Source organism: Lygodium microphyllum, chromosome 23 (assembly GCF_053477565.2).
Source record: "Lygodium microphyllum isolate KBCC chromosome 23, Lygodium_microphyllum_v1.1.10, whole genome shotgun sequence".
In the NCBI taxonomy this organism is placed as follows: Eukaryota; Viridiplantae; Streptophyta; class Polypodiopsida; order Schizaeales; family Lygodiaceae; genus Lygodium; species Lygodium microphyllum.
This window is the reverse complement of record NC_141157.1, coordinates 20,042,663-20,186,841: the sequence shown is the minus strand read 5'-3', so window position 1 is coordinate 20,186,841 and position 144,179 is coordinate 20,042,663. Positions and strand designations below refer to the sequence as shown.

At 42.2% G+C, this 144,179-nt stretch overlaps 1 protein-coding gene across 12 annotated transcripts; it reads right to left on the bottom strand.

Moving 5' to 3' along the window:
• Positions 1-53,637: 53,637 nt before the first annotated feature.
• On the bottom strand, positions 53,638-126,723 carry LOC148015947 (uncharacterized). 12 transcript variants are annotated; one of them, XM_087663777.1, is made up of 7 exons: positions 126,545-126,723; positions 90,598-91,150; positions 84,036-84,193; positions 62,910-63,073; positions 54,888-55,073; positions 54,368-54,557; positions 53,638-54,229 (listed from the first exon to the last, which is right to left on the bottom strand). In XM_087663777.1, exons 1-5 carry the CDS (start codon positions 126,672-126,674, stop codon positions 54,906-54,908), a joined length of 1,173 nt encoding a protein of 390 aa, XP_087519903.1. In that variant the 5' UTR covers positions 126,675-126,723; the 3' UTR covers positions 53,638-54,229; positions 54,368-54,557; positions 54,888-54,905. The 12 variants fall into 12 exon arrangements, with proteins under 12 accessions (XP_087519903.1, XP_087519905.1, XP_087519908.1 ...); XM_087663779.1 differs by having other exon boundaries at positions 54,368-54,543; XM_087663782.1 differs by having other exon boundaries at positions 54,966-55,073.
• Between the last annotated feature and the right edge of the window lie 17,456 nt (positions 126,724-144,179).

The following is a 144,179-nucleotide window of genomic DNA, read 5'->3' as shown; positions in this document are numbered from 1 at the left end:
TGGGGGAGATGGATAGAGAAGTGGAAGTGAAGGAAACACTAGAACAATCACCAATCCATAAGTATCATTCACCTATTAGAATAAGCCCTCTCATCTCTATCTCTACAAGAAACCTTGGGGAAGAAGAAGCTAATAGAGTTCAACATGAAGAAGCAGAGCAAGCTTCTAAGAAGTGGGAAACTGACTGCCAAACTCAACAACAAGAAACCTCAAGCGAGAGAACAATCAACGATTAGGGAGACCAAGGCTCAACACCATCTAGTTAGGGAAAAGGATGAAGAATTATGCTGAGGATTTCCATTAGGAACACCAGAACCACTAATGAAGAAAGTAGAGACTTGCAAAGAATTGAAGAAGAGTCAAAAAAACTTGAAGAGAAACGTAAAAAGAAACAAGAGGAGGAATAAGAAATGTTAAGACAGAAGGAGGAAGAGTAGGTGGCCATTGCCATCACAGAAGATCATTAGAACAAACCTCTTGATCCCAAGAACTAGCCATAATGAGTCCGACACATGAAAATGTGTCTGAAACAAGTATTGTCATAGAGGAGGCTGAATAGAGACCAGTGGTAGAGGGAGGGTAAGGGAAAGGCCCCCATGCATGCGCTACCATTAGCCATGGCTATCAAAACCACCTCAACACAAGAAGCCATAGAAGTAGTAGCCAATGAAAGTAACATGATGGCATGGGTGCAATACCTACTAGGCAAAGTACATGAGTTGGCACCAATAGTGTTAGAAAGGGGCCCTAATGGTAGAAGCCAAGAGACTAGCAGCAAGCCGATGCAGAATCCCGCCAAGGTCCTAAGGTGCCATGTCTTGAGATATCAACAACTTCGGTACCATCGGTAGTGTGCAACACAAAGGAGTATGATGAGATAATGAAAGAGCTCCGAAGTTAGTGTGGTAGAATGAATGAGGAGAGAAAAGTTGTGGTTGCCGAGCTAGAAGCAAAAAAGGATGATTTTGCAGCCTTTTGACTAGAAAAGACAAGGCAAATGATGATATTCACAAGGGAAGTGACGGTGCTGAAAGAGGCCTTCAAGGTAAGACAAAGTGGAATTTGCAAGACTTGTACAAGGAAGAAAGGGAAAGTCACATGGTAGTAGAGCAACTATGTGCCTTTAACTCCAAAGAAAACAAAGGCCTAGAGTTAGAAAACAAAGAGTTGAAATAGCACAGGGATGAGTTGAGACACAAGCTGCAGGCCATAAAGACGTAAAGAGATGAAGAGTCTATGAAGGAGATTGGAGAGCACTACAGAATCAACTCCAGGTAGCACTCCATGAGCATGCCATCCTAAAGGAGCAACTAGAATGCCAAGGCCAAGACAAGGAGAAGATGCTTGCGACATGGAAAGAGCAAGAGCAGCTAATAACCATCCTCTCACGAGAGAAAATCCAAAGTCTTGAATAGATGAAAGAGAAAGCTGAAGGATGGGCAGAAAGGAACAATGCTAGAATCAAGGAATTAGCAGAGTACTTGGCACTTTCAGAAAGTGAGGACATAATGGCTGACGGAAAAGAAGATGCAATAGAGACGAGGATGCTAGCACAACAACATGCTTTCTTAAATACTATGTTGAATATCACTTAGGCAAAAGGAGAAGAAACAATAGATGGGCTCAAAAGGAGATTAGAACTCGTAGGGAGAGTATTAAGATACGGTCTCCATGAAAAGACACGTACGGCCAGCACTAGCCTAAGTATGGAAGAGCAAAGGTATCATCTGATCAAGGCAAGGTTGTCTAGGAAAAAGCTTGACCTGTTGGGATTCAGGAAACAAGAGTAGCAAGCACATCCCCCTACTAAGGAGCCTGTAGAGCCAAATCTTGAAGAAGGGCCTGATTTTGAGCAAAAGAATGATGAGGAAGAGTAGCCCAATGTGCCAAGTCCACCCCCACAACTAGATTCGCAAGTGTAGAAGCACATGATGAAGGCCCCATTGCCCTAGAGAGAATTGTGAAAATGAGGAACAAAAGGAGGAAATTGGGGGAGCTATTATAGGGAAAGCTTAATGCCAAGCCTCAGCTAGTGCCTGAAGTCCCTATCCCTCAATATGAAGAGTACTTGCTAGTGAACTGGGCATGAGAGTTGACCCTAAGGGAGCTGTGTGAAAGGCATTACAACCCATTCAAATTCATCTTCTCCTACCCCTGATCACTTGATTGAAATTTTCACCAAGGGTGGTGGAAGAGATGATCAAGCTATTTGGGATAAAGGTGGCTAGAAGAAAGGGCAAGGCAACCAACACTGTGGCAAAGAGAACTATCTAGATACTAGGAGGATAAAGTAATGGATCCTAGAGAAATTAAGGGGTATGAATCACAATATGGATGTGTGGATGGCTTTTTGCAACACATTGCCATATGAAAGGGATAATCCGATTTACATGCCCTGCCCAAGGAGATACAAAGTAGATTTTGATCTGAAGGTGCACTTATCCATGAATTTACAATGTTAATGTTGCAACCCCTTGAGGAGTGCATGATCTTCACTGAAAAAGATCTTCGTCCATCTATTGCACAATTCCTCAAGGAGTTTTCTTCATATCCAGATTTGGCATTTATTACCACTTGTAACTATCTGTGTCTCCTAAGAATCCTTCTTAAGCAAAAGTCCATTGCAGAGGAAGACTGACTACCACCTCTCTTTTTTAATATAAATTCGGGCATAGATAGTTGTGCTATGACTAGATTGTGGGAGCTTTCACTCAACCGCCAAGACCCACAGACCGCTTATTGCTTCAAGCATTTCAAGTGAGCTCTAATGGCTATCTCTCACCTAACCGATGCGCCGTCGATCCTACGAGTGTAGAGAGCTTACCTTGATGCCAATGCGAGTAGCCTCCTCTCTTGCATACCTTGGTAGCTCCACGATTCTCGATGCTAGCTCAAACATCCTCAATCCTCCTCCATCTCCAAGCTCCATCCTCCATAGCCGTGCGCACAAGAGAAGAGAAGAGAAAAGAAGAGACGAAGAGAAGAGAAGATGGTGAAGAGCTTCACCCTCTTGATCCCTCACTCCCACATACTCACTCCCTCACACTCTCACACTCCCTCTCTCAAGAGCATACACAAGCAAGAAAGAGAGAAGAAGATGAAGACTCCTTTTGCCACACACCCAAAGAATGAGCTTCTCATTCACTTTTCAACTTTATATACAAAACCCTAAATCCCTTTTGGGCGGTCATCCCCTTTTTCCCTTTTTTACATGGCCGACCATAGCCTAGGCCCTTTTTCCCATTTCCCACCATTCTAATTTATCCTATTCCCAACTAATGCATACAATTTGCACAAGAGCGAGCCTGGCGCTCCTTTATAAGGATTCGAGAGCGTTTCCACATTTAATGGTGCGCCTTTTACTCTTTTGTTGTCTCGAGGTGACATTGAGACTTTCTGAGGGTTGTGCCCGAACATTTAAAATTTTCAGGGTCTGGTTATCGGTCAAGGCGCCTCTTTCTGCTTTTATCCTGCGCCTTTTTTGCTATTTCCTTTTTTCCATTTTCCCACTCCTCTGCTCCATTTTCCTGCTCCTCTGTGCTGCGGTAAACATGGTAAACATTACCCCCTCCTAGCCAAGTGCCAATCCCATGGCACTGCAGTGGGAAGTAGTGGCTAGTTAGGTCTACTGCTAGGCATAACTGGTAGGTAGATGACACTGATTCAAAGGTGATTGTGTGAATGAGAGGTGATGGAGTTTAATGACGATGACCAGGAGAGATTTCGGCGTGCTTTAGGCCTCATGAAGATGCTCGGCATTTCTCACACAGTTGTGGCTTTCATTCGACGGTTGATTGGGGTTCCAATTGGCTGGTGGAAAATATGTAGCCGGTTGTCCCTTGAGCATCAGAAATGCTTGATCAATAAGCAATCCCTTAGGAGGATGGTATTGGAGGGATTTATCCTGGAGAAGCCCCCCCGAACTCTGCCTTGACAAAGATATGCTTTGTCTTCGCATTGAAAATCTGTGTCTTTGATTTGAAGATATTTGTCTTTGAGTTGAAGGTCTTTAGTGCTCCGTTGAAGATCTTCAACCTTGCATTGAAAATCTTCAGGCTTGTGGAATCAATAAGCGATCCATAGATCTTAAGGCATTAGGCATGCATATTTGGAAGATGAGGTTCCAAGATCTATGCCAATGGCAGATCTATTACTGAGTACACCTTTTGCTTGATTTGGTTCATCATGGTAGCCATCAGTAGGCAGATGGTTGGCGACATGAAGCATGTTGGTCCATCCACTCCAATGCAGAAAAGCTCCTAAAACAACAGCAATGGTGTCATGTCTGGCACATGGAAAAAATTTTGGTCATTAAAGGATGCCGTGGGTGATCTTCTTCAGTCGAGTAGCCAGTTCTTGAAACTCGAACATAACCTGTAAGTAAAGTTGTGCACTCCCTAAGGGGTGTGTCTGCCTCTCCGTGTAGTGCGTGGTCCCTGTGGCAGTGGAACTGGGAGATGGGTCTAACCTTGGGAAAGGCCTTGGTAATGTCCCACACTTGAGGACCCAGTTCGTGTGTTGTTGGAGGTGCGGTGCGTCTTAGGGTGACAGGTCTGAAAGTCCTGCCCTTGATGTGCCCTGAGTGTGAAGTGGGGAAGGGGCTAGGGAGAACCCTAGGTGTAGTGACTGTGGTGCACAACAAGGCGAAGGGAAGTTGCAAGCGGGTCATGCGAAGTCCTCTCTCTCTTATCTTTGCTTAGTAGTAGATTCATCCCTTGGCTTTGCTATTATTTGCTGTTGTCTCTTCTTTCCAATTCACCTTTTCTTTTGTTGCTTTGTGGCTTTAAAAAATAAATAAATTTGTGAAATGGCATTCAAGCCTAATTGTCTTCATTTGAATGAGGAGGGGAAGGGGGTCGGATGGATTTGCTAAAAAACTGGCGACTTTGCATGTAATCTTTCATATTCATGTGGACATGAAGAGAAGTGGTGGAGAGGAAAGGGTGATTGCACCTAGTGAATTGGCTGTCATTCATATATTCTCGGAGGGCTAGGCAAAAAGAGGGGAGGAGACTAGCCCTCATCATGAGACGAGCCATGGAGTAGCTGTCAATAGCATTAGGGTCAAAGAAGAGAGGAGGTAGGCCGCGCTCTTGCGGAGTCGGGTCCTGCTTAAGGAGCAGCTTAAGTAACCTAAGATAATTGCAGGTTGTTACAAAGGCGGGGTTAGGGCATGAGGAGAAATCTGCAAGAAAGCGTGTCATAGAATCATCTAGGCTTTCGGCAGTAAAGAGAAGGGCATGCTCGAAGGATACTACATTAGATTTATAAATAATAGGGAAGTTGTACCGCCCGTGGAGGGTGGCATCAAAATCCACCCCTACCCTTCGAGGGTATGCCATGTAGGTAGGGTTGTTCCGCTCGAATGGCAGGGTGTTACAAAATGCCATGCAGGCGAGCATACTGATGTCGTATACTCGCCTCCTCCATAGGGGTTGGCTTTTCTAGCCCTGTACAGTGTGTGGGACTTCAAAAACTTTGTTCTGCTAGTAATCAGCCGCTTCTGTGCCCCAAGAGGTCGGGGTTTTTTCTCGCTCTTCTAGCCATCTTTGCCCCAACCGGCCACCAACCGCGATTACCTCATCCATCACCTTGAGTGGCAAGACCCTCCGCAGACTGTTGGGTAGGAGGAAACTAAAGGTGAATGGATTCTTTCCTTGTTCTTGTATCTCCCACAGCACCAGTTCTGCGTGGAATCCCGCGGGGAGATCATCAGGGCATGGTGGAAGGGGTGCAGACGGCAGCACGGTTGGTTTGGCTCTTAGTTGTTTCATGGCTTCCTCTACTAGCTTTTTGCATCTTTCCCTAGATGCAGCTTTTCTTTCCGCAAATGGGTCCTCTTGTGGTGGCTCTTGAGACTGCGGCGAGGGGGGTTGTGGGACTACATCCTCCCTGAATTGGTTCATGTCGATTTCAAGTTCTGCTTCCTCCCCCTGCCGTTCTCCCTGTGGTGCTTCTTCTTTGAATCCGAGGGCATCGATTTCCTAGGGCGTTAGGCCGGCCAACAATAGGTATTTTCGTTGCTCGTCCAAGCTCAGCCTAACCTTCACAGGTAGCGTGTAAGGCTCTACGTGCTATGTTGAGCTTTCTTTGCATCACCTCCAACGACTCTCCTTGCGCCGAGCGGGTGGTGTCCAAGATGGTGTCGAGGAAGGCTTTCTATTGAGCGCTGAAGGCCACTTGGGCGGCTTCTGCCTTGCTCTCTGCAATGATTTTCTCCTTCTCTACCAGAGCAAGGTGCCGCGCCAGTGTCTTCACCCTCTTTTCATTGTGCACAGCCCACTCCTTTGCTCTTTTGTTCATTTCTTCCAAGCTCTCTCCTTGCTTTAGGGTTAGTATCATGAGGTTCTGCTCGTGGTCTTCCAACTTCCTGATCAGCCTCTCTTGCTCTTCTTTTTCAGAGTTTAGTTGATTTGTCAGGCGCTCGATCTCCTCTTGCTGCTCCTTTATGTCTTGTTTTCTCTTCTCGTCCCTGGCATTCAGCTCAGCCACCACAAGTACATCAATCTAAGCAGATTTCATAGCAAGCTCTTAGTATTGCACTATTAGGAGCTTGTGCTCTCTTTGCATTTTCACTAGCTCCTGTGTCTTGTCTTCAAGCTGCTGTCTCCAGTGCTCCTCCCTATCATCCTTAGCCTTCTTTTTGCCTTCATCATCCTTCTTCTTTCTCTGCGTTGTCTTCTTCTTGGGCTTCTTGGTTGTCTTTTTGCTTGTCAGTCCCTCCCCTTCTTCTTCTGTCTTAGTTCTATTGGTGGACCTATCTTTGTCCTGGTGAGGAGGCGACCTTTCTGGCGTTTCTCCTTCTCCTTCCGCATCCTGTGCTTTCTTCACTGCCTCTTGGATGAGCGCACTCAAAACACCTCCATACCCGATGAAGGAGGCTTTTTTTCTTTCTGTAACTTTAGAGGCTAGAGATTCTCCTCCTGCTGGTACACTTCCTAGGGCCAATGCTTTGGCTACCTGATCGATCGTTTTTCGCACGTATCCGTTCCAATCTACTTCGTCTAGGGTATGGGCTGCTACATTCTCCAGCACAGGTACGCTAATTCGATGCATCAATGAATTGTAGCGCTGGCTGGAGAAGAGCACATGTATTAGCTTGGCTTGCATCCTGGCTTCTGCATCAGGTATATCTTGGATGCTTATGCCATCATTTGTGAGCACATCTTCCTTCTTCATTTTAAGCATGGCATAAACATCCCTTTTTTGTTTCCTCTCCGTCTTTGGTACCAACCCCAAAGCCTTCTCCACCAAGGCTGGGTCTAAGCGGACCTGTACTTGCTTTGCATCTTCTTCTCTACCCACCGTCACAGTACCGCATTCTTGATCTGGGTTGTATATTCTGAGGAACTCCACGCACTTCAGGTGGTCCAGCTCCTGCGAGAACTTTTCAAGATACTTCGTGAGGTTGCATTGTTCACCCACCCTCCTGGTTGCTTCCTCCTTGGCCACCACAACTTCTATGTTGTGGATGGTTCGAAATTTGAGCTGGCTGAAGGTGTGGTTCTCTAGATGGATGCAGTATTGCTCCCTTTTCTCGTCTGTGAACGGGAGTCGATGGGCACGGTCTTGCTGTGACATTTTATGCTCCTGCCATAAATCGTAACTTTCATTAGTACTTTCCACATATTAATTCGTTGATGCTGGAAAAGAAAAACTCTATGCTTTTTGAATGAATTCATTAAGAAGCCATGTAGATTTTCTTTTTTAGACTTGGACTTTTTGCCCTTCAAAGTTTTCTTGCCCATTTTCCTACCCCATCCGTTTTTTCATAATACATGTTTATGCTTTCCACTGATTCAACTTTGATTTACCTCCTTTGATTCATTTCTCATCTGATTCATTTCACCTTACCCCCTCCCCTTCCATCTTGAGAAGAATCCTTCCTAGGATTGAGGGTCAAAAGGTTAAGGGCTTTCGGCATGTTGGGGTAGGAGTTACTTGTGAAGGAGCCAAGTATAGAAATTTGGATTGTATTCCAATTGAGCTGCGTGGTCCAAATCAAAGGGTCGAATTCCCACATGCGTGATGTATGTGAGAACATCTGTGAGGAAGTCACCAAAGTCGACACGACTAGCAATGTGTAGCTCTTCCTCGGTCAACAAGCGATCAAGGTAGGGGTGTCCTTTGAGGTGTTCTTCCATGGTTCGGCCCCAAAGAGTGGTTAACACTCTATACGAGGTGGGCGTGACGTAAGTGGGATCATACTCTACTGTTTTGATGGTGCAGCGTTGCTCAGCATTGGTCATTATGCGATATCCTTCAACTTCCCATTGCAACTTAAGAGCTTACCACTGCCTTAAGAAAGGTGATCCAGTATCAGCGAGGTGTGATAACTTCGCAATTTCTTGGTCAGTGATAGCAGAAGTGGTTCATGGATCATATGACGTGATAAGGTGCTGTTTGATGGCTTGCTCCTTGGAGATTTCGCTGTTAATCAATTCAGCAGCAGAGCGAGAAGCTTTTGCGAACGCGAATTCAAAGGTTTCCCAAGAGCAAGGCATATTTTGTACTTCTGTTGCAAAGGGTTCTTCTAATAGACCTAGGTCCAAGCAGTCGTAGCTTAGCGTGAGTGACACGAAAGTGGCATCTAGTCATTTAATACAATCCACCACGTCATCCCTAGTGTCCTCAGCGAGGTCAGCAGCTAGCGTTAGAAAGGATTTTCGTTCATAGGAGGGCGTAAGGCCGACAGGTGGTCAAGGTTTGACAGAACAAGAGCTTTTGACAACAAAGATGGGCGGTGGGGTGGGGGTTTGGGAGTTTGTGGTTGGGCCGCTTGGATGTTAAGTGGATTAGGAGCAACCACGACAAACGGGCTGCTGCATCCAGGTTGGAGTTGGGGAGGCGGATTGACTTCAACGGATGGTGACTCTTGTGACGAGCCTGTAGGTTGTGGTTCAGGAGAGCACTGTGGCTTGTGGTTTTGAGGGTTTATGGGACGCGGTTTGATCAAGCTTGAGGGCAGTGTATGAATGGTGCCTTTGGCTGTGTGGGCCTTAGGGATCCACAGCCAGGTATTTCCCTCGTAGTAGCCTTGCGCACGTAAGAGGGCTTTAGGGACCCATCGTTGCTTGATCATGCGGCGCTTTCTGTGACTGCATCTTGGCCTCCTAGGGTTAGAGTTTTTGGTCCTACAATGATAGGACTGTCAACTCCTAGGCGGCGGTTGCGGCTGTTTGGGCTTCCATTGAAATCTAGGTTGTTGAGCTTGATGTTTTGCTACTGTGGGCTGTGATTTCTGAATGCTAGGAGGTGGTGGCCGCACACTACCCCCCTCCGTAGATTTGGTCATGGAGAATTCTATCGGTGGCTTTGCGGATGGTGATGAAGTCGCGCAGCCCTTGCTGAAATTTGTGACAATGCGAATGTTGCCTATTGCGAGGTGGATGCATTCCGGCTCATAATCAATATTGCAGTGAGTCTGCTTTTTGAAAGTGCGCCCTAGCAACGACTCCGTGCCTGCGGCTTTTGCATTTGGCAACACGTAAAAAATCATTGCGATAGTCTCAGACTCGATAGAAATGGCTACTTTGCACTTGCCGAGGAGTGCGTAGGGATGGGCCCCATATGGGCTTCATTTAGCATTCGTGGGCTGAAGTGGTGGTCTGTCAAGTTTGGTCCAATGATCGTGAGTTAGGACATTGAAGTTTGCTCCCTCATCGATCAAAGCGTTGAAAGCGCAGGTTTGTTTTGCAGTGATCATTATATGGAGGTATGCGGGCTCCACGGCTTCCTCATTCTTATCATCAATCTCAGTGATTATGGCCACTTGTACTTTGACTGGCGATTCTAACATCGGTGGCTCGTGCAAAGGATGGGTGGGAGGGTAGTACTTCTTGCCACGACTGCCATTGAAGAAGCCTATTCCTTCATCGTCTAAGGTTTCGAGTTCGACATTGCCTATGCGGCTGATTGCACGAACGTTGAAGGGTCCAAGGCCTCGAAATTTCATTTTCTGTTTATGTCCCTTAACGGAGTAGAGGAGCACTAGGTCGCCCTATTCAAAGTCGCACTGCTTGACATGCTTGTCAAACCAACTCTTGCGACGGGCCTTCTCACATATAAGTGTATGGGTGGCTAGAAGACAGGTCTTTGAGAGGCGTTCGAGCTCGACCAGGCGTTGCGTCCATGCCTCCTTCCCTTCCCATCGTTCTTGAAGGGCTATTCTTAAGCTAGGAACAAAGAATTCTAAGGGTAGGATTGCTTCTGTTTCATAGGTCAGCCTGAACGGGGTTTGATCGACAGCCGTTTTATAAGCTGTACGGTAAGCCCACAAAGCCGCCATAAGTTTGTTGTCCCAGTCGCTTCGTGAGGCTGAGACTACTTTGGTCAAGACATTGACGAGAATCTTATTCGTGGATTCTGCCTGACCATTCTCTTGAGGGTAGTATGGAGATGATTTGCGATGGATAATAAGAAAGGTGGACAGGAGATGCGCTATCACTTCGTTGATGAAGTGCGTGCCTTGGTCACTGACCAGTTCGATGGGGCAGCCGAATCGCGCGATCACTTGCTCCCATAAGAACTTGTCAATTGTCCTAGCATCGTTTTTACGTGTGGCTCTCACCTCTGCCCATTTCGTGAGGTAATTCGTGGCCACAATGATGTACTTGGCTTGTGAGTATTGTGCCGCAGGACTGATGGGTCCTATAAAGTCGATTCCCCATTTTTCGAAGGGTTCTCGAGCAATAATTGGGATCAACTCCATCTGATCCTTACGAATCGGGACTTTTGTCCGTTGGCACTCGTCACAATGCTTGACAAATCGCGTGGCATCGTGAAAAAGCGTGGGCCACCATAGTTGAGACTGCAGCACCTTTCGTGCTATCGTGTCTCCGCTAAAGTGTCCTCTCGCAATGCCACCTTGCGCCTCCGAGAGCACATCGTACATCTCATGCTCACACATGCATCTAAGCAGCAATCCGTCTTGCCCCAGCCTATAGAGTTGGCTTGCAATCAGCTGATAGGGCTGGATCTTGAGGATAAAACGCCTAAGTCGGGGTTTTTTCTATTGGTCGCTCAGGTAGTCTGTGCTCAAGCACTTAGACTATGTCGTCCGCCCAATATGGCGTTAGATCAGCCTTAAATAAATCTCTCTCACTGGACAGGTGGAATAGATGGGCGTCGGGTAACTCATCAACGATGCCTTGTCCAGCGGCTTCCCCTGTGAGAATGCATGACATGGTCAGCCATATAGTGCTGTTTTTCTTTCCACACAACTACGGAGAAATCGAATTCCAAGAGCAGAAGGAGCCATCGAGCTATGCGTCCTGTAGCACAAGGTTTGTTTACTAAATAGAGCAGGGCTTGATGGTCCACAAAAAAGATGAAGGGTGTGGCTAATAGATAATGCCCAAATTTCTTCATAGCGAACACCATGGCTAATCCCTCTCTTTTTGTTGTCGAGTAGTTCATTTCCGTCTCAGTGAGTTGTCAGCTAGCAAAGCTCACTGGATAATCTAAGTTGCGCTCACCAGGTTGGCACAAACACTGCCCCCACGGCAAACTTAGAAGCATCGATGTGCACGTGGAAGGTAATGGTCCAATCTGGGGCTCGTAGAATTGGTACTGTTGTCAGAGCCTTTTTCAATTCTTCGTATGCTCGTTGGCATGCCTCGGTCCACTCAAAGACAATCATCAGCTTGTACAATGGTCTGGCAATCAACGCATAGTTCAGTACAAACCGCCGATAGTATCCTATATGGCCTAAGAAGCATTGAACTCCATTGTAATTAATTGGGGGTGGAAGGTCAACAATAACCCTGACCTTCGAGAAGTCAGTGGCAATGCCGTTCTTCGACACCGCGTGTCCTAAGATGCATCCGTGCTTTACCCAAAACTGGCACTTCAAGGGATTCAAGGAGAGACGATATAAGCGACACGGTTCAAAGACTGCGCATAGTTTGTCTAAGTGTTCGATCCAGGTCGAATGGACACATAGGTCATCAACAAAGACTTCTAACTCCTTACGAAGCATGTCCTTAAAGATGGTGCACATGAGGCATTGGAAAGTGGTAGGGGCGTTAGTCAACCTGAAGGGCATGACTATGTAAGCAAAGATGCCCCACTCAGTGGCAAAGGCGGTCTTATGCCTGTCCGTAGGATGCACTTGCACCTGGTTGTACCTTGAGAAGTCGTCCAGAAAACTGTAGGCTTCCTTGCCTGCCACCCTCTCAAGCATGTGCTTGATGTACGGCAATGGATAGTTGTCCCTCTTCATAGCAGCGTTCACCTTATTGTAATTGACACACACTCGGATTTTTCCATTCTTTTTCATCACAATGACTATGGGTGATACCCAATCTGTGTGCTCAATTTCGTAAATGAATCCTGCTCTCATCAGCTTGTCAATTTTCTCTTTGACAGCATGAGCATGTTTTGAATTCATAGGGTACGGTTGTTGCTTGACCGGCGTTGTGTCTGGCATCATGGGTATGTTGTGAGTCACGATACCCGGATCTACCCCCTTGAGCTCTTCCAAGGACCAGACGAATACGTCTATGTACTCTTGCAAGAGAGCGACAAGACTCGTTTCTTCTTCCTCAGTCAAGTCGTCGGCAATGAAGACTGGTTGGGGTGTTTCCCCTTCCTGGGCCAGATTCACCTCCTTGACCTTGGCTGGTCCCTCGATTGGTTCGTTGGTTTGTCCTTGACATTTGGCACCTAACAGAACTACTACCCTATCCCCTTTTTTGAATTTCGTGAAGCGCTTGAGGAGGTCCTGCGGTTTCCGCTGTTCTTCCATTCGCGTATCCCTGGGTAGTTTTACCTTTTCCTGCCTTAACCGTCTGTGCCTCAGGTGGACAGCTAGGTCCCCCTTCGTGTGTCTAGTCGTGGGCGGCCCAGGGATTTTTGGATCACTGTCCGAACTAGCCTCCGACTCAGAGTCGAACTCCCCGTCTTTGCTAGAAGAGGTAGTCTCCCCTGGTGGGCGTAGTTTAGATGGTGATCCTGTCCTAAGGACTGGTGTCGGGCTAAGCTTGCTTGTTCAAGGTCTATGGCTCTTACGTGTTCCAACCACGCGTGGTCACATTCCATATGCATGACCCCTCGCTCTACCCTAAAGGTCTGCCTTTCCTGTGGCTTGAAGTCTGCTTGTATTTGCTCAAATTCTTGTCCTTCAGTGTCGTATTCTACGGTATCTGCTTCACCCTTGCTCTCATCACTGAAGGATTGGCAGTCTTCGTATTCGTTGCTAGACTCTTTGTCATCCGACTGCTTGTCGTCTCCTAGGGTTTGGTATGTCTCATGTCGTTGGTCAGAAACTAGGGCCCAGTTATACATGAAGTTTAAATCATGCATCCTGGTCCATTGCCACTTGGATTCATCTAAGAGATCCTGGAGTGGTTTGAAGTTTGCAGCTGGATTGCCGGCTAGCTTGTCCGTTAGGTATTCCAATATCCCTTGGAGTTCCCTTTTGTTGGATGGTACTTGGAAGGTGACTGGCTTAGGCTTTCCACAGAGGCTTCTTGCCATCATGCAGACTAGTATAGAGAGTGCTTCGTTAGACTTGTCGATCGTTTTGATGGCTTGCTCATACGCCTCATGATTTGAGAATGGCAGGTCGATTGTAGCGAGAACGTGCATCCAATCCCGCTCATCCTCTGGGCATGGGATATACTTGGTCAAGGGCCCATAAGACTTCTTGATCCGAGTGTTCCCCTTGAGCATAGCAGAGATGGCATCTAGGTCGACTGGTGAGGTCTTCCAAGTGTCCATCTCTATTCTTATGGCACCCATTCTATTGCCAAGGAAGATCAAGCCGTTACCCCAATCTTCGATGACTCTAGCATTGCACATCCAGGGTCGGTCTAATAGGATATCATAGTCCACTCCCTTCATGACTATAAAGTCAACAGAGAACTGGACACCTGCGATCTTTAGTGGCCAATTCTTAAGTACCCCAAATGGCTTCACTCTCATACCGTTTGCTAACGTGACATTAAATCTAGCAGTTTCGACAGGTGGGTTTCCCCAAGTCTGAAGCACTATGTGGCTAAGCACACTAACCCCAGCTCCCATGTCTACGATCCCCTTTCTTGTTGTGTCACCTAGGGCTAAAACCGGAAAGACCACATGCATCTCGGAACCTTCCTAGAAGGCATTGACGTGCAAGGATTTAGGTACAGAGTGCAGCGTCAAACTCGGTATTTGTGTTTCTGTATCATGGACTTGAGGGTCTATCGTGACCTGCTCTCGTGACCCTTTGACCCACTGCTTAAGATCTTGCCATAAGGTAAGATGCTGCCTAAGCAGATCTCCCAGGCTAAGTGTTACAGGTGTAGTCACTAGCGTGGTCAGGAGATCGTTGGCTACTCGTCCTTCCCCTAACCTAGATTGTTCGGGCCAATGGCCGCGACTGATCTGCGGCTCTGTAGCGTCAAGGCTTGGTCTTAGCGGCACTGCTTGTGGTGGGGTTGCTTCTGCCGACTTAGGTTGAGGCAGTGATATTGGCGTGCTTACGCTGGAGAGATCGACGATCTCATCCTCTATGATGGGCTCAACGTCCTTGAGATGATCTTGAGCCTCCTTCACCCATTCCTTCACCTTTTCTATGGCCTCTAACTGTCGCTTTGGATGCGGGTATTTCCCTACCTTAGCGCTTCCCTTTTCGGCCGTCTTAGGGGCTTAAGTCTCTGCCTCTGCATCTGAAACCTTCTTTCTAGCAGGTAGAGTCGTAACACTCTCAGTTTTTAGTGCGACTTTAGCTTCCGATCTCTTCTTTTTCCACTTGCGGCTTTTCTTCCCTATCGAGGTTAAGTCAAGATTGCTAGGTCTTGGCAGAGAGATGCCGGGCTGCTTCGTTTGGGCTCAGGTCATGACCTGCAATGGGATAGGTGTGGCCTCCCTATCGAGGTTTTCGACCCCAAACAGTCCCAATGGGACATATGGTACGTTGGATGAGCTAGAGGATGGCTTTCGCTTTGGGCAATCTACGAAAAGATGGGTGATTCCGCACTTTGCACACCTTTGGTCAGCCTTGTCTCTCTTTTGCTACTCTCTTTCAGGGCAGCCTGATGAGACATGACCGGGGTGACCACAAGTCCTGTGTCTGCCCTCCTAGGCCCCTACCTCGTCCCCTTCCTAACGCCATCACCGGCACGGGTCGATAATCCATGAGGACCGCATTACCCTCATTGTCGTGCGAGACGTAAGGGTATATGTAGGTCTCTTCCTCATTCGGCTCCTCCACGTAGTGGATTGCAGCGTCGCTCGGTGGATGGGTCACGTAAGGACCAGGCAGTCTAGGAATGCCTATAGGGTTTATATCCATTCTAGGGATGGCTGGTTTCATATCGTTAGGTGCGGGAAGAGCCAATGGGGCGCCCCTTCCGAAGAATGGCTGCGGCCTATTCGCTAAGTAGGGCTGGCCGTAGGGTTGCGAGTACGGAAGTCTTCTTGGTAATCTGCATTGCGCGACATCATGGCCAAACCTACCGCAGTTAGCATAAGGTCTTGACCTAGGGTCTTGACACTCGACCAGTAAGTGGTTTCCGCCATAGTACACGCATTGGATGTGTGGGCGCATTGGCCGTCTCAACATGTCTTGCAACTTGGCTAATTCCAACTTGACATCAGCCAAGCCTTGGTCTGTCTCAGTGGCCTTCCCCTTATCTTGGGATGATGGGATTGATCGCTCACTAGAGGCTGACGCTCTCACTGAACCTCGCGGGTTGGTCTCCTCTATGTTTGAGCCCCTGAGCTCCGCTCTTTTAGCTGATCATCGACTCTGATGGCTTCCTCAAACACTCTAGCCACCGTGTCTCGTTGCAAGCTTGAATTGCCTGCCAAAGCCTTATATAACTCCTCGTCTCGAATTCTGCTGACGAATACAATCGAAACTGTTCTTTCAGTCGGTCACTCGCCCAGAGGGATTCTCTTGAAGAGACTCCTCACATGGGTCACATAGTCGCGGATGTCCTCCTTCTCTTTCTGCTTAACATTCATCAAGCGTACTAGTAGGTTATCGGAGTATCCGGGCTCGGCGAATCTCTTGATGAAGAGATCCTTGAGGCCATTGAAGTTGGCTCGCTCTATAGCATCTAGGCTCGTATACCACGTTCTACCCTTGTCGCCTAGGCAAAGCCCGAATGCTTGGGAGCGTTGAGTTTGGTCGTTGAGGCCATTGGCTTCGCAGACTTGCTCAAACTGCTCAACAAAGCTGTATGGGTCATCATGAGGTTGGTACTTATTGAGTTGCTTGGCGACAATTGGTATTTTGACCTGGCTCTTTGAGCCTTGGTTCACCCTTAATCCTGTGAGCAGTGACATCGCTAGTGCGGTGGCACTCTACTCTGCTGCTGTATTATTGAGCAGCCGCTTCATGAGAAGCTCGCTCAACGTCAAGTCTCCCTCTAGTGCTCTCTCATGGTCCGTTCGGTTTTGGCCAGCTAAGTTTAGCACTCGCTGCACCTCATGCAGGTCCATGCTTTGCCTTTGGCTCCTAGCCTGCTGATCCCTATTGTACTCGACTATGCCCTGTAATGCTTTGCGGGCTAGCCTTCTCTCCTGTTCTAGATCGGTGATGATTGCGTCTGCTGTCCTACCACGGTGCTCGTACCGGGCGTGTGCGTCGTAACTGCTCACTAGCTGCTGCTGAATAGCATCTGGGAATACGTTCAAATCGAGCTCCTCATTGGACCGATGGTCTGAGCTCTCTTCCGTCATTGTCGAGTTGTCTTGCTCCACCAAGCTGTCGATCTAGTTCAGTAGACTTGTTAAATCCACGTCATTGGCGCCCCTTGCTTGGTCCTAATCTGCACTTTGATGGTTTGTCTATGTCTTGGGTCCTCTCCTGTTGGTGGGTTCCTTGAGTGGTTTATCTGAGTGAGTTCCTTTGGTTATTGAATACAAACCTCAATTTATGATCACTCAGTGCGTGTGTCGTTTCTCGTGCACTTGTGCTCAATCAGGCTTTCAGCTTTCTTAAGTGTACTTCAAGTGCAGAAATTCAATGTGAGTGCAGCAAGCAATTCCTCAGCATCTTACGCACTCTCGCTTGTTTCGGGCCTGATAGGCTTGTAGATCCATTTTCTGGTCGTTTTGTCAGGGTTTAGGGTTTTCTCGTATGTCGCCTTGTTCATTTTTGGTCAATCAAATTTTACAGCTCAACGGTTCGCGTTTAAGTCCTTGGGTCTCGCAACTGCCCACTTCTAGCTGCCAAGCGCCTGCGCACTGCAATCTCTCCTATTACGTGTGCCAGAATCAAATTCTGAGTGCCCGAAGGGTTTTGATAGTTTGCACTGCTGCGTATTTGTCGGGTCAGGTCAAATTTCTGAAAAATTTGATAAAAAGTTGCACTCGGGCCAACTGGTCCGAATTGCAGGGTCCGAGTAGGTCACTCGGATGGGCTGAGGCACAGGGCCAAGGGCTGAATTTCAAAGTTAAACTCGGATGGTTTTGATTTGGATAGTCAAATGGCGAATTCGGACAAGGTGACTCGGCCGAATGGCACTTGGGCCGAGGACCGAATGTGGAAAGTGGCCGAGGGCCGAATCTTAGGCTCAGACGGGTCGTTTGGACGGGCTGAGGCCGAATGTGCCACGTGGCAAAAAGTTTTGACTCGGACGACCGAATGGGTTGACTCGGACGGTTTGCCTCGGTAGTTCGAGGGCCAGGCCTGGCCGAGTGGGCCGAGTGACAAGGGCGGAGGGTCGGGCCGACTGGGGTTTGGCTGAGTGGGCCGAGTGACAAGGGCCGAGGGCTGATTCTGGGACTCAGCCCAGGAAAGGCCACTCGGACGGGCCAAATGCGGTGCGCGTAACCCGCGCGAACACGATTTTGATCGATTCACCAGATGTAGGCCAGCACCATGGCCATGCACTTCCAGATCCTTTTAAGGTTAAGTAGAGCACTTAATTTAAATTAACAGTTTGTAAATTTTTTGGGACTTGCACCACCTTGTCATTGCACCATTGTACAAGCATATTCCCTAAAGGGAAATGCTAACAAAAGAAGGAAAATCCACTCTTTCAATTAGAATATAATCCACAAAAACCATCATAGGTTAATGCAGACATACAAGCCTAACTTAAACTTATAAGAATTGGTTCTTGGAGCTATAGTTAGGGTGCCAAATGTCAACAAGATTTGTCACTTGCCTCAAATTAAGAAAATCCATGGCCACTTCAAAAGAGAGTCAATGAGCTTCATGGATGGTTTTTAAGAGAAAAGATCAAAGCTATAAAGACATTACTTTCTTATGTGAAACACAATTTGATACAATAAAGGTAACAATGTGCATAGCCCTTTATAGGATAACAAAGCCAAATTGAGCCAAAGTTTATGAACTACTTACTTGATGAAATGTGATATTGTTTCTTTTCCCCAAAGCCATATAATTTTCATTTGACAAGTGTATTTGTACTTGTTGTATATCTAGCTTCTCATTATGTAGTAGAAATAAAAAATTTACCAAAAGATATTGGAAGCAAAAACATATTGTGTATCCAAATAGCTTTGGATCTCATGCACTTTATGGTGGACACTCATAAGCTTTGGTGTTGAACCAACCCTAGTAGAGAATTTTATGGTTGATGATCATGTCCCTTATAAATACTTAGGAGTTGCCACTATTGAGCATAGCTCTATATTTACTTTTTATTCAAATAACGATTATATGGAGCAATACATTGATTATTGATAACATTAAATAATGATCATGTAAAGCAATCCATTGATTATCAATAATATTACCCTTGATGACCGTTTTGTCTCCATCATCTTACCTTTTATACACAGGATAGTCCAATGTCATCAACAATTGTCATGTGTATGAATGTTCAAGGAAATGTTTTTGTTATATTGACCATCATGCATGCAATGTCTCTTGGGATTTTGTGCATGGAAAGGAATGTGAATGTTACATTTTGCAATTGTCTTGAATAAATTTGAAAAGTTTACTTTTTCAGACAACTTAGCACAAACCAATCTATCATAGTAATATAGCCTAGAGGGTTTGAAAGAATACTCCAAAATTAGCAAAGTATAAGAATATGGAAGCTCTCACTTCCGAAAAGGGGAAGAAGAGAAGAATGCAATACAATAAAAAAGCTTCACTCTCATTGTTCATTACTCACTCTCTCATTATTACACTCTCACTATCCCTCAGGCTTAATGTGATGCATACAAAGTTATAATATAATTACCGAGAGAGACCTCTCAAGTTTATACACACAAGAATGAGCGCTTCTATTTTCTCTTTAGCTTTTAAACATGGGTTTAGATTTTAGAGTCTCCTCCATAAGTTAGGCAACCTTCCCACAAATTGGCCTCTTGTCAATCCTTTCAATATCTATATATATTTTATATTAATTGGAACTTCTCTCTTGAAAGTGAATAGAAGGTTTTTGCTTGCAACCTCGCATGGATATGGGTTTTTCTATGTACTCTACGGTATTTAATAATTTGCATCAGAGTGAGATTGGCTCTTGACTTGATATTACTAATTCATAGTTGAATTGAATTGGTTGTATACTATGGATAGCAATGTGTGAAATAATATTGTGTGATCCCAAAAAAATTTCTAAATATTCTTGACACCTTACACCTTCACTTGACTTGCACTCTTATTTGCCATTTACACTTCATAGTTTGCACTTTGCCATTTGTAGTTAACATTACCCCCTCCTAGACAAGTGCTAGTCCCATTATTGTAGGTAGCATGCTTCAGTGTGCACTGAAGACATGGAATGCTTGGGACATAAAAAATATTGTCCTTAGAGAAGTGGTGATATTTGTTGATGAGCTATGTTGCTTGGTATGAGGTGGTTGGTGGTTGAATATCTTAAAGGTGATGAAGAGCATATGGTCATTGGTGGTATCATTGGTTGATGGTCTCTTTTGCTTGGATATGACTTTCTCGGGTATAGTACTATATGTTGTAGTAGATGGATGAGTTAATATTGATGAATAGGTGATGGCTAAGGATTCATCATGGTCTTTTATACACCTACAATAGAAAACCTCTCATGCATCCACTCCTAAGGAAAGTGTTACTAGTCTTTCTTTGTCATGCATAGGATACACTTTATTGGTTTTAGAGATGAGTTGAATGCCAAATGAGCTCGATGTGTTGTCCCATACTTGAGGACCCATATCATACATAGATTATTACACAATTACTTGTGTGAGTGCACATGCATACTTAGGTAACTACGTAGCTAGAAGAAGGCTCCAATTGTTCTTCATAATGACTTGGATGATGAAGCTAGGAATCTAAGGGATGGGAAGAATTGTTTTTGTCAAGGAGAGAGTAATTGAGGAAAATCACATGGAGACAAACGTTAAAAAGTAGTATTATTACAATAGTACTTTTGGGCTTCTCCTACATTGATTTGAAAATGGTACCTCTCTATCCAAACTCCTTTTGACATTTCTTTCTTTTCTCTCTTATTAATGATATTTTAAAAGACATCTCTCTCTTTTCTCTCATCAATAATTATTTTTATCTCCTCTCTCTCTCTTGTCCAAAAGTTATTTTAATCTCTCTCTCCTCCCTCTCTTGTCTCTGTTTGAAATACCTTACATTCAAAGTATCTAGAATATATTTTTGACTTTAAAGTCTAGGCAAACCATTGATGAATCACTTAGTCAAGGTGGATTAGAGTTTGTATGAGCAATAATATTTAAAGTTGTATCTTTAGTTCTGTAATATACACTAGACAAACCTACCTTGATTGTTCTCTCTGTGTGTATGTGTGTGTGCATGCATGCACGTGTGTGTGTGTCTCATTACGAACTTATTTTTATCTCTCTCTCTTATTAAAAAACTATTGTCACTAAAAATCTCTCTCTTCTCTCCCTCTCTCTCATTAATATATATACATATTAATATGTGCATGTACTTGTGCGTGTATATTGGAAGTCCTAACATGGGCACACACACATGCATACAGATATGATTAGTTCAAAGAAGTGTAACTATATTTTATAGCCTATGGATATTAATATTACAGCAACATGATGTCAAATTAGCAAAGATATGCACAATGAGAGATTAAGATGATGGTCTCTCTCTCTCTCTCTCTCTCTCTATCTCTTTGTCTTTCTATCTCTCTCATTAAGCATATTGATTAAGCATCGAATTTGTACTTGTTTTCACCATTCAATATCCGTTCTTGCCACCACAATAAATAATCCACAAATGTGCAAGGCTTAATAATGAGTTTTTATTTTTTAACCAATGTTTAATGAGGTTGCTAGAGCCATGTATATGAAAAAATGTTTAGTGAGTGTTTGGAATGGATGCAAATGTAGACATGCTTATACACTGACTTGTGCTTACCAAAGATAACTTACATCTCATATTTGGAAAGAGAATAACTTTCCCAACATCACCCATAGTGTGACCAACAAATCAAAAACTCTACTAATTCTTAGAGTAAATACATTTTATTTTGTTGTGAAAATATAGAGGTACCTCGATTGGTTAGCTATGGTTACTATAATTGTCTGTGAGTTTGTGGAATAGTAGTACTCTTGCTAGAGGTCAATGTAATACAAATCTAGATTTTGATTGCTTGTAATTTTTTTTTGTATTGTATGAGAGAGAGAGAGAGAGAGAGAGAGAGAGAGAGAGAGAGAGAGAGAGAGAGAGAGAGAGAGAGAGAGAGAGAGAGAGAGAGAGAGAGAGAGAGAGAGAGAGAGAGAGAGAGAGAGAGAGAGAGAGAGAGAGAGAGAGAGAGAGAGAGAGAGAGAGAGTTATATTAACGTCTTCTAAAGACCAAAACTGGCCTATGAGACAAACTGTGATACAACTGATGAGGTCCAGCTATCCAAAATAAAAGTGCTGAATGAAAAGCTAAAAACTGGAAATTGAAAATACGGTGCTGTGAGTGTGATGAGTGTCATGTATGTGTATGTGCGTATGTAGCTCTGGTAATCCAGATAATGGCTACAAAAGGGGAACAAATGTCGGCTGTGATAGGGGAACAACTGTCGGCTGTGATAAAGTGGTGCGATGTGTATATGTAACAGATGCAGGGAGATATACTAACCTGGGATGTAGTAGCAGTCGTCAAAGTCGCTAATAGCAGGTGATCCCTCCTGGATGCAGGATGTGGTACATCGGCAGTGGAGAAAGAACAAACTGGAGGTCTGAGATCCAATGTGTCGAGTGTCGTCAGATCTCAGTTTGTTGTCGATGTAGATCAAGAATCCTTCGGATCTCCTGTCGGTGTGGCTGTGGGGTCCGAAACCCACGGATCCTCATGCGGCATCGGGTATGCTGGTCCTCAGCCTGCTGTAGTGTGAGCCCAGAGGTCTGGTTGGAGGCTGGCACAGTAGCTCTCACTCTGTCTGTCTCAAAGAACTGTGTAATAGTCATCTGGGTGGGCCCCTCTCTGACTGGGACCCGCTGTGTGCTCTGCTCTCTGATGTGCCATGCCTCTCCCAGAAAACGGCCAAATGATCTCTGATCCATATCAGTCATACATCCCTGAAGTGAGCTGCTCAATGTGTATCTAGATCTCAACTCTGAGTATGCCGGGCATCTGAGAACAAAATGCTCCTCACTCTCCACCTCTGATCTGCAAAGGGGGCATATCCTCTCCTCCCGTGGGATGCCACTGGCTCTGCCACTCTCAATCATAAGCTGATGTGATGATACCCTGAGCTGTCCAATAAGAACTCTCAATTGATGTGGCATATAGATCTGCATATATCTCGGAATCTCTATGAATCCCTGCTCTGATATGCTCAAGAACTGTGTCTAATAATGTGCCATCTTTGATGGCAGTGGTTGTGCAGGGCTGACCCATGTCCTCTGTATATAAATATGCCATATCTCCTGTCTGATGACTCTGTTCCTCTTAGAGAGAGAGAGGGTGTAAGTGGGAGCCCGAGTATCATATAGAAGAGGTGGGAGTCTATCAATGTCCAGCCCATGTCTGTCAAACCAAGCTTTAGTCTGTCCATACCATGATGTGGTACCCCCGCTCAAGCCATCTCCTGAGATGCCATATATGCTCTGTATGCAATGCGATCTTTGTCCATATCCTGAAATCTGTGTAGGAAGCAGACTGTCTGAAATAATGCCTCGACTAGCATGGGCGGTGTGGCAAGCTCTGCTCGCACAATGTCATGTGGGACTGAGGCCTTGCTGCGAATCAATCTAGATATCATGATCACTTGAGGTCTCTCCATCAATGTCCATACATAATCGGCAAGGCCTGGCCCCCATATAACTGCTTCATACATCAGTGCTGGAGTGACTAGAGTATCAAAGAGCCACCCCTTGGTGCGGGGCTCCTGGAAATGTGCCTGATGACACTGTCACTCCATAAGAGCCAATGCTGAGTATCCTCTAGTGAGGCGGTCACGAGCTGCCTGTGTCATCGAGAAAATCCCTGAAGCTGCTGTAAAGGTGACTCCCAAATATACATATGATCTAGTGACCTCAATACTCCCTCCTGCTGCCACGAAAATACTCTATCTGCGTATTTGAGCTGATGTATGGAATATAAGAACCTTGGTTTTACCAAGGTTCACTGTCATGCCTCTCTGTATGCAAAAATCATCCAATGCTAATAAATGCTGCTGTAATCCCTGAGCTGAATCTGAGACCAACACAATGTCATCTGCATATAGTAAGATATGAACTGTGGCTCCACTAAGATCTATACCTCCACCGGCTCGCTGTTGAATAAACTCTGCTATCTCATCAATGTATAGCCCAAATAGAGTCGGTGAGAGTGGGCATCCTTGTTTCACACCAATGGTGCTCACAAGGGGATCTGATATACCTCCCGGACATCTGACTCTGCCAGTAACCCGCTCATATAGTGCATAAATACCCCACATCATGTCATCATCCACCCCCAGATCAAGTAGGCGTCTGAAAAGCCTCTCTCTCGAAACCGTGTCAAAGGCTTTGCGGAAATCCACAAAGCAACAATACAATCTCTGTTTTTTCACTCATGTCTGGTTGATCAGACAATGGAGAGTGAAGATGTGGTCTATGGTAGAAAATGCCCGTCTGAACCCTGCCTGTCCGGGTACGCGCATGCACTCTCTCTCTGCCAGCGTGCTGAGCTCCTCCTTCATCACCGTGCCATAAAGTTTGGCCAAAACAGGCCCAATCATGATGGTCCTATACGTGTTAGGATCCATAGGATCCCTTGACTTGTGGATAGGTACAATGCTGTGCTTTGTCCACGAGTCAGGGAACCCCTCAGACAATGCACGGTTGAAGAGGTGAGCAATGAGTGGAGCCAATGTGTCTCTGCCATATATATTATGCTCTGCCTGAAGATCAAACTGGTCTCGAGCGCGGCCATGCTGTAACCGTGAGATAGCATGTTTCACCATACTAGTGGTGAAAAAGGATGAAATACCCGGTCTCGGTGTACATGGTGTGGGTATCAACGACTGTGCGGGTACATGATATAAACTCTGTGCATATCCATGCCATACTGCAGGGTCATGTATCGGTGTGGGTGAGCGTGGTTCTCTGATCTGCCTCCATGCCTCTGCACAATCTCTGCTCATAAGAAGGTGGTATATATCCCAATATCTCTCCTCCTCCCATTCCCGCTTTTTACGGTGGGTCAAGCGGTGCATGCGTCTCTGTGCCTGTCTGTGTGTGATCTCTCCTGTGGCCTCCAAATCGTGTAGCTGTCGACATAGTTCTCTGCACTCATCATCATACCACCTGTTTTGTGGCATGGTACCGGTCCGAGGGGGGTGCGTGTATGTGTGATGTGGAAAACTGAGTGTAGCAGAATCATGCAGAATGCGTGCGATATCAGTGGTCAGTGTATCAAGGGGCGCGTATGGATCAAGTGACGTGATGTGCTCCTCCAGATGTTGTGACTAAACATGTGAGAGCTCATGAGTGAAGTGTATGGTAGTATGCATGTGGGGTATGATATCTGCAGGTGGTGATGGTAATGAGGTGAGGAGTGAGAAACTGAGAAAGGTGTGATCGGCACCGAGTGGAAGTCTCCCAAGGCCGAAGGACTCGATAGTATGTATCCCATCGATCGGTCCGAGTAGATAATCTACAGTACTCTCGCCCCCCCATGTGGGAAGCATGTAAGACCTCCTGAATATGGCCATCGTGCCATCCCGTTATAAATAACGAGATGATGTCTACTACCAAGCTCAAGTAAATGCCCTCCATACCGTGTGGCGTCTGGCCCAGTATCTGCTGACTCCCGATTGATCCCCAACTCCTCAGGGTCTAATGCTCTCATGATCTCTGGCTGCTCCATATCAAAACTCTCACACTGTCGGCTCTGTGTGTGCCCGTTGAAGTCCCCCATAAGGAAGACCTCACCCAAACTAGAATACAGAATAATGTCCTCTGAGAGCTGTGAATAAGGGGAGGGGGAATCTCTGGCCTGATTATCACACCTGCATAGTTGCATATCTAGACCCTCGTGGTGAAAAGTAGCATACTGCCATATAGATCCATCTCTCATCTGATATCTGCACTCTGATCCATATGTAACTGGCCTCCTCATCTCGTCTCACTAACTGGATATGTCTCTGTATCCCTTGACGGAATAGAATTGCCACCCCTCCTGAGCCCCTAGATGTACTCTGCCTAGTAGTAGCCCGGTATGGAGATACCCAGTCAAATCCTGTAATGTGTGGAAGCCCTCTCTCTGGGCTCTCATGTGTCTCTGTGAGGCATATAACATCATGGTCGGGTAAAATCTCCTCAAGTCTGTCCGGTCGTGACCATAGGGAGCCGTTGCAGTTCCAAACTGCCACACGTATCGGGATCTCCTGTACAGTCCTCTGCCCCGTCTCATAGGCCACGCCCCCTATTTGGTGGGGCGTCTATCTATAAAAATCCGGCCATCTCGATAGAAGGCCTTACGGCCTTCTCTACGTGCTTGGAGTATTTGTGGCATGCATGCTCGTTTGTGTGAAATCTACATCTGAGTCAGGTCCTCATCCATGAAGATGGGAGCCCCAGTCATCCCTCGGAGTGAAATCCGCTTCCGAAAGAAAGTGACTTTGTCCTTCGGTGTGCTCATATGTAATATCAGAGCTCTGACCTTGGTAGTATCTCGTCCTGTACGCCATGCCTGAGTAAAGGGCATGCTCGTGTACCCTAGTCGGATGCATAGCCCGCGTGCATCCTCCTCAGGAGAGGCCCCTTCAGGGAGCCCGGTAATACTCACGTTCAATCTACGTGCGTTCCTAAGCCTCTCCTCCTCTAAGGTCTCCTGAACCCGGACTACCTCCTCCTTTTTATTTTCTTCTTGGACCTCCTTCTTAATGTTCTTCTTCACTACCTCAATCCACCCCTCCTTATTCCCTTCTAATTCTTCCTTCATGTTTGCTTTGATTTTTTCCTCCCATCCCTCTCTCGAAGCCTCAACTTCGGTTTTAATGCATACCTGGAGGTCCTCTCGGCATTCCTTCGTGATAGCCTCTCGGAGGTCCGCTTTGAAATCCACATCCTCTCTTGCCTCCCGTAGATGTGACACTTCCATTTGTAGCTTGTCCAAGTCAGTTTTGAGATCCCTCTTCTCTTCTGTGAGTGTCTTCACCATCTCCTCCAGTCGCCGGATCCTCTCATGGAGCCGGCGGGTTTCTTGGTTCAAGGCATTATCCGCATCCTTCTTAAAATCTTTCTTCGCCTCCTTGATAGCCTGGCTGATTAGAAGCTCCACGTTATGGAGCTCAAGCGGCATGTCGCCTGCCTCCTGCGCTGCCTGACACCTTCGTCAGACCAGTGCAGGGTCTCTTCTGCCCTGTTTGAGCCCTGCTCTCGTCTATTTCTGAACAGCCGTTTGATTTGTTTGAGACCTCTCGTCAGACCAGTGCAGGGTCTTTTCTTCCCTTCTCAAGCCCTGGCCTCCGCTATCTGTAAACAGCCTGCTCGAACTGTCTTGTGAACTGCTGTGCATCATTCCATCCTACAGAGCCCTCCCTGGCTGCGATCTCAGCCTAACTTCTTGCGCCTATCTTGGCCTGACCTGCACATGTGCTGCCCTGCAGTAGTCTCGTAGTGTGCCACAGAACCAGGGAGAGAGGGAGCGCCTATTCGTTGCCACTGTGCCCACAGGCATGTGCGCTGGTCTCTTGACTCCACTGACCTATTGATTGAGACGAGGACACGCAAGACGTTGACCCTTTCAAAAGCAACTCATAGCAAACACAGAGTCTGATCATACTTGTTGTTGACTTCTTGCGCGTGTCTTGGCCTGACCTGCACATGCGCTGCCCTGCAATAGTCTCGCAGTGTGCCACAGAACCACATAGAGAGAGAGAGAGAGAGAGAGAGAGAGAGAGAGAGAGAGAGAGAGAGAGAGAGAGAGAGAGAGAGAGAGAGAGAGAGAGAATATGGTGTTGAAGATAGTGATGGTGGTGGTAGAGCTAGCAATGACGGCAGTGGTGGTGGCAATGGTGAAAGTGGAAGTGGAGGTGGGTACATCTAAGGGTGGAACAAGTGAGCTATGTGGAACAAGAATAGAAGGGTTGCTAGAAAAAGCTGCTCAAAAGCTCGCTAAAAAAACTCATTTCTTGCCCTTCCCCTGGAAGTAGAAGATTGATTGGGTTTACTATCACCTACTAGACCCCTTAAAGAAGTCAAGATTCTATTGAAGTAAAGCATATTGTCAAGAATTTGTAGGTCTTGGGTATGTTAAAAAATTCAACACAATATCAAGTACAATGCTTCCTTGTCTCAACTTACTAGCTACATGTAGCAGCGTCTCTAAAAGGAGTTTTGAGTCACAATGGATGTTGTTTGAGAGGCATGCCATAGATAGTTGCAATCACCCTTAGGGATGTGGGGACTACATAGGATCACGTGTTGAAGTCCAAAGTGCCCTTCTTTCTTAGCCATGGTCATTACTTGAATGTCAATTTGGGCTACCAAACTTCAGCTAGAATTTCGACTAGAATACCATTTCTATTCAGACATGCGTTTTTCTCTTCTCTTTCATTCTATTACTTTTATTTTTGTATTGCATGTCTCAAACTATTTAATGTGAAATGAAGGGATACCTTATCAAAAATGGTTGTACAATAGAAGCAACTATGCTCCTGTTTGTCCCATGTCAATGCCTTTTCCAAGAGTTGTGTATTCTCTTTAGTTGGGATCTCAATGTTGATATAGATATAGATGTAAGTTCATGAGGTCAACATGTCATCCAATGGGATGAACACTTTATTTCCGGTTCATGATTTTGTTGCACTATCTCATTTGTAAGCTTTGTGAGAGATCTTTTGATGTGCATAGGCTTCCAGCATATGGGAGGCTCCCATTGAGAAGAGAACATATTCTAAATTATTAAGTTCATTGTGCTTTTGGATGCAAAGCTTATGTCTCTTGTAGTACTAAAGCAGTAGAAGCCTTCTCCTTGGCTAAATCACCTCAAATTTGAAAGAAGTAATGGCTAACTTAGTGGATTAGTCATGGTTTTAGTCTTAGCAATGTCAAGCGTGCCTTCAATAACGCTCTTAGAGGAAGATTGTCGATCCTTGGAAGTTTCTTGGCTATCCTTTGTGGATCCCTTTTCTTCAATTGAGCAGCTACGCTAGGCTGCTACTGTTGTTTGATGTCTTTGGCTGGTAGATAAGGTTCTAACTTGGATAATCTAGTCCCTTTCACTATCTTGGACCTTGATCTTGATCTACATTTTGGTCTTTTCCTCATTTTCCGTGTTTTGGACAAGATTTGGGTTTTGATCAACATTCATTGATTTCTTAAGATAGTACCCCTTTAGCATGTAGCGACACTTTTGAGGCCCATCACAACATTGTACTTCTCCATGTATGTTTATGATGGTATTCCAAGTTCCCTTTGTGTGGTTGATTTGTTATGTGGCTTTGAGCAATTGGGATTTTCTTTTTTGTGCTAAGAGGATTTTCACTAAATGGTTTCCTTTTCTCCACTTATACCTTGATCAATTCATTCAAAACTCAATAGTTACCTTTCCTATGTTTTTTCTTGACTCAAAAGCATGCTTTTTGCCCTTCCCTTGCGAATTGGAAAGGTTGCCTATATTGAAAACTATCACTATCTTGACACCTAGTAGGGTCAATCGTACCCAGTGTGCTTCATAATCCACTTCACACTTGGTTGCATGCTTGAAAGTTCTTCCAAGCAAGGCTTTTTTTCCTTGCATGTTCTCAATTCGGAAGCATGTAGAACATCATGGCTATACTTTTAGTTTCTATGGCCGTGAGAATTTCTCATTTGCCTAAGAGGAAATACGTTGACCCTTTGTATAGATTGATTGTTACATTGTCATCACAAGATCGAGTTATTTGTGAGTTGTACATTAGAATGTTATGTTTAGCTCCTTCAGGCAATGAGAGCATCAATAATGTGTTCTAAATAAGCCTGAAAGTCACCATCTCCATAACCAAGGAAGATACATCTACGTGACATAGGCATATCTGGCATACGTACAAATGCTTGGTAGCCAAACATCCTCAACTAATCATAGGAGGGTCTCATGCCACTTCGTGCCTCACGTGGTGTAATACCATCCAAAGTTAGACACGATGTAATATTAAGTAAGTAGACTATCTTCATAAGGGCCTTAGCCCAAAAGCCATAAGATAACCCAGTTGTGGTAAGCATAGAAGCAACCTTTGCTTGTAGAGTCAGGCACATGCCATGAGCAATTTTGTAAGACCGTGGGCATAGGAAATCAATGCCAGACTGTTGACAATAGGACTGAAAGTTGGGAGAGATAGCATGACTCTCATAATCCATCTGCAAGCATCTAGGCCTGCAACCAACAGAATCCATATACCTGTCAAGCATAACTGCAACATCCTCAATCCGTACTAAGGGAAAAGCCCAAACATGGTGGGTAGCATGATCCACGAAGGTCATAAAGTACAACGCTCCACCAAGTGACTGGGAAGGCATAGGTCCATATACTGCACAATGGACAAGATCTAGAGGATCATGCCTCTCATGATTGCCATGAGCCAAAGGGGCTCTACAAGGACTATAAGAACAATTAGGGCAAGCATCAATATATGCATCTAAACGAGACAAGATCTCCATCTCTTTGTGGTGCATATGGCTTGGGCGATAATGCCATAACAATGCATGTAGTATTCAGATAACTGCAACCATAGAGTCTCCCACATGAGAGACATGCAATGGATAATGAGAACCAACTCTAGAACCTCTAGCCAAAACCAAGCAACCATGATAGATCTTCCGTGACCTATCTTGAAAAGAAACAGAGTAACTTGCATCATGCAATTGACAGATAGACATCAAGCTCTTACTAAGCATAGGAACATGTAATACATCATGGAGCACAAGAGAAGTCCCACCATCAAGAAAAGATAGGTGTATGTCCCCTGTACCAACAATAGCATAAGTCTGCTCAAGGCCCAAATCAATACATTTGTCAACCTCCCTGTAAGAAGAGAACCATGCTTTATGAGGGGTAACATGACAAGAGGCTAAAGAATCCAACAACCAATCAAAGACATAGGCCAGATCATTGAGCAAGTAAGCTGTCGGGAAACTAGATGACATGAGGACATGCTGAATTGCATCATCATGGGTAACGACATGTACCTCACCACTAGAAAGAGTGGTAACACTTGCTACATCGCTGACTCTCTGCTCATGTCAAGTCCATCTCTGTCTTTGCTGCTCTCTAATATGTCTAAAACATTTTCTTTTAACATGCCCAAGCTTTCCACAATGGAAGCATATAACATCTGTAACTGAAGAACCTGAAGAAGACGACAAGGAATCCAAGTCGTCATGAATAGGGCTATCCATAGTATCCACGGAGCTCAAGGAGTCGAGGGTTGTCCCAACAAAGGGAACCTACTCATAAAAATAATCATCTGCAGTACATCAGTGGTAGAAGCATGCTGCAAAGGCTCATGAAACCTCAATGGATGGGAGGTCATAAAGGCATCAACCATGGATGCAAAAGCTTCCACATGAAGAAGAGTCATAGCCAATTGCATGACATAACCAATCACAGTACGGTAAAGCATAAGACATTTGTCATAAGAGCATACAATATTCAGCCATGAAATCAGCCCATAACCATAATGGCAAACATGACTTTGTAGTACATTAGACCACACAATAGCATCCGAGTCAATGCAAGACCGGTAAGTAGCATAAGATCCTGCAATGGTCAAGCTCCAGGAGAAGCCCAAATACTTGTACAACATCATCCATACAAGTGGCTCTGTAAGGTATACAACAGTAGATCATGTGCATAGACAAGTAAGCATACATAGTATATGCTCTCTAACATGGACAGGCAACAATAGCCCAACTAGCATAGAAGCTAGACAATAGAGGAGCAAGAAAGCCATGACTTTTTGCTAATCCCAAGCACTATAAAGTTCACTGATTGACCAAATAACCTACAATAAATCCAAGTATCAGTGAGCAATCACTCTCAATAACCAACTTCCAAGACAAGGAAGCAACACTGCTTGATACATGTCTGCATAAACCAAACATCCAGGGATCCAATCCACCGAAGAATAAGGCCAAGTAGCATCCAAGGTCATGATGGAAAAAGCCAAATCAATGTCCAACTTCTCCACAAAAGTCCTCAAATGCAAGTCTTGGCAAGCCCAAACATCTGCCATACTGGAACCCAAAAGTATCCACCAAGACATAAATCCACATGGGTAGACTAGGCATAAGCAGTCATAAGTGGAATGCCAACTGTAAATAAAAAATGATAGTGAACCATAAAATTGAGCTCTACTTCTTGCTCAAAAGCATTCTGGGAGCAAAAAGAACCATGTGGCATCATCCAAATACATCACTACATAACCCCAAATAGCCGGGAGCACCCCGTGGACCAATAGGCATAACCCAACTATAGCATAAATAGCTTCAGCCCTGAGGTTTCCAATAGTAAATAAATGTCTAAAATTGAGCAAACAATGGCTCATCCAAGCTCAAAACCATAGGCAAACCATAGGCATACTTTCCTATATGTATAGGCACCAATCGGGCATAATCGGGCATCAAATGACCATGTAGCATAAGCATAAAATGTAATGACAGGGGGCTACCCTGTTTTGGCTGCCTATGGACTGTGTAAAATAGTCAATGGCTGAGCAAATTCAGCCCCAAAATCATCTCACATCATAGGCATACATTTCCTGATATGTAGGCACCATTTGGGCATGATCGGGTATGAAATGATATGGGTAAATAAGCATAGACATGAAATGTTGGTTGCTGCCCTATTCTAGATAGATCATGGGATAGTTACACAATCCATGACTAGCGTAAAATCAGCTCAAATGCAAATTCCAAAGTACAAATACAAGTGCCATGCCTTCAAGCCAAGTGCTTGGGGCTTCAATAAGCCATGATTAAGTGCCCTGTTGAAGCTTGGATGTCCAGGGTTCAGAAGTGTACGGCTCTCTCTACCACTGAAGCTGAGTCTGTTACACCCACTGAGGTTTGCAAGGAAGCCATATGGTTGGGCCATTTGGTTCATGACCTTGGGATTGATACTATATCTACGCTGCATTCAGATTCTATGAGTGCTATTCAGCTAGCCAAGAATCCGGTCTTCCATGCGAAGACGAAACACATTGAGGTGAGGTATCACTTCATACATGGGGTCGTGGAGGACAAGTCTGTTGACCTTGTAAAGATCTCCACTGACAAAAATCCTGTAGATCTGCTCACGAAAAGCCTCACTACTGAGCGCTTTGCCTTTAGCAAGAGATTGATGGGCATTGGATGAGATGTCGTTTTTCGTCATCTTGTTGTACATGTGTACATTGTACTGTCTTTTCTTTTTCTTTTTCCTTCTCACTAGGGTAGATTCGCCTTTAAGTGGGAGGTTGTTGGGGGTAAAGGCACCTCTGCCTAGCCGTCCATGTATTACTACACTGACAGTACCCGCCACTGTACACTGCAGGTGGCGGGCGCCCATCACTGTCACTTTATTCTTTTTTCTTTTAGTGACAGTTTGAATAAAGGAAGGCCCGATCACACATTTTGACTGTTCGAGTTCCCATTTGTGTCTCTCTCTCTTCTTGCTCTTGCTCTTCGCCATAGCTCACTTCCAAGCAAGCTTCAATCCTTCTCACCTTTTAGTTGGATATGGATGCTAGTGATCGTAGGGTGCATTCACCTAGAAAAATGTCAAAACAAGGGATAAAGAGAAATGGGGAAGGGACATCCTCAGGAGTGGGATGAGAGAGGACGGGTGGATGGGGAAGGGACCCCATTAGGGTAAAATCTAACTGTGGCATAGATGCATGATTAGAATCAGGATACGCATGAGGATATGCATCATAGATGCACAGGGATACGTCCCCACACTTAAGACCTTATCAAGAAGGGTGAACCGAGCAACGTGGACCAAGGACCCCACATTAGACCAACTGCTGACGTCCCCATACTTAAAACATGACTGTTACTAATAAAAATAATGTGTAGGGTTAGAAAAACTTGGCCCATGTCACCGAGAAGTGAAGTCGATTGTCGACATTACGTCCTATGTCGTTGTCAGGATGAAATCACAAGGAAGATGGTTCAGAAGGAGAATACGCTAGGGTGCATGGTAGATGGTGCATTAGTGTGTCCAACCCCATCTGGCATAGGTGTAAGCAGGAAGGCTAGGGAGCCTTGTTGTGCAGTGTGCAAAATAGGGTGACGTGTCCTGTGGTGATGGCAGAAACCCATCTAGTGTGTGCATAGAAAAACATGAACGTACATGATGCCAAGTGTCGTAACATCCATCAATCTGTACCTCTCGATAATTGATTGAGAAAACATCATTCACGCTCAACCCCCCCTTTGTCACACAGTCTGTTGATAGATATAGGAGGGCAGCCCACTCATGAAATCCATTGATATAATCCTCACTGTTACTTGTGCCAAGTTTTTATGCCTTGTGGACAATTGATGGTGCATTGTGCATCCCGCTATGTGTTGGCATACGGTGCAAGAAGGAAGGCCAGGAAGACTTATAGTGTTGTGCACATGAAAAATTTCATGCTTTGTGCATTGAGAGGCCCATCTCATGCATGCAATGCTTCGTTCACACATCTCACCTCTCTGTTGAATATCAAGGGTAAGGACTGGTCACTCACCCCACCCTCTGTCTCACGCTCTTATTAACGAATATAGAGGGCAGCCCATGCTTACATCCCCATCCGGTTAGGATGAAAGCTCACAACGTTCTAGGTTTGTCATGGAGGATCATCTTTGTTTGGTTGATGGTGTTAACATGGATTGGTTGATGAAGAGGCCTACCCAAGGAGGTAGCCAACAAATTTGGTGCTTGGATTGCATGTTAGAAACTTAGTTTGTTGTAGGAACTAGAAGTGCTGATGAGGTTATGGGTTTCAGTGCACCAAGGGAGGTTGCTCGAAAATTGCTTCTGTAGTAAGAGTTTGGCGATCCTGGATTGCGGGGTGTTACCACCTTTTCCACATCCAGCTTCCCATCCAATGATATGTGCCACATTTTCTTGGAACAAGGCCTGTTATGACAAGGAATTGCCTCCTTTTCTCCCATAACAATTTTATTTTTATTTTGTTTGTTTTTTATCTCTTTTTTTATTCTTTTCTTTTCTTTTGCCCTACTCCCAAGGGTGTTTCCACCTTTTCTCGAAGAATAGGTCTGCATGACAAGGACCGAAGTCCTTTTCTCCCATGACTGATATTTTTTAATTTGTTTTTTTTCTTTCTTTCTTATTATATTTGAAGTATAGAATGGCATGAATGCCATGTATCAAAACCATCATCACCACCTCTGCTGCATCAAATGGAAGAAAAGCCAATGAGGAGGAGAAGGTGGCTACGAGGAGCTATCAGAATGAAACCACATCATGAAGAGCAGCAAGAGGGTTATAGGAGCATTAAGTAAAGTTGTCTCGACCATTGTGCAAAGAATGAAGAAGCTATCGATAATGATTATCAGGATCCCCAGGGAAGGTAATACTTCTTGAGACGATAGCCATTAATTAGGAAGGGATCATCCAAAGCATCAATTTTCTGGACTTGGATTAAGCCATTAAGATTGAATACAAGTACCTTATAAGGACCCATCCAGCATTGTTGTAGCTTGTATGGAAACTTGCCAAATTGGGAATCATAAGAGAGAACTAAGTCACCTTTCTTGAACTCCTTCTACTTGTTGATGAAGTTGTCATGATAGACCTTTCTGTGAGCTTGCATGGCTTCCATGCACTGTAGGGCCATCATGCGGATCTCATCGAGACACTCCAAGTGCAAGAGACAACATTTCAGTAACTCCTCATCTCTCAAGCATTTGTTGATGGCCACGCACAAAGAGGGTAACTCAAGTTCAACAGGAAAGACAGCTTTTGTTCCATACACCAACTGAAAATGAGTTTGTCCTATAGATGTCTTACGAGAGATTCTGTATGCCCAGAGGACCTCTATAAGTCGATCATCCCAATCACGACGATGTGCGGCTATCGTTATGTTAGAATCGAGTAAAGGATGCGATTGGTAACTCCGACTTGGCCATTGGCTCTAGGGGGGTAATAGGGCATGGACTTATGATGACAGATCTTATATAGTTTTGTCAACTCTTCCATGATCTTGTTAAGGAAGTGGGTACCTCGGTCTCACTGACGAGCTCTTAGGGGATTGCCAAAATAGGTGATGATGTTCTTGTATAGGAACAAGGCCACGCTATTACCATCGTCATGTTTCAGAGCTTTAGCTTCATATCACTTTGTTATGTAGTCTATATAGACCAAGATGTATCTATTTTGTTTCCTTCTAGTTGGCAGATCAGTGGGGCCCACAAAATCAATTCCCCACTTCTTGAACAACTTTAGGGGAAGAATGGGTTGCAAGGGCATGGCATTGGATTTGGTAGGCTTTTCCATTTTACTGATAGGCATTGCACCGTTTGCAATAATCATAGGCATCCTTATGGAGGGTTGGCCACCAATATCCTGCAAGTAAGGCCTTTCTAGCTATTGCTTTTCCCGCGAAGTGTCCACCATAGGGCTAATCATGGCATGCTTTCAATACTATGCCAATCCTTCTCCTACAACACATCTTCGCAAGAACTTCATCCTTGCCTTTCTTGTACAGAGCACCACCTAACAGGGTGTGGGGAACTGATTCCAATAGAAGCTTCTTCTTCTCACGGCTTGAAATACCTGGGGGATACTGCTAGGTTGCCAGGAAGTTGGCTATGTTTACGTACCACGGGATAACTATTTCGACTAAAAACAAGGAAGCATCCAGAAGGTCTGAATCATCTTGCTCTTCTTCATCATCACTTTGAGGGATTCATGAAAGGTGATCAGCCAAGACATGAGAGCGACTGGGTTTGGTAACCACTTCAAAGTTGAACTCTTGAAACAAAAGGAGCCATCTCATCATTCTTTCCATCACATCAACCTTGTTCATCAAGAAGGATAGGGTTTCATTGTCCATGTAGAATTTGAAATGCGTCGATAGTAGATAGTGTTCGAATTTCTCCAAGGCAAACACCGTTGCTAGACACTCAAGCTCCATCACTGTGTAGTTTCACTCTCTGTCGGTTACCTTTCGACTTGCATAATAGATTGGTTGATCTAACTTAGAGGGGCTCTTTTGGCATAAGACTGCACCTAGGCCTTCAACTAATGCATCGATGTGTACATGGAATTCCTTCGTCCAAAATCAGGAGGTTGTAGGATGGGTCCTTCAATCAAACACTGCTTCAGGGTGTTGAACGCTTCGTCACAATCTTTGGTCCATGTAAACTCAGCATTTTTTCTTAGGAGTTTATGCAAAGGGGCTAACTTTTTTGCAAAGTGCACGATAAATGTTCTATAGTAGCCCACATGGCCAAGGAATCCCCTCAATTGCTTAAGGGTGGTTGGGTTTGTCAAGGTAGTAATCTTCTCAATCTTAGCAGGATCTGTTGCTATTCCTTGTGCAGAGACAACGTGGCCTAGAAGAACCCCTGATGAGACGCCAAAGACACATTTTTCGGGGTTGAGAGAAATCCCATACTCTCGACATTTGTCAAAACATTGCTCTAAGTGTCCCCAATGCTCACGGATTAGGCTATAGGCATAGAAGTCATCGAGGTATACCTCAATGAAATCATATAGATGGTTCTGGAAGACAATTATCATCACTCGTTGAAAAGTAGTAGGAGCATTACAGAGCCCAAATGGCATCACTCTGTAAGCATAGGTTCCTCATTCGGTTGCGAAGGTTGTTTTGGATTGATCTTCTTTTGCAATTTGAACTTGATTGTATCTGTTGAATCCATCCAAGAGGGAATAGAGCTCATGACTTGCCACTGTGTCCAACAATTGGTATGTGAAAGGGGTAGGGAAATGATCCTTATTTGTCTTGGAATTCAACTTTCGAAAGTCCACACATATTCTTAGTTTCCCGTTATTCTTGGGTATGACCACAATGGGTGAAACCCATTCAATGTTAGCTACTGGATAAATGAACTTAGCTTCAAGGAGCTTCAATAATTCGGCCTTCACCAGAGCATAATAATTGGGATTCAAACGCCTCAGTCTTTGCCTCAAAGGTTTGGCATCAGGCTCTAAGTCGATGTGGTGTTGGCATACTGTGGGATCAATCCCCTTTAGATATTTATATGACCATGCAAACACATCTAAGTTCTCCTTTAGTAGGTCTCGCAAGACCAGTAGTTCTTCTTCTAGAAGATTCAGACCCACCTTCAGGTGATGTTCAGTACAGTTAGCATCCACAAACTTTTCACCTTCCACTTCCCGAATAAATGTCCCACGGGCTACTTCTGGGTAGAGATTTGACTCCTGAAAGGGAGCGGTCTTCTCTTCTGATGATGCACTGGAACTATTGTCCTCTTTTAATGGAGGCTTAGCTTTCTCTTTGGGAGGCTGAAAGGGTATCATTGAGGTTTCGGGTTTGGGTTGGGGATGAGTTACTTCTTGGCTCAAGGATTCGTTTTTTGAAGATGCATCCAAGAATGTCACATAATAGGAACTTTTTGCGTTCTGTTTAAACTGTAGGGCTGGGGATTGTTGGCAAGGTGCATCATCATCATCCTCTCGCGAGAGAGGTAACTTTGGGTGACAAGAGCCTCTACTAAAGGAAAGCCGATTCTTCTCAATCCGTTTCTTATAGAGGCTTTGCTTATGACATGATTCATTAATCAGCCCAAAAGTACCATAATCATTCCGTCAATCAGAAAGGGATCTTTTGCTTCCACTGAGGCTTCAGGAGCTTCTTTCTCATCTGTGCCATCTACGAGTAGGATTGACTCTTCTAGATCGCTTTCATAATCTTCGTCTGCATTATCACTTTCGTCCTCTTCAAATTCTACTTCTACCTATGTGGGGGCTCTGTAAGAGAAGAACAAGCTCTCTATTATGGCTTCTGATTTTGCTTCTGTCTCTATGTCTGTCTCTGTCTCTGTCTCTGTCTCTGCTCCTGTCTCTGCTCATGTCTATGTCTCTGACTCTCTCTATCTCTGTCTTTGGCTCTCTCTGTCTCTAGCTCTGTCTCTGTGATTGCCATGTAATAGGGAGAACAATACATCCATGCTTCTATCTCATTGTCAAAGGTGATTTCAGAAGTCAATTCAAGTTTAGGCAGGAGATATTCTTCCATGGACAAAGACTTTGCTTCTTTCGGTAGTTGACTTATAGTGTCCATTGTTAGGGACTGTGCCTCTATTTTCTTGGGAAAGATATGTTTGACAGCCTCTTGGTCTCCTAATGTACCATTTGTAACTTCATTGGAGGAGTCGGTTATGACTTCGATGGATGTGGATCCATTGCCTTTTTGTGATTCGTAAAACTTCAACACCACTTTGTTGGGTCCTCTCCCAAGGATTAGGGTTCCTTTAAACTAGTCCGTCCTTGCTCTTGCTTCAAAATTTTGACCACTACATATATCAACCAATAGTCCCTTCTTGCGGGGTTGTCTTTATGTTGAGAGAATGCCCAAGGGTTTGATTCTGCTTTGGTCTACCAATCTGATAAGCCATTGTGTAGGTTGCATTCCTTGCAAGCCTAGATCTTTCATTGTCACATCCGTCATTATATCGATGAGCCTCCATCAATCAATGTGTCTGAAATGAAGCATGCTTCAATCTATATGCCAATCTCTAGGGTTTCCGAATCCAAGAAGGCATTAGCCACATCTACTTTACGAGTTCTAAGGCTCTGTTGGACTTGGTTGCCACAGAAGAAACAATTCTTAGGCCTCTTCTTCTAGTTAGTATGCTTTTGAATTTCTTTCGACATCTAGGAGACATCAATAACTGTCAGAATGTTAATTATTGTATAAAAGTGTCTAGGTCTTTGACCAAATCATACTCTTTGATAGGGTCCATTGGCTGGGAAATGGGGCCACGCCCAGTTTTATCTTTCCTTTTTATTCTAGGAATGGCAACATTTGTGCTTCTTCTCTATGAAGAGGTACTTTAGCATCCTCTATCTCCTGGACCTTTGGTCTTGCCTCTGCTACTGTCTCTGTGGCTCTGTAGTGCTATGTACTTCCTTATTTTGGACTACATTGTTCCGCTTTTCTCGAGGAAGGTTGAACTTCATAGTCTTGGTAGAGGGAATGTTCTCTTTTAGAACTACAAGTTCTCCTTTCTTTTCCTGCATTATTGTGACCACTTCCAATTCCACCAAATTGAAAGCGGGTTCTTGGGTCTTCTGTTGGGTATCAGAAGTAGATTTCATAGGGGCTAGACTTGGACAATCTTTTACAGAGTGGGCTTCTCCTTTGCATCAACTGCATAAGGGCTTGTAATCCACAAACCTTCTAGGGTTTGGACAATTTGGTGAGATATGACCCTTTTCTCCACATCTATAACACTCCACTTCTGGTCTCTGACTATCGTCCTCTATAACTCTGAGAGGGAAACCTCCTTGGACCTAAATTGGGATCAAACTCCTTAGGCTTTGGTCCAATGTCATGTGTTGTCATTTTGGATTCTAGCAAGTTGAATCTTGCATCTTCATCTTTCTTTCTTCTTTCATGCATCTCTTTTAGAGAGCAGATATCCTCTGTATGGTTCTTCCTCAAGAAGTATGAACATAAGGCTCCAGGAATGGTTGGTTTTCATGTACATTCAGTGGCTAAATGTCCCGCTTGATGGCACTTTCCGTACCATGTATTAGAATGCATCATATCTCTCCCACCTCCCGTAGGAGTGGATATATTGACGGTATTCACCTTCAACGTCTATAGCTATTCTGTAATTACATCCATAAGCTCTTTCTTAATACTTGCCATTGAATTGGACAGTTAGTCAACTTTTGTGATTACTGCATACACTAGTTGGGTTGATCTAGAGGGTCCTCTGTTTTGGTTTTGATTCAGAGCTCCTGTTGAGACTTGGGGTTGTTGATTCCAGTGGGTAGGATTCCATTTCTATTGAGTCGCCATTGGAGGAATTGTTTGAGACCACTAATGTTGTGGTTGAACCATCATTTGAGGCATTGTCATTTGTGGCCATTGTGGATTAGGTGCATTGTATTGTGGCACTATTTGCATCTGGGGATAGGGATAGGGAACTATTCTTGGGACTGCATTTGGAGGTGCATTTGGAGGGTATACCATTCCTGGCATGAAAGGAGGTAAAACTCCTCTTGTTGAGGTCATTGACAACCTTGCTTTAACTTCGTTATACAATCTTGCACCTTCCACTGCAGCTTGCAGATTACCTGGTCTTCTCAATTCCATGAACTTGTGAACTTCTAGTCATAGGCCTCTGAGAAACACTCCTTTCTAGATGCCTTCATCCAAATGATGATTGGTCCATCTCTTCAAGATGGATTCCATTCACGAGACATAGCTTCTACTCTTTCTCCAGAGGACTACCTTAGATTCATGAACTCCTATTACATTTACTATTCAAAAGCTTCATGCCTGAATTTAGTGAGGAAGGCCTCGTCCCATGTGCCAAAAGTTCCTGCTGCTTGTCTCTCATACCATTTAAACGCTGCACCTTTGAAAGTGGTGGGGAATATTTCTAACCAATGCTTGGGGGTTTTGGCATTGTTAGCCACATATGCTATCATAAACTCTGCTACATGAAGATCATGATCTTCATTGTACACTCCCTTAAAAATGGGCAATGGGACTACATTTGCTGGTATGCCATCAATATTTCTAGGATGGATTTGACTAGGAAGGGGATCTTGAGTTGCCATGGGGACTTCTGTAAAGAGTGCTTTTAGGATATTAAAGGAGGCTCTTGCTGCAAGCTCATTCTCTACCTTGATTTTTGCATTCTTTCTTCTCACGTACCTCTGGACTCGTTCTAGTGCTTGTTGCTTGATTGCGTCATTCATCAAGGGGTTGGGTCCAACCAATTGGTAGATACTCAATAGAACAAAATCCAAGGGAGCTTCAGTCTCTGTAGGACTCTCTAGCCAACATCTCTTCTACTTCATTCTTTTCTACGTCTCTGAATTCAACTTTCAAACCATTATAGAGAGGGAGGTATTTTGTTCTAAAGGTATGAAAACTCATTCTTCTGAGGATCATTGTTGTGCCATCATCATAATAATGTCAGCTTCTAATGGTTTCAATAGTGTATATTGTGAAGAATACTCTATCCACCAACTTCAAATGGGTTGCTAATTGGACAAACAGGAGATTGTCAGTGCACCATGCATCCCACATGCCTTCTTGCTGAGCATCCACGAACAAATGCCAACTCTTTTCTTTCTTATTTTCGTGAACCTCCATTGGCCACGACTCCTGAAGCTTCTTCATAATCTCCCACTTGATGATGTTTGGAAACTTCTCAATGAATGCCAAATCTTCCATGGATGGTCATTCTCTCTGTTTCTGCACTTTAGTTTGTTCCCAAACAATTTGCCACTAGGATGCACGTCTGTGTTGTTTCAACAGAAAGAGGAAACGGTCCACCATAAAGAGCTTGCATCATGATGGTAATATGTTTCCGCCATTGTGGGATGAACTTCTTGTGGAAAGTGGCCTTGGTAATGAGAATCTCCAATTCTTCAATAGTAGAAGGAACTTTGCAAACATCCTTGAATTCTTCTTTTCTTGGCAATGCCATTTCCTTCATTTTTAGCCTCTTCTGATGCTTGTTGGTGGCAGTTTTCCCCGACTCTGTGCACCAAAAACATTAAGCTCCAAAAGGAGCACTAAGGAAATAGAGTTTCTATTGCAAGAATATCTATCTTGTAATATCAACAATCATCTCTTTTATCTTTTATATAATCTCAACAAAGAAAACAACACCAAGAACAATAAATCTTCACATAGCTTCATAAAAACAATTCTCCCACGGCTTTAATCTTTAACCAAATCCATCATTCTCTTCATGTTCTTTATAGGATTCATTAATAGAAATTGAAAACAAAAAATAAGGCTCCACTTTGAATGAAAAAATATCACATATGATTCATCTTCAAAGATTCCACAACTTTCCTTCACAATCTCTCATAGATAGATACATTGTTTGGCATAGAATTGGCTATATCTAACTCTCTCTCTCTCTCTCTCTCAATCAATCAATCAATAGTACATCATCTCCTCACTAAAACACTAAATAATCACTCATAATAATCCTTCTTTGTTTGTAGATACCTCTCCCAAAAGGTGTGTCCGATATGGAAGGTCACTAGAGCCACTACAGTGACTTCTCACAGCTCACTACTGTCACTTCACTCTAGTCTTCTCTTGAGTCTTCAATAGCTACTTATTTGACTTCATTGAGCTCTTTTGAACTTACATTCACCTCTTTACAAGGCTAGAAAACTTTCCCAATGTCACACATACATTCCATAGAACACTTATAGAAGCATACAGAACAGAACAGAATAAAAACAAAGGCTCTACAGAAGCTCAACAGAAGGTTACAGAAGGTCAATAAAAAGCATCAAAACCACATAACTCATACTAAAACCATTCCAAACTATCAAAAACCCTTCAATGAGATTTCAAACATTCTCAACTTCCATCAATCATTAATCCATGCTTCATACAGAAGAAAATCAGAATAAAATAGAAGCTATCAAAACCTTAACAAAACCTATTAGAACATCACAAAGCCTTATATTTCTACTGTAAATCCTCAGGAGCTTCCAAAACATAATCAATCTCCTCCAAAATATTCTCAAACCACTTCCAAAACAACCAATCATCACTCAAAATCCATAAAAAAATCAACCATTTAGCCCTAAAAAACAACAAAAATCAACCAAAAAACCAAGTCAATTTAGCATTCAACAAGGTCTCAGGAAGGACTACTCTATCTGTCACACAAGGAGTATACCCATAAAGTCCTTGATTGAGCACTTTCATATGTGGGATGTGAAACCTATTGATTGTCCATTACCTTCTCATGTGAAGGTATCACAGGACGATTGTCCACAGAAAGATGAGTAGAGGGCGAAGATGGCCAAGATTCCCTATGCATCTGCAGTGGGTAGTCTTATTCATGCTATATGATAGTCACCCGTCTAGATATTGCATTTGCAGTTGGTGTTGTGGCATGTTATAGGGATATACCTGGCAAGAGGCATTGGGATGCCGTGAGAAGGGTATCATGAGGTACTTGAAGGGCACTATCGATATGTGCATATGTTATGGCAGCTAGGATACAAGAGTCATGGGATACACTGACTTTGACTATGTAGGACATGTAGATATTAGGAAATCCACTTTTGGCTATGCGTTCACTTTTGCTGGAGAGGTACTGTTTCATGGATGTCTAGGGTGTAGAAATGCACGGCCCTTTCTACTACTACAGAGGCCGAGTATGTTGCAACCACCATTGAGGCTTGCAAGGAGGACATTTGGTTGGGTCCTTTGGTTGCTGAACTTGGTATTGCAAATGTTATCCCTACATTGCATTCGGATTCTATGAGCGCTATCCAATTAGCCAGAGAATTTGGTCTTCCATGCGAAGATGAAACACATTGAGGTGAGGTATCACTTCATTCGTGAGGTCATTGAGGACAGGTCTATTGACCTTGTTAAGATCTCAACTGACCAGAATCTTGCAGTCTTGCTCACAAAAAACCTCTCTATAGAGTGCTTTGCCTTCCTTAGGAAATTGATGGGCGTTGGATGAGATGACATCTTTCCTCATCCTATTGTATCTATGTATATGTTGTACTATCTTTTATTTTTCTTTTCACTTCTCATTAAGGCAGATTCACCTTTAAGTGGGAGGTTGTTGGGGGTAAAGGTGCCTCTATCTAGCCGCCCATGTATTACTATACTGACAGCACCCATACCTACACACTACAAGCGACGGGCGTCATCACTGTCACTTCATCTTTTATTCTTTCAGTGACATTTGAATAAAGAGAAGGCTGGTCACACACTGTGACTATTGGAGTTCCCACATTGTGTGTGTCTCTCTCTCTCTTGCTCTCACTCCTTCCACCATAGCTCTTGCTCCCACTCGTGCTTCCACTTCTTAGAATTCACCTCCCTTCACATGACGTCCTCTATAGGTTGGGCTATAGTGTGTTCTTTTGAGAAATCTTTCTTAAGGTTTGGAACACTTGGTGATTGTGGAAACCCTATTTTTTGAGTGTTGGGGGTTAAAGGTTGCTTATGCCTAGCCATATGCATTTACCTTGTACTTAGTGCCTGCACACATGTGCACTAGAGATGGCAACTGCCCATCACTATCATCTTTATCTTTCATTCTTTACTATGATAGAATAATAAAAGGGAAGGTAGGTCACACCTTGTGATTGATTGGAAGTTCCCACAAACTTCTCTTGCTATCTCTTGTTTAAACCTCCATAGCTCTTGCTCTCGCTTCGGCTTGCACTCTTCTCTGTTACTCTTGCTCGCCCTTTCAACTAGATTCAAAGTGGGTATTTGAGGAGCTTTAGCCATGCCACTTTATCCTAGAAAGAAAGCTTCAACCCTTATTTGAGGTAAAGATCTGCTCCCCAACTTCCCTAGTTGTTACTCTTCTTCAAAGAACCTTTGGTGAGTGCAAACTAACCCAGGATGGTTAGTAAACAATAGGAGAAAGCCTTAAATAGTAACCCATAAATTTGTATACATTTTTAGAGGCATGACCTACTCCTCTAGCATCAAGCATTTTGCTCCAACACTTCTTTTTAGTCTTTGCTTAGCTATTGGGCACTTCTTTTTACAATTTTGGCTCCATCTTTGGTATCGTTTTGGGAAGAAATCATGAGCCATTGACTGTCATTTTTGGAAAAACTAGTTGTTCAATACTTCATCTTTGAGCTATTTAATTAAGGACAAACACTTGTTTCGGGCACTTTACTACTTCCATTTTTTGGATAGCAATACTCTAGTTTGTATCCCTCCTTTTGTATATAATTTTGGCTTAGTCCATATTCTCTTTATTCTATAGTCATTATGGTAGGTGCTTCTAGTGCTTTTGGTAATAGTGCTATCTTTAATGTCGATAAGTTGGATGAAAACAATATTAACTACAAGAAGATATAGATTTGGCAAGTGTTGGTCCAAAAGAAGTAGGTTAAAAAGCCATTGAAATGTCAAGTCATGAAACTAGAAGACTTTACTACTAATGATTGGGAGGAACTTGATGAGCTATGTAAGTGCACAATTATTTTGTCTTTGTCTAAGCCCCATCTTATACTTTAGGTAGTATCAAAGGATTTTTCTTTGATAGGTAAGTGAACATGGAAAGGATGATAATTTATTAATCTTTTTTTAAACCTTGAAACAATTAAATGAAATTTCAAATGTATGATTGATAATTTAATTGTAAAGCTCTCATTCTTTATCGAATGTGAAGAAATATTGCACATGCACCTATGAGACAATCAGTAGCTCACTTATTTTGTTTCATAAAAAGAATATATGGACACCCTTGGAGGCATCTAGAACCATTTTCATGTCATTCTAAATCCCTCATTTTTAATCAAAATGTGACAAAACTTTGCACATCGAGTACATGTGAGGTGGCCAATAGCTCATATGTTTTTTTCCATTAAAAAAAGATGTTGGGAAGGGCTTGGGCCTAAGTCTTGTGTTTCATAAAATAAAATAGGTGAGCTATTGATCACCTCATAGGTACAATTGTAAAGTTTTATCACATTCTGAGATAAAGGATGAGGGATTTACAATCAAATGATCAATCATACATATGAAAATATCATTTCTTTTATTAGGATGCGATGAAAGTTTGCACATGTACTCATGAGGTGGCTAAGAGCATATATGTTTTTTTTCATGAAAAAAATATATCAGTAAGTGCTTGACTCAAAATGTGGCATGTGGAGCCATTTTCTTTCCACATGCAAAGTTCCATCATATTCTAATATGGTTAGGTGTCTTTTAAAAAAATTCTACTCAAAATTATGCTTGGCATAATGATCAAGGAGTTATGATTACAATTATTGATCCTTAGAAATTTTATACTATCTAGACTCTGTAATGGCAACAAGTGTAAAGGATGCAACAAGTTTTGGCAACCTTCTACATGTTTTAGATGTTCCAATCAACTTTGATGTACCCACCCTTAGCCAAGATAGCAAGGCCCATAGGAGGTTGTGTAATTATGATAGAGGCAATAGAGATGATATGAGCTAACTTCCTACAACGGGATAGAAAGGACTTTAATTTACTAAGGTTTACAAAATCTTACATTGTTCAACTATCTTATTAGCTCACCTTAACTAATTCTAATTGGTTGTTACTAATTAACTACCTAACTTAGCTAACTAATCTATTATAATTGATATTACTAACCCTATCATTAACCTAATATTTGATATCTTGGCTATTGGGTCAAGTCTTATTAAATTTTTAGTCTTTGATATAGATACTATATTATTAAATAACTAGATAATCTCCGTGTTATTTTAGTTATCTAAGTAGATAACTTGACTAACTAGATAATAGAATATAATTAAACTTCAACTCATCGTTTGGAGGTGAATTATTGATGGTTAATCTAAAGGCATCCCATGATGTAGGCAAGGAGCATAGCAAGAAGATCTCCTTAACCTCATCTTCAAACTTTAACTTTTGAGCACGCATCTAACTGAATATGATGTTGGATTTATTAAGGTGGGAGGTGATAGTAGAGACCTCCTTTATTCACAACTCAAACAAATTTTTAATGAGATACACTTTGTTAGAGGTAGTTTTTTTCCCATAAGTGTCACATGGCTTCTTCCGTAAATCATATGTAATGATCTCATTTACAACTGTAAAATACACAAATTCTACCAAGTGCAACATAATGGTGGATTTGGCTGCTAATGCATCAATCTCTAACCAATCACCTTTAGACATGCTTATTGGTTTTCCATCTATGCCTCTTATGGGCCTTAGCTACTTCTTCTAAATAATGACATATTGGATCTGCTCGTTTCACAAACTAAATTTGGTACCATCAAACTTCTTGATGTCATACAATTCCCTATCAATTGTAGATAAGGAAGCTTTCAAGTCTCACGTATCATAAAATCATCCAAATATATAGAAGCACATCAAAAGACTGATCTCCCTAAAACTACTCCAATACATCAAGGAACAATGTTCTTACTCATCCATGAGTAAATATGCATGGACAATATGCCCATATATGTAGCTCATGAATTACTACAACATGTATGTTAAAGTCTCTACTTCACTTTTTGCATATAGTAGCAGCTAATAATAACCTCAAAAACTATTAAATATGTAATTTGTACCTATGTCAAATTGTCCACAATCAAAACCTGGTTGTACCTATAAGATTATTTACATAATAAAAGATGAAATCTCAACTTTGCACTGTGTTGATTGCTGCAATAACAATCAATTCTAAAGTTGTGATAGTCAAAACCTATTGAAAGTGATACATATAAGAAAATGAAATATCAATCCCTCTTAGAATAGGGATCTAAATCAATTAAAGTTAGTGTGATTGTGATATGAGGGACAAAAGTTTAGCCTTATCATAAGTAACAGGAAAACTCACTAGAACACAAATCATCCTTACTCTAGATAATAGCTTCCTTGCAACATTCTATTACATCTGCACATTGAAAAGTCAAATACATCAATATAAACACAAACATGGTGATCAAACCTTAAAGCTGTGGAACTATAAAGCATGAAAATTTAGGTATAGAAAGATCTGCAGAAGAGGAGGCACATGCTTTGCTCAAAGTTTGATAGTTATAATCAATATCAAACCCTATTGTAAAAATAGCAGAAAGATGAAGATACAAAGAGAGATGAGCACCTATGAGATATTTTCCAAATGAATATGTACAAGAAGATAATAGCAAGAGTTAGAACCAATATGAAGTTGTACTAAAAAGACAATAAAAAAGAGAAAACTAAAAGGGAGAGAAAAATGAGATACAATCTTGCTCAAAATGGTCTCTATAAAAAGACAACAACAAGAGTGAGGATCAACATCAATCTCTATTGAAAAAATACCTATAAAGGGGGGAGAGAGAGAGAGAGAGAGAGAGAGAGAGAGAGAGAGAGAGAGAGAGAGAGAGAGAGAGAGAGAGAGAGAGAGAGAGAGAGAGAGAGAGAGAGAGAGAGAGAGAGAGAGAGAGAGATGAGCATCTATGTATGTTCTCCAAAATGATCTCTATAAGAAGACAATAATAAGTTAATAAAATTGATATCAAACCCTACTAGAAAAACAACATAAAAGAGAAAACACAAAGAGACATGTGCACATATGATTTGCCCAAAATCTATAGTTGCAAGGATAAGAAATTGCAAAGGTAAACGGAGTAATCAAAACCCTGATTACTCTCACAACAAAGCTTGATAAAAATTCACCAAAATGAAGAAGAGGGAGAATAAATATTTGTTGCTCAATTTTTGGGTCAAAATAATTTTGTGGAAGGGAAGAAAAGAACATTTTAAAAACGGCCAAAAAAGGGGAGGGGGACAAAAGTATGAAAACAGAGACAATCAAAATTTGTGCACTATTCATTCCCTCTTTTTTAAATCCCCTATTATATTTTTTGTGCACGATTCACTCTCTATGGATGTCAACATCTCGACTTTCTATTGAACAATAAAAAAAGGCCCAACTCTTTAACTATAATAATTTTTAAAAGCCTATTTTTCAGTCTATTTTATTTCTAATTGTTGGCTGCTTGCCTCCATATGTGCCTATGGCTAAGAAGAAGAAGAAGAAGAAGAAGAAGAAGAAGAAGAAGAAGGGAGAAGAGGTGCAACCAATAGATGCTTCTCCTTCTTAGTTCCTCTCTCTCTCTCTCTCTCTCTCTCTCTCTCTCTCTCTCTCTCTCTCATAATCAAGTAGCTACGCTAGTGGCAAGCCACTTGTTTTTAGTAACCCACTCACCCAAATTCAATTCTCCCTTTTGTAACACCTATATTAAATGACCATGTGGGATGTAGGAGTTGAATCGAAGACCTTTTGGTCACCAACTTGTTCAACTTAACCAATTGAGCTACACCCATTCTCTCTCTCTCTCTCTCTCTCTCTCTCTCTCTCTCTCTCTCTCTCTCTTTGTGACTACTGTGGAAGTGAGAGTGAAGAAAATGGAAGCAAGAGCTCAAAGATTGCATATACAAGAATCGTTGATTCTATTCATCTTACACAACATATATGTGGGGTTTCCTAGGTGATTAGCCTCAACCATTAGTCTCTCTTAAGCCTATTCATCCTTTGTTTGATAAGCACTTGGCCTTGAAATTTTTGGCATGGACTTTTTACACAACAAATGGATTTTCTTGCAAATTTGCATGACTTATGGGTATTATGTGTACACATGAATAAATAAAAAATAGACCTTACTCCTTGGAAGTGATTCCATCTTTCACCTTTTTCAAAAATATACATCATTGTAAAATATGATAAGATCTGGCTAAAAAATAAGTGGCATTCTACCTTTGGATTCCTAAAGCCTAATATTTTCTCTAGTATTTTGAAAAATGTGTTGCTATGATATTTGGTATTGTCTTGGACTTCCAACTAGCTTCCTTACTCTAGGTCCCTTCTTGTTGTTGTCGACTAGCTTTTGTTGACTTTGGATTTAGCTTTGGTCACTTTGACCAACCCTTTGGATTTGAACTTTTACAATCTTATGTAACCTTTTCTATTTGAGATTAACATTAACCCCCTCTCTAAATAAGTGAGAGTCCCTTGATACATTAATTTGCATTGAAGATGGTAGCTTGCAAATGATAAAGAGGTACTGTGTAAAAATATTCTTGGCACTATATAATATTGTTCTTGGTAATATAATAATGATAAAGAGCCTCCTCCTCCAAGATCTTGGTACTACGAAATAATGTTCCTCTAAAGATTTCAAGTCTCTTGAATGCTCTCTCTAGCTACTCGTGAGGTTACCTAATGCGTTATACTTCTACGGTGAGCATGGTAGGCAAGGCATGATTTCTTGGACTCTCTTGAATGATTTCTCTAACTGCTCATGAGACTACCTAGTGTTTTATATATCTATAATGAGCATGGCAATTTTAGCTTTCATTTGAGCCAATTGTATTTGAAGTGTTACTACACATTTTCTTAAAGCTTATTGTCTTTCTAAAGCTTATTTTAGGCTTTTTATCTTCTTACTAACTCTTCATCATTGATTCGCTCCTTTGTAGTTCCCTTTAATGCCCCAATCTCTTGAGTGGCCTCAAGGATCTCCTTGGCTAGCCTCTTTTGATTGGCTTGGTGTGATCCATACTCCTCAAGTAACATTTAAGCCTCTTGGCATTCTCTCACAACCTTGTCCTTATTTGCTTATAGTTCCTGATGACATAGGTATTCAAGAAGTGAGGCATTAGCTTTTCCTCTAGGATCCTTAGCTTAGTAGCTTGCATCTATGGTTGTGTTAAGAGCTCTCTTGGCAATGGAGGCTACTATTGGGGGTTTGAAGGGAGGGGGGCTGAACCAAGTGTGGTGATGGTATTGGTTGGCTAAGGTGGATATAATAGATGATCAATCGCATCAAATGGGCTCAAGATAGATTACAAGCACCTATGATTGTCGCATAATGAGGAGTGCATTTGAGTGGGTCGTCCCAGTCTCACTTTATTGATCTCCCCAACATCGTCTAAAGGAGGGGCTCAACCAAGTTTGATGATAATATTGGTTGTCTTAGGTGGATAGGATAGATGATCACTGGCATCAAATGGGCTCAATATAGATTACAAGCACATATGCTCGTTGCATAGTGAGGAGTGCATTTGAGTGGGTCTCAATCTCACTTTATCAATCTCCCTGACATCATTTAAAGAGAGGTTTTTTATTATTGCTGTGAATATATTTATTATTGTTAAATTTTTATGGCATGAACATTGGAATGGCTAGTTCAAGTGTGAAAACTTATAGCATGCTCTCATATAAGAGGCAAGGGTTCAAACTTTCGATCAACTGTCATTTTCTCCAATGTGCTACACTTTTTTCTTTTTTTATAATGTCCATATTAACTTTTGAAAAACAACTAAAGCTTTTATTTTTACAAATCCACCACTATATTTCCTTTTAGTTTTAATTTTTCAAATTCACCGACTTTTTCTCGTATAAAATATTTGTGTAAGAATATCATGGGTTATATATAAAGGTTTAGAATATATTAAGATTAGATTCAACTTTACATAAGGGTTTACATTGTATTAAGATTTATGCGAGTGTACCTATATCTCTTGATATCACCATCAAGCAACCAAAATAGTATGCAAGTAAAGACCATGTAGGAGTTCAAGTCGACTAACTTGCTATGGAATCAATAGCCAAAATCATGCATTTAGAATAAATTATTGACACATCTTATATAGCCCAAATCTTGTACAAGCAAAGGTGAATATGTATATGTTGTATTGTTTCGCATTAAAATCATAATGTGAAGCAAAACTTTAGTGTAATGGTATAACAAAAACATGGAAAAGTAGAGGAACAAAAATCATGTTAGGATTTAATCTACCAAAATAGTGTAATAAATTTATAAAAGCAAAATCTAGCAATTTTATTAAGAGATTTTAATGTAATGATAAGTATTGTACATTAAAATAGGATAGTAAATCAAGGAAAATATAATTAAGCAACTATATTAACGAATTACTTTAATGACAAAGTATCACATAGTGAAGTAGTTTAACAAAACCATAGTAAGTATAGAAAAAATGTTTTCAAAACCAAAAAAATCACACAACTGGGTAATGAATCGCTCACATAGCACATCAAAGATGCTAACAACTCTACCTTCAAGAGCTCCATACATGATCCACAAGCCTCATCACCCATACTATTGATTGCATCTAGTAGGAGAGGACAATTTGACTTGTTAACATAGCCACAAAGTTGCATGCAACTAGTTAGCCAACCTCACACTAGGGGATGCCATCACGTGTATCAAGTCGTGTCCATAGTAACTCTATACTAGATCTTTTAGATAATAGAAAAACCATGATTTATTGTAGATAAGTAGCTCTAACAAGGTACACCATGACATTAACACAACTCTTTCTTTATGAGAACATCCTTTTTTTTTTAGAGGAGCGAGGGGCAGGGGGGGGGGGGGGGGGGTGTCGGGAGGGGGATTGATGTGGGTGTGAATGAAAATGTAATGTCATTTGACCATCTTTTCTGTGATGCTTGGAAGTTGACCTTTTTAGTGTGCGTCAAATTCGATTCTTTATCCATGTTTGTATTCAAATATAATCTTCCTTAGCATGGCTACAAGGCAAATGTTTTGTATATTTGAAGAATGCTTTCATCAATATATGGTTCCCAAAAGCTCTCAAGAAAGTGTCATGTTTCATATATACATAGCAAATAACTATAGGTAAGGGAAATATATGGCTCCCAAAAGCCCTTAGGCAAGTGCCATGTTTCATATATGCATAGCAAACAACTTAGGTATAGGGCACAATTAAGTGATCACACCTGGACAAGTTTTCTATTTGATGTATCACTTACTTTGTCAACTGCTATTATCTTGAAAACTTGAGAATTTTAATAGAAATTGCTCTATATCAAAAGTGAACGTGATAAGATACTCCACAATTATAGCTTTGGCATTTTCCAAATGCCAATGAGTTCTTACACTATTTCATACTCCACAATGGAGCTAATTTGCATTAGTTGACCTGCTTCACTTCAATGTTAGTTGCCGTAAACATTCATAACTATTTATCGAATCCCACAAGCTTGTTCAACCAAAATCTATCAACCCTCTCCGCTTTTGAACAAAGATATTGATAGCTCAGCTTATGTTATGGTTTAGAAGATTGCTACAATGTTTAGTAAACCCTCAAAGCAACCAAATAAATTAGCCATTATTTGGACTGATAACTCTCCCAACTCTGATGATACCATTCTATAAAGAGAGCCAACCCGTTTGCATTGTAAAGTTCTCAATTGCAACATCTTCCCTTGTCCACCTATCTCATTTCCCTCACGACATATGTATGTTATGTATTGGTCACTTTCATCCTTCGAGAAAATGAAGCCAAAGCCTTGAGTGGTACGTTTTCTTTTTAAAATGATCCGTCGCTTGCCAACCACCTTGCATAGTCAATCTATGGATGATGGTCCAATTAGTCAACTACTTCATACTTATGAAGGCTTCTCATGGATTGAAGTGTCGATACTTGTACACACACACACACACACACACACACACACACACACATGTATGTTGTATGATTGCAACCCATTTGAGGTGTTGTAGCTGTAGAGTGATCACATTATGCTGTAAGGCATTTGCTGGTCCCAGGTGGCAGTTTTTTATTTTATTTTTTATTTTTTTGGTAATATACATAAGCTCACTTGGAAGAAACTTAAGGGCCTTGGTGTTCCCTCATCTCTACAGATGGTGTTGGACCTTTTCCCAACAGCCTCTTAGAAAATGGACTAATGAAGGAGGAAAGTTTTGTCACTTGAGAAGCTTATCTTTTACTGGAAGAAAAAATAAGTCATGCACTTAGTAAAGAATCAAAGAGTGCATACATTCACATGTTCTAATTGGACTTTCAAAAAATGTTTAGATACAAATGACCTTTACACCTCAAATATCCATGTGAATTTTCCTAGCCAAAGAGTTCATTCTAGTTGAGCTTGCATACACCAGTCTGTACTTCTCACGACTCTTATGCTCTGCAAGATGATCTTCTTATTTGGAATCATGCCATGTGTTAAAGCTTACAAATCCTGTGTCTTGTTGATTGCAGGCTCAATGACCGATATCAGCTCATAGTAAATAGCACTGCCAAACCCAACCCAGACTAGTGGCACATTCAAAACAGTCCTACTAATATTGCTGCATCTCTGCATAAACAGATTTTGGGGCCAACTATGCCACATGACCCATACAATCGTGAACTGCAGTGTTATGTTTCAAGGCTGCACATACAAAAGCAGCTTTAAGGACATCTTACCCAAACACTTATCATGATATCCGTAGATAATCGGGACAAAATGCCTTCCATGGAAATGCAAGCAATGTGTATTGCATAATATTGGAACTTGGAATTTCATTACCTTCGATTAGCAACTATATGCCATATGAGCACCTTTCTTTAAGTGACATTGCCAATGAAACCAAACCTCCCAAGCTCAAAACATTTGTATTATCTCCTCTTCACGAGTACCTTCAGGTGTCACTGCATTATTATGTATGTACACTGCTGGCTTCGACTTCACTTTAATCCTGCTCACTGCTGTAAAAAAGCTAAACATGGCATAAATCACCTCAAAAGAGGAAGTGATTAGCCATTCTCTGGCCAAAAGCATTTGACTTAAGACGTACATTGACAACCATGAACTAGTGTTGAAGACTCTTGAATTCCAATATAAGAATATTAGTTGTATAGGAGGCTCTGAAGCCTCGAACATCAGAATTAGGTTTAGAAAGACTACCATAACTGATCAGTATATTCAAGTACAAGATACCATATATCAACAAGCCTCTGCTTTACAGCGATCGTTTTTAACTTACATGCGGCAAACTTTCTGTACAGTGTGCATTAGTATGTTACAGTATAATTCATGCAGTGACTACCTTACAATCCTTATAATGCTAGTAGCCCAGCCATGTTGATGGAACGAAATCAAGGTGGTATTTTGCTTGAGTCAGTACATTATAGTAGTCGAATTGGCTCAGCAAATCGCGAAAATCAGTAAAAAGTCGTTCAAATAGCCTCCATTGCACAGCATGCGATTTTGAATATGGGTAAGGGAGAAATATCTGAAATGCAATCATTCTTGGTGTCATGTAACAAACCACCAGGCAGCAACATCAAATACAGAGCAAAAATTCAGCTCGTAGAATTAGAAGCAAGAATTAAAATGAGACTCTTGTAAAGCACATGATAGTACAGAACTAGCACAGTTGCATGCAAGTAATTCCCCTTCTACATGTGCATGAAGGTCTCCCTCCAACCCTGCTTTCCTGCCACCCATTTCTCTCTCACACTACCTTGTAGCTGGTCTATACATGCGAGGTTTACTTTCATAAGACTGACAAAAATATCTTCCAGATTTATTTTGGTTGAATGTTTAAATGATTCAATATAAAGAAGTCTTTTTGCACTTGTCATCTTTATTATCTGACAGTACCCACCACACACACTCCTTTCTTATCCACTTGGACCTATTGTTGCACATACTCTGTGTGTGTGTGTGTGTGTGTGTGTGTGTGTGTGTGTGTGTGTGTGCGCGCACACATGTGCGCACGCATGTGCGCACGTGCGTGTGTGAAGCTGAGACTGACATTTGGGGTTGCAGCCTATACCACAGGTGATTGAGCATGCTCGATGACCAGACGCCTAAAAAGAGACCACTATGATAGTTCGGATCGCATAGAGAGGCCATTGACAATTATTGAAACCAGCCCTCCTTCTCCGAAAGGGTAGTAATAATCTGATTAAGCACTACAGCAAGCATACAATTCACAAAAACTGGAATTGCCACTTAATCTTGCACATTAGACTCTTGATTGGCCCCGAAAACTGGTTCCCCTTGTAGTATTCCTTTAGCTTCTATTAGAATTGGATGAAGTACACTAACATTTGGTACCAATCTCCTTCACCTTCCAATGCCTCATGCTACCCAAAGGGGACAGCAAGCCTTCAAAACAATTTGCCCTTCGTTTGACAGGGGATTAGCCTTCAATTTGCTCCCTTGATGACACTTGAGCCCCAAATTCAATTTCGAAAGCCTGGCCGCCTGAATTCTCTGAAATTCCCAAATTTCAGCAACTGAACTTCAAGCTCTAGGGCCTCCAATTTCTGAGCACACTTCCCAAGGTGGCTGGTAAACCCTAATTTCTGCTGTAAATTAGGGTTTACAGTAGAATTTCTTCAATTACACCCTTCTCGGATTGAGTTAGGCTGAGATCTCTTGAGAAAATCTGTGAATTGGCTAGAGAATAGAGATGAAGGTAACAAGAGAGAAAATCCAAAGATTCGTTACCAGAAAAAGAAAAAATCAGCTGTTGTTCCTGATTTTCCAGCCTTTGATGAAGTCGCTGCAGCAAATGAGGCCCCAAGAGCTGTCCCCTACAAGTGGAAGTGCTCCAGCAGCAGTCGCCCCCTCCAAAAAGTGATGCATATTGTCGAAAGATGGAATGATATACTCTAATACCATGTTGAGAGAGTTTTTGCGGGGAGAAACACAGTGTGTGCAGCAAACACTGTGACAAAGAAAACTCAAAACATAGAAGAAGAATGAAGATGATGAATATTGAATCAAGCTGATACAATATTTCCGAGCTTGGAGATAACTACATTGTCTTGGCTGTTCAAGTAGCAACACCTAGGAGGGATCTGCACTATGAAGGGAGCAAAACACAAACAATCCTTCGGGCAGAGGTGTCCATGACGAGGAAAAGGGTTGTTTTGTGAAGGGAGCACAACGTGGTCCTCTGTGTAGTCAAATGCCAGAGTAGACACTAGACGATGAAGGACAGTAGTAGAGGGAGCAAAACATAGCCCTCATCACCTACTATCAAGACAACTGATGGGCAACCCTTCAGAAGTGAAAAAAACACAAAAACATAGGTGATACAGGGTTGATAAAGAGGATATATTCTACTATAGATGACCTGAATGTGCTGCAAATGCAGCCTCCATAAAGTGGCTGATGGCTGAGAACTGTCATTTGGGTGCTAAGTGGCAACAAGAGCTAGAAACATACAAAATTGATATAGATTTTCTGTTGTACCAATCCAAGGAGGAGTGAGACCAGCAAACGCAACAATCAAGATGATGAGTAAGTTGCCAAGCTGTATGGACTCGAAACGCAGTAATTTGGAGTGTTTGGAGCTGATGGCGATGTGAAGAGTCAAGATGACCTCCAGAATAAAATCACCCACTGGTAAGGCGTCACGATCAATTGGACAACACCATGAACTATGATATCCGCTAACATAGGGGTGTGGACAGCAATGGTAGAGGACTAAGGCTGAAGATGTGATGGAGGATGATGAAGAATGAATGAAATAGTGAGCGTAGATTGAAGATGGATGAATGCGAGCATGTGCCAAGATGGCACATAATCAAAATGAGTTGTTTAGGATGCTTTCTGCTAATGACAAATTGGATGGTAGTAACTATTCCACTTGGTCGTACATGATGAAACATGTTTTGGTTGCGAATGGCTTTTGGGGAATTGTCATGGTTTTAGATATACGGCTAGCAAGCCCTAATGCACCCCAAGTGCTAGTGCTTCTACTTTCCACTGCCACTTCTAGCTCTTCAAGAGGAGATAGTGGGACAAAAGAGACTTGAACCCCCCCACCCCTCCCACCAAAAAAAAAGAAGAAAAACCCAAAGGGATGCATAACTTACTACTACCGCTCCTACTATCAATCAAGTATATCGAGATATGTGTGATGCTCAAGCACACTCTTTGATCACTCTTTCAATCAAAAGACTCATTATCCCGTGCATCTACTCTTGTTGGACTGCAAAGAGCGCTTGGGATGAGCTCTTATCTCTATATCATATAAAAAATAAGGCACATGTTGCCTATTCGAGGAAGCAATTAGATTTGGAGAAGATGCATGAAGGGGGATTGCATGGATACCTATCTTACACGAATAACAGATTGGCATGAGCAATTAGTGAACTTTGATGAGGAGATATCTAAGAGCTATCTTGTCTCTACTGTGCTTGGCGAACTTCCATAGTCCTATCAAACATTTGCTACCACCTTACAACTAGCTTCTCAAGGCAATGGGCATCAATATTTTCTTGATAAGTTGACCGCACTTCTATTGCAGAATGAGCAGAGCCATCTCAACCACTCTGCTACTACCTCATATGATTAAGCCTCTAGCTCCTTTTATCATAAAGGGAAAGGAAAGTCATCAAGTTCTTCATCTAGCCATCAAAAGGGCAAGGGTAACTCATCATGTTCTTGTTTGCACAAAGAAGAGGACAAGCAAAAATGGACAATTAGCAAGACACCAAAGTGAGTTCCTACAACAACAACACCAGGATAAAAGAGCTTGAAACCATGACAGTGCAAGATTCTTATGCTCCATAGCACACAAAACATCCCAACCATTAGAATGTAGAATTCACAACATAGCGTAATGTTTGCCATGTAAGAAACACCACAAACTTTTCTATAGCCAACTTCATGAAGAACGGTAAGCAAATTAAGTTTGAGGCTGAAACTACCTCCCTTTGGCCTTATTGGCTAGGATAGCAAGAATATCCTCAACCAAAAAAATCAGCCAAAACAGCAAAAGCACTCTTCCTATCACTCTGAAAACAAGAAGTTGAGGGCTGGTTTGCATCAACAAGACTAGGATGGGGACATCTACAATCCCAAGGAGTAATCACCCTCATAACTCAAACTAAAACCATTCCAAACTATCAAAAACTATTTAATAAGCCTTCAAAAGGCCCCAACCTTCATGAATCATCAATCCATTCTTCATAAGAAGAAAATCAGAACAAAATAGAAGCTAAACAAAAAGTATCAGAACCTCAACAGAACCTGTTAGAACATCACAAAACCTCATATTTCTACTGAGAATCATCATGAGCTTTCAAAACATAATCAATATCATCCAAAACACTCTCAAAAACTTCCAAAACAACTAATCATCACTCAAAATCCATAAAAAACTAACCATTCAAGCCTCAAAAATAACAAAAATCAACCAAAAAATCTAGTCATTTCAGCCTTCAACATGGGGGTAAAGGTGCCTCTACCTAGTTGCTCGTGTATTACTACATTGACAGTACTTCCCACGCCTGCAAACTACAGGCAGTGGGCACCCATCGTCATCACTTTATTCTTTATTCTTGTAGTTATCAAAATCAACACATTTAGGAGGATTATGTGACAACTCCTTTCGAGACCTCAAATTATAGGCCATCTTAGGCACTGCCATACCAATAACTCAATGAGAAGATTTATCCTTGTGACATATGTAAGTACGCAAGACATTCAGAGCAATAGCCAAGGGTCCACTCTACAAGACATCATTAGTCTTTTTATTCTTCTTGAGATGCACCATCTACCCACCATGAGCATCATAATGGGTTGTTTCCCTTTGTCTATATCTCCCATCACTAGCTAAGTATCCATCTACATATTTAAAACAAGACCATCCTATTGCATAGCCGATGCATCATTCAAATTGCAAACCTCATCCCTGTTTTTGAGACATACTACTACAAAATGACCAAGTTGGCCACAAGTGAAACAATGTCCAACAAAAACTCCCCATTTCAAATGAAATTGCAAAGAATGCATTCCCAAACAATTAACACACAAACAAGTAGGACGCTTTGGAGAAGTATCCCAGAGCATGCACATTCTATTTCTATTGACAACAGGGCTACTAGAAGGGACAGACACCTTGCCAATCTTAGACATGGCATCAATCAAAAGAGACCAATACAAAGCCAAATAGCTCTCAACCTCCACCAAAATTGGACATTCTTGCTTGAGCAGTTTTGTTAAGTTGGCCATTGGCCTCCATGAAACAACATGCTCCAACCTGTGATCATAAAACAATGGCAGCTTGCCCAAAAGCACATCCTTGTGACAAGAAGATTTGGGCATAAACTTCCCCTAGGTTCTACAAAAATCTCCTCAACTTAATCTTATTACAAAACAACAAGCAACCATGACCTCATAGAAGCTTATGCACCCTGGTTAGAGACTTTGATAGACCCTTATTCTTTCAAGAGTTTCCCTCCTCCCTAATGGCTTTGACCACCTCACATAGTAGGCTCATACTTTAGCTCTAAACTGACCATACCTCTCCAGTCAATCCTCATGAATGAAGAAAGCAAAGAAGGTCCAAACTCCAGAGTTTGTAATACACTCATAGGGATTATGGCGGTCAAAAATGGAATGACCACTTTCTCCTGAAGATTTTTTGTGAAGAGAGGAAAAGGAATGCAACACCTTCTTCATGTCCACAATAGTATCGAAAATATCATTTTCATCCAAATCTAGAAGATTGTTTTGATTGTACGCTACATACTCCCCAAGCAGTATATTTGCAAATTCCAAAAGCTGCTCGCAATCCAATTGATGAGAATCATCAAAATGACCAACTGCTTGAGCATAGGACAATGTCTGAGACTTTCCAAGAACTGATGCATTTGCGTCGCACACAAGGCATACTCAACATGTTTGGTTCACTTAACAACTGCTCAGCATGTTCAGAATCAGAGTTTGGTACTGTCTCATCCTCATCCATATCAGGGCCCAAGGCCTCCACTACCTAATCAATAAAGGATGTATTCCGTTCAGCCTTAATGATAAGGGCTGATCACAACAGAGCTGTCCAGCCCCTGTGTTCTCTCTCTCTCTCTCTCTCTCTCTCTCTCTCTCTCTCTCTCTCTCGCCCCCGCCCCCCCACCCCCCCCAGTGGTCTGGTTTGCAAGGACTTGGTCTGTTCAACAGGATGTTGGTGTGGCCGTGGACGCCTGCAGACACACTTCCTTCTCAAATCAATACTGCAGAGTCTGATTACGACTGGCTGCAGTCTCCCTGCACATGCAAGCAGTGCACATACATGTCTGGCCCCCAACAACAGGCTGCTCTGAATGGCCCATATCTGCCCTGCCCAACTGCAAACTGCCTCAGTCTGCAGACTCAAAGACCTGACGGCAGTCTGCAGTCACACACCAAATCTCTAGTGCACTGACCTGTTGTCTCTTCAGTTGCTCCAAATTGCGGGCAGGTCATCACTAATGCAAGCAGGTTGTCCTTGTTGCAGGCAGCTCGTCAGTGTATGTCTTCACATGAAGAACAATGTGTGTTGCCCACCCGATATGGATCCCAAGTGCAATAACAACCAATCGGAGCAGAGGCTGATGAAGAAAAGTGCTGAAAATGCAAAAACCACCTGTTATACACACACATGCAAATTAGCAGCTGGGAACACTCGAACAAGAGGTGCAACAATCAAATAAAGGGTTGGAGTGGTGAGATGACGAGTCGGAACCAAACACAAGTAAGGCAACCTTCAGATGATCATGGCAACAGTTGGAGATAATGAGGAATGAGAACACAGCAGTACAAAGAGGAGCTGGCATCCACGTGATTATGAATTTCGGGATAGACTAGGATAACTTGCAAAACAAGGGATACAAGTGACTTGGCACACTATTTATAGATCGTGAACTGAACAAAAATAGGGGAGTTTGCTTATGGGATATTGAAACACACTGAGTAAATTTGAATTTTGGGGCTTATTTAAAGAGGTAAAGAAGGTTTAATGTGTGATGCGCCTTTTTTAGTTTAACAGGAACCAGAAAGGGACTGCAAGCATAGCTCACCCCATGTGTATCCCGGGATGTCTTGCCCCAAAGCAACCAAGGCATCGGTCAATGGTTGCATGCCGGCTACCCAAGAACTTATGAAGACTATGGAGGCAATGGATATCATCTTACCACGGAGGTCCAAAGGGCCATTCCAAAGAGCCAAGGCATCAAATGAAGGGTGCTACTCAGTGGCCTACCATGACCTGCAAAGGTGATGTTTAACCACTTTGAACTTTTTTTAATGTGGTATGTAATAGTTCCCATGGGGGAAGAGAGAGACGGTTCCCTCATAAATCACAAAATAGAAAGCATGTACAAAGTCACACACAAGAGTATAAAGTCTTAGCACATGTGTCTGCATGGCCAATGTCTAGTTCCAATCACATTTTTTAATCCATTGTTTTTCAAATCTTAAATAAAATATTTTGGGCACTCAAGACAGATCAGATCCCTCGTTGTAATACCAATCTTGGATATTGTTTGGTCCCTCAACAGACACCCACTAGAGATATCCCCCCTTCGCAGCCACCTATAGAAGGCACAGTTGGGGTGATGACCCTATCCTCAAGCTAGTCTTCCATTAGGGACCTTAGGCTAGTTGGTGTAGTCATCCAATACAATCCATAGGCTAGTCAAGCTAGAAGCTTTAGGCTACTCTTCTCGATGGACCCTTAGGATAGGCTAAGTGAAAAAGTTCGCTAGACATCCTATAGACTCCACTGCCCATATGTACTTCTGCTACATATTCTCTAGGTTTGCCTTGCATCCTTAGCCTTGCACCAAAAGCATCTCAATATGAAGAACTGGTATGTGGGTCATCAAGTATTCTTCTGGTACTTACATACTGGGCTTCAGAGTAAAATGAGTTTAGGAGACGTTGGTGAGACAGTAGGTCACTGAGGACCTCAGGAGTCTTGCAATGGACTCTCACACAAAGCAGCTTGCAGGCGCTAGGAGTTGTTTTCCAACCTCTAATCCACTCCGAAAGTCTTTGCAGAGCCCTGTATTCTCAGCCCAAGTAGTTTTTGTTTCATCATCATACTCTCTGTTTTAAAACATTTGCATACACAAGGAACCTTTATCTTTCAATGTGTCAAATCTGTGGGTTAAAACTGAAACCTACATATGACCACAATTTGAGGTCCAAAGTAACAATCTACAAACATATTGGGACTTCCATTTAAAACATAAACAAGGTTTTTCATAAAGCTTTCGTGAGAAAAATCTGGTCTAATCTTTTTCAGCACCCTTCTGGTCAAGTTTCTAAAACAAGTACTGGATACCTGATTCACAAGGACTGAAAACCATACCTCCCATTCCTTAGCTATACGCATAAGCAAGTGAAATGTCTGCTCATTATCCTCCAGCTTATCAAGGACAGCCAGCCAAATGAGGGATGCCAATTCATGGGCTGCACTGCCTGCTTTGCCACAAGCTAAAAATTGATCTGCCAGAAGAGAAAAAACCAGTGATTCACATGTTTATATATATATGAAAAATGCTTAGCTCATATAGAACAGATCCTCTAAACAACGGCTTATGCTGTTCAGTAAGTTTTTCTTCCTTTCTGAAGCACTAGCACAATGCAATTGTGACACAAATTAAAAAAGGTTAAGCTGTTCTGCGAAATGGAAAAATTTTCATAAAATAAGCTCACTTGGAGCAAAACATATTAAACAAACATGCACTTTTTGCATAAAGAACTACTTCTCTGGCTGAGAGAATTTGACAGTGTGGTGCATTGGATTAAATGAATGCTTTTAAACCATCACATTCTACAACTAAAAGAGTCCAAATATAAATTCTGTTGGGTACCTCAGTGATGTGGTAGTTTTCTCTTGCCTCACACTACAGTCCCTCAGTGCAATAGCTGGTTCAGAAGTTTCTGCTTTATATGCCTTTTACCGCCCACATTAGGAGGCAGGTCATATTGTACACAACCATGAGTCTACTTGCTGTGTCATACAAACAAACATAACATATTGGAACCCCTTTCATTTGCATGTGGAAAGCAAGCAATCTTTTGCACTTTCATTCAGCATTGGAGGAGATGTGGATACTTATGTGGAATGGACGTGCCACCATATGGAGTGCTTCTGGCCAAGATTCATGAGTCTCATACATGCTAAAAGCACTCCGGTCACATGTCCCCAGTCCAGGAATGTACTGAATGTCTAGTGATAAGATGATCGTTTGAGGTGAGTTCCTACCTACACAGGTATTTTTAGTGACCCATACTTCATTGGATTCGATTGCAGTTTATGAAACTCCAATGGTGTGCCATTTCAGTATGATCTAGCAACAAAAAAGGCTGCTTCCCTCCCAAAGGAGGAGGTGATACATGAGACTCTTGTAGTGCAGGTCCTGAGTATGTTGGTATAGATGATATTTGTGGTGTTACTCCCATTGGCAAGAACTTTATAAAGGACCCAGCAATTTACCAGGACAATCACTTGATTGTAGGGCTGAGAGATATCCACTTTTTCCTTCTGGTTATTTTGCCCGGGATGTTTTTATACAAGTTGCAGTGTGTTTGGTGTTAACATTATGGTCATATCCTGCTTGTGCTCCCCATTACCACCTCCATAGGGGACACAATGAGCTCTACCCTGGGTCAATTAGTCATTGAACAATTGGTTGTTTCTTTTGGTTGTTTTATGGCTGCTCATTCCAGTTTACATGACTCTACCAAGGACATTACAAGATTATAAGACTGCGCTATTAAGAACACGACAAAGTCTCATAGGGAGACATTCTCAGTTCCAAAGAGGGGCCATCCAAGTTGTTGAGGAAGCCAACCCAATCCCTGAGGGGTACATCCAGATTCTGGTGGAAGTTGTTTAGGTCCCCAACCTAGACTTTTAAGGGGAGGCTATCCTTGTCCTGCATTAGGATACAATGCTTTCCAAGAATATTCAATTCCAAGTCAGCATGCATAGACACCTACCACACGTTTTGAGGAGCAAGTGCTTAGATTCTCTCTTTCCATGTTCTATTTTCCAAAGTACCTTCATAACAAAGCTCCACCATTTCAACTTTGAGAGGGGGCTTCTTTATCATTTCATTCGCTGCTACATATCAATGTGTACCTCTTCAACATGCTTGGGTTTCCCATCTTAATTTTATTCCTACAATGTCATTGAGACGGATACAAAGATAGTGTCCAACAAAGGTTTGATCATGCCTATATTTTGACTTAAGCGCCCCGTGGTTTTTACCCACTTTTGGTACACAACCCACCTAGAGCAGCATTATATTCTCATAATAAATCACTCAAATTATCTCACAAGATGTATATGCAAATAAAGAGTTGTTCTCCATCTAGTTGAGTTCTAAGTTTTGTCGCCATCATGAGTGAGTGTGAGTTTCTTCAAAGAAGAGGTAACATCCATCCATTTCGTTCCAAGATTTGCCTTTGTTGAGCTAAAAATGCATTAGCTTTACTTAAACAGCCCCAAAACTTGCTTAATTAATGAAGAAAGCTTGTTTATTTAAAAGAAACGCGATCCTAGAGAGTTTCTGTGTCCCATAAGCACAAACCCACTTGGGAGGGCCCAAACTTTCTATAAATACGTATGCTGCCCTCCATTCAGTTTACAATCTCGTTTTTGCAAATTTCAGGTGTTTCAGCTTGCTGCCCACACCCCATTCACAAAGGATATCGCAATCGAAGCTTTCCATTGCTGCCTACATCAGTTGGCACTTGATTTCCAGCCCGTCGATGCACATACTTATCGCTCTGTTGTAGGAAAACTTCTTTGGTTAATTCACACTAGGCCAGATTTAGCTTACTCAGTCAGCATACTCAGTCAATATTTCACCCAGCACCTAGGATGTCACATTGGATTGCATGTCTTCGTGTGTTGCGTTATTTGCAGTGTACTTATTCTTATGGCCTGACCTATGGTTCTGGTTTATGTTTGCAGGGGTACACTAATTCTGATTGGGCAGGACATTCTGACACCTGGAGTTCCAATGGGGGCTACCTCTTTACCTTGGGCACGGCTCTAATTTCTTGGTCAAGCTGTAAGCAGGAGACGGTGGCGGCTTCCACGGCCGAGCCTGAGTACTGGGCTCTCTTCGATGGCACCACCAAAGCCATCTATTGAGAAACCCTTCACCCGCAGTTTGTGTTTTTGCGTATCTGCATTTTGCGTTTAGAGTTTGCAGCCCCAAAAAGGGGCGCCATCCCAAACTGGCTACACTTCACCCGCAGTTTGCGTTTTTTGCGTTTTTTGCGTATCTGTGTTTTGCGTTTAGGGTTTGCAGCCCCAAAAAGGGGCGCCATCCTAGACTGACTGTGCTTATTTATAGGCCACGCTCTCATTCATTCCTCCAGCTGATTCATTTAGTTCGTCACCTCTTCTCTCTAGCCTCTCCACTACCCTCACACCCCTTCAACAAGACATTGGGGTTCGTGGTTGTCTTCATCATCTTCCTTGTGCTACGGCACCCTTGTTCCCTTGTATCACATTCACTCCATGATTCAGATCTTCATCATTCCATTCATCAGAGTTTATTCTCTCTTCTCTTCTCTTCTCCATGTTTGCCGAGTTCACTCCATGTTCCTCCCCGCGAAACCCTACTATCTAGCTGGTACGTCATCTTTTGACACCATCTACCTAAGGAGTTTATTGGCAGCACTTCAATTCCCATGCGACTCTCCCACCTTTGTCTACTGCAACAACCAGAGTGTCATTGCCCTTGCAGGCAATCTGATCATTACACCAATGTGGGAGTCCACTTCCATTTTTCCAGAGAGGAGGTTGAGCTAGGCACTATTCGCCTAGAGTTTGTGCCTACATCCAACAATTTTGCAAATATTTTGACCAAAGCGGTCAACCGACCGGTTCTTCAGTACCTGTTACCCAGGATTGGTTTGGGTACACCCTCCCCTACTTCTTCAGCTTGACAGGGAGAGGGTGCTTCCCTCTTTCTTTCCCTTTCAGTTTAAGAGAAGGCGGCTTCTACTCTTGGTAGTAACAGTGATGTTGCTTACAGTTTTTCGACATTCATTCGTTTATTCTTTTGTATTGTATTATGGACATTCGTAACTTCATCCACACCGTCAAGATGATATGATTGTAAAAGGGCGCTTAGGCAAGTGAACAATGCCACTATGAGGGCACTGTCCAAGTGGCACCGTTGCATTGCATCTTGCGTGAGCATGACATCTTACATTGCCCTTTGCATTACCCCATGCATTGGCATTCTGTTCATGTACACATGCATCTGTGCGCATTTATCCCTTTTCGTTCTTTGAGAGTGGTCGACTCTGGATCCACCATATTTGTGGGATTTTCCCATAGCAGTCTCCAAGGCAGTTTTTCCTTAGCTTGCTTGCCTTCTTTGTTTAGCTTGCTTGCCTTCTTTGTTTATCTTGCTTGCTTCACATATTTGCTACATCCACACCTTAGCCTTATTCTTCTTCACCAACACCCAATAACGGTAGGGGTAGTATGCTTGTTTTATGAAGGTCTTGGGTCTGACCATCCTTTATCATTCTCCCATTTCGGCATGTTGCACATCACATCGCACTGGTGGATTATGGAAACATAGGCACCCCCTTTAAGACTTCGTCCTTTCCTCCATCGAGTGGTGTTCCACCTACTTATCACACACTTTTGGAATCATTGCAGCTTGGGTATCCCCCCCAGTCTCTCCCGAGTGTGGATCAGTTGGTACCACAGCTTGCCTCTAAAGCATTACCTAGTGGACCTCCTGGTCATGCTGTTGTGCCCCAGCCGAGCTTTGGACAAGGCTTTCGTGTCCCAGTGCCTCCACCTCCATCGGCACCTTATGGAAACATTCATGTTCTAGTGCCTCCGCATCAAACGCACTTGTTCCATACGAGGTTGTCCGCTCATGGAAGGCTAGAAATGCCTCTACTATTGTCAAGCTGATGCAAGGCTTATTGCCCGAGTTTCATTCTTAGCTTCAACATTTTGACTTAGCGTCAAAACAATGGTCACACTTGATTGACTGCTATGCGGCTTGAGATAGGACCCGTCGTATAAATCTTGACCATGAGCTTCAACTCTTTAAAATCACTGAACAGGATGACTTGAAAGTCAAGTTGGCTAAGTATCGGTAACTTCTTACCGAATTCTCCACTACGGGGCCTCCTAAGTCCTCTGACAATCAAGTCACATTGTTTCTAAACAAACTCCCCAGGAAATACTTCAATTTTGTGGAGGCATAGTTTCAAAGCCTCCCATGCCTACTTTCTATGAATTTAAGTGTCAACTATTGTGTTACGCAAGGTTGTTCGATCAATTTCATACAAATTCTTCCTCAGAGGCGGCTCTTGTTGCTCGTTCTCAGAAGGGGCAACACGGCAAGGGTTAACAAAATCAAACCTCCACTCAAAATCAAAAACAAAATCAATCCGGGGAATCACAAGGTAACTTCCAATCACAACTCAAACAAGGGTGGCAGAATGTACCTAAAAAAAATAAGTATTGTCAACATTGTCAAAAGGCTGGTCATTTTGACGACGAGTATCGCTCAAAGGCCAGAGGCACAACACCCAAATCTAAGTCTCAGACCCCCGCCCTTTAGTCGGGCAACCCCCAGGAGGGGAGGCAAGGTGATGGCAAGGGGCAGTTTAAAGGTCAGACTCATACTGCCACTGCTCAGCTATCTCAATCGACAACGTTCTCAACTCCAAAGGCCTTGTCTGACTAGTTTGTGGAGGCCCACATCATCTCCATAGAGACATCAGATGCGAATCTCGTCCACATCTATGAGTTGCCTCTTGACGAGGTTACCGCAGAGGCCCACTTGTCACAGTCGAGCACTTCAGCTCCTATTTGGATTGTGAACAGTGGAGCTACATATCATATGACTCCTATAGAGGACATTTTCCATACACGCATCGTGCTGAGGAGCCTCTTAGATTGGCTCATGTTGATCTTTGTGGGCTGACATCCACTGCCGCCTTAAATGGCGCACTATACTTCTTTCTAATAGTGGATGATCATTCTAGATACATGTTGGTGTACTTCCTCAAGTATAAGTCAAATGCTTTCACATATTTTTTTGCTTGGGTGCTGCTTCTTCGTAACCAGAGTGGACGTCATGTTGGTTCCATGAGGAGTGATAGCAATAGTGAGATTATCTCCCACGAGTTTTCCGAGTTTCTACTGAAGCATGGCATCTCTTGCTAGCTCACCTCTACTAACTCCCCCTCTCAGAATGGAGTCGTAGAGCGTAGGAACCGGACAGTCATAGAAATGGCACGCTCTATGCCATTAGTAACAGAGCTTTCTGAGCACCTTTGAGTCGAGGCTATTAACACTTCAGTATACATCCTCAACCGATGCCCGCCTATGTCTCTTTCTAAGAAGATCTCGTATGAGGCATTTTTTGACTCTCGACCTATCATTTTCACTTCGGAATCTTCGAATGTCGTGCCTACACACACATTCGCCTAATGATAAGATAGGAAAGCTCACTTCCTGAGCTGATCTCCTTATTTTTGTCGGATAGTCCTCTGAAGCAAAAGCCTATTTGATCCTCGCACAAACAAGGTGATTGTTAGGAGAGACGTTTTTTACGAGAGGGATATCGTGCAATCCTCTACACAGGATTCCGCTCCTATTCCTCCTTCCACATCATCGAAGATCGTGCTACTGAGCCTGGTCTACTTCCCGCTCCTGGCATTACTGCAAATTCTTCATCTTCGAGGCCCCCTCCACGAGATCCGTTACCTCTCTGATACCAGTAGACCATGCGAGATTCGGGGATCCTACCACCAAATTCCACTCCGGAGGGACCTAGAAGATTTGCCTGATTTGCTCCTCAGGCTTCATTTGCATCACTGTTTACAACTGATTACATAGCGCATTCTGAGCCGAATACATGGCAGGAGGCTCTTCAGCACCCTCAGTGGCGAGAGGCCATGGAGAAGGAGCTCGAGAGTATTGACCAAAATGAGACTTGGACATTGGTGGATCGTCCAAGCCACAAGAAAGTCATCGGGACAAAGTGGATTTTTAGAACCAACCTAAAAGCTAATGGGACTTTAGATAACTACAAGGCTCACCTTGTCGTGCAAGGTTTTCGACAGGAGCATAACATTGATTATGAAGAGACCTTTGCTCCTACCGTGCAGTTGACATCTTTCCGGTTGCTTCTCGCGGTAGCCGCTCACCATGGTTGGCCAATATATCAGCTGGATGTCAAGAGTGGCTTCCTGAATGGTTATTTGGACGATGAAGTCTATGTGGAGCAGCCACCAAGCTTTCCTTCAAGGAACCCAATGGATAAGGTATTTCACTTGCAGAAAGCTCTTTATGGGTTGAAGCAAGCACCACAATCTTGGTTCCATAGGATGGATGAGTTTTTACGAACTCATAGATATCATTCTACCCCTTATGACCCGAACTTATATGTTCGATCTACTACAGAGGGGGTCAACTATATCCTGCTATATGTTGACGACTTACTCATCACAAGCTCAGATTCTGTTCCCATAGCAGACATACAGGCAAAGCTTAGTGCTGCTTTTGAGATGACAGACCTTGGTTTGTTGTCTTATTTTTTGGGGATGGAGGTAGTTCGTTGCGGGGGGTGCATTTTTGTGTCACAACAGAAGTGCGCACTTCAGCTAGTGGAACAACACACTTCCGATCAAACACAGCCAGTGGCCATGCCTCTTCATCCTACTGTCCACTTGTCGAACGATACCCTAGGACAACCCTTCGATGCATATACTTTTTGCTCTGTTGTAGAAAAACTTCTTTGGTTAATTCACACTAGGCCAAATTTAGCTTACTCAGTCAATATTTCACCCAGCATCTAGGATGTCACATTGAATTGCATGTCTTCGTGTGTTGTGTTATTTGCGGTGTACTTATTCTTATGGCCTGACCTATGGTTCCGGTTTATATTTGCAGGGGTACACTAATTCTAATTGGGCAAGACATCTTGACATCGGGCGTTCCAATGGGGGCTACCCCTTTACCTTGGGCACGGCTCCAATTTCTAGGTCAAGCTGTAAGCAGGAGACGGTGGCGGCTTCCACGGCTGAGTCTAAGTATTGGGCTCTCTTCAATGGCACCACCGAAGCCATCTACCTAAGGAGTTTACTGGCGGCGCTTCATTTCCCATGCGACTCTCCCACCGTTGTCTACTGCAACCACCAGAGTGTCATTGCCCTTGCGGGCAATCTAATCATTACACCACGAATGCAGCATATGGGAGTCCACTTCCATTTTTCCAGAGAGCAGGTTGAGCTCGGCACTATTTGCCTAGAGTTTGTGCCTACATCCAACAATTTTGCAAATATTTTGACCAAAGCGGTCAACCAACCGGTTCTTCAATACTTGTTACCCAAGATCGGTTTGGGTACACCCTACCCTACTTAAGCTTGACACGGAGAGAGTGCTTCCCTCTTGCTTTCCCTTCTAGTTTGAGAGGGGGCGGCTTCTACTGTTGGTAGTAACAGTGATATTTCTTACAGTTTTTCGACATTCATTCATTTATTCTTTTGTATTGTATTATGAACATTTGTAACTTCATCCACACTGTCAAGATGTTATGATTGTAAAAGGGCGCTTAGGCAAGTGAACAATGCCCCTACGAGAGCACTGTCCAAGTGGCACCGTTGCATTGCATCTTGCGTGAGCATGGCATCTTGCATTGCCCTTTGCATTACCCCATGCATTGGCATTTTGTTCATGTACACACGCATCTATGCGCATTTATCCCTTTTCGGTCTTTTACAGTGGTCGACTATGGATCCACCATATTCGTGGCATTTTCCCATGGCAGTCTCCAAGGCAGTTTTTCGTTAGCTTGCTTGCTTTCTTTGTTTATCTTACTTGCTTCACATATTTGCTACATCCACACCTTAGCCTTATTCTTCTTCACCGATTCCCAGTAATGGTAGGGATAGTATGCTTGTTTTATGAACGTCTTGGGTCTGACCATCCTTTATCATTCTCCCGTTTGGGGCATGGATACTCAATAGGACGAAAACTGATTTGAACCCCCACTAAATGCTACATCTATCAAATTTTTTTAAAAAAACAAAATAAAGCAAACAAACAAACAAACAAATAAACACAGTCCATAGCTGATTCCATCCGCCTTTGTAGGGCTTGGTAGGCCACTGAGCAGCCGACATGCACTCTTTGTCCGATGCACTGTCCTCTCTGGGGTGATCACTTGGGCTCCCTTTGTAAGATAACCATCACCTCTGTAGTCTTAGTAGGCCACTGGGTAGCCAACGCGCACCCTTTGTTCGAAGCTCTGGCTACTTTGGGGTGGGACACCTTGGGATAAAAGATCTTTCTCATGGCACCATTGTTGGGCCTAAGAGAGGGTGTTGAGCTAAAAATGCATTAGCTTTACTTAAACAACCCCAAAACAAACTTAATTAATGAAGAAACCTTGCTTATTTAAAAGAAACACAATTCTAGAGGGTTTTTGTGTCCCATATGCACAAACCCACTTGGGAGGGCCCCAAACTTTCTATAAATACGTATGCTGCCCTCCATTCAATTTACAATCTCGTTTTTGCAGATTTCACGTGTTTCAACTTGCTGCCCACACCCCATTCACAGAGGACATCTCAGCCGAATCTTTCCATTGCTGCCTACATCAGTTGGCGCCTGATTTTCAGACCTCTTCTCGCTGTTTGGAGCTGATCCTAGCCAGGCATCTGTTGTTCCTGCACAGACCCGCTGCCGTAATGCCTGCGACGTCATCTACAGCCTGAATTTGGCAATTTTCTCTCTCCTCCAACTATCGCCCAACTTCTGCAAGCTCTCATCAGGCTATCCAGTTCTCCTGTAGGCTGTCCTGCCTGCGTTTCTAGTCTTTCTCTCTCCGGCAACCTGCGTTTTGTCTTTCTCTCTCCTCACTGCTGTCTGAATCAGATCTAGCTTCTCACTACTGCATTTGCTGGTGTTTGACATCCGGAGGCTGCCTTGCTGTGATTCGGGATCCATTCAGAGTACGACACTCTCCAACTCATTACCCCTGCCTTGATCCTTGAGATACAAAGTTCAAGGTTCAGTATTCATTCACTGCATAGTGTGTATGCTGCATGAGCATTGTATATTCAGCAATTATATCACATCAGTTATTTTCTGTGTTCATTGTCTTTGAGTTACCCTAACCCTAACTGAGTTCTTTTATCACTCCGTGCTTTGTTGTACGATTGCTATTTGTGTTTCTGTGTCAGAGTATTTCTTTATAGCCTCCATGGTTGTGAGTTCAGAGTGAGTAAAAGTTTCTTCCTTCTGGTTTTCTTTCAAGTATTCAGCTTACAATTTCTCTTTGTTGCTTCCAAGATTGTAATTTGTTGTCCATGTTCTCGATCTCTAGCTTGAAAGCCAGCTACCTCTTGCATCAAGCAAATCACAAATGAAGATACCCTAGAAGCCACTACTTACGAAGACCACCATAACAATGAGCCATGAAGAAATAGATATATCCATATGCTCTAGTAGTTTTGGCCTTCGCACAACATCTTTCACGGTCAGCTACACTCTTGGAAGAGATCAAAAGCTCTAGGTAGGCCATCTACCTTATTGAACACATGGAATCATTAAGATCACCAAGCAGAAAAGTATTCTAACTACCAGCAAAGTCAGTAGATCATCTTGAGACCCATTTGAGCAACATGACTAACTAATGATCCTATTGTTAGAATTTGCCACATATCCAATATGCATAACCTGGTGGACCAATAGAAAACTTGAGACAATTTGCAACATATAAACCACATGTATAGGTACTAGAAATGGGAATGGCATAGGAAAGGGAAGACCCCATTGCGAGAGCAAGGACGGAACTAGACATTTAAAAATAGGTAACCTTTGACACTTTTCATAATTCTAAGGTAAACACTTCATGAGTATTCAAAGACACTCTAAAAGTGTCACTCTAACAATAATATCGCACTAGCAAAAACAAAATGAGCCGTGCACCATACACTAATAGAAAGTTCTCGTTCAACTTAATGTGAAGGTGGACCTCCAAGAACTTGCCTCCACATGGAAGGATGTTTCTCTCTATCCTCAAATGGCTCTAATAGTAGTCCATTCTCACATACTCCTCCCTCCCTCCCTCCCTCTTAAGACAAAATACAAATGAGCTTACTCAAATTTTGACAAGGTTTGTTTAAAATGAAGGTCCTTTTGGTTTTCTTTTGCTTTTTTGGAGACTAGATACATAACTAGAATACTAGAACCTATGGCCAAATAGCATGCTCCAAAACCCTAGTGTGTACCAAATATGTCTTAAATTTGACATGTCTAGCAAGCTCTGGGAACTTGTACAGTCTAGTGGGCATACATTTGAAGCACATAAATGAAATTCAAAACCTCCCCAGATTTTTTGGGGCACACTTTGTCATGAGAACATGTATTTTTGAAAACTACCTTTGAAATCTCACTTAACATGTGGATTAATTTTTAATCGCATGATTAAGTAAATGTTACACGTATGAGGTGCAACTGGGGTTAAAGTAAATTTACGAGCCCGGGACCCGAAGAAATCACAGGATGTCAAAGACAAAAGTTGCTATAAGTTATGCCGCACAGGTACTTAGTGGTATCTAGTGCCAGTTGTTGGCCTAGGTCATCGTTTTGGCCATAAGTGACAGTTGGTGACACTAGAGAAGTGGCGTTTAATGATACCTAACGCCAATCTGATGGTCAAAGATGACACAGAGACACTTGGGAATGGAAGTTGCCTAGCCAATTTAATTATTGGCCAGCCATTATTTTTCAGGGCACCAAAATAATTATTAGATTAATTTTCAGTATTTAAAGGCTGAAAAGTAATATTTAATCATGGAAAATGCTGAAAAAACCATTTGGGAAGGTTTTCACTTGTCAAAAATGCCCATGCAAGACTAAAGAGCGTCTTTAGAGACTGGAGAGAGGCATTTTTTATAAATTCAGCCTGCAGGAGAGAGGGAGAGGAGGCTGTTGGTCTTATTTGCAGCCATTGGAGGACCTTCTGAGGCTACCAAGGGTAGCCAAGGATAGGAGAAGACCAATCAACAACAGGAGATAGCATCTACAAGCTGTTGAGGCAGGGCAGCAACGGTAAATGACTTATTTTCTTCAGTTCTTTGCATCTACAAGCTATTGTGGCAGGGCAGCAGCTGCATTTGATTGATTTTCAGTCATTCTTCACAACAAAACTGTGAATTTTCTCTCTCTATAGCTTTCCATCTCACCTCCCAACCATTTCACAGCCTTGCTCCAAAGATCTCAACATTTGGACCCCTAGAGACTGAGAAATTTCAGATTTCTCTGCTGTAAACCCTAATCTGAACAGAAAATAGGGTTTAGCAGCAGCCTTGAGAAGCGTGCCAAAAATTGGAAGCTCCAAGACTTGGATTTTTCAGAGCTGAATGTGAATTTCAGTTAAATTCAAGTAGAGGACTAGCCAGCCATTGAATTTGGGGCATTTCCATCGTCTTTAAAGTGGGTGAAGGCCAATTGATTGTCCAAATCAAGGGGCAAATAGGATTAAAGACTTGCTTGTGATCCATCACAGCAAGGGGAGTTGGAATACTGAAAGGGATTGGGAGAATCCCATTCTAAATCAACTTCTTCTTCAAGAAAGCTAAAGAAATACCGAAGGGGGTACCAATTTTGGGGCCAATCGAGTGTGCATTGTCCAAGATTAATAGGTAAATTTGTATTTTCAGATTTGCATTAACTGTTTGCTACTGTAAGTTGTAATCAGGGATTTACTGCCCATCCACGGAAGGAAGGCTAGTAACATTGTTACATTAATAAGGTAAATTATGGGAGACATGCGAGAGGGATGACCGTCCGGGGGCCTTGGGCACCCGAACGGGGTCAAGGGGAGCCTAGAGAGTAAGAGAGCCCAAGAATAGTAGGACTCACCTGAAACGAATGGTTGGCAGAGGAAACGGGGAGAGAGGTGCCAGCACTTATCTAGGCGAGGTTGGGAGGAGAAACGGGGGACTCGTGCCATTGTTTCACGATTAGATTGTCTGTCATCGAGAGTTGGACTACTACTCGTCTATTCGTCAGACTGGTCAACCACGCCCTACTGGTATCAGAGCCGTCGGGTCCTCACGAAGAGTCGCCGGGTCTTCACAAAGAACCATCGGGTCCTGCTTTCGCCTGTCTCCCACGAGTGCTTTCGACTGTTCTCCCGTGAATGCTTTCTCCCATCCGGACGCAAATCAAGATTCGAGAAGATGGCACCCACACGGACACGAATCAAGTCCGAGTACTTGACGGATTACGTCAGTACTCATTAGCCGACGCCTGACAGGATTGGCCTGTACCACATCATACGTGATTGATTTCGTGTAACGGAACTGGACGGTAGTATCAAGCTAGTCAGGCAAAGTCCCGTTTGACAAATAACTGTGGGTACAGCTAGTTCACACGTGTCCTGTTAGGGAGGGGGTGTGTTTAATACCCTCCTTATTCTGTGTTCCTAGCCGACAAGCTTCATTTTCAACGCGACTGGCTCGGTCTGGGAGAAGACGAACTATTCCTCACTCTTTGGGGTTATTACTAGACTATTAAAGCCATCAACAACTGCCCTATTACTATAATCAGGGAAGTACTTCATTTTGTATGCAAATTTCTTATATTTGCTTTCCAATTCCAGTAATGGAGGGGAAAGGGAGAGAGGAAGTAATTGAGGATTCTAGTTTTGGGGACCACTCTATGGTAGATCCCCATGAAACGGAGATACGAGAAGAACAATGGGAAGAATTTTTTGCCACACAAGAACAATTTGATGATCTAACTGCTCGTATGCAGGCACAGGGGGTTTAAATGGAATTTCTAACTCAAACACTCACCGAAATAAAAGCTCAATTAACCTTATTACTAGAAAGAGATAAAAATAAGCTAGAAACCTCGGATATTCCATCTTTATTGAAAGATTTAGATGTAACTATGCGAGATCCTAGGGAACCCCACCAAAAGCTGAGGGATAACCTAGTGTTAAAGTATATGAAACCCCCTCAGTTTCACGGGGAGGAAAAAGATAGAAATAAAGACACTATCTTTAATTTTCTCCAAAAATGAGAGGATTTGCACAAACTTAAAAATACTCCACCACATCTCCAAGCGCTGGAGGCCAGTTTAACTTTGGGGCCAAAGGCATATAAATGGTGGCGAACTTTAAAGGAGGCAAATAAAATACTTGAAACTTGGGCTCAATTTGAATCGGTCTTTTTAAAAGAATTCCTTTCTAAAAATGAAATGGAAAGAAATTGGGAAGATTGGAATTATGTCAAACAAAAGGGAAGACCCCTGCTGACATATCTGGAGGAATATCGTGAGATAATTCTCAAATTGGAAGGAATAGATGAATTTCAAAAGACAAGAGGATTCATTAGGGAACTAGATAAGGCCTGTAAAAAGGAAGTGAAAAGGAGTTCACCTAAGACGCTTGAAGAGGTAATCAAATTTGCATTAATCAATGAAGATAGTACGCGTCCAGGTATACTCACTAGTCTCACTGATACAGAGCCTAAGACTAAGGAATTGGAAACCTCAAAATTTGTAGGCAAATTTAAAAGGAAAATGCCATTTCTTAAGGGCAAGAAACAACCTTTTGAAAAGAAACAATATGTAAGGCCAAAGTTAAGTCAAGATGACTTTGATAAGGCCAAAAAAGAAAGGTTGTGTTTCAATTGCCTATCCCCTAACCATGCTGCCTCGAATTGCCCTCAAAGGAAAAATGGGGAAGATTAAGAAAAGGATAAGGACAAGGGTAAGGGAAAAGAAAAACAAATCTATGTAGTGCAAACCCTGGAATTAAAGGGGCATGAAAAGTAAAAATCTTTAGAGGTTTTGCACAAGGATGTACAACACAAGTGTTGTATGTCAACTTCTATATGGCAGCCTACTTTTGGGTCACATGATTTAGTTAGAGTGCATGGATTGATAGCTAGAAAGAGGGTTAGAGTCATGATTGATGACTCTGTTACCCACAATTTCATAAATTATCAAAAAATTGAAACTTCCCCAACAAAAGAGTGGGCATCAATATGTTGTTCGTATGATACAAGGTCAAGATAATAAAATATGGGATACAATGGTATCCAATTTGGAAATTGAGATCCAAGGATATAAAGATAAACTTGATTTCCAAATTATGAATATGAAAAGAGCCGATATTGCTTTAGGGAGGGAGTGGCTATGGGGATTGAAACCATCCTTAAAACGTAGTTATCATTATAATACACTGGAATTTGAAAGGGATGGTAATACTTTTGTGATTCAAGGTAAACATGAAGTATCTGATAATCCTTTGTTGTGTTTCACTGAAGTTCAGAAGCTGATAAAGAAGGAAGCTTGTGAGGTATATATGTTATGGTCTCTTTCTGTGCAAAACACTTTTACTTTCTGTAATATAAAGCAACAATTTTCTTATGTTTGTGAGTTGAATGTAAGTAATGAATTAAGTGATTTGTTAGATGAATTTAAAGATGTGTTTCCTTCTGATTTACCAAGTGGCCTTCCACCAAATAGGGGTGATATAAATCACCCAATTGACACAGATAGAGATATACACCCTATTTCTAACCACCTTATAAGTTAAGTGAAACACAGCACTAAGAAGTTGAAAGACAAATTAAGGATTACCTTGATAAAGAATTTATACAACCCAGCAATTCACCTTGGGCTTCGCCAATTTATTGGTAAAGAAAAAAGATGGTTCTATGCGACTTTGTATTGATTATAGAGCACTTAACAAGATAACAGTGAAGAATAAATTTCCTATGCCCAAAATGGAAGATCTTTTTTATCAATTACAAGGGACAAAATTCTTCACAAAGATAGACTTAAGATCAGGCTATCACCAAGTAAGAATTAAGGCACAGGATCTTTCTAAGACAGCATTTCGTACTAAATACGGGTATTATGATTTTTTGATGATGCCTTTTAGCCTCACTAATGCACCAGCTACCTTTATGAAGCTGATGAATAGTGCGTTACGGCCCTATCTAAGACATTTTGTAGTAGTCTTCTTGGATGATATCTTGATCTTTAGTAGATCAAAAGAAGAACATTTGGAACACTTACGATTAGTATTCCAATTGTTAAGAACACATTCCCTTTATGTGAAGAAAACTAAATGTGAATTCTTCGCACAAGAGGTTAAATATTTGGGGCATATTATCTCGAAAGAGGGAATCAAGATGGATCCAGAAAAAGTAAGGGCAATTATTGAATGACCATCTCCAAGGAACCTGGAAGAGCTGTAGATCTTCCTGGGATTATCTGGATTTTATCGTAGATTCATTCGAGATTATCCCAAAATAGCTATTCCAATGACAGACCAACTTAAAGGGAAAGGGAAAAGCTTTAATTGGGGAACAGACCAAAATGAAAGTTTTCAAAAACTTAAGGTAGCTATTGCTACAACTCCATTACTATTAATTGTGGATCCCAATAAACCATTTGTGGTTGAAGCTGATGCCAGTGATAAGGCGATAGGCGCGGTCTTATTACAAGTAGGTCGACCAGTTGCTTTTGAAAGCAAGAAATTAGACCGTGCAAAACGGAATTATTCTATTTATGAGAGGGAGTTGTATGCAATAGTACATGCAATGAAGAAATGGAGGCACTATTTGTACGGTGCCAAACTTTTGATCTTGTCGGATCATGAAAGCATTAAGTGGCTTAATGACCAACTGGATCTACAAGGGCGTAAAGCCAGATGGGCCGAACTCCTCCAAGAGTTCGACTATGAGATAAGGTATAGAAAAGGGAAGTATAATATAGTGGCTGATGCACTCAGCAGAATGCCCATCATAAATGAATTGAGTTTTGCTCAATTCACTTCCATTTGCTTGAATTCTTAAAAGGGAAATGCCAGGTTGATCCGGCATATTTCAACATATGGGAAGCAATAGAAAATGGGGATCCAAATGGAAGGGCCTCCACTGAGGAAGGAATATCTGAGGATGTTCAACAAGGAAATGGAGCATCAGGGGTTGGTCAAATGGAATTCAAGCGGAAGAATTTTACCATTGATAATGGTTATTTACTCTACAAGGGTAGGATATGTGTCCCAAAAGATGAAGAAATAAGGCGCCAGATACTCTTTGAGTGTCATGATACCCCTAGTGCGGGACATCCAGGAGTTAATAAGACTTATAGTCTTATTAAAAGGCAGTTCTATTGGCCTGGAATGAATAAGGATGTCCTTGACTATGTGGTCAAATGTAATAAATGTCAGGTTAATAAAGCTAAAAGATTGAAAATGGGAGGACTTCTCCACCCATTAGAGATTTCTTCGGGAAAATAGGATAGCATCTCCATGGACTTTATTGTTGCGTTACCCATAACACAAAGGGGGCACGACTCTGTGTGGGTGATTATGGATAGGCTAACCAAAATGGCTAGGCTTATTTCAACTTCAACTGATGTTAAAACACCAGAATTGGCTAGATTGTTTGTAGAGAACATATACCGATTGTATGGCCTTCCGGCAAATATAGTTTCTGATCGGGATAGAAAATTTGATAGTCAATTTTGGCGTGTTGTATTTAGGAAGTTGGATACTAAACTTAGCATGAGTACGGCGGACCATCCGCAAACTGATGGGCAAATTGAAAGGGTTAATCAAATCCTTGAAGATATGCTCAGGGCATATGTAAGTAAAAGGCAAACTAATTGGGAAGAGTATCTACCGATAGCAGAGAGTGCATATAATAGTGCCAAGCACTCTTTCACTTGATATAGTCCATTTATGTTAATGTATGGGTTTCGGCCCAGAGCTCCTCATGCAGTAGGACTACATAAGGAAAAGGTTCAGACAGCCAAGGATTTTTTAGAGGATATGAATAGTATGTTAAAATTTGCTCAAGAAAATATTAAGAAAGCTCAAAATCGAGCTAAAGCTTATGCAGATCCTCACCGAAGAGACATCTCCTTTGAAGAAGAAGAATTGATCTATCTTAAGGTGCCTGAACAAACTAAAACCATGAAAACGGGACGACGTCCAAAGCTTTCACCCAAGTATTGTGGTCCTTTCACAATACTTAAAAGAGTGGGAGAACAGGCTTACAAGCTCCAACTACCTGCTGGTAGTAAAACACATCCGGTTTTCCATGTAAGTAAGCTAAGGAGGAAGCTGGGTGATTTGGATAATTTGATCTTAAATGATAACATTGAGGAGCTATTAGATGACCAATCTAATCCACATGAACCAGAAAGAATATTAAATGTTTGTAACAGACGAACAAGGAATACTATTTATCGAGAATGTTTGGTTAAGTGGAAAGATTATTCAGAAGAAAGCTCAACATGGAAACGAGTAAGTACCCTAAGGAAAAGGTTTCCCAATTTGCAGTTGAACCTTCCAAGTATTGTTTTCGAGGACGAAACCGATTCTTAAGGGGAAGGAAATGTTACATTAATAAGGTAAATTATGGGAGACATGCGCGAGGGATGACCGTCCGGGGGCCTTGGGCACGCAAACGGGGTTAAGGGGAGTCTAGAGAGTAAGAGAGTCTAAGAATAGGACTCACCTGAAGCGGACGGATGGCAGCGGAAACGGAGAGAGAGGTGCCAGCACTTATCTAGGCGAGGTTGGGAGAAGAAATGGGGGACTCGTGCCATTGTTTCACGATCAGATTGTCTGTCATCCACAGTTGGACTGTTGCTCTAGACTGTTGCTCGTCGTTTGTTCGTCAAACTGGTCAACCACGTCATATACACCCTTCAACATCTATAAATAGACGAGCTGCCCACCATTCAGCCTCATCCATTTGTATAGGTTTCTCACTCTACCGTGTAGATTTCAGCCATTAGCTACCAATCATCTGCTGTCCAACCATCACTGACTACACCCATCACTATCCATCCCTAGATGGCCTGTTTTCAGACATCACCTTGCTGTTTGGAGGTCTCCATTTACTGCATCATTATAGCACCTAATTGGCCTACGTTTTCAGCACACTTGGTGCAAGGTGACAGACTGTTGCCATCTCTCCCACCAGGCGACTACTGCAATACCTATGTTTTTGCTGTCCAGCAGGCCGTCTACATCAACAAACACCTCTCCTGCACTATCTGTTGGAAACCAGAGTTGCAGCATTGGAATGTGTGCACAAGAGGCAGAAGAGAGCTCAAAGTACAAGAATGAAATCTTGCTTACTAAGTTGCTTAGAGTACAACTTGGATACACTCTCTCACACTTGATAGTGACCCATAGGCTGTTTATATAGCCTTTGCCAAGCTAGGTTTAGGGTTTCCCCTGCCCCTAGGGCTATTCACACTCATCTGCCCTTATACTCCCTTGCTTACAGTGGGTTTCTATGCTTGTCTTCTAACACCCCCCCCTCAATGCCAGGGTGGCATTGGATTACAAAGCATGTAAAAGATTCCCCCCCTTTTTGGGATGCCTTTATAAATCAGGCTTACAAGATGTTTTAGGTAGATGATTTAAAATGGTCAAAACAGTCGATCTTCAGATGGATTGGAGGCATAGTTGGCCACCAATGGAATGTGTGCACAAGAGGGAGAAGAGAGCTCAAAGTACAAGAATGAAATCTTGCTTACTAAGTTGCTTAGAGTACAACTTGGGTACACTCTCACACTTGATAGTGACCCATAGGCTGTTTATATAGCCTTTGCCAAGCTAGGGTTAGGATTTTCCCTGCCCCTAGGGCTATTCACACTCATCTGCCCTTATACTCCCTTGCTTACAGTGGGTTTCTATGCTTGTCTTCTAACACTATCCAAGCCCCAGGCGGCTTGTTTTCAGCCATCGCCTTGCTGTTTGGAAGTCTCCATTTGTTGTGTCATCATAGCACTTAACCAACCTACGTTTTCAGCATTTGGTGCCACACGACAGGCTGCTGCAATCTCTCCCGCCAGGTGACTCCTACAGTACCTGCGTTTTTGCTGTCCAGCAACCCGTCTACATCAGCAAACACCTCTCTTGTTGTGGCCTCAATTCCCTAACACTCTAACGATCAGCGTTTGGTGTTTCCCACGCTCCGATACTCCAACTGGTGGTTACTGCACTTGGGATTCGTCTCTGGTGGACGTCACTCTCGGACACTACATTGCTCTGCCCTTGGGCATTTTGTACACTCTTACATTCATTTACAGCATTCATTCACTTCAGAGTTTCTTCTCTCTGTGTTTCTCTGTATTTGAGTTTTAAGTTTTTGCATCTTGCATTTTACATTTTGCGTTTTGCGTTTAGGGTTTGAGTTTTGCTTCTATGTCTAAGTCTTTGAGTTTTGGTCTTGGTCGTGCATGCTCTATTTCCTCAGTGCAAACCCTAGCATATCTTCACAATGAGCACACAGTAAACATGTGTTGGCACATATGTTTGTCAATTTTTGACATTGTGTTATGATTATGGAGTAAAAACCAGATTGCAACAATTTGGCACATGGCTATGATCTTGCATTGTGGATTTGTTGTGACTTGATGAAAACTTGGAGTAAGGTCTACTTGCTAGGGGCATGCCTTTGTTGCTCTCCATTCACTTATCTAGGGATTCTTCTAAGGGATGTGTGAAATTGCAAAAACTTAGTTCATGGGTATTATCTTCACCTATGAGTTCAACTGTTCATACTTAAGTAACTAGATGTGTTGTTTGAGTCATAAACAGCATGTGTGCATCTTGCTTCCACCTTTTGTGATAATCTAAAGCTCATTTCCAAGCCACCATCAAGTTAGGGGAGTTCAGCACATGGTAACTTTCTCTTCACATAAGTAAGCAGACATGTTTTAACATGGCCAGGTAGGTTACTCCAAACTAAGCTGTATGTGAGACTCAAGTCCTAAACAGTGCCTGTATATCTTGCTTCCACCTTTTGTGATCACCTAAACGTCATTTGCAAGCAAGCATCAAGTGAAGGGGATTCTGGTACATGATCGATTTCTCTTCATTGAAGTAAGCAAACATTTTTTAAGATGGGCAGATAGGCAGCACACCAAGCCATACATTAGGAAGCGAAGATTGTAGCGTTGTCTTGGAGGTTTTAAACATTGAGTCTACTGCATGGATCCACCTTTTGAAATGAAATGCACGGCTTTTTTTTGCTGGGATCTCTAGAAAAGTCTTGCATAAAAACAGGCAGGTGACTGCACAGGGAGCAAAGATTCTTGGGTTAAAAACAGATAGCTGACTGCACGCTAAGCTATATAATAGTAAGGACTGCAGTGTTTGCTATGAGGAAATGACTTTGAGTAGGGTGCTAAGGTGTGTGAATGAATTTATTATAAGGAAATGCACAGTATCGATTTGCTATATCTGTAGCAAAGACCCTTGAGTTACAGAGGTAATAAAACAAAGCTTTACATCTATTTTTCACTTGCTTCAATCAATCAACTTCACTCTTTACAAAGATATGTCAGGATTGAAATGTAAAGTTTATCGACATAAACATGTCCAATGCAAGACCAACTCACCTATGACTGTCCCATGCAGCAAACCATATGAAAGTGGCATAGAGACTTCAAGTTGCTCCCTTAGGAATAGGTAGATGTGTCCAACCAGTTCATGGACATCACCATATTGATTGCCAAACTTAAACAAGCTTTCACTTACATGCAAAGCTATATATCGCCTACACAACAGAAGAAAAGAGTCAGAAAATAGATAGGATTTACTTGGAATAAACACATTTAAACAGTTTAATTTGCAAGTATCAATCTCAGCAGATCACTAAACTGCATAGAAAGCTGCATGCAGGCTCATGCACTGCCAATCGTTTATACTACTCTTGGGCTGTCTATCAAGATACAAAGATCATAATGATTGAAAAGAAACACTGCCAGTTTTTCATTGTCTCAATTTCCACAAGTGATTCTCTTTTTGGTAGATCAACAAAACACGACCTTCAAACAGGAATCTAGATCAAAAAGACACAATCAGATACATCTGGTCTGACAGGTATGTTAACCATGCCAAAATGTTACATTGTGTTTTACTGGACTACAAGGTGACCCATCAGAACATTTCTCCATGATCAAACTCAAACAGTATTTGAAGTGTTTGGGAGGAACTTTTTGGATGATCGATATGACAATGGGGTGACCATGGAATGCCTTTTTGGTAGCAACTAAGGGACAAAGACCCCTATGAGTACTTTTACATAGTTACAGTTGACAACTCATCAAACATGCAACACTTAGTCAAAAATATGCACAGCAATGAACAGCATTTTAGAGAAAGCTGTCACATTAAATTTTTCTTGGCATTCAATGGCATATTCATAGTCCAAACTTCTTGCAGAATTCTCTCAAGTTGTATCCCATCTCAAATAAAATTTGCTTCAGCTACAGCCGACTAAACTCTTTTTGTTTCAAATCCTTGATCACCAGAACAATTCATGTAACATAGTCTGACAGTCATAGTGACTTTAGCCAACCCTGCTGGCTATGGAAACATCAGCCCTGCTAAGCCTTATTTTTTCATCAAGAATCTATGCCACTATTTTTTGCACAACCCGACAGTCAACCCAGCAACTAGAGATTGGCAAATACCTATTGCTATTCTGTATGCATGGTGTGTGGATCTTATATATGTGATTCCTGGCATCATTCAGCCATAATTTATCAATCACTTTCAGGTGTTTTTGCCTTTCATCATCATAAACCCTTGTATGTAATTGATTTCTTACCACAGAGCAGCCAAGAGGTGTTCCAGCCAATTCCTACTGGTAGTGGGAGTGAACCACATGCATTTTCCACTTTAGGCTGTGCTTACATGCTTCGGCGGCATAGGGACAAGTTTCCAGGCAACCAGACTCAAACTTAAAGCCAGATGGACCAATATGCCTGTGTAGGACGAGTCTCTAAAAGTAAGGAAACAGCATGGAAAAGCTACATAATCTCCTCATGGCAGCCGACGTAAATATCATGTACATCTTTAAAAGCTGAAAAGGCAGCGTGCTTTTTTTTCATCAACAATCCATGACATCAATTCAGGGTCCATGATTGCTTTGCATGCCCTCTTGAAGACCAAGAAACTGAAAAGTACTGCAATTCGTAGCTCCAAAGCAGTCCACCCTCAACATCGAAGAATGCTACAAATATAAAGAACTTCCTCCAACAAGCAAAGCTAACCCCACCCAAAGAAGAGTCTCACGTACCCTAGAGGTAAGTAGACTATTGTAGAAGACATCATACTTAGGAGATGGCAATTGGGTAAAAAGAACCATTGCCATATCTTATGAAGATATTGTCCATCCTAGAGATACAAGCTCATCCTACAAATCCTCCATCTTGTTGATGCCATTCTTCATAGAAGAGAGTCATCAAGGAAAAGCATTCTAAGTTTCTTCTCAAGAGTAATACAATGGACAAAGGTCTTCTAATGATAGAGAGAAGAGAGCTTCGTTCACACCTCCACTAGCGTCCACAATCTGCATACATGAACAGGGACAGCATCTTGTAGACTCATAAAAAGAAAGGACCTAGCTCGAGAATTAAGGCCGATCCCATAGAGCTACTTGGTTCATAGTACAACCAATGGAGGGATCCTCCACGGGGTAAGGAATAGGGGTAGTGATGAAATCCATAGATCAAAGGTATCGAGAATGCACTCCACTTTGCATGATCAAAGGGAGTCATTCGACCCATCAAGTTGATCTTATTTGGGTAAGGAAGGAGAATCAGCACCTGTACACGGGGTGCCATCAGGCAATACAAGGGCCAAAGGGGACAAGCGCTATGTGAGACATGTAAAGAAGCAGGAGGAGGAGAAAGGCACTTTGATCTTTGAGACTTGTCAAAATGATGTTCCCTTTGGAATGAGGCTCTAATCTCCCTTCTTTGCATCGCTCTTTGCAATGTCCAAACCAGTGAGGACGCCTATCTTCAAAGGAAAGGATGTTCTCCTCATCGAAGTCATCAAATGCATTGAACCAAAGGTATCCCATCTCCATGATAGACTTGCAATCACACTTGAAAATTTGCATTTTGGTGTTGGGATTTCTAAACAGATGAAAGATCACTACACCTTGCAAAGGAAGATTGCAGCTGTCCTACATGCTTGGTAAAAGGCCTGAAACAGCGCAAGTTGTTCTTTGCGACAAATCTGCTGCAAACAGCAACTTAGATATGGTCTCCTATTGTGGAAGCCTCCGTGTCCTCACTTAGGCGATGATATCATGTGAGTGCCCAACGGAAGAAAAAAATGAACACAAAGAGGAGAGAGACAGCAAGAGAGAAGAGAACAAAGTGATCATCTACATTGATTCTAAACGGAATGTTGAATATTTTCCGGGATAGATGGTTGTTGATGAGGTGCTCTTGCAAGTCTTCTGTCATTGCTTTCAATTTCACTTTCCGACTCAGAGTCCTCCTCTGAATCTAAAGAATCCTCATCCCTTCGGCTCTTAGACTAGCCAATACCAAGTTTTCTTTCCACTCTTATAGCAGCCTTAACCAAAGTACCCAAGGTATTATTAGGTTACGATTCCACATTTGCGATAGACACCCTTATCTTGCTCTTCAAGCCCTTGATGAAGTACAAAATCTGCATTTACTGAGATGTATCTACTATAGCAAGGTGATTTACTGGGTTCTTAAATTTTTTAGCATAGTCCTCCACCAACATATTCTTCTGATCCATACTCTTGATCTTCCTCAAGATGTCCCTTGGAGTTTTATCTTTCCTGAACCTTCCCAAGAAAGCAATCTTCAATGCATCAATGATCATAGGTTGGGAAACTCGCCAGACCATAGCTAAAAACCATAGTCCATTGCCTTATCCTGAAGAGTGGCTGCAACTTATTGTTTCTTAACCTCATCACCATACATTTGTCCAAATCCACAGGCTGCCCGTCTTGTCTCAAACTAAGAAACTTGTCTCAAATCCACAGGCCGCCCGTCTTGTCTCAAACTAAGAAACATGGCAATCAAGATCCGCCTTTTTACCTCCTGAAAATTTAGATAACATAACTTTGGGGTTTTGCGGTGGTGGTTGAGATATTTTCCTTGTTTTGGTTCCAATGCCCAAAGGATTGAAAACCAAGTGTCTTTGAGCAAGAGGGCCGAGAACAATACCTACCAAGAGGATATCTTGAATTCTTTTTATAAATTCATCAAGAGGGATTTGAACATCAATTGTGGGTTTAGGATCAACATCTTCTCTTGACACAGTTATGGCTGGCACATCCTCTTCTATTGGGTCTCCCTCCAGCACCCTCCCTTCAACGTAATGTTCAGGATTTCCACCTTGCGAGAAACATTGAGTCTCCCTCCTTAAATACTCTCTCCATAGCTGTGCTCGAGCCTGTGTGGCAATCCAATCCCCATGATAAGGGTATTATCCAAACATAAATGGTGCCCCACACAGGAACTTCAAACTTCATAACTGCCATCAGCATTGTACCCTTCCACCGGCTCCTCCTGCAAGCTTCTTTCTTCTAGGGCTAATGCATAAGTCATGGTATATAGCACCATGAACCAAGCAAGATCGCCAAAGTGTATCGATCTATTCTATTATACAGCAAAACCAAAAATAATAGCCAATACAAAATGCGGCCTGAATACTCAAATAGACACATAATTCCACCCATAGAATTTCTGAACAATGAAGCAACGGTAAACAGTTGAGAAACTTCAGGATAATGGTAAAGAATTCCATGTAGTATCATAGATGATAGGAGAAAGTAGTTGTCCTAATCATTTCTCATTATCAACCAATCAATAAACCATACATCATGATTAGTTTCATAAGGAAACCACCCATCTACTGAACTATAAAGACTACTTTACACCTAGCATGCATACACCTACAAACTAAGGTTCGATGGTGATAATTCAAGCCCTAACACCTACAACTTATTGCAACTTTTGCCTTTGGCACCAACTGATATCTCATAGTCCTTGACCCGTCATTGTGAAATAACTAACTTGCACATCACACGTGCACCTTACATTTGCACATTTGATTAACAACTAAATCAAATGCTAAGCAAAGAATCAAAGTTTCACATCCCCACAACATCCTATGCTTTTAGAGACACAATATATTCAGCTTCACAAAGATACTACTGATGAAGAGGGGGAAACCTTTAGGAGACGGAAACTCCCACACAAAACCAGCTAGGATCAACCAGGCTTGTAGAGCAAAGATACAGATGAGCTCTCAAAATTCAAATAGCTTTGCGTCCCCACTCTGGCAAAGGCATCCAAAAGCAAGAGGTGTAAGGGAGGGTAAGAGAGCCTAGGAAGCAGTATTTGAGTAGACATATGACCCACTAGAGAGAGTGCACAAGACCCTTCTCTCAAATAATGTTAGATGCTTCCACAAGTGGGTGAAGGATAAGTGCTCTTAGACAAAAAGTTCATTGTGCCCTAGCAAGGGGCTCTACAAATTTCCTCATGATTTAAAAAGTATTATCTTTCAGCAAGCCATATATCGCATTGAAGAATGTTATTGAGACAAGCTCAATTTCAAGTATATCATTGAATTGTAGGCAAAGGCTTCAATATTAATGGAGCATTTGGGGGACACAAGAGGCAATAATGTTGATACTATTAGAGGAAGTGAGTAAGCAGCTTGGGGAGAGCTAGTTTTCTTGTTCATGTTCAGCATCCTTGGTTTGCAGCCAAGTTTGGCTGGTCTGCCTGTACTTTACAGTTCTCCAAAGCAAAGAGAGCCATTATAGCCAAGATTTTTCCCAAGATTGACAGACTTTACATAGACAATGAGCTTGTGATTAGAGGAGGGCTTTACAGTATATACACTTTTGCATCATTCCCCACTCCAACTAGTACTGTTTAAAGGAATGCAGGATACTCCCCTACGAATCAGGAAAAACGGCCACCTCTATCACAAGGATGAGCTTTTGGGGGCTAGAAAGTGATGTCAAAGCTGGACAACTCTCATCTTCTCTGTTGGTATTGAAGATTGTGGCATCATTTTCCCCAACCTAACACAATGACATAGTACGTACTTATGTATGAATATGTTGTGGCTAGTCCCACCCTTTCGGTGTCTATTCAAGAACTTTCTTGATGAACCACAAAAGCATACTTAATTATCATCTTGATGGACAATGAGAGCATATTTAATTAAGCTAGTGACTGTCTCCGTCAACCACGACATACATTCAAGACACTTCAATCCCAGATCAAGAGTCTTCGTTTCATAATAGAATATTGAGTCAAAACACAATGCTTTTGATCTTCTGCTACACTATTCCTGCTTTGGTCGAAACACATGCCTTTTTACCAAACATTGATCCAACAACTTAACTCAAAATCTACATAGTTAGAACTTGAATTCTATTTGATGAAAAGCACCAGAACAGAATAAACTAGATATCCTACTTAACTGTCTATAAAGAGAACACAACTAGTCTACAATTGTGCTGCATGCATGAGCAATGCTTTCTATGGACAATGTATCCAAAAGCATAACATACTTTTGCATACTTTATCTCCTCTGCATATAGAATGAGACAGCCTGTAGCATTCCACTCTCAGATGCAACGAAACCAAAATGTGCACATTTCCCATGACCAAAGCATGCCCCATACCTGCAACCAATGGCCTTAAATTATGGGTGGTAACTTTGAAGCACAATTGCTCTTCAGGCATGGGAAAGCTACCTTGGGAAGAGCTAGGCACCTTGTTTTGCAAAGATGGAAGGTGAAGGGCTGGATGTCAACCCCCTCTGAATGGTATTAATCAAAAAGCACGTCATGGACAACAACAAACCCCATCGTTCTGGCTTTGAAGTAGTGTTGTAGTTGACAAAGATCTGTCGTTTGTACCCTAGTTGTATCTCTTGCTATTTGGAACACACAAACAGACTCCCAAACTAGTGTAACATTACAAGAATCATAAACATCAGCACACAATAACCAAAAAGCAAGCACCTAATTCTTTTGACACAAACTTGACAGTGAAGGTTTCCGAATTGCCTTTGTACTAAACACATTAGTTATCTAAGTCAATTCCCTGCAGCTGCTCATTTTACAGAAAAAACAAGAGAGAAATGTCAAATGTCAACCTTTTATTTGGTCCTCGTCCTATTGGACCAGGCCATCTTCGATCACTTCCTGCCCTTGGCCAGCGCTTAAGTAATGCAGTTTGCCAGAGGATATCACCTCTAAATAAGGATGCCCATCTCTTACACACACATGCTGCAGATGGCCAACAAGATGTGGGTAGTTTTATTAGAATTTCAATAATAATGTGATCTGGTAGACTTTCAAAAGGGTCTTTTAGAATGGCAAACCCTCCTGCATCTTGGGAAATATTGACTGAAAGTGTGAATGGTGCCCTCCAAGGTTCACATAGAGTAGTTATGGGATCTACATTCCGTTTGATATCAGAGGAATGGACTGAAACAAATTGATCTGAACTTGTATCCAAACCATTTGCAAGCCCTGTTCCATCACTTGTACAGATATGGTCTATATCAACTCTTTGGTTAGTGACAATGCTCTGTGTGTCTGTTTCACCCATATAAAAGCTGTCCCCTGGGCTATTTAAGGCCCTCTTCTGGATATTTCTGACCTCTTCCAGCACTACAGCCTCAAACAGCCAGGTCCAACTTTCACCTGCCACAATTAACAATCAAATATTTTAACTCAAGGCCAACATTCACTTGCCATGGTAAAATTTAGCATCAACCACCCATCATGTAACTATTGCAACCCAATCAACACATAACAGAAACAAATACAGTAAGAGGACAAGCAGAAAATGCCCGGATGAAGCTACTATAAAATTATTGCAACCCAGTTACCACAATAACAGAATCAAATACAGTGGAAGCCAAGCAGAAATACCCTTGCAAACCTACTATGGGCAAACTGTAACCCAATCAACACCATAATAGAAACAAATATAGTGGAAGTCAAATCAGAAATTGCACTGACAAACAAATTAAAACCAATCACAGGATACCAAAGTTCAATTGTGTGTGTGCACAATTTTGAACTAATTAATAGAGATATTTACAAAGGGCCTTCTGGCCAACCAAATGGACTGAAAGACAGGTAGAAAACAACACGAGAAGGCACAAGACTAGAATGACAAGGAAACAACAAAGCAATCTTCAACGAGGAATTCCTAGTAAGCGCGAGTCATCAGCTCGCATTAACTACATCCCTACCCTTTGTACACACTACCCATCGCTCCTACCCATTGAATGGTGCGATGAAGTTTTCAAATTGTGGCAACGTTGGCAATTCACCACCGATGACATTGTGAGAAGTACATTATGCCTTACCATTTAGCAATGGCAATGCCATGCCATGGGACCCAAAAATTTCCAAAGAAGAGAGTGCCATGCCATGGTTGGGGTGGTAGGGTGAAAAATGCCACAGCGCAATTGGAGTGCCATGTTATGGGGGGGAAGGACATCGCATCACAAAGGGGGTCACGACATGAGTTTTTTTTTTTTTTTTTTTTTTTTTTGGGGGAGGGGCGGTGGTGGTGTGTGATAAACCTGCACTCGTTACACACTCAACACGGCATAGAAAGGTAACACGATATATGAGCTCAAGGTATACTCTTGTATTATTCAATCCAAAAAGCGGGACAACATAGGCACATCCCAAGACTACACCCTCGTGACACCGCACATAAGAGGGTTCACCACTGGGTATAGGGAATCACACGTAGAGTGGAAACAAGGCAGGGCTTTGAGTCACTACTACCCCCTATATAGGTGCAATCGGTAGCAACGGCATGGTATAGCTACAAAGCCCTTACACTCACCCCCGCTTACTGGATTGCTGACCTCGGCAATCTAAGGGTAGCGTTTGTTATTTGACTCATCCAGGGTCTTAACGCAGCTTTTCCTAGCAAGCTGGTCAGTGTCTACCAGTCTAAGGGGACCGCAGGGTCTTAACACAGTCTATACTATCAGACTGGCCAATGTCTGCCGCACTAAAACGTTGGGGGCTTTTCGTTTGATGGAGTTATTTTTTATGACTGCTACCATGCGAGTCCACCCTCGACTCGATTACATTTGAGAAGTGGAGGCACATTTGGGGTCTATGATTGAGAACCGCATTATTTGTTGGAGTGCTGGGCAGCTCAAGGGTCGGTAGAAGGAGCAGGGGGGTTCTCCTCGAGCCAAAGGGCGAAGGCATCCTTTCCGCGCTCACGGGCCTCCGCTTCTGAGATCCAAGTGGCCTCCTTGAGTGGACGCCCGCGCCACTTGGTAAGGTATTCGGGGAAGCCTCGTTGTTCCCGGCGTCGGAGGAATGCTTCTACTTCGAAGGGACCGTTGGAATGGAGCATTGGTACGCGCCGTCCCCATTGGTTGTCGGGATAGAACCTGCGCAGAAGACGAGCATGAAATGCATTATGAACACAAACACTGTCTGGCAGGTCCAGCTTGTAGGTGACTTCGTTCAGCACTTGAGTGATTCAGTAGGGTCCATAGTAACGGTGATTGAACTTGGGGGTCATGTTTTTGGGAAGTGACATATTCTTAGAGCTCACTAGGACCATGTCTCCTTTGGCGAATAGTACAGCCTTTCTCTTCTTGTTTGCTTGCTCTGTCATGGTTATCTTACTCTGCTCGAGGCTTTGCTTAGCTGCTGCATTGCGATCTCTCCATTTCTTCAAGAATTCTTCTGCATCTTGATCCTCCGCTTTGGCCGCTCCGGATGCTAAGGCCAGTGGAGTAATGACTTCTTTTCCTGTGGCTAACTCGAAGGGAGTGTACCCCATTGCCGAGTGGATGGAGCTATTATAGTGGAATTCCAAGACATCAAGGTACAAGGCCCAATCTTTCTGGTCCACTCGGGCATAGCTGCGGAGGTCATCTTCGATGCCTTGGTTGACTCGTTCTGTCTGTCCATCTGTCTCCGGGTGGAAGGATGATGAGAATCTCAGTTGTGTTTCCAGGGTCTTGAAAAGTTCCTTCCACATGTCGCTCATGAATCTTCCATCTCTATCTGATACAATGGCCAGTGGTAAGCCATGCAGTTTGAATACATGTGTGAAGAAGAGGCGTGCTACCTCCTTGGCATTCAGTGGTGGTTTGGCCGGGATGAAGTGAGCCTGTTTGGAGAAATAGTCCACCACTACAAAGATGATTATGTGCCCATGGGACTTAGGTAGCTCCACAATGAAGTCCATGCTGATGACATCCCATGGGCGGTTGGGTACTGGTAATGGTTGTAGTAGTCCTGCTAGTCTTGATCTTGGTGCTTTGACCATTTGGCAAGTGGGGCAAGTTTTGATGTAGTCTATCACTTCTTCCTTCATATTCGGCCAAAAGAACTGCTTCCTAAGGGCCTCCAAGGTTTTGCTTTGCTCTTTGGGACTCAAAATCGAAAATGAGAACACATGTTCTTCTCTTCTTGCATGAAGCGTGTGTCTCAAAACTAAAATATCTCCCTCCAATCTTGCCGTCATATATCTCATGCAGGATGAGTTTCTTTAACTCCACATTGTTGGGGATATACAATCTCTTGCCTAAAAATAGAATACCCTCCTCTAAGGTGTACATTCCATGTGGTGTCTTCTCTGCTTCCACATCTTTGATTATCTTGTGCATTTCTTGATCTTGTTCTAGGGCCTCTTTCACAAGTTCTATGAAGTTGCTGCTGACCACACTGACAGCTTTCAGGTCAGCTTTCCGGCTCAAGGCATCTACTATCTTATTAGTAGAGCTGGGCTTGTGCTTAATCTCCAGGTCGAATTCGGCTAGGAGGTCTAGCCAGCGGGCTTGCTTTGCTGATAACTTGGGTTGAGATTGGAAGTATTTGAGGGAGATATTGTCGGTGAAGACTATTGTATGCTTGTCTTGAACATAGTGCTTCCATTTTCTAAGGCAGTGGATGACTGCCAACATTTCCTTCTCATGTGTGCTCCACCTTGTTTCAGCATCGGTAAATTTCTTTGACTCATAAGCAATGGGGTGACCCTCTTGGACCAGTACACCTCCTATGCCGTAGTCAGATGCATCTGTAGAAATTTCAAAGGGTTTGGTGAAATTCGGCATCCTTAGGACAGGAGTTTGGCTCATGCACTTCTTCATCTGCTCAAAGGCTTCCTGTTGCGCGTTTCCCCATGTAAAAGAGTGATCTTCTTTGGTGAGGTGGGAGAGGGGGGCAGTGATGAGGTTGTAATCTTTGATGAACCTCCGACAAAATACTGTGAAGCCGAGGAACTCCCACACTTCTCTTACAGTTTTCAGTACAGGCCATCTTTGGACAGCTTCCACTTTCTTAGGGTCCACTTTGATTCCACCTGCTCCTACAATAAAGCCTAAGAACTCCAATTCTTTCACTGCGAACTCACATTTTTCCGGCTTGGCGTATAACTGATGGTGCCGCAGTTTCTAAAAAACTTGGCGTTAAGTGTTGCTTGTGCTCTTCTAAGGTCTTGCTGTAGACTAGGAGGTCATTTATGTAGATAATGACAACGATATCTATCTCCGGTCTAAAGACTCCATCCATGAGGCCACAAAATATGCCTGGCCCATTGCTTAGGCCGAATCCTAAGACTAACCACTCAAAACTACCATATCGGGTACGAAAGGCTGTTTTTGGGATATCTTCTTCGGCTATGCGGATTTGGTGGTATCCTGATCTAAGATCAATCCGACTGAAGTACTTGGCCCCATGCAGTCTATCTAAGAGGTCTTCCACTAGGGGCATAGGGTATTTGTTTTTTATGGTGATTTTGTTAAGAGCCCTATAATCTACACAGAGTCTAAGTCCCCCATCCTTCTTCTTTACAAATAACACTGGGGCACCAAAGGGGGATTTGCTAGGGCGAATGAATCCTTGTTCTTCTAGTTCATGTAGTTGCTTCTTCAATTCCATGAGCTCAGTGTGGTTCATACGATAGGGAGCTCGGGCCGGTGGGGCAGACCCTGGAATCAGCTCAATTTTGTGATCCACATCTCTCCTGGGTGGTAGACCCTTGGGTAGCTCGGCTGGCATTACATCTTTGAATTCTTCAAGTATTTCTACCACCTCTGTGTTCCTATTCTGTTGTTTGGGTTTCTTGCCATTTTCTTCTTCTCCAACTGGTCGGATCATACACAGATAGACCATATCTCCTTGCTTGACTAATTTTTCGACTTGCTTTGCACTGCATGTCATGATACGTGGCCTGATAACGGTCCCTTGGACCGGTGCTTTTTGGGTCTAGCCCCTTGGTTGGTTTGCAGTTGGTTTTACGGTTTGGCATGATACTCCTGGCTTATTCCCCTTCATTTGCACTTTGATTGGGGTCCTGCCAAGCAGTTGCATTCTTTCACATGGCACTCTGACGCCTTCTCCTTGCATATCTAGTATCATTTCATTCACACCTTTACCAAACATTGCAATGACATACTTGTCATAGAATTCTAAGCCCAATATCACTTCAAAATCATCCATGGGAATTACTAAGAAGTTGAGTTTCGTTTTCCACTTGTCGGCTTCCACTTGGACTGCAAAGACGTGTTTTACTTCCTTGGCTTCTCCTTGTACGAATGTTACTGTTAATCCTTCTGGGGCGTTTGATAGTTTTAATCCATGTTTTGTTGCACACCCTGGTGTCATGAAGTTGTGTGTTGCTCCTGTGTCCACCATGATAGGTTGGTTCCCTTCGCCCACTCGGCCTTTGATGTATAGATGGTGAACTGCCGCTACTCTCGCTGCCATGCATTGGGGTCGGGCACTAACTGACCCTACCCTTGGGTGGTCCATGCTTTCTTCACTCCCATTTGGAATTTCCTGGATACGCAATGGTTGTGGTTCTTCTCCTCCATATGCACAAGTTGCATTCACCCTTGATCCACTTGATGAAGCTGTATCTTCTATTGGGCATCTGTTTTGGTAGTGTGGACCCCCGCATTTGAAGCATCTGATGCCGGTGGAAGAGTCTGGGGGTCTCCACCATGATGTATTTGATCCTGCGGGCCCATACGATGTGCTAGGGGTTGGCCTGTAGTGATTGTTTCCCATCTTCCTGCTGCTCCTCTTGGTACTAATGCGGTTTGTGATACGGCCGTGGTGGTAGTGGTGTTTTGGCTCCTTGTATCTATGAATGCCCCTCTAGGGGCATTGGGCCTCTGATTCCATGAGGAGTTGTTGTTGAAGGTGTTGTTGAAATTGTTGTTGAACCTGTTTTGATTCCCTTGTGTTGTTCTTCTGCCTTCCAGGTCCATCAGTCTTTCGGCCATTCTCATGGCCTCTGCTAAGCTTGTTGGTTCCTGTCTCTCCACATCTCTTCTCGCCCATTCTTGCATCCCAAACAAAAATCCATGTAGTTTAGTGTCTGTATCCATGTTTGGTAGCTGTAGCATGATTTGCCTATATTTGCTGACATACTCCTTCATCTTTCCTTGTGTTTGCTTGAGGTTCCTCCATTCATCTCTCACTTTGAACTTTTCCATCTTTGGAATGAAGTAGTCCTTCAATTCTTCCTGTAGTTCTTCCCACGAAAAGATGGTGTGGCCCTGCTCTTGCTCCAGCAGGTACCAACTGGCAGCGTCCTCCTCCAAGTAAATGGCTGCCACCTCCGCCTTCCTGTCTTCTGTTATTCGTGAATACTTCAAGTATCTGTCTACCTTTGCGATCCATTTCTTCAGAACCAACCCATCTCTCTCTCCCTTGTATTTGGCTGGTTGGGGCATCTTGAATTTTCCATAATCGTCTTCTGAACTATCACTATCTTCTTCCTCTTTACGGTGGTGCTTCTTCTCTTTTTTCTTGTCTTTCTTTTTGCTGCCTAACTCTACTACTTTCTCCTTCTCTTTCCTTGTATCTTGCGCCCTCCTAGATGTCTCTTCTCTACCCATTCTATCTATCTCCTCTTGCATTTTGTGTCTTTTCTCCTCTTCTTGTTGTTGTATCACCCATTCTCTATAGCCCTGCTCCACTTCTAGTTTCTTTCTCCTTTCTTCCTCCTCTTCCTTCATCTGCATGTTCCTCCATATTGACTCCAGCATGCCTGACATACCATCTAATTGTCTTTCTAGTCCGGCCACCTTCTCCTCTTGGGCCACTCTCCATTCTTGCCCCCTACTCTTCTTCCTCTCCTCCAGTGTTGGGAGGGTGACGTTCTCCCTTTCGTCCTCCATGTGGGTGGTGGTGGTGTCGACGCGGGGAAGCCACGTTTCGCCTGTGGTGGTATGGGTCGTGTAGCGGGGAAGCCGCGTCACATCTTCAGACAGTGGGATGTCGAGGTTGGGGCATCACGCCGGGGCGACGCGTCGGGGGGCGTCGCGACGTGGGGCGACGTGACGGGGGTCGACGTGACGTGGGGCGACACGACGCGGAGCGTCGCGCTGTGGGTCGTTACGACTTCGATCTCTTCGGGGCACTGGATCTTTCCTCTTGCTTCCGTGAGCACTTCTTCACTCCGAGCAAGAGTTGCTCTGATACCAAGTGTGATAAACCTACACTCGTTACGCACTCAACACGGCACAGAAAGGTAACACGATATATGAGCTCAAGGTATACTCTTGTATTATTCAATCCAAAAAGCGAGACAACATAGGCACATCCCAAGACTACACCCTCGTGACACCGCACATAAGAGGGTTCACCACTGGGTATAGGGAATCACACGTAGAGTGGAAACAAGGCAGGGCTTTGAGTCACTACTACTCCCTATATAGGTGCAATCGGTAGCAACGGCATGGTATAGCTACAAAGCCCTTACAGGGGGGGATTGGTGTGTGCACACCATGCTTCCAGGGATGCCGTGGCATGGCAAGTGAAAGAGAGCCATGCCATGGTAGATGAGGGAGCTTGCGTCACAATTAGGGTGGTGGAGTGAGGGATGTCAAGTCACAATTAGAAGGACATGGGCTATTGGGACCTACATTTTTTTAGCTTGGCTCCTCCTCCATCACCTGGCATCGCTTCTTTATCGTAGGGACTGTTGGAACCTGCGTTTTTGCAGCTTGGCTCCTCCTCCATCACTTGGGGTCAGTCATCTGCCACAAGGACTGCTGAGACCTACGTTTTTGCAGCATGACTTCTCCTCCATCACCTAGTGTCACTCATTTGTCACAAGAGGCTGTTGGGACCTACGTTTTTGCAACCCGGCTCATCTTCCACCATCTGACATCGTCATTATCCACTTAGTGCCAATGTCCTGGCTGCTCTCCCTGTGTTTGACGGCTCCGATACTCTCGGATTTGCATTTTGCTGCCCAAGTTACTCCCCCGCATCAGAGGATTGCGGTTCACTCCCTCAATAGATGGTGATCATCTTCCACATCTCCCACGGCATCAGAGGACTCTGGTTTACTCCCTCAATAGTTGTCCTTCACCTTCCATTGATTACTTCGATAGCCCACTGCCTGGAGGACTGCATTTTGTTTCCTTCACTGTGTAGATTTCCCACGAGTGCTATCGCCTAATTCAAACAGCATAATGCAATTATCTTCAGAGCTTCAACACCGTTGTATTAGCTTTTCTTCTCATAGCATGATTTAGTGCATGATCACCGTAATCTTCTTGTGTTTCTGAATTACTGTTCTCTCTCAGTCTTTGCCATACACACTGTTACTCCCCACAAACCCTACTCTCTCTTTGCACTGTCAGTTATTTTGACATGGTATCAAAGCATACCTATTATTTTTTACAACTCATGTATGCAGCCTACTGCACAGCAAAAACGCACGTACTACCACAGTTGCCCAGTGGGAGAGATGGCAACAACCTATCGCCTATACCAGATGCTGAAAACGCAGGGTGATCATGTGCTATGATGACACAACAGATAGAGACCTCCAAATAGTAGGGCAATGGCTAAAAACAAACCGCCTAGAGCTGGATACTAATGGGCTGTAATCAGTGATGGTTGGGTAGCAGATGGTGGGGGGCTGATGGCTGAAAACTGCACAGTAGAGTGAGAAACTTGCACAAAAGAATGAGGGTGAATGGTGGACAGCCTGTCTATTTATAGATGTTGAAGGATGCCCCAAAATTTAGGGTTTTGGGGGACCACTAAAACTCTCGCAATCCGCACATCAAATTTGCATTTTTCGTTAATTAAGTGTGTTTTGGGACTGTCTAAAAACGCTTATTAGCCATAAAGCGTGTCTTAGCTCAACACCCTCTCCCAAGCCCAAAACTGAGCCTAAAGGAAAGGCCAGCAATGTGTACCCCAAGGTGTCCCACCCAAAGCAGCCAAGGCATTGAACAAAGGGTGCACATCAATTGCCCAGTGGCCTACCAAGACTACAAAGGTGATGGTTATCTTACCAAGGAAGTCCAAGTAGTCACCCTAGAGAGGACAAGGCATTGAACAAAGGGTGTATATCAGCTGCCCAATGGCCTACCAAGCCCTAAAAGGCAAATGGAACCACATCAAACTTTTTTTTTTCTTTTTGGAAAGTTAATTTTAAGGGTGGCAGCTTACTATCAACCTACAAAAACAGTACAAGCTTACTGTCACGGAGACATGAAATTTTAAGATGCTCTAATCTTATCAATAACATTTGATTAAGATATTAATCAAATGTGCAAGGTTGTTTAGCACATCTAATACACATGGCAGTTATTTCATGGTAATAAGCCAAGGACCCCGAGGATGCAAGGGGTGTCAAAGGAAAAAGTTATAATAAGTTATGCCTAACAAGTACTAGGTGGTACCCGGTATCTGACTTTGGCCTAGATCAATTTATTAGCCACTAATGTCAACGATGACATTAGAGACTAGGCATTAATTAATTAATTAATGTCTATGTAAGGCTAATAAGTCCTCACGGATACTAGAAAGACAAATTGGCCTAGCCAATTTAATTATTAGCTGGTGAAATTAATTTTTTGAGTACTAGAATAATTGTTACATTAATTTACTATATTAATATTCTAAAAATTAATTTAATAAGTTGGATAATACTGAAAAAAGAGATTAGAAGGCTACCACTTGGTAAAACTTGCCTATGCAAGTGGGAAAAACGTTTTTAGTTGGAAATTAATTTCTTGAACACTTGAATGATTATTACAATAATTTTCATAATTAATATTCTGAAAATTAATTTAATAAGTTGAATAATGCTAGAAAATGGGATTACAAGGCTGCCACTTCACAAAACTTGCCCGTGCAAGTGAAAAAACCATAGTAACAGGGAACGGCCATCCCAAGGCCCCGAAACGCGGGAACGCCATCCCGAACGGATTGGCTAAATGGGGACGCCAAAATGGGATGGGGATGTCCCTTGTCCCATCCCCAATAGCCGTCCCCCCGTCTCAGCCGTCCCCTACCCCGTCCCCTTGTCATGTCCTCTATTAGGTGACGTTTTTTTCAAAAAAAAATTATTTTATATTTTTTGAAGTGGGTGTCTTTTAGGGGGTGGTTTTTTTGTATGTTCTTTGGTAGCATACATTCACCCACACACACAGCAATATGGGACCGGTTCTGAAGATAGGGATGGGCCCACGAGGACAAGAATAATAAATTGCCATCTCCTGTTACCATGAGAGAGAGCTCTAACATGGGGACGGAACTAGGACGCGAAGCTACAAAATGGACATCCCCTATTACTATGCCTGCACATCACATGCATATATTTTCAAATGCTATTTATGTATGTCGTTCCCTCCCGCGTCCCACCCTTGTCCCCGTTTCTTGCTTTTAGCCATCCCCCATCCCCGGCTTCGTTCCCGTTCCCCGTTCCATGTTACTATGAAAAAAACGTTTTTAGGGATTGGTGGAAAACTGTTCCAACCATTGTGAGAGAGAAGGAGGCTGTTTTAGAGCACTATGTGATAGCAATTTGGAGACCTCCAAGAGCAAGTGACAGCAGCCCAAGGTCCTTCTCGTGTAGATGACAGCATATAGGAGGGGGCAGCAATCTTTCTGGTGCTCCTAAGCTATAGGTGATAGCTTCTATGGTTGTTTGAGTAGGGCAGTAGCAGTTTTTCTGTGTTTCTCACGATGAAACTCTAAAATTTCTCTCTATAGCATTCTCTCTCATCCCCCAATCATCTCTTCAGTCATCTCAACGTTTTCCAACAATTTAAGCCATCAGAGGAAGAGATTTCGATCAATCTCTACTATAAACCCTAATTTACGGCAAAAATTAGGGTTTGATAGTCACCTCGAGATGCGTACTTAAAATTGAGGGCCTAGAGCTTGAATGTAGGCAGCTGAAATTAAGGAATTTCAAGGAGATTCAAGAGGCCAGCCAGCCAATATCAAATTTGGGACTGAATTTGTCTTTCAAGGAGCAAGGTGAAAGTCAATCCCCAAGCAAACCAAGAGGCAAATTGGTTTGGAGGCTTACTGGTCAATTTTGACAACAACAGACACTTGGAATAGCGAAGAAGATCAAAGGATCTCAGTTGTACTCCTTCCATTTGTAATATAAGATAAAGAAATACTACAAGAGGCACCAATTTTAGGGCCAAAAGGGTGTCCATTGTCCAACATTAAAGTGAAAAAGTATGCATTTTCAATTTACGTGAATTTTATGCTTAATGTAATTAGTGCTTAATCACGTTATTTACCTCCCTATCTGAGGAGAAAGTCCGGTTTCATATCAAAAAATTTGTCTCAATGAAACCAACCTTTCTTCTTGAAAAGGGTAGTAATTCCCTCATTAAGCACTTAACTACAACAACCAGCAAATGAATATAACTTGAAATACACAAATTATCTTAATATTCTCAGACATTGAACACCCTATTAGCCCCAAAACTGATACCCCTTTCAGTATTTCTTTAACTTAATTGCTAATGGAACGAGTACAAGCTGAGATTCACAATCTCCTTTGCTTGTTGATCCAAAAAGTCTCTTTGCTATAGCAACAATCAGCAATCAATTTGGGCCAATTTCTGATTGATTTTTCACCTAGGGCTTGCACAAATAGAACCACCAACTGGCCAAATGTGGCCCCAAATTACAATGAATGGGCTGGCATCTGAATTCCCTAATAATTACACAAATTTCAAGTATTGAATTCAATGTATGATGCCTTCACCAATTGGCATGGGTCCCAAGGTGGCTGTCAAACCCTAATTCTGCAGATATTTAGGATTAGCAACAAAGATCTCTTTATTATCCACCAAAATTAGCTAAGATCTGCTCAAATTGGCTAAGAAATAATGAGATCTGAGAATGGGTTGGAGAAGGTGAGAGAAAGCCAAGATAAGGGAGAAATCTGACTTTCTTCATAAGAAAACCCTAAATACTCCTTGTTGCCTGCTCCAACCTGCATTTAATACAATCACCTATTGCCAAGTACCTCCAAAATGTTGTTACTTGATCAGCAATGCCAACCCTTGAAAGGTAACTCCCTACTGTCCCCTGCCTATAGAGGCCCCCAGATGGTTGTATTCTGTAACAAATTGTTGTTCTTTGATCAGAAAATGAACCAGCAATTCTCACTCTCCCTCTCCCAAGCTATAAACTAATTGAATGACTAAGACCCAACCCCCCAAAAACGTTTTCTCACTTTGCATGGACATTTTTGCCAACTAGCAACCTTCTAAACCCATTTTTTAGCATTACCTAACTATTTAATTAATTTTCAGAATTAAATAATCTTACAAATTAATTTCAACCCTTCTGGCCTTTCCCAAAAATAAATGTGTCTATCTATAATTAAATTGGCTAGGCCATTTGCAACCTAGAGTGCCCTAATCTCTGTTAACCTTAGACTGGTATTAATTAATTAATTAATGCTAGTCCCTAGTGTTACCACCAACACTTATTGGCCAAATAACTGTCCTAGGATCAAAACTAATACCAACTGACCCCCAAAGTCCAGCTAGCTTAACTTATCACAACTTTTGAATTTGACACCCATTGCATCCTCGGGGTCCTTGACCTATTACCATGAAATAGCTGCCATGTACATCACATATGCTAAACAACCTAGCACATTTGATTAATAATTTAATCAAATGTTATCAGCAAGATTAAAGCATCTTAAAATTCCACGTCCCCGTGATAGACCTGCCCTTAGAAATCCATGCAATCGTCCTTAATTGCATTGCATTGTGCCAAAGGACAAGCATACTACACTAGAATTTCCATAAAGCATCACAATCACAACATTGTGCATTGTTGTCCAACCATGCTATATGCCCCAGACCTATTGAAAATTTCCAACCAGCATACACATAACATAAAACTAAAGATCAATCCAGAACTATTGCTAGAAACCCATTGGATGCATCCATAAATCATGTTTCTCAACCGTTCTAACTATCAACGAAAAGCATAAATGCAACATAAACCATGGCTGAAACTATCACTGGCATTTACTAACATGTTGTTGTCCATGGAACCAGCTGTAAACCATTGAAAACTGAGATTAATCTAATCATAAATTGATCACTTGCTGATCTAAGAACTCATTACAAACTACTGCGAATGTGACCCCAAACTGATCACAAACTCATTGCAAAAATTGACCAGAAATCAACGCAAAAACTGATGTCAAACTTATCCCAAAAGTGACCATAAACGGTTCTCAAAATGATCAAAAACTAAGTTGAAACTTATCAAAATTTTTGTCTCAAAATTGAGGCAAATTTGAGGGTCTGAATCTGCAATCGCCTTCTTAAAACTCGCTCATGGATGGCTGCAATGGCTGAAAATAGGCTAGCCATGGTTGCTCACAGCTCTCCCATCTTTGCTACAACAAGAATGATCTCGTTTTTCCTTTTCTTCAGCCTTTTACCAGCATGTATGGGCAAGTTTGCCAAGTGGCAACCTTCCCAAACGGTTTTTTTCAACGTTATCTATCATTAAATATTAATTTTCAACCTTTAATCACTAAAAATTAATCTAATAATTATTTCCGTGACCAAAAAAATAATCAGACTGACCAATAATTAAAATGGCTAGGCATCTTCCACTCTCGAGTCTCTCTGTGCCATCTTTGACCATTAAATCGGCGTTAGGTACCATTAAGCGCCACATCTCTAGTGTCACCAACTGACACTTATTATGGCCAAATGAATGACCTACACCAACAATTGACGCCAGATACCATCAAGTACTGTACAACATAAGTTATAGCAACTTTTGCCTTTGACATCCCGTGATTTTCTCGAGTCTTGGGCTCGTAAATTTACTCTAGCCCCAGTTACACCTCACATATGCAACATTTACTTAATCATGTAATTAAAAATTAATCCACATATTAAGTAAGGTTTCAAAAATACATTTCCTCATGACACATTGTTAGCACAATACCTTGGATGCATGCTAAATACATCGGAGATCCAGTACATACAAGTGTTGTCCATAACTGGCAAAGTGGAAGTGCTACCTCCGCCTTGAGCATTAGACAATATTATGAACCCCTACTCTGCTGAACCTGACTGAGCCCGAACCAAAGCCAACTTTAACTGAAAGGCATCTTGGTAAAGTTGCAACAACTGAGAATGGTCTGTCAAGTCATCGACTTCCATCCACTTTGTATCTATTGGTGAAACAATGTTGAAGCTTCACCAAGAAGCATATGGAGACTTTACCTCTAACTTTACTTGCTTGGAACCTCCAATAGGTTGTAGCCCTTTCATCTCCTTAAGCATTGAGATGCTTTATACTTTCACATTGTTGCAATTCCAACTTAACTAATATGCAACATTGCATCCACTTGACTAGCCCTTCATGTATACTTGACATACTAGAAGCATCACAGGCAATAGGAAGCATTCTTGTTTGCATACTTTGGACCATTGCAATGTGACTGTGCATGAAAAATTGCATACTATTAGCTATACTGTGACATTAACCAAGAGCCCGGACGGTCATTCTCGTGCATGTTCCCCTAGATTTACCTTAATGTCACATTGTCACTTTAATGTCACATTCCATATTTATGACCTTAACGTGACATTAAATGTCACTTTTAATGTCACATATACAAAGATACATTTTCCCATATGTTGCATGCATTACTAGCTGCATTTTTCCTCATGACCAACACTGTACGGAGTGTTTGCATGACCAGCATTAATATCGTGAGTCCCAAACATAGTGGGCTGCATATATACATTGCCAAACTTACCACTTTGTGCCGCAGCATCATGCCAACATTACTCTACATGGGGTTATGCATATTACCAGCCATACCTAGATACATTGGGCCTTGCACACCACCCATTGGTTGCTACATATCATAAGGAGTTGTGTCATACATCTCTGTATGCGGATCCAAGCCCACCATAGCATGGAAACTAGTGCCATCACCAATGTATCATACATGTCTCATCATTCCATACATGCCCTACTATCCAAAAAGCATTGGATTGGCACTTCTAAGTTGGTTTTGCATATGCATCAATTGCTCCACTGGCACCATTTGCTTATGCTCACTACCCACATTTGGAACATCTGGCTCTTCCTTCGGTGCATCTTGCTATCCCAAAGCTCTCGAAGATGATTTCCTCTTCTTGCCTTTGCTGCCCTCCTTTAAGGGTACAAAAAGCGCATGAATTGAGGATCATTTGCCAATTGCATAAACATTTCAACTATTATCCTTAGCTTCTCTTTAAACTGGACATCAAATTCCTCTTCCTCTTGCAGATTATCAGCTTCTAAAGGCCCAAAAGGACCCACATTTTCGTCTAAACCAATATTATCAACTTGCTGTCCATGCTACATGCCTTGTCCAAGATCAAACATTGCAGTTTTCCTAACACTATGAATTTTCAGATTAAGAGGCATCATCCTTGCTTAATCCCATCTCACTATCTAAAAACATTCTTGTTGTAATGCTCAGTTGAATAAAATTTCAGCACTAGAGCAAAGCTTGTAGCCTTTGATCAAGTACCTTGAGCTCACCAAATCAAGGGATTGAATGGTATCCCAACAATGGAGGTTTGTCATGGGGATGTGAAATTTTAAGATACTCTAATCTTACCAATAACATTTGATTAAGATATTAATTAAATGTGCAAGGTTGTTTAGCACATGTGATGCACATGGCAGTTATTTCATGGTAACGACCCCGAGAATGCAGTGGTGGGTGTTAAAGGCAAAAGTTGTAATAAGTTATGCTTGACAGGTACTAGGTGGTACCTAGAGCCAGACTTTGGCCTAGACCAATTAATTGGCCACTAATGTTAATAGTGACATTAGAGACTAGACATAAGTTAATTAATTAATGTTGATCTAAGGACTAATAATTGCTCAGGGATACTAGGAATACAAATTAGCCTAGCCAATTTAATTATTGGCCAGTGAAATTAATTTTTTTAGCAGTAGAATAATTATTACATTCATTTTTAGAATTCATATCCTAAAAATTAATTTAATACTGAAAAATACTGAAAAATGAGATTAAAAGGCCGCCACTTAGGAAAACTTGACCGTGCAAGTGGAATAAACATTTTTAGGGGCTCTTGGAAGTCTATTCCAGTCATTGTGACAAAGAAGGAGGCTGTTAGAGAGCAACGAGAGGTCGCTAATGTGATTTGCAGCCATCAAAGATCAATCCTACAACATGTGACAGCAATTTGAAGCCCTCCAAGAGTAGGTGACAACAACCCAAGGTCCTTCTCGTCGTGCATATGACAGCATATAGGAGGAGGCAGCAATCTTTCTAGTGGTCCGCAGTTTGAGCCATCAGAGGAAGAGATTTCAACCAATCTCTGCTAAAAACCCTAATTTACAGCAAAAATTAGGGTTCGACAACTGTCTTGGGATACATGCTAAAAATTGAGGACCTAGGACTTGAATTCCAGCAACTAAAATTGAGAAATTTCAAAGAGATTCAAGAGGCCAGCCAGCCAATATCAAATTTGGGGCTGAATTTGTCTTTCAAGGAGCAGGGTGAAGGCCAATCCCCAAGCAAACCGAGGGGCAAATTGGTTTGAAGGCTTGCTGGACAGTTTTGACAGCAAGAGGCACTCAGAATAGCAAAGGAGATCAGAGGATCTCAATTGTACTCCTTCCATTTGCAATATAAGATAAAGAAATACCACAAGGGGCACCAATTTTGGGGCCAACACGATGTCCAATGTCCAAGATTAAAGTGGTAAAGTGTGCATTTTCAGTTTACGTGAATTTTATGCTCGTTGTAATTAATGCTTAATCAAGTTATTTAACTCCCTATACAAGGAGAAAGGCCGGTTTCACTTACCCAACCACTCGAGGATATCGGTGACGAGAAAAAGAGAGATGAAGTATCACGGAAAGAAGGATCGTGGTGTTATCCGCTCAAAAATTGGGACTTTTCATGTCATTGTTGAAATTGCAGTGGAACACGTATAATTTCTTGAAATTTTGACACATTAGACCCCGCACAATTTGGGGGTTTTGCAAAATTTGCAAAATTTGGGTCAGATTTGGTCTTGGTATGTACTTACAATGCAATTTCTATGCAAATTGAGCACATTGGACCTCGAAGATATTTGGGGATTTAGCAAAATTTGTGAAAATTTGGCAAAAATGGCTTGTGTAATCTTCTTAGGAGTTATGTTTGATGTAATTTGAGCACTTTGAGCAGATAAATTTTGGGGCTTTTGACTGTGTGAGTCAAATTTTTACCCGTGGATGCATTTGGAGCAAAAATTGGAACTAAAATGTGGGGCTTTCTCATGAAATTAATGTATTAGCCCATGGCACGGTTGCAATTGCTTGTGGTGTCATGTAGCACACATTTTATGCCTCTAAAAATTGATTTGCAGATCTGAAATTTCTGCAATAACTTGTTTTTTCATTGTTGGTTGGTACTTGCTTTGTACCTTGTTATTTGTGTGACAGCTAGGCTCACGTTTGTTGACTTTTGCATCACTTTTGAGATGTAAATCATGGCTGGCAGTAGTAATAGTAGCAATCTTTCACACAAAGAAGCTTGAGGGTGCACACAACTTTGCCATATGGCAAAAGTAGTGCTATAATGTTTTGATGCAGAAGAAATAGGTGAAGCCCATAAAGACAAAAGGGGTAAAACCAACAACCATGGATCCAGATGAGTGGGATAAGTTAGATGAGCATGCCTACTCTACCATAGACCTTTCAGTGCCAGACACCTTACTCTTCAACATGGAGAAATTGAAATCTGCCTATGATATATGGCAAAGACTTGAGGAGTTATATGCTAGAAAAGTATAGCAAGCAAGGCTTATTGGTTGAAAAAGTGAAAATTTTGATGGACCTTCATATGAAGGAAGGTACAGCCATGTCTATACATTTGAATGAGTTTTACTCTATTTTCAGCTAGCTGTTGCTTTGGAGTTTCACATTGATGAGGAGTTCAAGGCAACATTTTTGCTATGCACTTTGCCTAAAAGTTGAGACACTACAGCAATGAGTAACTCCAATGCTATGCTGCTATATTCAAATGTGGAGAGCTCTTTACTCATGGAAAAGCTCGATAGGCAAAATATTTCAACAAGCAAGTCTTCCAATGCATTGCATACTAGAGATAGATCCCAACCAAAGGGTAATTCTGACAACAAAGCATGCAGCAAGTCTTGTGAAAAAAATGTAGAGTGTCATCATTGTGGCAAGAAAGGGCATTTCAAGCAAGATTATTTCAAGTAGAAGAAAGAGAAGGGCAAGGGCAAAAGCACTAATGATAACAAAGATGAGAAAAAGGACCCCGCCAACATGCAAAGAAGAGTAGTGTGAAGATAAGAGAAAGTCAATGTAGTCAGTCATGAGAGTGACAGTGGTAGCGCTGTACTTTTTACTCCTCCTTTTAGTGCATAGTCATTGATTGCAAATTCTTATAATGACATGTTGAAGACTATCACACCACTTTGGGGATAGCAAATGCAAGATATGTAAGGCATCTAGGATTGTTGCTAAAGTCTCTAATAGTGACTCTATATCCATTACATGTATCTAATGTGCGTGATCATGTTGTCGCCATAACTGAGCAAGCCAAGTGTCTTTGTGGCATAGCCGATTGGGGCGCATGAGTCAAAACGAAATTAAAGTACTTTCTCATTTGGGTTATTTGCTGTGTTTGAGGTATGCTGATTTTGACAATTCTGATCATTGTATATTTGGTAAACATGCTCAAAAATCACATAAAAAGTCTCTTTCATTAAAATCTTTACCCTTAGAGTTGGTACATTAAGATGTATGTGAAATGCCAAGGTTGTCTCAAGGGGGAAAGAAATATTTTGTCACATTTGTTGATAATGCCACATGCAAAGTATGGGTTTATCCGATCCGTCATAAAGACAGGCATTGGATAAGTTTAAAAAATTTCCTAGCACTTGCTGAAAATATGACCAGCAAAACATTAAAGTATCTTTGCTCTGACAATAGTTGAGAATATGTATCCAAAGCCTTTCAGGCCTTCTATGACAACAAAGGGATAAAGGGAGAGCTCACTTCCCTTTATAATCCACCACAAAACAATGTCGCAGAGAGTATAAATAGGACTATTCAGAAGAAGGTCCATACCATGCTGTCTCATACTGCATTACCTCATAGATTTTGGACAAAGACTGTTATGATAACTGTACACTTAATAAATTGGTCACCGAATAGATCTTTAAGGATGAGAATCCCTCAAGAAGTGTAGTCAAGCAAGACACCTTTGTATGCACACTTAAAAGTGTTTGGCTACAAGGCATTTGTGCACATTCACAAGGAACAATGCACCAAATTGAAACCAATGTCCTATAAATGCATTTTCTTAGGATATGGTAATGAGGGTAAAATGGGATATAAATTATGGGATCCTGAGAGAAGGAAAATTGTACCCAGCAATGATGTTATCCTCAGAGAAGATTGCATGCATAAACAACCTGAAAAGACTGAGAAAGTCAAGAGGATTATATTCCAAGAAAAGATACTTGTAGGACAGCAAAGAGTGTCCACTGTACAGCAGCAAATACCTACTGTAAATGATCCTATAAATACGTGTTGTAAATTGATCAGCAAGAAGTTGCCCATGATATACCACAATTTCAACAAGAAAATGAGCCATTAGAATGGCCAGAATATGCAGAACAGCATGCTGAACCATTTGAATAGCAAGCTATTAATGCAAAACATGCTCAACAGCCAACAAGCACTAATCATTGGGTCCACAGGTCAACCAGAAATACCAAATAGCCAGATAGGTTTGTTCCTGGTGCAAATTATGTTGTTGATTATGCCATGCTGACAAATTGTGGTGAACCATCATGCTTCAAGGAAGCAATGGACAGAGTGGACAACAAGAAATGGCATAAAGCTATGTTGTCAAAGATGGAATCTCTAAAAAGAATGGTACTTGGTATTTGGTGAATTTACCCAAGGGACTGAAAGTCCTACCATGCAAATGGTTTTACAAAATGAATGTCACTAATGGTTCTTCGCCAAATTACAAAGCACAACTTGTTGCAAAAGGGTACAAGCATGAACATGGGACTGACTTTGACAAGATCTTTTCTCCTGTGGTCAAAATGACTACTTTGCAAACCATATTGGGCTTGGTTGCATGTGAGGATATGGAACTTATACATATGGATGTAAAGACTGTTTTTTACATGGTAATTTGCATGAGGACATATATATGCAACAACCACAAGGTTTTGTGAAAAGGGGCAGGAAAAGATAATATGTAAACTCAACAAAAGCTTGTATGGATTGAAATAGGCACCATATGAATGGTATCAGAAGTTTGATACATTTATGCAATCTCAAGGGTTTAAAAGAAGTCAAGTGGATCACTACTTATATACCAAGAAGGCAGTAGATTGCAGCCTCATTATGCTGATTTGTATGTGGACGTCATGTTGATTGGTAGTAGGGATGTTCATGCATTGGACACATTGAAGCAGAACCTACACAACAGTTTTAACATGAAGAATCTTGGTAAGGCAAATCACATTCTTGGCATGTGTATACTCAAGGATGGATCAAAATGACTTCTTTATCTGTAACATCAAGAGTACGTATCCAAGATTTTGTAGTGTTTCAATATGGAAAGGGAAAAAGTGTCAAAAGATGACGTACCAGTGAGAGTGGGGTTTGCGGAGAGGAACACGGAGTGAACTCAACAAACATGAAGAGGAGAAGAGAAGAGAGAAGAGGTAATGGACTGAATGAATCAGCCGTAAAGAATAAGTAAGAGAGTGGCCTATAAATAGGCACAGTCAATCTAGGGTGCCGCCCCTTTTTGGGACTACAAACCCTACACGCAAAACGCAAAAACGTAAACTGCAAGTAAAGGGTGAAGGGTTTGTTAACACCCCCTCTCAGACCCAAAAAGGGGAAGAAGAGGAGTGAGGTGGAGATGGAATGCTACATGTTGAAGAATACTCATGCAGCAGGTGCCACTTGGACAATGTCCCTCCTAGGGAAATTGTTCACTTGCCCAAGAGCCCTAGTACAAAGATGATGAAATCATGCAATGCATAGGAGAAGGAAGATATAGAATATCCCTAAGATCCAAGATTTCCACCTGAAAGAGAACCTGTAGTAAGAACAGTAGACAAAGTGAACTGGAGAACCCGAAACTCAACCTCGGGAGAGAAGCCACTAGCTCCGCGCATCCATGCTAGAAGGAATACGAAGGCCTCGTCACCAAGTCGCAATTGAACCTCCAAGACCCCGAGCTAGGTAGATCCTCGAGATCCTGGGTATGATTAGAAGAGATGACTACTCGAAGACAGCCACCCCAAGAAAATAGATGATGGGTAAAGAACTTCATGTGGAGTAGATGCCCCCTCTAAGACCGGAGGTAAAGGGGGCCCCTCTAAAGGTGAAGAAGAAGTAGGAGTAAGAGCCCTCTCGGAGAGTGAAGAGAGATCATCCCTCGCCGAATCCCCCTCTAAGATAGATAAGGAATCCAAAAACTCATGGATCACGCACTCTGTATAATATGATGTCCAAGAAAGTGCCGTCGAGTGTGCCGAAGAAGGTATCTGGGGTGGTAAAGAACTCCCAGAGGTGGCCTCTCGAACCTAAGTATGTGAGGGTGAAGGGTGGGGCTCAGACTGAACAATGAGTGGGCAACAGTCACTACTTATCAATGAAGCGGACCGGGAAGCCGAAGAAAAGGAAGGAGTCAAGCAGACATTGTCTCTCGAAGGAGCGGACTGATGAGGAGACGGTATCAAACAATCGTCATCTCTCGATGAAGCGGATTGCACAACCGAGGGCTGTGGGAGCAACTATACCTGAAAATAGGTGGGAGAAGACTGCCATTGGCATTGCGACGATCTCCAAGAGGTCGTAGTGCCAATTGATCCTCCAGGTACTCGAAAGGACTTAGTGCGCATCAGATGTGTCTTATTGCCTTGAGCATAGTACTCCGATAGCCGATGCAAAAAGATCTCTGTGTCCCAGAAAGGAGAGGTGACACAAGGAGTGCCTGGTGGAAGACTCATGTACTCCGAGGGGGTGGAGAGCAAAGGTCGAAGTCGGCAAGCATCGGTGGTGAGTCCGTGATGCCACAATAGAAGCACCCAATAGTCCGGTCATCTGTTGGTAAAGAAGCCATGGGTACCAGTGTACCTTGCTGAAGAAGAAAGAGGTGGAAGAGGTCAGCCATGAACCACGACCGCAATGTCCACCTCAAGGGGTGTGAGGGCAGTGTGAAGCACGAACCGCAATGTCCGCCGCAAGGGGTGGGAGAGCAATGGAAGGGCTGGAAGTGAGCTGCCACACCGAACAGTGTGTGGTAGGCTGGACATGGACACCAGGCTGCAATGGCCAGCTTGACATCAATTGGGCTCTGAAATAACCTCTGAACAGTCCAAAATCTGTACTGATTTAGTGCTGTTTCAGACACCTACTTGGTGAGATTACCACCCTCACCTATTCCTGAAGAAAGGAGGCTCTTGCCTCATGCAAAGACAGCATATTCCCACACAACAGTACATACATCAGAAGAAAGGCCCTCACCTAAGGCATATCCATAACTGTCAGGGGGAGAGAGAGAGAAAAGGGAGCAAGCTCAACCCTCTGTGCACCATAGACAAGGTAGGCAAGCTCTCCAAAACCAATTTTGCATCAGCCACTGTTCCTCTTCTTCAAATGAGCCCTCTAAGACCCAAAAAACTGCACACCAGCCCTCTTTAAAGAGGTAAGTACACACATTTGTGCCAAATGGTAGCACTAGAAGGTGTTTCCCATTCTAGCCTTCCCGTTTAAAATTCTCCATCCTCTGTTCAAAATTTGACCTCGACACAGACCAGAGGATTAATCCTCGTGAAAAAACGAAGATAATGACGCAAACAGATTCTGAGGTCCAAAAATAGTAACTCCCTAAATTTTAGGAGTTGCTTCCATTGCATCCCACTAGTCTTCTGTCCATCTTTGCAGACTATGGCTACATCCAAATTTGTAATATAGCTCAACTGAAAGTGAATTTCCACTGATGACCCCGCATGGACTAATCTCTTGAAGATTTGTCCATCTTCACTTTGAACTAGTCTCTTCCAGGCTAGTTCTTCAACACACTTGTCCATATACACTTTCACAAGTCTCTTCCAGGCTTGTCAATCTACAGTGCCATCAGTCTCTTCCAGATTTATATTGGACCTTAACTGTCCAGTCTTGACTCACTAGACATTCCTGGCCGATTCACATACTGGCCATGCAACTCAGGCGTTTAGATTTCAAGAGGGATCCTTCCAAAAAGAAAAACCAAATAAAAATTATGTAATAAAGAAATCAACAAAAAGGTAATAGTTGTCACAGTCTTGTGACAGATGACAGCACACAAGAGGGGGCAACAGTTTCTCTGGTGGTCCTAAGCTATATAGATGACAGCTTCCATAGCTGTTTGAGTAAGGCAGCAATAGCTTTTCAGCATTTCTCGCTATGAATTGAAATTTCTCTCTCTATAGCATTCTCTCTCATCCCTTAGCCATCTCTCAAGTTATCTCAACATTTTCCAACAATTTGGACAATCAAAGGAAGAGATTTCAGTCAATCTCTGCTGAAAACCCTAATTGACAGCAGAAATTAGTATTTTGATAGCCACCTTGAGACCTATGCCAATTGATGAAGGCATTGTATACTGAATTCAGTACCTAAAATTTGTGTAATTGTTAGGGCATTCAGATGCCAGCCCATTCATTGTAATTTGGGGCAGCCTTTGACCAGTTGGAGGTTCCATTCACATAAGTCCTAGGTGAAAAATCAAGGGGCAATTGGCTTGAATTGATTGTTAATTGTTGCTACATCGAAGAGGCTGTTAGAACAGCAAAGGAGATTGTAAATCTCAGCTTGTACTCATTCCATTAGCAATCAAGTTAAAGAAATACCAAAAGGGGCGCCAGTTTTGGGGCCAACAGGGTATCCAATGTCCGAGATTATTAAGGTAATTTGTGCATTTAAAGTTATGTTCATTTGTTGATTGCTGTAATTCAGTGCTTAATCAAGGAATTTTCATCCTTTACAAAAAGGAAGGCTGGTTTCAATGTGGCTGCCACCAGTGAGGCATGCAAGGAGACTTTAAGGCTTTCACGTCTAGTGGGAGAGCTTGAGATTACCAAGACTCGTCCTGCATTGCAATAGCCAAAGTGCTATCATGTTGGCACGGAATCCCATCTTTCATACAAAGACAAAGCACAAACAGGTGAAGTATCACTTTATCAAGGATGTGCTTGATGGCAAAAATATTGAGCTTGTCAAGGTACATACAAATGATAATCCTCAAGATCTTCTCACGAAGGGTCTTCCAACAAAGCGGTTTGCCTATTACTGACAGATAATGGGAGTTGGATAGTATATGTATTTTAACTTCGTACATACTTAGACTTTGCTAATTCTTTTCTCAACCTTAAGGCACGCTACCTTTCGGTGGGAGGTTGTTAGGAATAAGGGCCACTATGCCCTTTATACGTGCTTGGGTATGAACACACCCTTAGCACTTGTACATTACATATAACTATCACAAAAACCTAAAAGAGATACAACTCATTATACCCACACATCATGCATCTCACTTACTCTCACTCTCTACCACGACTCTCTCTCTTTTTTTCGTAATACTACTCTCTCTCTCTCTCTCTCTCTCTCTCTCTCTCTCTCTCTCTCTACCATTAGCATTGTTGAACATCGCATCTCCACTATGCACCCATTACTACAGATGGTAGGTGGCTAATGGCTAAAATCTGCACAATAGAGTAAGAAACCTACACAAAAGGATAAGGTTGAATGGTGGGCAGCCTATCTATTTATAGATATTGAAGGGTGCCCCAAAAAATTAGGGTTTTAGGAAACCATTGAAACTCTCTTGAACCGCATACCAAATTTATGTTTTTCATTAAATAAGTGTGATTTGGGGCAATTAAATATGCTAATCAGCTGTAAAGCATGTTTTAGCCGCATAGTTGACTCCAATGCTCAGATGCGAGGGGAAAATGCTATAACTGAGAGTAGAACTAAGGAAGCAACTTGTGCATCAACTCAACATTGGTTGTAGCATTGCAGCTCTCCATTGACGGATGTGATCAAGGTGAGCTAATCGAGGGTCCGGCTCGACACCAATGACAAGGTCCCAAAGTCCCTAAGATTCAAGCACTTGTTGCATGAAGTTCAACCAAGTGGTGAAATTCATCCTATTAAAACGGGTCTTATCCGTAAATGCATTTTTGGCCATTGCAACAGGAGTGGTAGTGCTAGGGGATGGAAAAAGTGTGTAATGGGGATAGGGTAAATAGGGAGGATAGATAGGTAGAGTGCAGTACACTTGGGAAGTAATCCCAGAGTGCCCACCGTGCATATAAGAAGTGTGTATAGCCGATCCAAATGTGGGCAAGAGTAGGTTGGGTATGGGCATGGTAACCTCCTGTGGAGCCCAAGGTGGAGGGTGTGAGAGTGCGCAGCGAAAGAAGAACACGAACACAGAGGAGAGGAGAGAGGAAGCAGAGAATGAAGGAAGAAAGTCTGCACTAACTGAGATGAATGCTGAATACACTGGAATGGACAGAACAGTCCCTGCACGCAGCCCGGAGCGTCAGTGAGGGAACCAGGACAGACTGGAAGCAGAGGCAGCACCAATGCCGGAGACGGAGACGGAGGGAGCAATGCTGTACCTGCAGAGAGTGAATGCTGGACTGACTGGGGGGGCTGCTATAAATAGCCCCCAGCCAGCAAACTGGCCGACCAGCCAAACTGGCCGACCTGGCCAGATTTGGCCGACCAGCCAGATCTGGTCCGACTATGGCCAGATCTGGCCGACTGCCCAAAATAATGGGCAGTCAGCCCAGAAACAGCCCAGATTGGGCTGTAAAATGCCCAAGGCTGCATGCTGACTAAAGCAGCCTAAAAACACACTGACAGAGCTCCTCTGTCTCCTGTCAGACTCTGACAGGAGCTCACAACCAGGAGATGACAGACTGAGACTGAAGAAGAGCAGGCTAACACCCCCTCTCAACTCCTCGGAGAGTCTGAAGAACCAAGAACCGCATGTGATGAAGCAAAGAAGCCTGAGGCAACGGCTTCGTAAAGAGATCAGCTGCATTGGCTGCCGTAGGACAATAGACCACCACCAGCTCCGAATCCACGATCCGCTCACGAACATAGTGATACTGAACCTCAATGTGCTTCGTACGAGCATGAAACACCGGGTTCTTGGCCAGAGCAAGAGCACTCTGGTTATCCACGCGCAGCTCCGTAGGTCCGGTCTGGGAAAAGCCAATCTCCGCGAGTAAGCGACGGAGCCAAACTGCCTCCATAGCGGTCGAACAAAGGGCCCGATACTCAGCCTCTGTAGAAGAAAGTGCCACAGTAGGCTGCTTCTTGCTGCTCCAAGAGACAGCACCAGATCCAAGGGTGAAAGCATAACCTGTAGTGGATCGTCGCGAATCCACATCACCTGCCCAATCAGAATCACTCCATCCAGAAAGGGTAATCCCATCTCCATACATGATCCCAAAGGATCGAGTCCCCTGCAAATAGCGAAGAACCCGCAAGGCCGCCTGCCAGTGATCCTGGGTAGGAGTCTGCATAAAGGAAGACAATAAAGCCACCACAAAGGAGATATCCGGCCGAGTGTGAAGCAGCCAGATAAGAGAGCCGACAAGGCACCTGTAACGGGTGGGATCGGTAAGAGGAACTCCAGCTGTCAAAAGCTTGGACTCAGGGTCCATAGGGCATGAGATAGGCCGACACTCAGCCATATCAAACTCCGAAAGAAGCTCGGAGATGTACCTGTGCTGCGAGATAAAAATGCCCTGTGCCATCTGATAGATCTCCAGACCTAGAAAGAAGTGAAGGATCCCTAGATCCGTCATGTCAAACTCCTGCTGTAGAATGGACCGTGTATGCTCCACCTGCTGAGTGTCGCTCCCTGTAATGATAAGATCATCCACATACAGGATGAGGAACACCGAAAGAGAATCCACAACCCGTAAGTAGAGGTTGGGATCATAAGCGGAGCGCGCAAAGCCACTCTGTAGAAAGAAGCGGTCAATCCGCTGGTGCCAAGCACGAGGAGCCTGCTTTAGGCCATAAAGAGCCTTCCGCAGCCTGTAGACATGATCCTCCTTCCCCTGCACAAGAAAACCAGGAGGCTGTGAAACATAAATCTCCTCCTCAAGAACGCCATTCAGAAAAGCAGACTTGACGTCCATCTGATAGACAGGCCAACGGTGGTGAGCAGCAAGAGCCAAAAGCACTCGGATGGTGGACATCCTAGCTGTAGGAGCAAAAGTCTCAAAGTAATCCAACCCTGCACGCTGGGCAAAACCCTTGGCAACAAGCCTAGCTTTATGCTTGTCCAAGGAGCCATCTGCAAGATATTTGGTCTTAAAGACCCATTTCACACCAATCACCTTCCGTTTCGCGGGACACGGTACAAGCTCCCACGTATGGTTTCGCTCGATGGAGTCGAGCTCGGCCTGCATAGCCTGTCTCCAAATATCCTGTGCAAGAGCCTCCTCCACAGTGGAAGGCTCGGAATCCTGAAGAATCTGTGATATAAGAGCATAGTTCACACAGAGTGAACTGTCCCGCTGGGCCTGTAAACGGGCTGATCGACGAGGACCTGTAGAAGAAGCAGGAAAGTGAGTAACACCTAAATCCTGCATGAGCCGGCGATACCACAAAGGAATCCTGAGAGACTCCTGCTGCTGCGAGGGAGACCGGGGGGTCTCCGAAACCTGTAAAGCACCCAAATCGGAGAGGGACTCCCCCGCACCGAGTGAAGGTAGATCCTCCGCATCTGAGGAAGGCTGTATATCCCGTGAAGATCCCGAAGTGGCGGTAGAAGAGCTCGTAGAAGACGAAGGCACATCCACCAAAGGGGAAAGGGAAGCCGAAGGAGGAGGAATAGGGGGGGTGCTAAGGGTGATCCTGGAAGGAAGTGAAGGGAGAGAAGGTGGGGGGGGGGGGGGGTCCGTCGATGATGAAGAAACATCTGTAATAGAACCATCAATCGGATCCTCAGAGGCCGAAGCCTCATCAAAGATCACATCCCTGCTCACCTCAACCTGCCGCGTCGTCGGGTCGTAGAGCCGATATCCCTTCGTGGTCGTACTATAACCAACAAAGATAAGCTTTCTCGACTTAGAGTCGAACTTCGTCTTTCTCTTCTTCTTGTCCACATGGACAAAAGCATCGCACCCAAAGATGCGAAAATGGGACACGGAAGGCTTCTTCCCAAAGAAAGCCTCATATGGAGTCATGTCCTGTAGTGCCGAAGTCGGAGAGCGGTTGCGTATATGCACCGCTGTAGCCACCGCCTCACCCCAAAGGAAATGAGGAAGACTCCTATGCTCCAGCATAGATCGGGCCATCTCAATCATGGTCCGATTCGCACGCTCCACCACACCATTCTCTGATGGTGTGTTCGGATGGGAATACTCCACCCGAATACCATGATCCCTGCAAAACTGAGAGAAAAGGTGAGAAGTGAACTCTCCACCGTGATCAACTCGAACACCACGAACCTTGGAAGTTGTTTGGGTCTCCACAAACACCTGCCACTCACAGAAATAGGAGTACGCCTCGCTCTTGTACTCCAAGAAATAAGGCCACACATAACGACTAAAGTCGTCCACAATCAGCATCAAATACTTGGCCTTCCCAAGGGAGGCCGTGTCCATAGGTCCGCAAAGGTCGGTATAAACCAACTCAAGCGGAGAAGTAGCCCGCCTAGAAGCAACCTGCGGGTGAGGCTGCCGGTGCTGCTTGCCCCTCAAGCAACTAGGGCACAAAGTGTGAAGAGGAGGGAAATCAGGAAGTCCCTCCACCATCTTCCGCCTAGAAGCCCGGCGAAGTGAATCGAGGTTCAAATGACCATACCGAGCATGCCAGAGCAGCCCTAGCTCATGGGAAGTCCGCGCAGCCAAGGCTGTGAGCGTATAAAGCCCACCCTCCTGTGTACCTGTCCAAAGAGCATCACCTGTAGAAGCATCCTCCACTGTGACTGCATCCTGAGTAAAAATGACTCGGGTACCTAACTGAGTAAGACCATGCACAGATAATAGGTTAAAACCCAAATCAGGCATATAGAGAACTTTGGCGGAGGAAGACCGCCTGTCAGAAAACATAGGTAAAGTCCCCACTCCATGAACAGGAACTGTAGAATTGTCACCAATGGTGACTGTACCCCCTCTGGAACGAAGATCCTGAAGCCAATCCTGACGGAAGGTCATATGTGAAGATGCTCCGCTGTCGACGAGCCAAGGCTTCTCCTGTGTGGTAGAAGCTAGGGCAGTTTCTTCCTCAACAAAGAGATGCACAAACGCAGATTCTGTTGTAGCTGGGGCCACCTTCGAGTCCTTCTCCTTAGGCTTCAAATGGGGATACTTCTGCCAACACTTCTCCTCGGGATGAGTGCCCTTCCCACAATGGGGACACTTGGGCTTCTTCTCCTTCGCATCCTTCTTGTCTTCCTCCTTCTTGTCCTTGAACTTCTCCTTCTTTTGTTTCTTCTTCTTGCCACCACCTGTGCCAGCCGTAAATGCCTTGGTGGAGCCACTGGCTCCCACCTCTTTGAGTCGCTCGTCATGCTCCAAGACAAGCGGGGAAAGCTCCTCCCATAGGAGAGTCTCACGGGTCCTTGAAGTGATGAGGCTGGTGTAGAAGACATCATAACGGGGTGATGGCAGCTGAGTCAACAGAATCATCGCCATATCCTCATACGATATCAGACGACCAAGAGAGGCTAGCTCGCCTCGCATATCCTCCGTCTTCGTGATGTGCTCCTTCATGGAAGAAGAACCATCAAGACTGAGCATCCGCAACTTCTTCTCCAGGGAAATCTTGTGGGCAAATGTCTTGTGCTGATACAAAGACGCAAGCTTTGTCCATACTTCCGCCGCGGTCTTTAACCTGTGAACATGTACAAGAACAGAATCATGGAGACTCATAAAAAGAAAGGAACGGGCTCGAGAGTTGAGCCTATCCCATAAGGTTGCACGGTCCATAGAGGTGCCATCGGACGAATCCACGGGGGGTCGGTCGATGGGCGAAGAAACAAGCTCCCACAGATCAAAGGTATCAAGGATGCAAGCCACCTTGCATGACCATAGGGAGTAGTTGGAACCATCCAACTTGTCTTCCTTCGGAAAGGAAGGGAGAATCGGCACCTGTATAGAGGGAATCAAGGAAGGCATCCGCACATCTGATGCAGTCTTCACTGAAGAAACCTTCGCAGTAGATGGAACCCTCTGAGATGCATGGATTGAAGAAGGACGAGTGCGAGGAGGGTCTTCCCGATGTCGAACTTCACGATAGTCCCGCCTCCGCTCAGAGGAATGATGAGAAAGAAGCTCATCCTCTGAGTCTTCAAAGCCTGAAAACTGGTAAGACATCTTCCAATCTGCAAAATACCAAAGAAAGTTGTGCCGCTGACGAAATAGGACCAGCAATGTGGTCACCAACCACCAAGACGCAGGCAGAGAGTGCCTATAAACACCTGGATCTGCAAAACGCAAATAGATCTGATGTCGAACACCAGAAAAGAGACCACCAGTACCGGGAACCAGCCCAGACAGAGGTCACCTGCAGGAAAGGAGCAGCCTGGGGTAGAAGCGACCTGCAGAGCAGCAAAACGCAGCCTGTAGGAAGGTCGCCCTGCAGCAGAAGAGGTCGCCTGGCAGCAAACGCAGGGTTGCTGCGTCACTGGATGACGTGGCAGACCCTGTGTACAGCAAACGCAGGCTGTACAGCCTCCTGATGCAATCGCCTGGCTGGGAGGGACCTGTTGGCAGCCGCCTGAAGCAATCGCCTGGCTGATGTGGATCTGTTGGCAGCAGCAGTAAGGTATTTCTCTCCTGAAGGTCGTCCTCCGTGCTCTCAATCAGGCGATGATACCATGTGAGAGTGCGCAGCGAAAGAAGAACACGAACACAGAGGAGAGGAGAGAGGAAGCAGAGAATGAAGGAAGAAAGTCTGCACTGACTGAGATGAATGCTGAATACACTGGAATGGACAGAACAGTCCCTGCACGCAGCCCGGAGCGTCAGTGAGGGAACCAGGACAGACTGGAAGCAGAGGCAGCACCAATGCCGGCGACGGAGACGGAGGGAGCAGTGCTGTATCTGCAGAGAGTGAATGCTGGACTGACTGGGGGAGCTGCTATAAATAGCCCCCAGCCAGCAAACTGGCCGACCAGCCAAACTGGCCGACCTGGCCAGATTTGGCAGACCAGCCAGATCTGGTCCGACTATGGCCAGATCTGGCCGACTGCCCAAAATAATGGGCAGTCAGCCCAGAAACAGCCCAGATTGGGCTGTAAAATGCCCAAGGCTGCATGCTGACTAAAGCAGCCTAAAAACACACTGACAGAGCTCCTCTGTCTCCTGTCAGACTCTGACAGGAGCTCACAACCAGGAGATGACAGACAGACTGAAGAAGAGCAGGCTAACAGAGGGATAGGGACACGTGGAGCAAAGAATGGAAATCCTTGCGTAGAAGTGACCCAAGGGATATGTGATGACAATCCATAAGCAAAGGATGAATATGCTTACGTCTGAAATGTCATGTGGGGGATTTGTGAGTGTCTGCAGGTAGTGAGGGGAATACCCACTGCAACCGTCCCAGAGTGGAAGGACGTCATAAAGTGGGGGTATGTGCAAGGTACAATGTTTAAAGGTGGCATTCCCTTTAACGATGCACCAAGAGGTGGAGTGAATTGAGGGTAGGTAGATGGTGGGATGGAGAAAGAGAAAGTGTTAGGAGTGGAGATGAAAGATCCACCCCTAGTGTGCTTTGGGCAGAAATGGAATGTAATTCAAGATTTTGAAAGAAGGATGTGAGTAGATCAAAATGTGGAGAAGATAGTGGTGGAATGGGAGGGAGTTGAGAAGTGTGGTTTATGTGCTCAAATGAAACAGATGGTAGAGATATACCTAATGAAGGGTGTCTACTTCAAGAGCCTCCTCTATTAAAGTTATCATACTCGAAACCATCCGAATCCTGCACATCAAAAGGAGAAACAAAAGAGGATCTTGGCTCATATGACTCAAAAGGATTATACGAACCTCACACAAGGTTTGGCTATGATAAAGAAGATGGATCACCCCACAAGCAACGAATGTCAAGGTCCCTCCAAGATCAGGGAGATGGCCAATCTCACCAATCGGTCCAAACAGAGTAGTCATACTCATTGGAGAAGTATAAACCGAATTGTACGTAATGTGCAAGTACTCCTCAAACTCTTTATCTATAAGATGACAAAAACGAGAAAAAGAAGATGGTAAAGGTGAAGGTGTGTCTACCTCCTTCTCCAGACCATATTCTCAGAGCCTCCAATGATAGAGAATCTTGATAAGGCATTATAGGATCCCTAGAAGAAGGCGCCTGAGGCATTATGAGTCAAAATCAAGTCACATGTGAGTCTCGCACAACAACTAGCCTCAACAATCATTGCAGGATACTCTTTAGAAGAGCACTGGCTCTCATACCATGTGAAGATATGCTAGGGTTAGCACTAAGGAAACACAGCATGTATGACCATGACAAACACAAAGACTCAAACAGCAACAAGCAAAACTCAAACCCTAAATGCAAAACACAAAACACAAAAACTCCAAAATCAAACACAAAGACAAGCACAAAGAGAAGAAACTCTGAAGTGAATGAATGTTGTAAATGAATGTAAGAGTATACAGAATGCCCAAGGGCAAAGCAATGCAGTGTCCAAGAGTGACGCCCACCGAAGACGGATCCCAAGTGTTGTAACCACTAGTCGAAGTATCAAAGTGCGGGAGACACCAAATGCTAATCACCAAAGTGTCAAGGATCTGAGGCGACAACAGGAGAGGTGTTTGTTGATATAGACAGCCTGCTAGACAACAAAAACCCATGTATTGCAACACTTACCCGGTGGAAGAGATGGCAGTAGCCTTTCACCTGGCACCAGAAGCTGAAAACACTATGATGATGCAACAAATGGAGACCTCCAAACAGCAAGGCGATGGTTGAAAACAAGCCGCCTAGGGATGGATAGTGATGGGCTGCAATCGGTGATGGCTAGATAACAAATGGTAGGTGGCTGGTGGCTGAAATCTACACGATAGAGTGAGAAACCTGCACAAAAGGATAAGGTTGAATGGTAGGCAGCCTATCTATTTATAGATGTTGAAGGGTGCCCCAAAAAATTAGAGCTTTAGGGGACCACTAATACTCTCTTGAACCCTGCACCAATTTTGCATTTCTCATTAATTAAGCGTGTTTTGGGATTGTTAAAAAATGCTAATCAGCTATAAAGCATGTTTTAGCTCAACAAATGTGTCACCACGATGCTTGAATTCCAGTATGACCATGTGGCATGCCAACCTAACTTAATGAAAGCCACAACAATGTCCGCCAAAGGATGTTGTTGCTCCCATAAGAGCTATAATAGGGCCATCTACAAAGCTGTCATATGATTCTTGTTGTCCAATAATGCAACTCCACCCATACGCTTTGGTATGACAATATGTTGCCACCCATACCAAACCTAAAACTATTTTCTTGCATTTTCTACAACGTAAGATGGATGGACTGCACCAATTCCTACAATGACTTCTATATCCAAGGAAGCAAAAGGCAAGATGTAGAGATTATATTGATCACCACGATCTATGAGACTTCGAGCCATACGTGTAATTGCCAACCTTGAGATTTCCAATAGATTAACTTGTCACAAATGTGTAAAACTATCCAATCGAGCAATGCCCAAGGGGCCACATCCACTCCAATGGGATAGCCCAAGTGTCTAGTGATCTTCCTACAAGAAATGATCCCACCTTGCCAACCCAAAATATACAAGCCTCTCTTTGTACAACTAATGAGAGTGGACTTGTGTGCATTAATGTGGGGGCCCAAGGCCAAACCAAAAAGCCTCCAAAAGGCCACTACTCTATCCAAGAAGCTTAGCCCCACTAGCAAAAGCCAAATCTTGGAGTTTGCCATCCACCGCCAACTTATCAACCTCTCTCTCCTTATTTTTCAATAATCAAGTGGCTACCCTAGTGGTAAGCCACTTATATTAATAACCCACTAACCTAGGTTCAAATCTCCCTTTCTATACCTATATACCCTCCCTCTTTGCATGGGCACACACGTGTGTGTCTTAGCTACCTCAAGTTGGACTATGAAACTAAATACAATAAGACTTGGATAAGCCCTCAAAACAACTGAGCATAAAGATGGCACAATCTCAAACACATTTCTTGCACATTTCACAAGCGCCACACAAAACTTTCATATAGTCTCATATGTGCTACTAGTCAAATCTCATTGTTCTATATGGTATCAATTGTCACTCTCTCCACTAGAAGACCATATGAAGGTCACCGTTTTGCTTCAATTTAGGCCTAGCAATGGCCCACATAAAAGGCTCTTATGTACTACGATGATAAACTGGCCCTCAAATGATCCCACCCTCAAACAATTCTAACTAGAGAAAGGCAAAAACGAGAGTGAAGCAAGGGTTATGCTCATATTACTCTCTCACACTTTATTGGACACAAAATATGGTCTATATATTCACTTGTTTAAGCGCAAGTGCTAGACCCTTACCAAAAAAAATTCAAGAGTTCATGCATACATGATACGCAACTTGCGAGTAGAATCCTTAGAGTGGGTATCAAGTCCGAGTTCTTGATCCAACAACTTCTTCCATACATGTCCATTGGTCTCAAGTGTGGAGATCAAGAAAGTAATCACGAGCAACTCTCCATAGAGCTTGTGAGACAACCTTTACTGCTAGAAACGTATCTTGGTGTTGGAATAGCTTTTGCAACCACCAAGGCTATCCAATTTTGCAAGCCTAAACCTTTTTTTATGATGCATCTTGGATATTCCAACATCCAATTCTTTCAGCAGCTGATCCTATGTGATTTAGAGAGAGTGTTGTAGAGTATATTTACTAGGTGCTCAAGAACTAGTCTCTGGCCCTAAAGAACTCAGCCTTCTGTTGGCGTTGAAGAACTCGCCCTTGTGTTGGAACCTATGTAAAAGTGTCACTTTTTAACTTCCTTGGATGGGCTGTCTTGGGTACTCAGAGTACCATACCATACCTCCAATGCATGACTATTAAGTACCGGGTGTTCTCTATGGGAATGTAGGTGAAGCCCTCGGCATGGCATAAAAGAAACCAATTTTTATTTCCTTCCTCCCTAAGACAAGTGCAGGGGCAGGGGGACTTAGAAAAGCGAAGGTAGTCCACAATAATGGAACTACCATTATCACCACAATCTGCTAGAATGAAGACAGCATATCAGTGCTCAAAAATCTTGTCTGCTATATGTTACATCAAAAATATTGCATCACACACACACACACATGTATATACGTTAGAGAGAGAGAGAGAGAGAGAGAGAGAGAGAGAGAGAGAGAGGGAGACAGTCACTCGACTACTGAATGTCAGACGCCGTGATTCCGTTACTTGATAGCGGGTAGCACGCCAAGGAACCAGACCATCCCTTGTACGAAGACCCCCCCCCCGGCACACGCACACACACACACACATGATAGCCCGCAGCATGCCAAGGAGCCAGATCATCCCTGGTAAGAAGACCCGCATACTCGATGGTGCTCAATTGCCACCGAAGCATCTCTCTCTCTCTCTCTCTCTCTCTCTCTCTCTCTCATATCAACGTGACAATGGGTACGCCTAACAGCGTAATTAATGGTTGAAAAGGAGACCATAAGCCAGAAAGCTAAACGAGCGACCTGCGAACCTGAAGAACCACCAGAGAGAGACGCGACCAATGGATGTCCTGACAAACCCTGTTCGCATTCTCAGAAATGAAGACGGTGCGCATGAGTGTGTCTCTCTCGTTTGTGTGTTCTGGCGGAACATTATTCCACTGCCGGGAGGGGGAGGGGGAGGGGGAGGGGGGGAGAAGGGCGATGATTGGAGGGGGGCAGAGAGAAGGAGAAAACGAAGAGGGTCAAACATATTTCACCTTGGCTTTCCACGTGGCACAAATCACTCCCCAAAGGCCACTGTCCAGTGAAGTTGCCCAGGCAAGAGACGAGTGACTAGACATTTGCCTTGGGCCCAAAATATTACTCCCTCTCACGCCCAAATTGTGGTGTGTATTGCTTCCCTCTTAGGTATATCAAAACAAAGGTCTAAAGATACATGCATGCGTCTCACACGTGGAAGATACTCTCTCGTGTTCATTAGCATTGCTTATAATGGCACTAGGCACTCCACGCCAGGGCCCCCCACCTCTCCTTAACTAATAGCATAGATGCTACTCTAATGGGGGGTCAACGTGCACTCTAGGAAGTGAACGCTTGTCTTAGGCCAAAGGAGCAATATTGCTCACACTCATATCGTGGTGTGGATCGCTCGCGTGTTTTGGAAGATCAAAACCTAAAGGTACAAGTCAATGTAAGATGTTGAGGTAACTCTAGTGTGTTTATTAGCATTGCTTATTATGCCATGCTATTGTAATGGTTCTTGTGCACTCTAAGGTGTAGCAATTGTAGTCGATGTACTCTCTTGGTTACAACAATGCAATTGCTCTACACATCAACCATTGCGCACAGATACATGTATGTATGTATGTATAGTGTACATTTTGGAGTGGCTAAAGCTAACAACCAAATCATGCATTGTTTTGGTTGTTTTGTTTACTAGAGGAGCATCAACACCTTGTGCCTTCTTAGGTTGAAAATTGCTCCCCGAACTCTATTCTTAGAATAACTTGCGAATTTGCCCTTAAGATGAGGTGATTGGCTATTTAGTATGAAGCCTACTTTTTCATAAAAGTACAAAAAGTTTAACTCGACATAATTGAGAAAGACTAGCCAAAGTGAGTCGATGGTCTTTTCATGGTTGCTCGAACTAAAAGACTTGTTTGGCTAAGAAGTAGGATAAAGAGGTCAACGAGGTGATGCCCCCCACCAACCTCAATTTAATGATAGTTTTACACAAAATAAACGTTTTTGTAACCCACTCCAAGCTATTATACAAATTCATATGTATTACATATAAGCTTTATGTGAGATGAGTTGAATAATTGAGCCATGCATATTATTTTATGTTTTGGATTTTGTAAGTCCTTAAAACAATACAATACATGATTGACAATCACTCTATTGCCCCCTAGTTGTCATGCTTTTGTGAACCCTTCATTGATAACTTGGTAAAGATATCAAAAATCCCCAAAAAAATTTATTTAAGTGTGATGTATATGATTCTACTATTTAAAAACTTTATGTACCTTACTTAGAAAATATAATGGGAAATCGTTAATAGCATACACACATGCACCATGCGTGTACACACACTGCAAATATGGTTCTCAATCGAAACAACTAAATCAAAGAGAATTCCTCATTTGAATACTCAAGTAACCACCTCTATTAATTTGCAAAATTCAGTAGTATGCACACACGCACGCACGCGCGCACGCGCGCACACATGCATAGATGCAAATGCACACATAAGGCAAATACTATTCTCAATAAAAATAACAAAATCAATTTGAATTCCTCATCCCTCCTACACATCCATGCATGCATATACAAGGCAAATATAATTCTCAATAGAAATAATGAAATTAAAGAGAGTTCCTTGTTTGAATATTCGAGTGGCCACCTATGTTGATTTGCAAAAATTAGTGACTTGTGCACAAGCGAGCATACACACACACATGCACCCATGTATGGATGCATGCATGTATACATAAAGCAAATACTATTCTTGATGAAAACAACAAAATCAATTTGAATTCCTCATTTGGATACTCAATCAATCACCTCTATTGATTTCCAAAATTTGACAATGATAGCAAGTGATTTCTTTTTATGAAAATTCTAGCATGCAATCACTAGTAATCTTACGATGTATGGCTTTTAGACATCTCCTAGGAGACTTGGAACAAAGCTTTGTGATGTCTTGCATTGTGTGGTTCTCACTTTGGTTATAGTTTTCAAAAATGTGTTTGTTTGAGAGCAATTGAGTGTTCAACATGATTGATGGGCTAAGCCTTGTTTGGCACCCTGTGTTATGACCTCATAAGAACTTTGATAGATTTTGAATGGCCATTATAGAATGGAAAATGTTTGTAAATGTATTAGACTCTTCTAGCTTTATGTTGACTTAACAAGCAATGTTTCTTGCATTCATTTGCTATAGCAGCAAGATAGCTCTCTTCAATGCTCCCAAGCAATATTCTTTAGCATATTGTCAAGAAATGTACCATTCATGTAGTTTTGATATCTTTTTCCTAAGCGACAAATGTGAGGCACTAGAGATTAAACAATAGGCTTAACATGTAATTCAACAATAGTGCACATGCATAAATACATGAAACAACTTCATCATAGCTCTATATTGACTCTACTACTCATACCCTTCATGCACAAAATGCTAAATACAATAAGCATTTGGTATGTATTTAAAGTTTAAGTTTTTGATGGGACATTTCAAATGATTGTCCTTTGAAATTAGTCCATGCCCTTCTCTCATTATCTTTGTTTTGCAACAATCACAAAAAGAACAGTTTTAGGGGGAGTGTGTACAAGAATTGAGTTTTTGGAGAGAGCTTTTTTTAGCAACCTCTTGTATTCCACATAGTCTACTTATTCCTCACTTTTTAATGGGCATATATCAAGCACCACTATATTAGCACCATTGCCTTCACCACCACCACCTCCATCACCACATCTTCCTCTTCTCCTCTTCATTAGTACCACCTCCACATCTTCCTCTCCTCCTCTTCATTAGTACCATGACCACTAACATGGCCAACACTTCTTTGTCTCTTTCTCCCCTCCCTCCCCCCTTTCAACTCTCTCACTCACCGATTCTCCTTTCTTCCATTCACACACACACACAGACACACAAACGCATACTCTGCGTGCGTGCGTGCGTGCGTGCGTGCGTGCATGCATGTGTGTGTGTGTGTGTGTGTGTGTGTGTGTGTGTGTGTGTGTGTGTGTGTGTGTGTGTGTGTGTGTGTGTGTGTGTGTGTGTGTGTGTGTGTGTGTGTGTGTGTGTGTGTGTGTGTGTGTGTGTGTGTGTGTGTGTGTGTGTAACTCATGTATCCATTGACAATAGACCCTTGCAATTGCTTTAAAATCTCTATAAAATTTAGCTTCGTATATTTTGATAAAATATTATGTGCATCTTTTGGTACACACGTATTTCACATTACACTATTGCATAAATATATTGCACAATAATAAATAGAATCTATTATGTTTTGCAAGTTAGAGATTTGCAATGTGTAAAGCAAACAAACATAATTATTGCAAACATTAGCATTCAATCTAGCTCCATTGATAAAGGATGAAATGGATATTCTCTAACAAACTCATGAACTCCCCCATGAAAACTTGCTAACTCTAGCAAATAGGGAAGCATATGTTCCAAGAGGACAGTATTCATGGTATTTCCCTCAAATATAGGTAGACATATAAAGGAGCTAGATGGGTTGCTTTGCATCTTCTCTATATTATCGTTCACAAAAAATGTCACAATAGGGTTAATGTGTGGTTACTCATCAATATTGTCGAAACATTTTAAGAAATGTGGCTTAGCTTGACTCTTTCATGAAGGCTGAGGTAAGGGAATCACAGTCAATGATGATGTCTGGAAATTCTTCAATGAAGGCCAAATCTTCTATTGATACTCATTTTGTTATGGGAAGTATCCTACACCTACAAAACACAAATTGTGGTGCACACATAGTTTGCTTTATGTAGTCACTTCTTATGACTTGAAGTAGCTCACCTGAGTTCTACTTCTTCATTGAGCTCCATGTAGTAATATAAAAAAATGTGTGTATTTTCATTGGAAACTTTGCAAGGCATGACTGCAAGCTAACCCAAGTGTCTACCTATCTCCAAGGGTTTGGCTAGGAATTAATCCTTTTGCTTCAAATGCCTATATAGAAGCACCTCATTTACATCAAACACAATAAGCTTCAAGGTTGTTGGGGGTAGCTATAGATTGACATTAGGGAATGTGAGAATACATATGTACTGCTATAAAACAAAGAGAGCTCTCTTAGCTTTTGTCATTATAGAGGTTTAGTTAAATATGTCACCTTTGCTCTTAAAAATCTCCCCTCCTCAATAGAATGTTACCAACACACGACTTGTCTTTGAGAATTCAGTGCTAGTAATGCAAGGTTATCACAAATTGCATTATAATCTAAGATTGTGTCCTTTCTCTTGTGCATGTATACAAAATTGACTTCTAAAAAGCCATGCCATGTAGCATGTCATACACAAAGTTCATAAGCCATGTTTGTGTACATATGTGCAAGTGCTGCCTCCTCTGACATTGTAGGTCCACCCTCATGAATTTTTTCATCTTCTACACATGTCAAAACTTTGTTGTTAATTATATAAAAAAGAAATGAAGGGAGTGATCCCTGAGTGGAAGCATATGAGGAGCGGAAGCAAGAGCTATGGTGGAAGGAGCAAGAGAGAGAGAGAGAGAGAGAGAGAGAGAGAGAGAGAGAGAGAGAGAGAGAGAGAGAGAGAGAGAGAGCGGATATGAGAACTCCAATAGTCACAATGTGTGACTGGCCTTCTCTTATTCAAATGTCTCTAAAATAAGAAAGAATAAAGTAATTGTGATGGGTGCCTACCACTTACAGTGCACAGGTGTGTGGGTATTGTCTATGCAACTAATACATGGGTGGCTAGGCACATGTGCTTTTACCCACAATAACCTCCCACTTAAAGGCGAATCTTCTGCAACAAGTAGTGAAAAGAAAAAAGTACAACATGTATATACAATACAATTGGATGAGAAATAGATGTCATCTCATCCAATATCCATCAACCTCTTAAGGAAAGCAAAACACTCCGTTGAGAGACTTTTCGGGAGTAGGTCTATAGGATTCTGGTCAATTGAGATCTTGACAAGGTCAATAAACCCATCATTAGTGACCTCTGAAATGAAGTGGTAACACACCTCAATGTGCTCTATTTTCACATGGAAGACTGGATTATTTGCTAATTAAATAGCGCTTATAGAATCAGAATGTAGTGTAGGATCACATCAATCATGCCAAGGTAGAGTCTCCTTGCAAGTCTTAGTGCAGCATACTTGATCTCAATAGTGGAGAGGTCCTTGCATTTCTATACCTTGGACATCCAAGAAACTCTAGCAAAAGTGAAGACATAGCTTGAGGTGGACTTCCTGCTATCTACATGCCTTGCATAATCAGATTCAGTGTATCCCATGACTCTTGTATCCTAGTCACTATTATAAGATCCGAGATACACGCTCGACTTTCTTATATCCTTAAAATATATATGGTGAATATTATGCTGGCGATATATATATATATATATATATATGTATGTATATATATATATATATATATATATGTATATATATATATATATATATATGTATATATATATATATATACATATATATATATATATATGTATATATATATGTATATATGTATATATATATATATATAGAGAGAGAGAGAGAGAGAGAGAGATTGACAACACACTAGGGACTAGAAGATGGGTCAGTCCCCCCCTCCCCATGGAGTTATATTATTGACAAGGAGCAAGCTCCTCTGTTACACATAAACCAGTTCTTACTTGTAGATCTTGGGAACAAGATCACGGTTCCTTGCACGATATACAACCGGCTAACACTTGCACAACTTAGAAGTTGGCACCTTTTGATCCTTCTTGAGTCTCTCCTTCTCTCCTACACATATTTGTAGGGATCTCCTCTTACAGCTTGATTTCAGCAGAGCTTATGCAACACTTGCACCTTCTCTTCTCCTCTTGATTTCAGTAGAGCTTTCACAGCTCTTGCACCTTCTCTTCTCCTCTTGGAACTTGATTTTAGCAGAGCTTCCACAGCACTTGATTTTAGCAGAGCTTTTGCATCACTTGCACCTTCTCTTCTCCTCTTGGATGCATGCAGAGTGATGCTTCCTACACCTCTCCCACACCCAAGGAGAGCCTCCTCTTTTATAGGCTTTCAAGAGATTCTCTTCTTGGAGAGAGACTTGAGTGCCAAGATTGGAAAGGTTGATCTTCATGCAAGATGTGGCTATTCCAAGACCTACTCTGCATCATCAATTTCGAGATATCTCTTTGTGTGTTGCTCAGATGAAAAAACGTCTAACACGAAAGTTGTAGTTCTTGTTGTTTTCAATAACCCTCACGAACCATTTTTAGAGATCATCTTTCTATCGCGAGATATTTTAAAAATGGATTCACCATGTCTATTTTAAGAAAAATAACTTTTTAAACTATACTCTTCACTTGTGGTCATGCAACCACCTTGAGCCATAGATAAGGAGAGTTCATTAGATTGCCTTGGGCCTCAACCTTAAGATTGAATTCCACACAAAAGCTTGTGCCATTTTAGACCTTAGAAAGAGAAAATCACTTCTCTCCTCACTTCCAGAGGATCGTGTCTCTCGTTTTTTTTAGTGAGAGAATTATCTCTCTCGTCTTTCTTAATGAAAGAAAAGACCTTAAACCTTGACTTGTAGGGGAGAGGATAACCCCAAATGAATGCAATGCCCATTAAATACAAGTAAACATTCCCAAGCGTCCCCGGATGCACATATAAATACATAAACACAATGCTAATGCACTTCCTCTTCTTAGAACTCAATCCATATTCATTTATGTGTAACTCCTTAGTTCTTGTGTACACTCTTACACTTGGTAGACACTTCTTTCCCCCTTCATTACCTAGAATCCATTATACCTCTTTAGGATGATTAGAAATCCTAGAAGTTTTATCGGCATGTAGTACAACTTGTATTGGGGTAAACCTTACTCTTATAACTATAGTTAACCTAAGAAAAACAAGTTGCATAAATTTTGAGCCTAGAAATTACAAGTGATCAAAGATACTTTAGCAAGGAATGATAGTTATAACTTTCAATGAATTTCTCCCAAGTTGTTTCTTCTCAACTAATATAGATTGGGTCTTACCAGAATGTCAAAGCTTGGGAGTATTCTTTAGTATTACAAGCAAAGCCAATTGTCCATGGATCTCAATCTAGATCTAAAAAGAGGACAATTTAGAAATGGAGTTCTCGAGATAAAAGACCACTTCGGTCTGCTAAAAGGATCCTAGGGCAATTTGGTCTAAAGAGGAAAATCCTACCAAGGACAACCAAGAATCTTGTGACCACAAGAGATAAGGTTCCACGCTGTTTTTATTGCAAGGAGCTAGGTCATTTCAAAAGGGAATGTCCAAAGCACCCTAAACAACAATACTCCCAGTGCCACAACATTAGGCACATCCACGTCAATTGTCCCAATAGGACTCAAAGAGAACTTGAACTTACAAGAAATGAAGTTGTACAAGCTTTAGTGATCCAGAACCTACCAAGAAATTATTAGATACTTAGAAGATACTCATGAGATATAACTACAATAAATTTTCTATTGTAATCCTGACTCAGATATATCAAATACAATAAGTTGTTATTTTAAAGACTGCATGCTTATGAGTGGTCAGAGTGTCGCAACGAGTGCGTGATGGGTCTTACCCCACAGATTCCAGAATGAAACCCCTAGTTTCTCTCGAGATGAGGACATCTCAATTTCTCTAAGGGGAGAAGGATGTAATATTTTCACGCAATTAAAAATTAGTTGGTTAGTTCGAAAGTTAGTTAGTCAATTAATAATTTAGTGAGATTACTAATTAAAGACTAACTAAGGTAAAAAATAACTAACATTAATAAGTAATAATTTTTATTTAATTAAAAATATTTATTAAAAAATCGAGAGTCATAATATGATATTTTTCTTTAATTGACAAGGACCGTAGCCACCCTTCACGGAAGTTACAACGTGAACGAGAGTTATGAGTCATATTAATCACTAGTGTTAATATGTATAGTATGGATGGCAACAAAATATTAGATTTTTGGGCAAAACTAGCATGTTTTAGATATTGCTTATTGAAAATATCCTAAAAAGATATGAAAGTTTTTAGAACTGGATGTCATGTAATAAAAAGCAAGTGATTTTTAAGCTAGTTTTGGAAATTTAATACAAAAAAAGAGAGATTTGCGAAATCACACACGCCGCGATTACAGAAGTCTATAGGTAGTAAACATCACTTCGAACAGGGAGAAAAAGAAGGAATGATCTAAAAGATTTTCTCTTCTTGGCCACAACCCTTCTTCTTCAATTTAAATACAAGGCATGAGGAGCCATTGGAGGGCAGCCTGAGCAAGAGAGAAGAGGCTCTTCTCAAGAGTATAGAGCAAGAGGAAGTGGGGTAAGAGAAGCGCAAGGATGGGAATTCTTACCACGAAGATAAGGAGGATACTCAGCAGGCCCTTGGAATCGAATTCTCTATCCCTTCTACCCCACTTCCATGTGGAATCAATACTCTTCTCGATTTTTCTAAATTCCTAGTGATTGCCATCCCCCATCAATCCAATTGCAACAACCCCAAGCTCTCATGCCAAAAATCCCCTCTACAATCTTGTGATTAATGACCACGGCCTCAAAGAAGAAAGTTATGAAGGTCTCGGAAGGTAGGAGCTGCTAATAACGCTGCTGATACGACAACTATAAACAGAATGACAAGTACTGGGATCTCCATCAATGCTATGGATACGACTACTACAAATGGAATAATATCACTCGTCATGGATCCTCATGTACTATATTTTGATAACAAAGGTAGCTAGCAGGCTATCATCCCATGAATTGGTGACAAAAAGCTGCATTCGTAAAATATGATTTTATTTATTTCTTGCATATAATCTTTTAAAGGAATTCTTAATCGCAAATTACAAGGGGGTAATTTGGGTTTGTACAAGATGTACCAAGGAGAGTACAAGGAAGGTGTTGTGTTCCTAATAGACTTAATATTTTTGATTTGTATTGATCTAACAAAACCTCTGATAGATAAACATGGATACTAATTCTCGTATTTAAAAGACCTTGAGATAAAATTGTCAAAATAATACTTTTCGTAATAAATTTAACCAAGTTATTTTTTTAATCGCGGGCAAGAACCCATGAAACTCCATTGAGAAAAGTCCACCAAGAGAGTTATTCTCAAAAATAGAATTCTTGTTTAGATTCAGTCCAAACGAGATCCCAAGGAAGGAAAAATATGAGAAGACTATTGGAAGGTATTGCCACTTACGCTAAGTTTTGCATTGATATTATTATTTTTGGAAAGAAAAGATTTGTCTTGGAAATAAATTTGTTAAAAGTTCATGCATAATGCATTTGAAATAAAATGTTCATGATTGTAAGTTAAGTACTAATCTTTTCTAAAATCATCAAGCTAAAAGACGGATGATTGAGTACAAATCGACAACTGTGGTAGTATTCTGATAAGCACAAAACGCCGACTGAGGCAGTGTTCTTGATGGCACTAGACCTCCCCAAGGCCAACTGAATAAAACCTACTCCAAGGGGTTTTTCTTTTTTGTTTTGTGTTAGTGAGTATAGACCAATCATGATGCGAAAGGTCTTGTTGTAGGGAACTCTTAGCAGGAGGAGGTGAGAATACCAAGGGGCTTCGGTCATAAACTCCTTAGGCTCTTACGAACTGCCAACTACCCTTCAAATTCCAGATAGTATCTTGGAAGTTCCAATACTAGTTTAAGAACTGAACTTGGAGAGAATAATACCTTCAGGTTGACATCATTCTAGTTAGAATGGAAAACATTGTAGAAAGTTATTTTTCTTAAAGGAACTATTGAGAAGGGATTGCTTTACTTTGTTTTTGTATCATGAATTAAAGGCGTGTAACGAACTTGTATCAGAAGATAATTCAAAGAAGCCATTTTTATATATTGAACCTAAGGTGGTAGGTAATTAGGTAATTAAAAATGCTCTCTCGAGGGAAGCGGGAGGATGGACCCTCGACAGATCCAGACCTATGGTAGTGGAGCAAATGAACAGTCTTATATCTATTCATACCACCTAGTTTGGGGACCCAGAAATCGACCTAGCCACAAGCACAATTTCTATTTGGACACTCTAGTTCTCCGACGCATATGCTTTGGTGAACAATACTAGGGAATGCCATCGATGTTAATGTGGGCTTTGTCTAGTAGTGGCCATCATACTTTTGCTCCATACCCTCCATTGGACGTATATTGTCTGCCTACTGGTGGAAACTCGTATGCCACATTGCCATCATACAAAAGTGGGATCTCCTCCACTCTCTTTATAATACTCATATTTTGAAGTAAATGATGTAACATGGTGTCAGCCCCCTACTAAAGACATTATGTACTCAACCACACTTGCAACATAAGAGGATGGTCTTATCCCCTCCTCTTCCACATCAAGTGTGATTGGGATGGTTTTGTTTTTCACAATGCTTAGGGGGTGGTGAGGCTTCCCACAATGATTGTTGTTTTTTCAATGTTGCAAGGGCTCAAGGTGAGGTCAATGGTGGGAGAAGGTTGTAACATAGGCCCATTTCCTTGTTTGACAATATAGTCTTGTAAGACCAAGGTGTCCAGAACATATACATGGCTAGCCTCATGGTTGTTGTTGTAATGGATCGGTGTACTTTGTAGTTGGCCATTTGCATGGGTGTTAACAAGAATACGGTAGTCATTGCCATTGCAAATTATACTTATTAGTGTACCAATCAACATGTTAAATAATTAAATTATTCACTAGTTAATATAAATGATAATATAAACTAATTACATATTGATATTAATGATTTCAATGAACTATTTTTAACTAATGTATTAACGAATTGCAATATTAGTTAATAAGTTAATGTTAATGTATAAGTTAATATTAATGATTTTAGTGTTAATATATTAACTATCTTATTTTAATATTAATCCTAATGATGTTAATGTTAATGCACACGTAATATTAATTATTTTACTAATAATTTATTTTAAATATTTTAGTAATTAATATTAATAAGTTATTTTATTTAATTAATTTAAAAGAAAAACACTCACTTTATCATTAAGAGAGAGAGAGAGAGAGAGAGAGAGAGAGAGAGAGAGAGAGAGAGAGAGAGAGAGAGAGAGAGAGAGAGAGAGAGAGAGAGAGAGAGAGAGAGAGAGAGAGAGAGAGAGAGAGAGAGCAGTGGATAGAAAGGGGAGATGCAACGGATGACGATGGAGCGGAGGTGCAGGTAGCATAGTGAACAACCAGAGTCAGTTAGAGTTAGGTAAGGGGAGTTTAGGAAAAAAATTTCACCCCTACTCCCCCACAATTTTGTTAATGGTTATAATTAAATAATTATTAATTTATTTTTAGTTAGTAATTACTTACTAAAGAATAATAGTAATAATTATTTGGTAATTAAATACTAATTATTACTAATATTTAGTTAGTTTATTAAATAATAATTATTAATCATTACTATACAATTAAATTTTAATTTTATTATTATATAATAATTACTATTTATTAATTAAATAATAATAATAATAACTAAATAATTGATTAATTGGGAGTAATTAGTAATAATTAAATTACTAATAATTTATTAGTTACTAAATAATTAAATAAATAATAGTAGTAATATTTAAATAAATAATATTAGTAATAATTTATTTATTTATTAAATAATACTAATAACACTAATATATCAATTAAATAATAATAAGTAATAATAATATTTATGATTACTAAAAATTAGATGATCAATTTATTAAATAATAAATATTAGTATTAATTACAAGAAAGTAATAATTAATATTGAATAATTAATTAAAATTAGTATTTTAATTAAATAATATCAATACTAATAATTAAATAATACTAATTAATACTAGGTATAATACCAATTAAATATTGATAATTAAATAAATATAATTAATGTTTATAATAATAAATAATTTAATATTTAAATAATAATAATTAATATTACTTAATAAAATAATATTTATAATTAATTTATTAGTACATGTAAATAATTAATACAAATACTTACTACTAGTAATAAATATATTAATACTAAAAATAAATAATATCAAGAATTAAAATTCAATAAAATTTTAGCAATAATGAATTAGTAATAATTAATATTATTTAGATTAATACTAATGTAATTTGATAGTATTAATGTAAATAATTATATTTAAGAATAATAACTAATTTACTAATAATGAAATGAATAATACAAATCTAATTAAATAATTGATTAATACATACAAACACACACATTGTGTGTGTGTGTGTGTGTGTGTGTGTGTGTGTGTGTGTATTGACATGGAGAGAGAGAGAGAGTATGGAACTTGTGGAATTTCTCTTCGTTCAGAGGGGGGTGAAGGGGAGTTATGGATTTTTTCTTTGTCAAGAAGAACTCTTCGGGCGACAGCTCTTTCTTGGGTGAAAAACAAAACCACAAATCCACTTTTTACTTTTTTTTTTGGGCTCGAGAAGGGAGTGTCAATGACACCTTCTTGGGCAAAAAAAAAAACCCGGAAGTAGACTTGTGTTTTTCTTTTTTCACCCAAGAAGGGGTTGCCGATGACCCCTTCTTAGCAATTAAAGAAAATATTGCATGCTCTCTCTCTCTCTCTCTCTCTCTCTCCCCCTCTCTCTCATCATTGTTTTACTCTCTCCCCCCCCCATTTTCTCTATTCTCGAATTTGTGGATTTTTTTTCACTTGAGGAGGGTCATCGGCGACCCCTTTTCGAGCAAAAAATAAAGCCACAAGGGGACTTATGACTTTGTTCTTTGCTCGAGAAAGGTTACCGACGACCCCTTCTTGAGCGAAAAATAAAGCCACATGTCCTTTAGAAAAAAAATAAAGCCACAAGTGGACATGTGGCTTTATTTATCGCACGATAAGGAACTGTTGCCGACCCATTCTTGACAAGAGTAAATTGCACATATCGCATGCTCTTTGTATATCTCTCACTCCAAGAAGGGGTCGCCAATAGTGATGAGAGAGATAAAGAGTTATAGGAAAGAGGGGGGAGAGAGAGTGACAACATCTGATATGTATAGTTTACTCTCGTCAAGAATGGATCGTTAGGAGCTCCTTATCGGGCTTGGGACTTGTGAGCAACCCCCTCCCGTGGCAAGAAAAAATAACATATATCATATTGTGTCTCTCTCTTCCCGTTCTCTCTCATCACTCTTTCTCTCTTTCTCTCTCCCCCCGTTTTCTCTCTCCTTTGCCTATAAAAAGACCCTTCTCCCCCTCTTGACATTGCGAATCATTTCTACGACTCTCGATATGTGCTTTCTCTCTATCTCTCCCTTACTCTCTCTCCTTTATCTCTCCTTTGTCTATAAAAGGACCCCCCTTACAATTCAAGTTTGTGATTTTTGTCCCTTGCCCTTGGGATGGTTCTCTCTCTCTCTCTCATATCTTTCTATCCCAGCCTTCCCCCCTCTCTCTCTATCTTCTATCTCGAATAAGTACTCTCTCTCTCCCTCCCTCCCTCTCTCTCTCTCTCTCAGTCACACACACACACACACTCTCTCTCTCACCTTTCTATCCTAAGCTTTCCCCCTCTCTCTCTCTCTGACTTTCCTCTCTCTCTCTCTCTCCTCCTTTTCTATCTCTCTCTCATCCCAATATGTCATCTCTCTCTGACTCTCACTCTCATTGTCTCTTGGTCTCTCTCTACAGGAGAGTCTGTACTTGGATTTGTTCCTACTCGGCTACTATGTTTACGTATATCACAATTGGTATTTGATGGTAGGAAATCAAGGAAGAAATATATTTGTAACGAGTAAATATAAAACCCTCCATCATGGCTAGATTGAATTTCAAAAGACAAGACCATGTCACCCTTTTCAAGGGTGATGACTGCATAGGAGAAGGTTTAGTCCATCAGACATTCCCCTCACCAAGGTTACTCCCTAGATGAGTGGGAGTTCTTGTCACCGTCGTGCATGGGAGAGGTGTGAAGCCCATGGCATAGGCAATACTGGGATTGACTTTGAGAAAAGCGCAATTGTGCAATGGTCAATGGAACAGATGATAATAGCCCCTCTCTTGATTTTTGTTATGGTTGCTTTATCTCTACCTCTTACCTTATTTTGGATCATTGTCTGCAAAAAAGAGAGCGATGATCGAACAAGTCTCCTGATGACTTTGACTCGCCTCCACAACCTAGAGTTGGATGTTGTTGTCACTGGTAGCATGCAATCACAAGGGGGGGGGGGGGGGGGGTCGCCCTCCAAGAGTGAGGGAAGAGAGAAACACAAATGCGATCATTGACATCTGTTGAAGCCATTGAACTTGCATGTGGAGAGGGAGTGACACAAGGAGAAGATGGAGACGCTTCAACGACACAAACGAGGAAGGGCAAGAGAAAGCTTGTAGTATCAAAAAGTGATACCGATGAGGAGAATGACGACCATCAAAGCATCAAGAAGAAGTGAACACAAAGAAGTGAAAAGGAGCACATGACAGAGGCTAAGGATATGATTAGTGAGATTGCTCTCACAATCACTTACGATAAATGTATTGTGCAAGCTTGCATCAAAGAGTTGGAAACGTTGATAGTAAGTGCTTATAAGAGATTGTGACAAGATATTGATTATGGCTTTTATTTCTTTACGTAGATGTGGGTATTACTTCATTGTTTCATACAGATGTTGACATCCACCCCTTTGCCACCCATCCCATTATGTCATTTGGTCTCCATGCCTATGATAAGACAAGTCACATCAAGGTACAAGTAGCTCTCAGAGACCTTTTTTAGCAATGGGTACGTTAGAGGGATGGGTAAATTCATAGTGTCATTGGAGACTCCAAGAAACCAGTGCAAGGAGGTTGATGATACAATTAGAAATGAGGGGATCCCCATTGGCTAAAGAAGCATGAGGACTTTAAGGTAAAAATTAGCAGCACTGATTGGGCCTTTTTGTCAAATTGCATGTTTTATGTTTGGGATGGTAGCCACTGGCTCACAGCATGGATGAATGAGATATGCACACGTGAGTGGCCCTAGACCGTAGAACCTTAGCATTTTCCAATGTATTTGTTACTTATGTCGTCGTTACATAATTGATTATTTACAACAACCTTTCTAAAAAATGCGAGGCAACATGTGTGTGTTGATTGTCGCCTTGTGAAAGTGACAAGTTTGGCAGAGGGGGAGATTTTGTCAACTATATCTCATATAAACAAGTATGCAATGGACCATTTTCTCATATGCTTGGAGTGCCTTTGTGCACTAAAGGTCACATGGATGAAGAAATATGCATGAAACCCTGATGTACAATGTACACAGGCTAGCACAAAAGGGGGTTGTCCATACCTCGTATCAAGACCTTGTTTGCAAAGAAAGGATGCTAGGGCAGGTTGACCACACAACTATCTTTGAAAAATTAGCTAATGATGCAAAGGCATGGGTGCAAGCATATAGAAAGGCAACACCCATTCCCGTATGGTACAAGACACCATTGATTGCATTCCCCCACATCATGTGGAAGGTAGGCAATTCTTCAAGCAAACTTAACTGTTCATTTTACCTTGACGCATTTTTCTCCAATGCAATAACATTGCCCTTAATTACCAAGTGCAGGACAATTATGATATGGTGGTGCAGCCAATCAAATAGAAACATACACAACTCTTTGACTTTGAGTTTAGAACCAAGTGGAGCGAGGCATACTACAGTGTTAATGAAAGGATTATCAAGAAAACTTGACGTTTGCTAAAAGTTGCAGACCCTAGCCTCTTGAAGAGAAGTTGTATCAATAAGTTGCTACCTCTACACTTACCATTGATATGTACTCAAAATACATTGGTCCAAAGTAACAATGTTTTTATCAATGTACTATTGTCTCATGCTTGGAATGGGACTCCAATATCGGAGGCATGTTGAACGAGGAGAGAGTATACACATTAGCATCCTCAAAGTTAAATAAGGAAAATCGTGTGAGGATATTGAAGGCTATAGAGAGCTCTAATAGGAAAATTTGAACGTTGATGGGCATCTCTGAATGTAGGTTATTCTCATTTGTTTATATTATCTGCATCGTAAGTCCAAATAATTAGTATTAAATGACATAACTTTGATTTAAGCATATTAAAATGCACCATTTCGAAGTTGGGTGAGACAAGAGAAATTTTGGGCCATGTTGCTAGACGATGGAAGGAGATTGCTCTTCAGTTGGGAGGACTATTATAACATTCCAGTGGAATACGATTTGTTCTTTCAATACACGTAGGAGATAAAGAGAAAACATAAAGAGCAAATGTTTTGTATTGTTTTCCATGATTTCAAGGTAGACGAAGATATAGAGTCATAGAAGTCATCAAAGTTGGTAGCATGGAGGCTTTTGTATAGGTAGTTCACAAATATCCTTCTCTTAGAGCATGTTTGCGATGCTATCTTGACAATCTATTCTAGAAATGTAATGATCATTTTGCCTATCAAGTTCATGTATAGGAAAATGGAGAAGGGGGCTAAACAAACTCTACCAAGAGAATGCCAGGACTGGGGGTGGACACTAAAGTAACAATAAGAATGTGTTGTATTGTGCAAAGTAATAGCAAATCATACACATAAGAGAGAGAGGCATGTGAATGTATATATGCATGTGGGAGTAACAATGTGATATTTTTTTCATCCTGATTTTAACTACCAAGAGTGTCTAAGACAATGGATCTCATCCAAATCCTTGATCCTTGCAGAATTAAGAGGGTTGTGAAAAACAAATGTATGAACCTTGCAAAAATTAAGAGGGGGAGAAAGAGAAAAGTTACTAACTTATATATATATATATATATATATATATATATATATATATATATATATATATATATATAGAGAGAGAGAGAGAGAGAGAGAGAGAGAGAGAGAGAGAGAGGTACTTAACATGGGGGGGGGGGGGGGGAACATGGGTGGGGATAGTGGTGGTGAAAGCATTAGAGGTGGTAGCAGTGGAGGTGGTAGTGACAGAGTGGTGGTGGAGGTGGCGGAGTAGTGACAGAGTGGTGGTGACAGAGTGGCAGTGGAGGTGGTAGTGATAGAGTGATGGTGGAGGTGGTAATGACATAGTGGTGGTGGAGGTGGTAGTGACAGAGTGGTGGTGGAGGTGGTGATGGTGGTGGTGGTGGAGATGGTGATGGTGGTGGGGGGGAAATAATGGAGCTTGATATATGCCCAAGAGAAGAGGAGGAATAAGTGGACTATGTGGAATTTAAATGGAGGTTGCCTAGAAAAGCTCGCTCAAAAATCTTGCTTCTTGCACGCACTCCAAAATATCATGTCTATGGCATCTAGGCATCCAAGATCCATATGGTAGACATCTGGAAGCATGGGACCCAAGTAGTCTACAAAGCTCTTACTGTGGCATTCGAGTAGCATCCATAACAGTGAATGACAACCAATGTCAATAAAACCTAGATCCAATCTCATCTCAATAGCATGTTATGAGCACAATCAAGCATGTAATATCAAT

What these genes read in the sequence shown, in the direction of transcription:
- LOC148015947 (XM_087663777.1), bottom strand. Translation starts at nt 126,674, where the DNA reads ATGTTCCGCCAGAACACACAAACGAGAGAGACACACTCATGCGCACCG. An exon ending in GTGGTTCTTCAGGTTCGCAG is followed by an intron (nt 91,151 to 126,544) that starts GTCGCTCGTTTA and finishes TAATTGTGGCAG; the next exon opens with GTGAAAGTTGGACCTGGCTG. An exon ending in TTTCAGTCCTTGTGAATCAG is followed by an intron (nt 55,074 to 62,909) that starts GTATCCAGTACT and finishes ATTGCATTTCAG; the next exon opens with ATATTTCTCCCTTACCCATA.